Genomic DNA, 140,161 nt, shown 5'->3' with positions numbered 1-140,161 from the left:
TGAGCAACATTACCGGAGTTTTCGTATGAATAATCATAGAATAAGACACCTACCTGGAATGCCTCTAGTTCCTCGACTGTGAGCTCTCATTACTGGATGACAGAACTAATGGACTCGTCTCTGGCCACGCGCGCATCTCTAACCCTGGTCATAAGGCTACCATACTTATTTGCCAGTTCACCTGTTTTACGCTTTTTGTTTATCTTTCTTCCCAGCCATCCTCCAGGTGTTATGTTCCCGTCGCTAATGGCCGTTTTACCTGAGCTACGGGAACTCTTATACAGCCCGACCTGGAGACAACACGTACCAACATGCGATAGCCTTGCAAGAGAAGAGCTTGTGATTTACAGTACTTTTACCAGTCTCCACAACGTAAGTTCAGTTCGTGTCGCTCATTTTAGTACTTGAGCAAGGAAAATACATTATTTATAACACCGTAAAGTGTCGTGTTGTTTCTTATTGTTTCACATTGCCTTGGAAATCGTGCTCAATGACACATCGTCTTCGTCTCGAGTTAGGGTCCCGTGATATACGACACAACATCAACGAAAGCATACCTCGACAAGCTCATCAACTTTAACGCTTGACATCTATGTTTTTACAGCCATTTCGTAAAGATAAGACATTTCTAAGGACTGTCCAGACTAAACTTGCGAGTCTTTGGTAATCTCAGGTGTTACATAATGCAATTCGTTCCATTTCGCGAATGACACGTATCCGTAGATTGACACGTGCATTCGGTGCATATAGTTAGATAGACCTATACATTAAGTGATGCATGAATATGACTCAGTGTGAATAAAATACTGATGCCGATGATTTGTATGCAATGGTTTGTCAGGTTTGGAGAGTTTTAGCGAATGTTGGCTATGGATATTGGTAGAAAAGGCAGGTTGGTATGTTGTTTACAAATATTAACCACATTTAACACATTTGTGTCATAATAAACAACTAAGTTTTCCACTAATATTCAAAAGGTAAAACTTAATTTAATCAGTATGATGAGCTAAGAGCGTATAACTACAGCATGTATATTTTATTATCATAACTGTCAATTTTGATGGAACACAGGTATTTTTGAGAGCCTAAAATATTAAGGAAAGTAAAGAAGTGATAACTTGTAGAATGTAAACTTGCAAAGAGGCGACTTGCTAACAATTCTGATTTCTTACCATCACTTTCCTATGCATGTAACTGATTATAGCAATTTAAAAAAAACATGTTCAGCAATAAATTTAAAAAAACGGTTAGTCTTTGAAATGTGCACTAAAATAATTGAATAAACTAATTTTACTCCCACGCCTGTCTCACGTTAAACCCTAGCAGTATAAACTATCTGCAGCGTGTTAACACCGCTGTCAATGGGAATAAGGACGTCATTGTTTATCATGTTGCTACTTGTGACATCAGCGCCCGATAACTAGCTAATTTAGGCCAGATTCTCTCAAATGCCATGAGCTATCGTTCATAGCTTCAGCTAGCTTATAGCGCAATGGTGGATTAGTTGTATGGTTTACTCCAGGAACACTTATTGATAAGCCACAGTTGTTCAGCTTCGCACCAGGTTCCATATCGCCATATACTTCTTTTCAACACCAGAGGGTCAATAAATGTCAAAATATCGGAGCAATAAAATCTGAAAGTGTCACTTCTGTTTATTCTACTGATAATTGTGATATACTACACCCTTCACATTTACCGCACAAAAATAAATACCCATAAAAAAGTTACCGAGCCATATATATATATATATATATATATATATATATATATATATATATATATATATATATATATATATATATATATATATATATATTAAGATAAGTTACTCTAGAAACACCCATTACCCTCGTACTCGTTGCAAGTTCGAATCGCATATATGCGATTACTTTGGAATGTAAAACTTGAACAGCATGTTACTTTTGTTTCACCTGCATGTGGTGAAATTACAGTCAAAGAGAACTGCTTCACCAAGATTCCATGTTGATGCTTGCATGCTGACAAACAAACGAAACTAAATTCCACCAATTAGGTATCATCTTGCATATTATTTTTCACTTATTTATTCATCACGTAGTTTGTTTCTTGGATTAATTTCGCCTGCAATATTGCCATAGTGACCTTGAGCCATAACCTTGCATTCTTTGATCAGTTGAGTAATGAATAAGTAAAATGAACTTTATTTTAACCACGACGGTCAAACATTTCTAGTGAAGGGAACCAGGCATATCCAAACGGAAACACCTGCCCTCTGAGAGATACTAATATATCTCATTACGTTAAGCCACAGTCGAAGTAGCGTTAGCGGGTTTCGAGCCAGTGAGCTCATTGATTAAGGGCTTGTAGATTTTCGCGGAAGGGATGCCCTACTCAAGTGTGACAATGAGGGTATATGCATGTAGCGTTATTATATGCGTTTTGGTTTTCCAGTGCTGTGTCCGGTTTCCTCCCACCACAATGCCGTCGTATAAGTGCAATATTCTTTAGTAAGGCGTAAAACTCCAAAGAAATATATGCGTTGTGTACTTTCAGAGGCATCTGATTTTTTAAACACAGTAATGTGAATTCCTGTAGGCTAACAGTAGCTTGGCACTACTGAATGTATTTGCTGGACCCTCGGTTGTTCCGCTAAAACGGTTTAGCCTCATTTCGCCTACTTTCACACCTTTATGAGTCTCATTTCGCCTACTTCAGATTTTTCGGACAGGCATCCTGTAGATGGTTGGGGGCACGCCCCCTAATGGGTTCCTACTGAGCGTCTCTCACTCATCGGCTGAGTGAACTTAGTAGAAGCGCAATGCTCACTGAAGTCTTGATGGGGAATACCGTTTGCATCAGAGTGACACTGGCAGAACTTTACTCACTTATCACAATAAATACGATCGCAGACGTCGAGACAATCATTGGCATGATTTGAACCAGGGCAGCATTTGAACCTATACAATAAGCTGTAACATGCTACCACAAAGAGGTTAATCCCACCAATTGACTCATGTACATATGTAAATAGTATACCAACGCACTGCTGTTATGTAACCAAAATATTCGTGTGTTAAAAAAATAAATAAATAAAACACTGATTTGATGGGCCACGATATCCGCCAGGAAAGTGGCCCTAAAACCAGTAAATAAACAAAAACGAGACAATCATTAAGTAACATCATGGCAGCAGTGCAAGCACAACTTGAATTCATACCAACTACGAGAGGTGGGGTAACTCTTGTGTGGAATAATTACGAATACCGACTGAACAGAAAAAAAATCTGATTATCGGACTCTGGACGAGAAGTTACAAAGATTGAAAGAACAGTTGCAGGGAGAACAACTGACATTGGTGGAATTTGCCGACAAAGCATCGTTCTTGCTACACTTGTAATTTTTTATCACCATCATTTATCACTTATCTATTTACCACTCTTATGTATTACATTCCTAACAATATGTTTTTTACTATGATCTATGCGTCCATCTTTGGGTCATTCTTTTGTCCACACGGTCCCTGAGGTTTAATCGGATTACACCCTGGAGTTTTAATCCCATTAAATGGTTATCTTCACACCTTGGGGATTATCATTTCGCCTACCTCCAATTTCTAATTTCAAACAAAAGAAGTAGGCGAAATGAGACTACACCGCTAAAACCACGGGCAACATGGCTGCACAGCAGGTCACGTGTGACTTACTAGAATTTGCTTGTTATCGGCTCCGAATTCTTGTCAGGTCGGGCAGGTACATGTCAACGTGCTGGGACTTCCTCCAGAATGTTTCCATGAAACTGACAATTATCATGTAACTGTGAAATATTCTAAAAAAAACATCAAGTATTTTTTGTCATCATGGGATATGTATCGTAGTCATTAGCGAAATAAGGCTTGGCTTTATTAATATTGATTTGCCATACTCTGTACATTAATAACTCGTGGAACAAACATTGAATTAAATTGAAACTTTACGTGTCATAATGGAGAGGCCTATTTGAATGCCTATTGAAGGCATTCTCTGCAAATTAAGTAGTGAGTTGCCACCAAATATGATATTTCGATGTAGGCTAACTCCATCTTTTAAACGTTTCCATTGTTGTGAACCCTTTGCTACTAGAACTGATCGATGGTTCTCGTATGACATTCGTTGAAGACCACTGTTTTTTCCACGAATATGGCATGCAATTTTGTTCGTCGCTCGTGGTAAAGATTCTCTGTAACTTGCCAAAACTCGTTGGTTTGCACTCCGAATGCAATAGGCTCTTTGATTTTCTCCCATTGACAGTCATTGTATAAGTGAAAAAAAGTCCTTCTATTGTGCATGTTGTGAAACTGTTTTACTGATATTAACTTGAGCTCTGTGAAACAAAACAGACGTATAAGCTCTCTTCATTGTAACTTCTATGATAGCACATGTTGAAAACTTATGCTGTCACAATAGTAGCAATCAACTTAGCCTGTTTGCTGGATATTTATCCCATGCCCAATAAATGAGACAACGTTTAAACCCAGTACTTATCTTGCAAGACGCCGACAGTAAGTATACATCCAGTCTCTAGAAATACAACTTGAAAACATATACATTGTAGATGTCTCCCAAGAACCAACCTTTACCCTACGCCCATATGTCACACGACGCAAGTATTACGTTCAGTGCCGGTGTCTTATATTGTAAGACATTCCCGTTCTCGACATTCACCCTATAGCCCCTGGAAGACCCCACATGCCTGGAAGTTCACCTGTAGACAATGTCCACCATGGACATCCCATGCCTTCAGTTTTTTTACACAGAGTTTCCATGATTATAAATCCACACTATCAATAAAAGCACAATGTGTTACACTACTCAAAGCAATATGTGATAATTAAGTGATGATTCTATCAATTAGCTTAATAACTCCTCTCTCCATATAATTGAACTGGATTAGTTCAACAGTCCATAATCTCCTTCACCAGTGAGCTGAAACGCAGGCGTGGAAAAACTGGTTTACCTGTCGGTTATACAGTATTTATACAAACTGTTATTATCTGTGAACACTGCATGCTGGTGCCATATGTAATTTAAAAAAAATAATTAAAATGTTGTTTTTTCTCATTTGTCAGCAAATATTTTGTTCATATCGGTCTGCATATTTCTGGTATAAGAATGTCTGTTTAGATGCCTAATTTTAAACGCTGTGTCCCAAGACACCCGACAGACGTTTCTAACTACACAACAATTACACCCGGTGTCTGTCTCTCCAAATAAATAAAACTCGGAGCAGCAAATATCCAGCGCACTGCTCTCAAAGTACAGCTATTACACATGGTATGCATGTGCTCAAGGAGCAACAATATTCATTGCAGTGCTTGTGGCTGAAGAAGTAACTATATATTTACTTTGGTACTTGTGTCTAGAAACGCATATGTTTAGTTGGTGCTTGTCTCTCAACAAGCGATTATTCAATATTTTGCTTCACGTTCAGTATACAACTATTCAGTTCATTGCTTGCCTCCTTAAACACAACTATTCAGGTTTTTCTTTTCTCTTTACGCAAATATTAAGTTCACTGATTCAGCGCTTATCTTACAAGCTGAGACCATTTATTTTAGTGCATATTCACAACAGACGCATGTCATCAGTTCAATGCTTTTCTTTCAAGGCGCAAGTATTCAGGTTTTTGCTCATGTACAGATGCAACTTTGCAACCAGCCACACCCATCTTACTTAGCAACAATAAAACCCATCACAACAGTTAAAATCAGCACATATCTCCAATTGCACCATTTAAAGCGGAAACACGTTTCACAACACGCACAAATTGAAACCATTATACCTGTATTTCAAGACGCAACTCCACTACAGCGAGAACCTGAAGTTCCAGGTGAAACAACTAAGCCACGAGATCACAACAAACAACATTTTAACCCAGTACACACCTTTCCACATTTATTTTACATCCACATGGCTGAACTAAACCAGGTGCCTGGTGAAATGTAGCCCCCATGTATCATTTTAAACTGAAATAAAAATGCAAAATAATAAAAGACTTTCAGCAAAGACAGTAAAACCAGAACAGCGATGACGGTGAGATAGTTTTTACCTCGGTTAGGGTTTTATTATAACTGTTCACGTAAAAGCTTGAATATAGCACCATGGCTTCCGGGGAATAAAATGCAGTGATATTAAGTGTAATTTAGACACATCACTGGTCTACAATTGCCTAAATGATGTGTTGTCATCGCATTTCACATACAATAACAGTAGACAAGTGCCCAAGCTGACAAAGTAGCGCGCTGGGCAATTTATGCAATGTGTTTATTTAGAAAGTGTTGTGCTTTAACCAAAGCATTTCATGCAAACGCCATGTTTTTTGTAATAAACACTAATGGTTTTATGCCCAAAATCTTGAAATACGTGTGGTATTTATACATCCATGGACAGTTCACAGCGATAGCGAAAGTATTCTTTATCTATCAAAAACAGAAATAGCGACAAAATGGATTGTTAAACTGTGGCGTGTAGTCTTATTAGCAGCACAGCTTGTACAGTATCAAAACAGTATATCATCAGAATCTGTTCCAAATCATGCGATCTATTGAAAAAAATTAACTAACATCATTCCTAACATTAAGACAAATGCGAGTTATATTTGTTTATATACGCTGAAGATGTTATTTAGCAGTTACGTCTGATATACATCGCCTTGTGTTAACACCATTGATTCTTTCAACGCTCTGTAATCTAAAGCAAAGCACACTACCACCTACAATAATCAAACGAGCATAGATATAGAACACGTGGCCGTCCGTTGACACATTGGCCAGCTCTTTCTGATTGACGGGCAATGTGTTAGATCAATGGACGACCATGCTCGCATGGTATTTGTTTCAAACCCATTTACTCAACACGTGTATTTCGAACGTTAAAAAAATCTTTCCAGATCCTCCAGCTAGAGAGAAAAAAACACGTGGATGTTTATGTAAAAGTTATTTATGTCGTAAACCGAAATGTATCAGGTGTTGTTCATAATGATAAATTTTCACCGGGAATAGATTTCTACGTAAATATGATCAAATACGAAAAAGTTAAACAGCGCTCCTGGTCCCTCGTATTGTTTGTTTCTTGCAGATTCTCTATACGTCTGCCCAAAACTCGACGAAGCCATCTGCAGGGAGAGACAGAAACTGGACGAGTACTTGTTAATAATCCAGGCTATTTGCTTACAGAAGAATATAAGGCAATATGGTGGAAGACGTGGGTTTGTGAGACAGCTGCTATGCTCTCCTTGGGCGATTAAATCATGCATCCTGTCAGGATTGCAATACTCTTAAAGCAAAAGGGTCAATTTGAGGAAGAGGTTTGATCGTCGCTTTCACATACTACATGGAAGGAGCAAATGAACGATATTTTGGATACTACATTAGCGAGTGCCATCGGTCATGTCGCGAGTACACGCCGCAGAGTGTTGACATATGAAGGGCCCAGGGGGTTACAAAAACGTTGCTCACGCAGTATGAATGAAACGCAGGCTGGGGCAGTTAGCTCCGGTCAACGATGTCACCTTGAAAGGTATCTCCACGACCACCTCTTAGCGGACAACAAAGCGGGTATACAGTGTTAAGTGTGCGTGAAACCGGCGGATTAAGTCAATGAGCTGTGTCCGCCGATTGAGTTGTTTGTACAGCGCTCATGGCTATACCCTGTACACCTATACTGTGGTCAGCAATTGCTGATAAACACACTTACCTATTTCACACATCAACCGTCCAGTGCGCAAACAATAGGACACGCTATTGTCGCCATTCAAACGATCCCCTGACTTTGAGTACACTGCTATTTACTACCCACTGGTACATTTAAAGGTTGCAGTTTATAGTATTCGTATAATCCGGCTTGTCACTCTTCTTCCCTAAAGCGCCTGGCGTGGAATTTAACCTTGTCGCTCACTACCCATTATTAAGCGTTGCAATAAACTAAAGACAGAAGTTAATCTAGCTGATCCACTGAACAGCTTAGCATAATAAATAAGCAAAACTAGCCGTTAGCAATTCATTTTGACGATCTTAATATTTCGTCTTTAATAGAATCATCCTCAGCGAAATTCTGCCAAATGACTTGGGGTAATTTCAAGTAAGATTTAGAAATGGTGAAAAAATGAATTTCAATACATGTTTAAGCACGTCGAAAAGTTTGTACTGAATCTGATTGATTCCTGGCTTCACTGAGATGTTGGAAAGACTCAAGGAATGTTTTGGGGGGTAATGAATGAAAGCAGAATCCAGATTGTGAACCATGCTAGTTATAAGCTGTTCACGCACACACAACAATTGCGGTTTGAATGCAACTGTTTGTATACCCAACGTAGCGTTCTAATTCAGCACGTTGAATATACAGCCCGTAGCCCCGGGTTAGAGCTCTTGTTGGAGGAGTTGTTCTACACTCAGCTGACCGACTTCTGACCAGTGCGTTGGGGCCTCAAATCTAGCTGTCGCTAGATCGACTGCGACATGTCAGGTAGATTAATAATGGTTTACACAGGGCACTCATGTTCCCTCAATGCATAAACGTTACCAACGATATAGAGGTGAGATCTTCTTGTAAATCCACTAAAAGTAATTAAATAAATCTATATTTGAATAATTTTTGTTTAAAACATCTGTGAGTGTGTTTTTGACCAAACCAGCGAGGCTATCAAGTATTTAATTCACCCCTACCCCTCGTTCAAGTGGACTTGTTGCAGTTTCTGATAAGTCCATCTTATCAGAAAGATTGCTACGTGCACGGTGACACGGAAGGTTTACTCTGTGCTAGAGAAAATAATATGTGGTTCGACACCAGTCATATAAACATATCAGTAAAAGGAAGTTCAAACGTGGTGTTTATTTTAAGCCTTACATGCGTATGTGACAGTTACATGATGCACTCTGTACACGTACCAAGGAATGAAAATGGATGAAAATACTGTGATGTAAAACAACAGATCTAAACGTCGAGTCTCACAAGCGTATGCAAGTCATATACGATAAAGTGCTGTTACAAGTCATAAACGCAAGACCCATTCCAAAATCACCTCAGCAGGTTTCAGTGATGCGGGGAGGATAGTCACTATTCTAAGCATCACATTTAATTCGAATTCAAACTCGTGAATAATTTCCAAGTAGAATACAAATACAGGCATCGCTGTAGCACTTTGATTGCAGCTGTTCATCAAATGCTTCATGTAGTTATAATAAAGAGAGATGCTTATACATTCCCTCGGTCCGGGTTTAGCAGAGATATAGATACAATTTTGACATCCATAAAAGAACTTGCCAGAGGTCATGAACGCTCTGTCCATATTTACCAACTACTTAATTATGCTCATTATAGAATTGAGGACACTTAGTGTGATTGCGTTTGGTGAGGTATCCAAGAGCGACACACCAGCTATGCAACGGATGCTGTAGGCTCATGAAGAATCAAGGATGGACAGCTGCATAAGCTTGAACTCAGGCATAGGAAAAGAACGCCGAAAGAGAACTGATAGTTTACAAATACAAAATAACATGTTTGCTACAATGATCTACAAACAGTGGTTTTCATTAGCAAATGCGGTTAATGTCAGCTTTTATTAGAGATGTCTGTTGATGTATCCTGGAAATGACAATTTAGATCGAAATCCAGATGTTCACAGGAAACAAATCTCAAATCGTTTATCAGAGTAGCAATAACATTTTTTATGTGTAAAATAAGGTATGCTAACACAAAAATCTGTCATGAATACTTATATGGCCTACGAATAATTAGTACAATCAGAAGGATTAATATGTGAAAATGATGAAATATTGGTGGTCCAACTATCGTCTGTCTATAGGTTTATATGAAACAAATGAATAACTCCGACGTGTACACTTCCTGTGGAATGTTGACCTGCCACTGTAATAATAATGTTTATATTTCTGTGATGAAACTACTATCATATTGAAACACAACCCTATGAGTCCTGTGAGAAATCCCCCTGTGGGTGAAAACATTTGATTAAAATACAGTCTTCCAATACAAGCTATTTTTGTTTGAATTCTGTATAGATATGTATAGTTAAATTTTATAATCACTCTTCCATGCATATGTATGTAGTTAATTAGTGTTATTTTGATGTGCCTTGGCAAAGAGGGACATGTATTATACAAACACTTATAACATATTTGTCTCGCGACGCTGCGAGAATACCGCGCTTGTCAAGCACAGTGCTCTGTTACACATACGAAATCGGACACTCTCAAGCGATGAGCTTATATCAACAGTAGCATTCAGCAGCTGGAGTTTCAGAAGCTAAGACTTGCGAGAACTTAACTTTATGCAACTAACTTTTTGAAAGCTTCACTTTATAAAAAAGAACGTGTGGTTTCAAACGCAAAATAGTAGGCTTCCTTTCTCGGGCCCTGCGCTTCCGCTGAAATTCGACCATTAGGTTAGAGAAATAGATAACTATGCTGATATGGGGAACGCAGACAAATTATGCAGAGAAGTTAAAGTTGAAGTCAGTATAAACTAGGCGAATTACACTAAGCAGAGTGGGAAAATTCTCGGTTAAATCTTCCATACGTAGGACAAGCCAACTAAATAACAATACTTTCCCTTTCTCGCTCCGAGGCTAAAGTTCACATAATTACCCATTGTTCATCCGATAAATAATGATTTTATTTAATTATCACATCGACGAAGAGTAACAACTGAATCTGGTTGGACACAAATAATACGTTGCAGTTCAAAACTAACTAATGTCAAATTGGGCTTGGGAATTTCAATTTGGCGGCCTCTCTCGCCGCTCGCTGGCGTCTGAGCTGAATCCCAACCAAATAGCCACCTACGGGAAATGTCGGCTCATTGAAATAGTCATCTAAATCACCAATACGGCCCATCTTGCAAAAAGGGTGGAAAACAAAGCAATTCATTCGCCGACTAAATTGATGGATAACATAATGAACTACAATCACATCTGTCCTCCACCAGTCGAAAGCTAAAGTGGGTATAATCTTGCGGATTTCACAGTTGTTGTCGGTGGAGAGTTTTGGGTGTTTCCCTCTCCAAAACTTGGAAGAACCGATCCAGCAGGATCAGTTAAATCACGATTTTAAAGGAAGAGAAATGAAAAAGATAACTTTCAACAGTAGCTTAAGCCTTGCATCTTTCCAAAAACCGAAGACCAAATAATAGATCTCTGAACCAGACTCTTGCCATAAATGCTAATTGTATATAATTTGCATAATAATACTAGATTAAATCTTTGTGTATTTCTTTTAAACTGTTATTTGTGTAGCGTGTGTGGGCAACAGACTATGGAATTAAAATACACACAGCATTATATTTCTCTATGATCTTATACACACAACGCTTAGAGCAGCCTTTGCGGATCAATCTTATTTATCATGAATTCAGGCCATGGACAGCATATTTAAATGCAAACTCAGAACGTGTGAAAACGCTGGTAAAATTTTGACTTTCCGAATTAAATATGCATATATAAATTAACCACGAATTAACACAGCTCTTGAGAAAAGGTAGTTCTGCACTTGCAATTACAAGCACGATCAATAAAACACTGTTTTTGTTTGTCTGCATGTGCGTTTGTTTTAAGCAAATATGTTTGTCTCGATACTTGAGCTTTTGAAAATAACTCCAAGCATGCAAACATTTGCCCGTGTACTACAAAAGCCCAGATTGGATGTCCAGGCGATTAAACGTTCTCTAGGTAATAAAGTTGACTACCAGATTGCAGCGGAGTTCATTTGGCGCTCGTCACAGCGTGCGCTGACAGCAATGAAGTATTGTTGACACAATCCTGACGCTGCTGTTATTGTTGGCACTATCTAAACCTTAGCCTGGCGTATTACGACACCTCAACTGCGGGAGTTCTACTCTGACAATGGTCGAAGTTGTTTAGCGGTTAACATACAGGCAGCTTAAATCTGTAAATAAGATAAAAACCGATAGTGATCGGTAGTTAAGACCGGTAAATAGTCATTGGTTAGCTTAGACACACACTTGGTTAACAACACAATGGATAAGTTAACGTCGTTATCAGATAATTGCGCGATAGATACCCGCCAGCAGGAGATAAAGACACCTTTACGTTAGTCACAGTATAGGTAGAGATCACAACAGCCAGGTGGGTGAAAGGATGATTCGTCTAGAATGTCTAGTTTAAGAAAATTTCATGCTCAATCGCGAACATAACTTACCTTACAAGAGAATCTTGTTTTTTGGTTTCCTTCGCATTTAATGGATGAAAATGGATATGGATAGTTGGCTACGCCGCTCAGTTTCAACTGGACTGTAACATTATGAAGATCATCCTTTGTAAATCACACATATATTCTGATCAGTAAAACTGAAATGTTGGCAACGATCTTTTCTATTTTCAAAACGTTCTGAAGCAACATTAAACATTACGCAAGAAATATTCATTGGCTCAATATAAACCTGGAGTGATACCTACAAGTGTCGAGCCATTCTGTATTTAGGGTATATAAAGACAACATAACCAAAATATATGCAAGATTACGAGCTGCTATTTTTGGTTTGCTTCTGTGTGTTTTTAATAATTGACACTTGATATGAATATAATCAAAGTCATTCAGTATAGTGAGTTCCTCCAAATTAAAAAATAATACCAGACCAATTGAAACTGAAACACTATTTACTTAACCACTTTAATAATTTTCGATGCAGCTATCAATAAATAATAAATTGACTATTTTTATGTTATACCTCATTTTACTTTCTCCATATTGACATTATTTGTCCGCTTCGATCCATATTTTGCTATATTGGTATTGTTCTTGAAAGCACGAATCTGGCAGTTATCTGCCTTCAAAACCTTCTATGTTGCTGAATCAACATAAATTGTCGGCTGTAACAGTTACGTCGCTAAATAACGACCAACTCTCGTTGAAATATTGCATTGTGTGGACTGGCAATGCTCCCAGAACAAGGCATGTGTATGTGAATCAAAGTTAAGTTTCATAAATATGATTTATCTTAGTTAATATAAATATATAAATATATTAATATAAATATAAGCGTCAAGTCCGACATTCATATCCCATTCGTAGTCCGTAAAAGGCGCTCCAAGCTGAGTGGAACAAAGCATCTTATTATTTGTTAAAAAATTTATAATATTTCTGATGTAAAGATTTAAGTTTTATCACGCTTTAGAAACACCGCATATAAAACAATCCAGATATATGAGTTTGAAAAATAACAGACACAGCATGCATGTGATTAGACCGCACTGTAATGGTATTCTGTGGCCTGGGAGCTATACCGTAATACAAGAATATGTTTTGGTGACTAATGCAGCAGCGTATATCACGAACGAAATTGTACCGGTTCTATTGGTACGCATGCTTTTTATCCAGTGGTTTGATAAAGTAACACATAGTTAGATTTTTTTGTATACTGTGGCTCATAAATCTCTTATCACTGCCGAATTGTCTGACTTAAAAATATGTGTTGAAACAATCAAAAAAAGGTACTATCTATATTATCAAGCGTTAGGCGACTTCTCCATCTACATGATATAGAAGTAAAATCCGTCAGAATGTTGCATGCATGGTAATAAATGACTCCATTGGCAACACCGTTCAATATTATTGATCAAACTATATATATTCATAAATTCATGAAAGCATAGGACCATTGCGATACACTGACGTATGTAATATTGCAGTAATCTAAAACGTATGGTAAGTAGAATTTGCACATACCGGAGATACGATATCAACAAACATCTTAACAGGACGATTTATCATGTAGAAAGCGTATATGATGTAGATGATACCGCGATAAAGCACAATTTGGGTGAGGAATATAAAGATTCTCCTGCTCTCACCATGTATTCGTGGGGCCTTGGTGACAATACACGGTTTACGCCGCTGTCATGTAGCTCTGTCCGTTGTTTATCTATGACCACTAGTTTTCTACTAATATATATACGGCCAGCATTATGTGTCCGTCAGCAACCTGCTGAAGATTTCTGATTTATCTCAGGCACTCCGGTTTCGTCCAGCTGCTGCTTAGTTGTCAAAGTGGAAATATCTTGAGTTCGGCATTAGACATAGTTATCAATTTTTCTAATAATACATGTACCAATAAAACAATAAGTTAAATCTTCGTGCTCAGTGTTCATTCTCATTGACAATAAAACAGAATTGCACAAAGTCAGGCGAACATTAGCCAATCTAATCCAGTGTTAGGATACAAGCCATTATCCGCAATACACACTCATGGTCAATAGCAAGTCCAGTTTGCAAAACTATGATAATGCTGAATCTCATAAAGGTGTTAGCTGTGTTTAGTTATGTTAACTGATCATAAAAACGTGAGGTGAGAGTTAAAAGGATATAAAAGTATGACATCATAGTTCAACCATTAACTTATCTTGATTAGTTCAGCTCGCTGTGTGTTTGCTTCGGTTAACTATGTATAAGCCATTTGAGGAGCATATAAGCATAGATTATGAAGATCCAAAATAATGTAATCGATTGAAATCAATTTGACAGAATAAAACAATCAATCCCCTTAAAGAATTAGAAACCATTTGAAAGGATTTAAAATGCAGGTTCCTATAGTGATTACGGACTGTCTTTCAGGTTTCGAACATTGAAGTAAAATGGAAGAATCTGTGTCAATGTTATTATTTGCGAATTATAATCAATAACTATTGCAATATGAAGAAAGGGGCGCAACTCTGCAAAACATGTGTTCAGGCATATTGAATTTTTAAAAGAAGAGATATATTAAACAAAAGACGAAAAATCTTTTCGTCACTTGCATGTTCGATACGTATAGTTTTTGCATGGGTATAGATTTAAAGCCACTCTAAAGGTCACAGTTCAAGCGCGTTGTATGATTGACACACCAGTTAAAAACTATTTATATAACTATATATAGATTAATAAAAGTAATTAATAAATACTCGCGGTACAAGGCGATGGGAGGAATTAAGAGGTCGCAACGGCAGGAGAATTAGGTCTCATTTCCGTTAAGGAAAAATTGAAAAATAGCATTGTGTAAGCGCATGTACAGGTAATAGCAGATTAAATAATCACGCGTTGGAATATATGAGATGTTCTTAATTGGAATAGACTTTATGAACTTCATGAAGCAATGATCGAAACATATTTTTTCAATTCACATATCATTTATTAAGATTCTAACTTTTTAGTTCTGAACTATAGAGCTGGCATAATGACGAAAAACCATAAATTACAAAATTAGTTCCGTAGCCTGCAAAGCTTTTGGTGAAAAGGGCAATTTTCCGCCGAAGTCTAACATGACACAATTTGTTAACAACAAATAAAAGGCCATGTCCAGTCAGTCATTGTCCATCAATCAATCTCAAGTCAATCCAGTCAACCATCAAGTTTTCCGTCTATCCAATAAACCATCAAATTTTCGTTCCATTCAGCCAGCCATCAAGTTCTCCGTCCATTCAGTCAACCATCAAGGCTTTCGTCCATCCAATCAGCCATCAAATCCTCCGTCCATCCATCCATCAAGTTTTCAGTCCAACCAACCACCCAGGGGTATGTCCAGTCATTCATCTAATAGTCTGTGCAGCTGGCCAGAAATTCTTTAGCCCGGAGGGACTTATCCTAAATACATCTCTCCACTGTCAACAAATACAACAAATGGCTTTTCTATATGTTCATCTTGAATATTAACTTCGGCCGTCAACTCACTGCTCATCTAAAAAGATCACGAATCATGAAGATCATGAAGCTCATGAAAAAGATCATCTATAACCAGTCACCATTTCTTCCAGACTTAATCAACACATCGAGGGCATTTTGCTATTTATACCGGTTTAAAAAATATAGGACATTTATTTAACAATTTGCGAAGATGACTTACTTGTCTGATCAAGTATTTTTTTTCTTTCCATGTATAGACTGTTAAAATCGATAAAGTCGAAGGCAACTGAGCAGTTTCCAGAAGCAATTAAGTGATCAAACGCCCACCAATTTCGGGGTCCGTTTAACGGTAGGAAGGTGCGTTTAAGAAATGTTGTTGTTTTTGGACTTCAACAGAAAAAACACATACAGTAATCGGTAAAAGCCATGCATACAAATCTTCTTAATGTGGTTCTAGTATTATAATATCTGATTTAAGGTGCCCACAAAATGTTGGTTTCTGACGTCACTTGTTTACCCCCAGCTTATGATGGGGATTGGTCGAGATTCCAGCGCCTCCTCCATAATGGAGTCATAACGGTCACTAGCGAACGAGAAGGCACATAAGGACGTTTGTTTGGTTAACCATGGCTTTTTTTTCCAGATCACGTGCACTCCACCAATATAGCACACACGCTGACATCACCCTGTCTTTGTGTCAGAAGTGAGAAAGTTCTTCAGTTACTTGCCAAAAGATAATGGTTTATTACGACCTCTCTGGTTTCCTACGCCGTCATGCAAGTGATATATTTTCATGTTCTTAGGTGTTTAACCATCATCAAATAAATACATGGTTTTTGTGGTCTGTCGGCATAGTAACTGCGCATTTTCTGTGTTTTTATATTTAACAATCGGCGTCAGTCATGCGAATACAGGAAATATTCATTGAAAGCCCAAACACGTAGGAACAGACCGCGTAACATTGCTTCGCATTTTCATCATCGTGCCCAAAATGCCAACAATTCTTTCCAGTCATAATGAAAAAGGGGAGATAATGCCTGCATACAAATGGGCATGAGGACAAATTGATTGCATGTTGTGTGTTCGTTGTCCAACTTTCAGCAGCTCGCTGTTCTGTTCATAAGGGTGCTGAAGGGGTATCGAGCAGTCGTAACAGCGCACTCCCCGATGTTACCCGCTGAGTAGGCCAGTTATAGACACGTGAGTACGTGAGTGCAGACTCAAAAGTGTGGACCTACTGTTCGTTAAGCTCCTCTCAAAGGGTTTTATTTCTCGTAGCCACAAATAAAATCAGAGCATAACGAAATCGTCACACGTGAACAGTCACTCAATTTCGGTCCATTGCCACAATTCGTTCATTCAATTTTCATGCAGCTAGTCGACCTCTATAAGGCAACATAACCGAACCTGTCTTCTTGCCTGTAATTCATGCCATCGATGACACTAATAAAACATAAGAAATATCAGAGAAGCAATCTTCATCAACTGAAGCAGAGATTTTTCTTCAAGTTCATTCTTCAACTTCAGTATATTAGCGTCACAACTCCGAGAATCTACAGACCTGCACTTCATGTTCTTTTTTGTGTTACTGTTTTATTAAACTATTTTTAAGAGTTCAAAAATTTGCACAAAACCTAAATGTCAAGCCTGCCTATGATATGTCAGCTATTTCTTACATTGTGGTGAACTGATCTGTTGAATATTATATTGTCAGCAGAGCGCGACAATATCTTCCGAACGTACATTCAGTACGAAGTTTTGTGCACTGATTGATCGTACACTTGAACATGGGTCTGAACAAGAAACATTTCTCCACCTTTTCAAAGAATACATTACTGCTGAATAGGAATTGTTACGTGCGTGTTTGTCAGATTAGATATCTAATAATCAAATTGATATTTGTATTTAATTCGAACAAGCATATCAACTGAAGCTAAACTTGTAGCTTACACGGTATATGAAATAATAATTGTACCCAATAGCCCCTCTTAGATCATAGCACTAAATGTACTGCTACTGAAAACATCTTACGTGTTTACGTGTATCCACTGTACAATAGACTTAATGGTGACAAGCTCTTCTCATTGGACGAATTCGATTTTTTCAAATTTCTCTTTTGCATAACAATACAAGTTTCATATTTTTCGTTTCACTGCAGCAACCAACAGCCGGCGGAGTTATAAACCTTCACCGAAGCTCGCGGTGAAGACTTCAAGCCGGTGAAAGACGACAAGAACATCTAGCGAATGACAGTGATTTACGGCGGTCACGTGGGTCGTCTTAAGGGAGATGTTCAGTGGGCGCTATTCACCGGATAATCGTATGAAATGTGCCGGCTGTGCTCTGATCATACGCAGCGGCAGCCTTTGAAGTCACCTTCAAACGGTTTCGCCCCGCAATTTGGGAGCGGCGAGGTGAGATTGCAGAAAGAGAAAACTACCAAGTTGTTGTACAGATTCACTGTTAATCTGCCTTAGTCTAACCCCCTTGTTAACGGTAGTAAGACTACCAATGCAGGTTATCGAATTTACTAGCTGTCTAATTAATCCCTCACATTACCACAGTACTAAGTGTGTCCTGTATTTGACTGGATACAGTGGAGAATATATATGACATGGCGACTCAAAGGGTCACACAGAACAGTTACGCCATTTACTTTGACGGTAAATTCTTCCGCTTGATAAGAGTGAAAACCTGGATATCAGTATGTGGTCCAATGACAAATCCAGACTTTTTTTTTTATAGATAAAGCCTCGAACATATCGAGTGCATATATAATATATAAATAAGATAAATGCACAATGATATAAATTATCAGTGGGATACTTATGTGTTTTTATTTACTAATTACAAAGGATCAAAAATAGTATAGAAATAGCATACAGAGTGGAGATTAAATATTTTAAATATTCTTCCCCTGCATGAAAGGTGGAAAACAGTCCCAAATTTTAACTATGCTCCTATACCAAAAGATAAATATAAATAGTCCATGTATGCAAACTTTACTGTGTCATGTTACTTTTATTACTTACAACCGCCAGTTTTCTTGGAAAATGTAGTATGAACTGTCGGTTTAAGGTAATGGATTTACACCGAACCCTCCTGTTTCCTCCAACTACAAAACTGACACCCGTAGTAAAAGAAAACTATTGATTAAAGCGTTGAATAACAATCAAATTAATATATAAATAAAGTAATAACAGTCTTTCTTAACAGAAGGGCAATGTATTGAGGGTAATAACAGAAGTGTAATAGCAGAAGCGAAATAACTGAAGTGTATTCACAGAAGTGTAATAGTAAAATTGCAATATAACAGAAGTGTAATAGCATATGCAATAACAGAAGTGTAATAACAGATGCAATAGCGCAAGCGCAATAACAGATGTGTAATAATCAAAGCGTAATGATAAATGTGAAAATGTGAAATCAGCTGATATTATAAAATTATTACCAATTTTGCATGAATGGGAACACTTGAACAAAATAAACAATCACTCAACTGAGCTATCGTGACAAACATAGAATTTGCTGATTTCTCTAACAGATTAAGTTATTCATTTAATAATAACCCAAATCAAAAACTACACTACATAAATAATTAAACTGATTGATGTTTAACACATACGTACGAATTTTTTTACTGATACAATGGCTGTCAAGAAAGCGCTTAACAACCAGGCCACGAACCGCTTCATGTCATCTTTAATATTGTGACTATTTTTCCTTTCAAACATAATGTGCATGTTTATAATAAGGCACTTATATTTCAATCACGTGATCACACGAAACACACCAAAATTCATTGCCATAGTTTCGTATGGGAAATTATTAAGATTTCCGTGTTTTACTTTCGTCTCGGGGTCTTGGAGGAAATAGACTGTCGACGGTGCTCTCTGATGTAGTCCTACATGGAGTTCAACAGGGACCTTTTTCCTGTGGTATGACATATATCACGTGCAAGATTTATTTATTTATTTGATTGCCGTAGTCAAGAATATTTCACTTACACGACGGCAGCCAGCATTATGGTGGAACGAAACAGGGCACACCCAAGAGGGAAAACCCACGAACATACGCAGGTTGCTGGCAGATTTTCTCACATACGATCAGAGAGGAAATAAGCTAGATTTGAACTCACGGCGACCCCCTTGGTGAGGGGCTCCTGGCTCATTGTGCTGCACTGGGATGCTAACCACTAGGACACCGAGGCCCCTCATGCATGCTGAAAGGTTTGTCAGTAAACATGCCAAATATCAGTGGTGTTACTCTTGGGACACCGGTTTCCTACACCCAAAATATGCTCGCCACACCCATGTTTGTCAAAAAATAGTTCAGTATCGCGTTAAAGAACAGTAAGAAAATATAATGAAAATTAATCTACATTTTTGTTGTTCCCTCTCGGCTGACTGGAATAAACATGTAACGAACTATATTATTACGAAAGAAAACTCTGATAAAGCACCTTGCATGAAATAAAACATTTGCATCTTGCAATGTGTAAGGTGTTTCAAGCTTTTCTTTTTCAATAACTATTTTAGAAGTTATCTCTGGTAAACGTAAACATTACCCGTACACTACTTGAGGGCATATTTACATGAAATATTCTGTATGAGGCACTTCAAGTAATAAACCAATTTCTTTGTTTTTTATTTCACAATTTCAAAAACTTGACACGAAGTTTTACCACTGACGTAAATGCTAAAATAATGCCATTTTATACGCCCTCTAGTATTATAGCCTAAGCATACATTTGTGAAAATAAAAAGAGACGGTGATGTTAACTACTGTTAATTAGACGTCAGAAATACCAAGAAATGTGTTGTCGTCACATTTAATAGATTACAGAATCTAATCCAGATTCGACTGCTTGTTCAGTCAATGAAGAGTGTTTTGTATGTGATTTACACAAGTTTCATTCAAACGTGAACACGAATGTCATACACTATGTGAAACTTTCGGAATATAGGGCGATAAACCTTGCTTTGTTCCATGTTCGAAGTAGGCTAGGTTTTGATTAAACGGAATGAAGAGATATTTGCAACAACGACATACGCTGGTGCTTGAATCATTACACAAATTGAATAAAACTTATACATGGTATACATGTGTGTGGGAATATCACATCACTCCAAACGCTGCACAGTTACAGAGAATATTGCCTCAACCCCCTCATACTCATACACTATATTTCTTAAAACTAACTCTGTTTGTACTATTGTGCTAGGGGAGATGTAAGTTGCTAGTTTTTAAGCATTTACATAAACAGCTTGACTAAAACCCTAAATGAGGTCAACTGACATGAGACCCTATTTCACCAGTCACGTGTAACCATTTACCAACTATCACACTGTCGTCGCTGCTCTGGTTTTACTCTGCATGCTGTAGTCTTTTAAATCAATAACTTCCTCACCTTATGTCTTATGCTATCTTCACCTTTTGTGGATTACTTTTCTTTTTAATTTCGTCATCATTCATTAGAATGAACTGTTCAAACTTATCACACTAATGCATCATCATCGTGATATCAAAAAAATAAATTTAGAAGAAAAATCATCATATAAATCTAGAAATGCTCTACTCGTCATTAAAAGTTTGTATATTCTGCATCTGAAGAGTTTTCCAACGGTACACAAAACTCAGTGACTATATCAGTAGGTAAGAACTGACGCAACATGCTAGCCTATGACCTTTTCGGTAATATTGTAACGATTGTGTGAACAACACTCTATAACGTGTGATGTTTAAAGCAGAATTATAGGTGCCGTGTAGGCCTATTTACTTAATTTAAAGAGTGACACAGAAAACAAAGAGGATTATAACCACAAACAGGCGATCCCAAACGAGTTTGCTATTTAATTTAACTATATAAGGTCTTAATAATCACAAATATTGTACATATTTCTTTATAGGTCTGCATAATTGGTATGATCATGATGGGCCATCGATGCTTTTCTTGTCTCTGTCGGGTATAATAAGAGATATAAGGAAAACATAGCTCCAAGAAGCCGTTAATCCATATTTGGCTAAATTTTGCACTTGTGATTATTCAATAACAAAAGCTAACTCTTCAGATTTATTAATTTTGTTTAATTCATAAAAATATGATTTGGTAAGTGTTTATATTTCCACTGTGTGTTTCATTCGCTTTTGAGGGAATGTTTGTTCACACTGCGTATTTCTTTGATGTCATATTAAAAACATAAACCGAAAATAATAATCGTTACTACTATTTCATGAATATTTCCCTTACTTTCGCAGAACCTTAACAAATACGTAAACAAGTAACTTTTCGTCAGCATGTAAACATGTGATCATGGATACTATATATATGAGGTATAGTTCAACAAATTCATAAAGCATTAGTCTATGGGCCGTATGGCTTGTTGTGGCCAGGATGCCTGATGGATGGTCAGCTTTTCCAGATCGAAGCATCATGCTAGATTACAGTATATTTTGACGTGAGTGGGTGTTTCACTCAATCATATGGCAACTGGTAGTTCTCCTTCAAAGCCCTTTAAGTATATCTTATTTATTGCCGAAACTCGATCTTTCCTTAAAACGTTGCCTTTCTAATAGCTGTTTAAAGCGCCCTAATGTGTCGTTAACTAGCTCCGACGTGCTGAAACCAAGATATGAGATATTTTCGGCTAATGTACTGGGACATAATCGTTGTCCCTTCGCGCCGGAGATTATTGGCAAGAAGATGCGAAATTAGCAATACGTGAGAATTCGTTAGTTCGTACCTTCTGTGTCTGTAACTCTGACAATGAAAGATTCAGTGAAATGTGAGAGGTGATGATTTTTCCTAGATTCTCTTGGAACGATGTCGCCTGCTTGTCTCAAACATACCCGTGCGGTTTTCCTTGCACAAGACACAATTAAATCTAGGTGCCATTTTCCCCTGCTCTCTGGAAGATTTTGGTTTTTGCGGTTTTGCACGAAAGCTAAAGCTATCACTCTTTCCTGATGACAGTGCCATCTTTCGTGCAGAAGCCGTATGCGTGATATTTACAACCAAAGTAGAGCCAAGCCATACAAATGCGAGTCTGTCTACTTAGTTCCCGTGAATCCCGGGTTAACTTGATGCACGTGTATTGTCAAACGTGTCAAAATGAAATATATTATTCCATAAGCAATTCATAGTGTTGTTTTAGGCAAAACGTTTTCAAGAAAATTGCAATTACGATTAAGCTGAAAATTTGTGTGCGAACATTTTACATTTATTATCGTCTATAATATGGAAATTATTACGGTATTCTTTTAAAGATATGCCTTGGACGAAACCATTTCTGATTAAATTCGGCTAATTTTTCAGTATGATTACTGCCGGTGTAGAGTTATCTAATTCCCAAAATATGATAGCTTCATTAATCACTTTGTAAAATTCTGTTAAGTTCACACCACTTTATATAACTCTTGCGGATTGCTCCATCTGTTCCCCTTTTGTACTGTCCCCTTGTGTAAAAGACACCCTAGTTCAACAAGGCAACTACAGCACAAAGCGTACACAGATGACTCATTCAATTGATTTGCTCACTTCGATCATCGTATACACGCTAAGAACTTCTTCAGAGTCTCCTGATTCATACAGGCGAGCAGGTTACAAGATGTACATTTTATACCTAAATGTTTACATTTACATCAAGTCTTAATTCATCGTGAAAGAATTTGCGGAAGAATGATTCCTTGGACTCGATGGAAAATATCCAATGCATAACGAACAACTCCAATCTAAACTCAGAATCAAATAATAAAGTAAAGCAGCACATACTCAGGCAGATGTATATAGACTTAATGTTAAAACTTAAACGGAACACAATATCCGCAGGCCTATATTTTAAAGTGTTTATATATAGCCTCATCCAAGAATCGAGAGCTCTGGATAAAATCAAGAGGTAGAATTGAATTTGCATTCTGACGTCGTAATCAACGTGCATTATTGCATGAGGGGCTGATGGCCTGATGGAAATAAGTTTCGTATTTTGATTACGCTGTGACTTGATCATTGTTTTTGTGACTTTTTAATGGCTGAGACATAAGGCTATTGTATATATGAGCTGTAAATCTACGCGACTTCTCGAGTGACCCAAATCAATCTAGCTGTAGACACACACATATAGCGAAAGGATCAACATCTCCAAATATTTCTTCACGTAACTTTTTCAGCCCGCTCGACCATTTTTGTAGAATACTGTTCATGCTTTAGGCATCATACCTTGAGATGGGCACACCACGCTGTTTGCTTTGTAGATGGTTTAATCAACATTAACGAATTTCACTAACCAAGAATACTTTCCTAACATGTATATAAAGTAAAGCATCCCTGAAATATAAAATATTTAAATTATCAATTTTTTTTATCAAATTATTACCTCCAATATTTATAACTCCGGTAAAATTTGCAAATGTTACTATATAAACATATCTATAACTCTGGTACATGGTTTAGTCAATAATTACTCAGTACAACGTATGGAAACTGAATGGAAAGTTTAAATGCAAATTTCGAAATTCATTCCAACCGGATTCATGTTCATGGTATAATGATGTTTCTAGACGATTACCACGAACGACTTAACTATATCCCTTATTCATCATCATTTACATAATGATTGTATTTTTTAGAAATATCAACACGAACTGGAATATCTCCCACTTGCTTGGAAAACTTGATGTTTCAAAGACTATTACAATTTAAAGGAGAAAGTTACTTTGGTTGCAGTAACGACTGACGTAGCCTTACACGTATTCATCCAGTATTCACAACATGCCTGACATTTCTTAAGCAGTACAAGTCACGACAGTTTATCTGTAGGTACGTTTTAAAGACTAGAATTGATTTAAATAAACGGGAACCTGAATGCCTGTTAACTCTTGTACGAGCTTAATTTGTAAGTTAAGAGCAGTTTTGTTCGGGGGTAGTGTCAACGGACGACTTGCCATTGTCACGTTACTTTAGTGTAAAACAAAACTTTGATGTAGGTGATGGAGAATGTAACACCCAAGACGATCAAGGGACAAAAAAGAAAAAGGAAGTGAGAGAAAAAGAAAGTTCAGGCGAGGACGAATGTTTAAAGGTACAAGACCAGAGACTCTCTAGTCTTCTGGCCAATGACTGTCTATTTTTCCAAATGCCGTGCAATTACGTGGGCTCTCGTGAATAGACTCATTTGTCAGAGCTAATAGAGAAATCGGTTGTGACTGCTTTTACAGCTCGTGTCAGGCCTAATCTGAATGATTATGCTGCAGGTGAAATGTTTATGAAGTTGAAACGTCATAAATTGATCGTGGCCTCAGAGACAATTAGTCTGCCGGCCCGGGCTCGTGTTTGAAGGCCTGCTGGTACCATCTGAGTTCCATTGTTCACCCTAGTTAGCTCTACACTGCTGACTTGCGCCCTGTCCGATGAGAACTGGAGGAAACAACGATTTCTCTAAGGCTTGTAAAGACGACAATGTGTAAATAAATTTTATGCTCGTGCTGCTACGGGGTTTCCTGTTGCTGATTTATTTGGATATTACGCCGGGGTACATTCCCGTGCGATGTTTTCTGTCTGATTCCTTGTAAAGGGACAATGGTCTACGCACTATATTCCAACTTTCATCGCCAGTCTATAATTAGTTCGATGAAGACAACAGGGGTGATCATCAAATGAAAAGAGGTCGAAGGCCTGATCACACCTCGATGACACTCCACGAGCATCAGACAGCAGGGTTTGGAGAGGCATGCTGCCCTACTGACTGCTGCAAACCCCCCACGTCTAATGCAATTCAATTACATGTCGACTAGCGCCTTTGAGAAATATATCACCCGTTACAACAAGATCAGGAAGGCGACAATGTCAGGCGAAATCTTGTCACTTTTTGCAACAAGATCCACAGAATTCACTTATTCGAAATATGTTGGAGGGCTTAGGCCGTACGTTATTCTCTTCACCGAGACAGAATCTTGTGTCCAAACACATGTCGAAAAGCGTTCTTGTATCTTGACTTTTGCACTCCGCCGTTTCGATTCAGTTAGATTAAGTAATATTACTTTTGTTCGTTTCCATAGCAACTATACACTGGTCAACAATTGCCCGTCATAAAAGATTTCACACCTGAGTGATTTTACAGTTTGACCGGTCCTCTGGGTGCAATAAGTATGAAACCGTGTAGACGAGGTGGTGAACATGTATATATGAACAGGTCAACCGTAATGCCACGCATTACGCTTTTAGGAGCTCAATAAGAACACGTAAAGACATCGACCACTACATTTCTAAAAGTCAGTCTCCAGGAGTCGTCTCACAAAAGATGTCAATACATTATAGACCGCTAGCCTACTCTTTTTTAAATGTACGTTCCTAAATCTGCACGGGTGTAATTATGATGTGAATATTTCCTTTTAGCGTAAATGGATTGAAAATTGTAAACCTTCTTTCATGATCTGTGCGTCCGTAATTGACGTGATTACGACACCAGAATGACATCTTACTGCAAAATAACGTCATTGCTTTACGGTGCAGTATAGGGCTACTTCCCAATTTTTTTCTTAACATGGTAGCTTTCGCGTTTAGGTAAAACAATGGGCAAAATATCACTACTTTTTAAATATTTTAAACCCAGACCCATCCAAGAAAGTAACCGATGATGTCAAGCTGATCCTGTTTATTTAGTTTTCTATATACTATATACAACTATATGTAAAAATTAACAGGATGAGCCTCCAGTGCAGTAACGTGACGACGTCACAAAGGGATGTACCTATGTTGTCGTAACGTCGTATGTCGAAACCGCTGTATTATAGGTATGACTCTCACATACGTTTGTCTTGCTTGCGATGCATATCATTCATCAGTTGAATGGAAACGTCATTATTTTAAGCAATCAACTAGCCAACATTTTCTTTTACATATTCTTAGTTGCAAATTAGAATTAATATACAATACGAATGCTTTTGTCCCAAAGTCGAGCCTCAATCATTTCTGACCGGCTCCGATACCACAGTTGGTAGAGCATCCGCTTCAGGAGTGGTAGATCTGGGGTCAATCCTGGGTCGAGTCACACCTAAGACTTTAAAAGAGGAACTTCCTCGCTTGGCGCTCAGCATGAAGGGGATAGTGCAACGACTGGTTGATCCGTGTCAGTATAATGGCTCGGGCGGGGCGGCTTACTTGCCTTCGGTAGGTCATCTCATTGAAGCAGCACTAGATAAAAGAGCAGTGAAAAGCCGCCCTGCAACAAGGAGGCACATTACATGCACTCTAAGGATTCCTTCGTCGTCATATGACTGAAAAAATTGTTAAGTATGACGTTAAACCCCAACCACTCAACCATTTTAAGCAGATTGTTTTTTCCACTATGGTACTCCATTTCAAGGTACAGGACGTTGCCTGTTGCATCTATAACAGGGCATTGAATCTCAAATAGGAAGACATGACAAGTCAACAATTGCAAGTCGCTACAACTAACGTACTTTGTAAGTCTCTGATCTCATGTACAGTGACCAATTTACGACTCTCCATTGCTTTCTTGTGTTGTAACTTTTCCATTTGTTTTCACCTGGGTGAAAATGCTTTCACCTGAATGAAAAGATTTTCACCTCAGTATAATAGTCTTTCAATCTTTTCAAAGATTTTTGCCTGTGTTCTCGATTTCCAAGGTCGTGAATTGACGATGACGGAGAAAACGTGATCAGGGTCTCCTTGTAAATGTTGTTTGCAGATAAAATGATTTGGGCCCAAAGCAAACTGATTCTATTTATTTGTGTGATTGGTATTTTACTCCATACTCACGAATATTTCACTTATATGCGACGGCGGCCAGCATTTTTAAGGCACCATCGTCAATTTTCACCCATGCAGGTGAAAACTGTTTACAGTCATATGAAAACCTTTTCAGTCAGGTGAGAAATGTTTCCACGCAGATGAAAACCATTTCACCCATGTGAAAACGAAAAGGACAAAATGAAACTGTAACTGAAATATGCGCCATTGTATAAACCTTGCCGACTCTTTTTCCTCCACAGTAAATAACTCTGCTATTCTTGTATATTTCTACTTATCATATAGATACAAATAATCAGAGTGCACATACAAGCGTTTCTATCAGAACATCTTGCACGCACACAAATAAAAGTGTCTTATACAAGGTATACCGTGTCAGTCAATCAATCAATCAATCAATCAATCAATCAATCATTTATTTGATTAGTTTCTTTGTTCAAAAATTAGAGACTGTTTATTTTTCTGATTGTTCTTTCACGATTCTATGCACAAATGTTGAAGTGAATGCTGCAAAAGATATCTTATTTTCTGATGTGTAAGTTGCGGCTTTTTGTAGAAGATGACAATAATCACGCTCCTGTTCTCAAGGCCAAGCTGTTTTCCCTGACAGCGAATGGAAACACCATGTTCTGTTCCTCTCCTTTGCGTAATGCAGGTGATTCATCTCCATTAATTGACCTTGAACACCTAGGACAATTGCAAACCCACTTGCAGTGTCCTGTGATCAGCGGTACGATGGATTCGAATCTCACAACTGTTATTGTAACAATTGTTATTGTAACTATAGTTTTCATATCTTTAACGTTTGGTGTGGTTTGAAATTTTGTGTTTTAGCGCGGTTGAAAAAATTTGAATTTTACTTCGAACATAGAGAAAATCAACATTTCTGTTATACGAGAATCTTCCAACCATTTGAGGTGCACGTAGCGTTTTGTTTATGACATGAACAAAGTTGATACCAAAAATTTGAGATGAGCGTGATATTGACGGTCTTCACTACACCAATGAAAACTGTTGACTGTTTCTCTCTCACATGTCACCAGGTTTATTAACGACTTATGTATTATTTATGGCATATCCCTTTGGCAACTGGTGTTTAAGGTTGTTGGTCTTACGATTGAATCCACGGTTTTTCGGTGAAAGCTTCAATAAGCACATATATACGTACTGAAGTGAGGCCGAATGAACGAATCCACGGGCTATAAATCTGGCATTTATGGTATATAAGGCATATTATGGAAGGATGAAGTCAAATATCGCTCGGTGGACGCTGCATTTAAGCAAAAGAAACTGCTGGTCAGAGGCCAAAGTAAAAAGAAAATAATGCACAAAGTAATTGAAATTTGCCAGTAATGTGGTTTAAGTCCCATGCTCTCGTCTGATTCACCAGAAAAACATGCAAGCCAAAATGTGTCCGATATTTGCACTAAGGTTAACATAATTTCGATTTCACTTCTTCACAATGGAACTATACATATGTTATTTTCGCACACACTTCAACTTCAACTGTTTGTATGTAGTAAACAAATGGTGTTGTGGAGATGATGGACGGGTGTGTCTACGTTATTGGCTAATATCATTTGTTTCATTTGTTGATTCCTATGAAATATACTTCCACACATGTATATAATCACCTAAAATCTAAATACACTTGAAAAGCACATATATACATATGTTATGAAAATAAACACATTCAGGAGAATGTAATTGGAATTTCCATGAGGTATGAAGTAATATTCACTTTGTCAAGTCATGTATTAAGATTTGTCCATATGTCGATACAGAAGCAGTTTCACCTTTTAAGTTTCATTATGTCTCAATGAAACGTTTGTACACGTATAATGATTCGATGACTCCAGTCTTCCTTACAGTCCCCTATAGCTCTAAATATACTCTACTCCATTTTGAAATTATTCCCAGTTGAACAATTCTTCATGAACATTCCGGAGTTGGCAGCGATTGATCTAACCTGGCTGTTTTCACGTGTATAAATGAAGCTGCCTGTATCAATTCGCGTTTAATTTTGTGCCATCAACAAAACGTGTTCACCAGAATATGGTTCACGAGCAAGAAATGAGATTTTCCCTAAGAACCTTAATTCAGCGGTGGATTTTCCTTGAAAAGACTTGACAGCAAAGCGGGCAAACCTGCCAAAAACCCCCATGAGTTCCCAACGAGGTGTCACTGCCATTGCGAGAGTCACGCTATCCGTGGAGAGATTCCGAAGTGGTGGGGACAACCCCCTGAAATCTTTGGCAATGAGTTGTGAGTGTAACAGTTTTTCTAGCTTGTCTGGTCCGATGGTTATGGAAAATTTTAACCTGTTAAATGAAATATTTGTAGAAAGCTGATCTCTGATAATTAAATAAAATTACATTTGCTGACATTTTATCGTCATCCAAATGCCTTCATCTGAGTGCGACAGACATACATTGTTAAAAGCAAACAAATATGGTGTATTATGTTCAAATATCATCAATATACAGTTTCTTGCAACTGAAATCTTTCAATGACTGCCACGTTTTAGATGTTGGCTGAAGATAAATTTTGGCACAAGTCAATGCTTGCATTTAGTCTTGTTTATACTTGGGATTCTTTTCAGGATTGAGGATGACCAAAAAATCGCGCCAAACAGAAATACAATTTTCTTTCTCCTGGGGTTAATCGGTTTTTCAGTAAACATTGGCATTCTCAAAGAGTCTTGTTTTATCGAACCATGCAGAACCAGAAATGTCCGCACGATTCGACACATGTAGAGCACAGGCAGATCGGTCATCCGATCTGGAAGACAAGACTGGAAACGTGTCGTTCTGTCACAGTTAAACTGTTTCTATTTTCTGGACGTTTTCTACTGCTCATTCACATTCGGATGCACATCTTGCTGATTTAGCTTAATCCACAGCTGTTAAGGTAATAAGACAAACACAAATGAATTCACTGGAACCCGCATTTTTTGTTTTATTTGGTTTGGACAATGTCAGTTTTGTTGATGTGTACCATAGGTACAATATAGCATAACAACTTTGATAACACTGTTACAAAACACACTGAGACGGAACGACTGTACACATATGAGGATTGTCCTATTGCACAGAAGTCTCTCCGTATGTCAGAGGGACCAATAACTGCACACGATGACCATTGGCTACTAATTCCTCCTCCGTACTTTTCAGTACACACTATTTATATAGTTCTAGAATGCTCATAACACCAAGGGCATTTTTTAATTCATGCCAAGGAAGGATTTTCCTTGCAGTTTCAAACAGCTCTTTTATCTACATGAATGGTTCCTTTGATATCATATAGAATCATATACACAATATGGCTAAGAGTTCTCGTTTTCCGCGAAACGTAAAGTCATCTCGTTTTTTAGGTGTAATTCTCTCGGCAACTTCTCGTTTTTTCCATACATTATATATACAGATATATTTAACATATCACAAAAATGTACAATCACAAAATACAAATGCAGACAAGAAACACATACAAAACACAAGTCTCATATTTCTCGTTTTAGAGGACAACCAATGATTACGGCCTTCCTCACACTAAAACATGCGCCCCAGTCGTCATCAAAATACCGGATGTAGAACGACTCCTATATCCTAAAATATATCCGTAGAAATGACTCCACGGAATATAGACTCATCAGAATATATCTCGTTCTTTTTATAAATGGTTTACAGCGGTTATAGCGATGATGTTTCCATTAGGGTACAGGGGACAGGTAGACTAAATTGTAAACTACGTACACACTGTTGTACAATAACAGCTTTCCGAGAAATCGAGTGTATCGTGAAAAACAAGACTACCAGTACATTCAGTATAGTATGAACCAACGTCTCGACCAAACGAAGCCTTGATACCGCATTTCACACAAAATGGACGTCAGGCAATACACATTTTTGTAAACCCCAAACCGTCTTAAAATAACAAGCTAAGATATGAATCTGGGCTATGCCATCTGAAAACGTTAAATGAAAATAGTGAATGTTATACGACTAATATTTTACAATATGTTCAAATCCCTACAGAGCAGAATGATTCTCGTCATATTGGACAGTGTCAATAATTTATAACACAATGTATAATTCTCGTTTACGGACTATTATGTCATTTTTCATGACGCAAAATGTGCGTGTAATCAATCTAAAGCCTTCATAAAAAAATAGTGGACGTTGTCTCAGGTGTTGTTATGCATACCTTCATGTGCTATAGGGGCCTCCGTGGCTCAGTTCGTTAGCCTCTCACCAATGCGGCCGCTTTGAGTTCAAGCCTCCGGCCTCTCCGGCAGAAGGTCTGACAGCAATCTGCGGATGGTCGTGGGTTTCCCCCGGGCTCTGCCAGGTTTCCACCCACCATAATGCTGGCCGCCGTCGTATAAGTGAAATATTCTTGAGTACGGCGTAAAACAGCAATCAAAGAAATAAATAAATTCATGTGCTATATTTGAGTCATAAGATAAACCTAGTGATCACATGAGATCAGCTTTATCTTAGTGAAAGAACACGCAATCTCTCCAGTTTATTTTGCAGTAGTATAGCGCACAAACATAAAAACAATATATTTCTCCGGTAATGCCAGCCGAAAAGGCAAACAGCACACAGAAGGTCTGCAATATTCTGTTCAGAATAAATGGTCTAAGTTATAGTTCTGTTGATATCTACTGATACTGAAATCTCGTTTGAACGGATTTCTGAAACATAATACCTTTGTAATGCAAAAACAGTGTTATGTGGCATTTTATGGTACTAAAATTCAAATAAGCACAGAATGAAGGCCATATCAGTTAGAGCTGAAAGTACTATGTATCATGCTTTGTGCAATGTTGTCCACTGAGCCACATACCAAAATATGAATCTTTACTTTGGATTTTTTTATACTTATCTGAAGGTGGTATTTAGCATTGGCGTCGTTTTTACACTTCCCACCATGAAAATAAATCATTTTAGAAACTTTTGATATCATCATTAAGGTTCAGAAAATAAATTTCAAGGCCGAATACGGCTACTTCTGTTTAACGTGAACAAAACATGAAGCATACTAGCAAACTAGCTGGTCTTCATTGCCAAATTAAAACTGAACCAGTGAGAGAAAAGTCACAAATACGCGACTGCTAAGATTCCCACAGCCAGTCATGTTCAATTAAAGTGATATTAAACTTATATTTGGCATGTAGTATTTTCCACTATGTCACTGACGCATACCAGTATCTCAGACTCAATTTGACCGCATATTACCACACACCAACAATGGAAAATAAACAACATAACCGAGCATTAGCAAACTAGAGGGTTGTTTGTCAAAACAGTCATCATGCTATGCTTGGGCTACACACCAAGACAACTTATACATTCACTATGACTTACGCGTAAATTTGGGCTAACTTAATGACCGTTTTGCGAACCCGCCCCCAAAAGTACATGCAGTGGCTTGAGGCGATGTCATGGTCTGCTCTGGCTGGATCAGCGATCTGGCGTCATGGCCGATTGTTGGAGACATTCACTTCCCGGCAATTGAATTGATATGTTATGACTTTAAAAATGAAACCGGAAATGATACCCCACACTGACGCATGCGTTCATCTTCAGGAAGTCCAGGAAAACTGGCATGTGTTCAAGGTGAGGCGGTTAACTGGACAAGGGGGACTGTGAAGACGACGACTGTAACTGAACGGCTGTATCGTCCTTTTTCGTCGTTGATTTTACTGGTTCTTGTGTACGACATTGCTCATTTAATTCCTTAATTGCTTGAAGTTCTTTCTTCTCTTTCATTCGTCGATTCTGAAACCATATTTTTATTTGGCGCTCTGTCAGACATAGCATATGGGACAGTTCGATTCGTCTTCTCCTTGTAAGATACCGGTTAAACTTAAATTCTTTTTCCAGTTCCAGCGTTTGGAATCTTGTATAAGTCTGCCGGCCCCGCCTTCTTTGGTTTGAGTTTGGACCTGAAAATAAACAAAACAAGATTTATTTCAGAAATGCCAGTAAATCGAATAACGGGTGTGTCTCGGTTGCGCCATAAGATCAGTTTAAACTGCCTATATCATGATTCGATCGATAGTAATCATGATCTAACAGCTGGCAAAATGTCACTTCCCTGGCTTGAGTTACAAATCAGTAAAATAACAGAGATATTTGGCTTGGCCAGATCATCTCGTACCCTTGGGTTTTGACGAGGCTTGATGATTACAGGACATCGAGCTGTTTACATGAGAACACCATTAATAAATCCAAGTAGCACAGCCTCATCTATAATCGCCCCCAACTCTCATACACGCTATCTACACGAACACAAATTCTACTCTGCCCCCAAACCTACTGATGCTTTCAGGGAAAAAGTTTTAGATTACACCAGCTTAGGATCTATCTTACATAATTCATGCCTGCCACGAAGGACGTAAAGGCGGATCACTACCCAGGAGGATAAGGAATTAAGCTTTCATCGACGTTTTTTTTTATTCAATTCATCTTTAATCCGAGGAAACACAAAAATGCAAGAATGTCCGTATGCAGCACATAAATAAGGCAGTAATTTCGCTTTTAAATTTTTGCCGACAAAAACTTACAATCAAAGTTGATGCCTCTTTTCATGCATCGCGTTTTTGTACAGAAGTTTTCAAACAGATGCAAGATAGTAATATAATGTGAACTTATCACGCACACAATAAACCATCTTAGCATCGTGCCGTCGTGTACAGTTGTTGTACAGCTAATGGACGTCTCAAAAGGCATTCCGGCAGAAGACATTTCTAATGTGGTAACAATAGCTTTGTCCATGCATTATTACATGGGACAGACCGTTGCCGTTTGGGTTTAATATCAAAGCAAAGACAAGAAAGTGACAACCCCTGGACATATATCAAACATGATCACAATCAAGCTTGCATTTCCTTTAAATGCTTAACTTCAAAGGAAACCAAAGAAAACGGCCATGATTTATGTGTCCCTGTACGCTTACTCCTTCCCCTATATGATTACTCGTGCCGTGTGTTCTGCTTTTCAGTTTGGAAGATCGGCCAGTCTTTAATAGCTGAAATCCCCTTATCTGTAATTAGGAAAACGAGTAATTGCTGCCCTTGTGCATTTTTGTGTTGCGTTTGTTTAATGCAAAGACCGGTAAATCGTTATTAAATGCCCTCAGTGTAAGGTGAAGAACTTAGATACCCGCCCGCGCATGCATATATAGAGTGCGTCAAAGACAAACACGGTCAACTCAATAGGCCTTGTTTGAGGTTTTCAATCGTCGAAGCTCTGTATGAGCGATGAGCAGCATAGAAGGCACGATATACACCCGTTTACTTTCAATAGTGTAGATTTAGAGGATGAAATGCACTGACGTTTGATTTCCGGCAGTGTGTGTGCCGGAAATTAATAATAAGCCTTCGGAATCAAACATACAGATAAAGTCAGGAAGTAGTGTGCGAATCTTGCGAGTACTAACAACTTATTTTTGTGCGGCAGAATTTATCACTTTGGCAATAATGTTTAACGTAAAACTTGCGATGCTGATAAAACATTTCTCGATGTCTTATTGTCATGACAATTGGTGTATATGTAAAACTACATAAACTATTGGACACAAATTTGTTCTGGAATTTTTTATTTCTTTGATAATATAGGAATTAGAAAACCTTATAAGCTCTTTTCCCTTCGGATGCAGTTATATAATACGTATCAATTACGTCACAAGAAAATCTTGATATAAGTTGCTCAAATTATGAAATAACGTTATTGTACGTTGTGGTGGATATGGCAGTTTGTGTTAATTGTCGTTTCGAAACAAGATACGCTTCAATCGTTAGTTCATGAACTTCACTTAGTAAGGTCTTCAAAGAACTGAGTGATGAATATAAACTTTGAGAGAGGAGAGGCGCGGCGGTTGCCAACTTGTCTAGAGTCATTGTGATCGTATTACATTGAACCAGAAGACCTCAGCACGCACCGGTTGGACAGTATTCAGCATCTGAAACCTTTACATCACCGTCCACCATAAATCTTTAATCCCAGCCTGCCTGATAAATATATAGACACTTGTCGGCGTTTCCCACCTCAGTGTTTTGCCGCTACTTTTCGCACATATCTCAGCACTACAAGGAAACGAAACATGTGGCTTAATCGGCAACATATGTAAATCGCTGATTGAAATTTATCTGCAAAGCTGTTGAACTACAACCTATAGGAAATTGCTCCTCCTGCCAGTGAGCACGCTCGTATAGATCATGTTTAAACCTACTGCGGTTGGCATCGCTGTGAAACCATAACAGTGTAGATGTAGTTGTAGCCTTAGAATTACGACTGGCGAAAATAAGAATGTGGGGGTGCAGTTAGCTTAGGTAACAGATGCTTCCATTGTAAACTATGATTTATTTTACGGAAAAGCTATTTTGCAAGTTATTTCCAGTTTTAATGTCCCACCATTTAGTTTTTATTCATATCACTGATTGCACTCACATCAAATGCCTTACCCACACAACCCTTGCAAATGAACACAGCAAGGTATGTTTTACTGGTAAAGAACCAAATCCAAAATAATTTTCAATGTGTACACCAATAAAAATATTTTCCGTTACCGCATTATGACACTATCGTGACAGAACCACCTTATGACTTAACTAAGGTCGAACTAAAAGCCTTTTCTCACTGCAGATGTTACATCGGTTGAATTAACAGATTATTAATAAATCTCCACATATACGTACATGTGTATATTGTTTGCGGTAATGGTATGGGATGAGCACCCTGGAACGGGGTAGAAACAGTCTTTGTCATCTTTGTCTTCAGCCATATCGCTCGTGTGCATCTTTTCATCTGAATCACAATTTCTGCGTCGGTCGTTTTTGGTGTCACGGTCACACACAATCTGTGACAGAAGGTCACGCTTATTTCCCTCTCTTCGATTTAATGGTTGTGACCCCGCCGACATTGCGGCCAATAACTCATAGCTGTAGAACTATTTGGATAAAGATGAGCGGGAACGTAAACTGACAACGTTATTCTGGGAACAAACCACTGGGAAAATGAATACGTAGCATCTGTAACTAAGGACACAGCCCTTTCTTTATTATTATTAACCAGTAAACACCAAAAACACTTAACTATTATATGTACTAATAATGGTGTACATGCTTATACTTGGTCATAATACCAAGTGACGTCGTAATAGCGTTAAAATATTGCAAATATACTTTTGGAATTCGGAGCTTCTGTGCATACAGGTTTTATATGATACATATGTGTAAGGTTAAGTACATGCAGCAGATTCCTTGGAGTTTGAATGGAAAGTACCAAATACATATAGGTGTATAATATGTTCTGTGATCATTAAGGTGTCAGGAAGCTGTGTTTCTTTGCATGCTCCTATAAAGGTAGAGTGATCAATCAAGGAGACAAATCTCATTTCACTTTTAATTAGCTCTCCTAGAAGACAGTCTCAGTGGACATCGTCCTAGGTTAATACACAGTGAGCCGTCACTGATAAACCAATATCGCTTCGGCGGGAAAACTACCCTCTGCCTGCCCCTCTCCCCCACCCCACCACAGCGTGGAGGTAGTCAGACGAACTTACCTCACAGCTGACTACAATACCCACGCCCAGAGGCTGTGTGGATTTCGTTACAGCCTTAAGTACTTTTATGGATATTTAACAGTACGTAATGTTATGACTGCTGTTGGGATATGCATCCGCCGAGGGGAAATTGCACATTCCAAATTGGCGATAATTCTTTCCAACTGTTATGTCATAGCAGCGACACAGCCACTGTCGTATGGATTATGTTGCTACACTGTACTTTGCGCTTCGGGTGTTGGCTATTTGTCATGTTGTATTCAACAGAGCGGTGAAGTCTCAAGAAAATCCCCCACGGAGGCTCTTGTACTGGATCTATGCAAACAATCAAACGACGCGGGATTTTACTAATAAGGTTTGGACACCCAGTGTAAATTTCTTAGAAGCAGTAAAGAGTCATTATGTAGGCCGAGTCCATCTGAGAAGACATGCACCTATTTCATCACCACAGGAGAGATTTGTTAGATCGATGCAGACAACTGACAGCATCCGGGTACAGTTTGGCTAAAGAAAGAAGAGAGTTTCAACATTTCTGGCGTATAAATATGAGACTAAGTATTATTACGACGCCAGATGTATAAAGCAAACTTTTCGTTCACTGAAGCCAGTGTTCAGAAAATGAAAAAATAGTGTCCTTCGAGGATAATACTTTAATCTAAGCAGTTTCTGTACAGGAGTCCTGTTTTCTTGCGCTGTATATGTGGTTCTCATCTATACATTACCCCCAATATATAACGTCGACGTTAAATAACACACATGTTTTATTTTCATGCACAATACTTGATGATTTTATTATCTTTGATCTTCACATAGTCCTTGTGAATATGTGTTACCGCTAATATTAATACCATGGTTACGGATAAGTTGATAATTTCATTAAGTGAAACGTCTGTAACCTCATGCAATGCTGTACGAAATGATCTACATAACTCATTCCAAAGTGCAACTTCATGTGTAGTGGCAAACACCCAGGCAATGTACTCAAATGCGACGTTTGTATGTGGTCACAACATTCGCACACCCCATGGGAACTTGACCATCTCAAGGGTTCTTTAACAAACTGATATTAATTTTTTTCTACATTCACCACTGAATTCTAAACATTGTATACATCCATACGCGTTTGCGTCGGTCTGTGGTCAGTTCTGTAAAAATTCCAGTGTTCGAATCGTTGTTACTTAAAGCTGAAAACACATATGCGGAGTGTATAACTACTCATCCATGCGTCTCGAAATTTGAAACGAGAAACACCCACCCACAAAATACTAGCGAAGAGTGCACTATGAGATGTCTGATACCCTAAGTTCTAATAGTTCAAACTGAACATGGTGATCACGCAAGGATCTTCACTTATAGGCGTGGGTTAGTGCTCAGATTTCCACCTGGGGTCTATCAATCTAGCTTACACCTGTGAAGAGGTGAGTGTATACCTGACATGGGGCAAATACCTGCTAATTATGTTCAGAGTAGAGGGACATGCCCTCTTGTACTTCATTTAAAACATCTATAAACAATTATAAACAGTTATGTTTGTCCAACCAAGCAAGTCAACAGTGTTACGTCAGCTTGAATTGTTCCGCTTCATTTACTGCTTTTCTAACATTGTTATTTATAACCATTGAGGCCAAGACGCGTTTTGTATACACAACATAAACAGTAGGAATATCTCATATGACATTTAAGTTGTTTCAGGTGTGTAAATGTGGAAGACTAAAATGCAGTGGACCAGATTATACATAAGTTTCAAACCCCTGAAATTTTCACAAAGCTTAAGCATTATTCAAAATCGCGTAATTATACCTATAAGCTGAGTTAAATGAAGACCTGCACAGTCATTTCCAGTAACACCGCTCATCTAACAGTCCATTCCAGAAAAAGGTTTTAAGGTTGCCATTTTATGCTTACGCAATTAGGCAATTATAAGACCGTCTCAGTCTGCAAAGCAACGATGCCTGTAAGAAAGAGGTGAATAAAGATAATTTCAAATTTAATCTAGGAGTCTTCTTCTCACAATGTGGTGTATATGGAGTGACGATTTCAAATCACACAATGCTGAAAACAATTGAAATTCTTGGCTTTCACGTTTCAGTGGTAAGCATTGCCTTACTTAATTATAATTTATTTATAACGCACGGGTCTTCGTGTAGATAAGAGCATATTTTATATTACAGGTTCCTGACTGGTCCCTCAGAACAAATAATCTTTGAAAAGAATCAGGTAAAGCGTTCAGATATCCAAGAATACAAATTCATGGACAAAGTCATATATGCCTTATAACGATTTAAAAGTTTACTCCGGACTTATAACTAGTTTAACATCACGTAAAAATCGAAACTATAATACAATTATTTTATCATGTTGGATGTTTACTTCCACACAACAAATTGAGTTAAACGTAAGCGAAATCAAATTTTGTTTTTCTGATGAAGTATACGAGTAAGGAGATAGTGTCACATTTTGATAACGAAGCATATTCGGTTTATTTGTCAGTCGGATCCTATGTCAGTACTTTAGAACCCTATATTTGTTACTGGTATCAAAGTGGACCAGAACCCTTCCTAATAATTAGTATAAAACAGGAACTTTCGGTGTGAATTTTTTAGCCGAGAAACAAATCATTTACAGAAATTTAATTATTGAAGGCAAATGGAACTAGATATTCAACTTTTCTGAAACAACTATAGACTGTTCGGCTGGATTTTAATTCTAAGGAAACAATGTGTTTTCACAATGAAGCTTACACAGCCAAATCCACATAAACATCATGTTTTCCCTAAAGACTTAATAAAACCCCTTATTACATGTGCACTATATCAGACACACGTAGTACATTATAGTTAGTTATTGAAGAAGCCTGTTACTCGACTGTTAATTGAAAACTTTGCATGTAATTATTAAAAAGTGAAGCCGCCATTCCGGAGGTGACATTCAAGAACGGTCATATTATGTGTTGGCATTTTACAAAATCACTGTCAGTAAAATGAATTGCACTGAGTTGAACTTACGTGGAATATAAGTTTCGTGGAACGTATATAACTGACATTATTTTCACTCGTCCTTCCTTCTTTATTTGCCAGACTACGTATTAACAACGGCTATAATATAATGTAACTATGTGTATGCGTTTCAGAGAACTGTTGTTTAAAGGAAATTATCTGACTTGAAATGACATGTATTTTTCGATATCCTTGGAAAGTTTGCAACTGCTGCCTTTCTAACTCATTGCTGTTCGTCGTCCTTTTCCACTCTTTTACGATTCGTTAGCTGTACAAAGTTTAACACTATGGTCTCCGCATCTTGTCTCTTGCATAGTGTAAGTGATTGTCTTAAAGGAAGTAGACTGGACTGGGCGGCCTATCTTTCACTTCTCAGTAGAAACTCCCAGCCCATACAGAAGTTCTTGTTAAATGGGGCTCTCACTTGGTATATATCAAACTTTAGCCCTGGAGCTGAACATCAATTAACCCCACTCGTACCTTCGATAATCCCCATTCATCCTGTTAAAGTAATTTATAGTTAGCATCACAAGACTGGATAACACAGGCTTCTGTGACACAATTTATTAGACACAGCTTCACATATGACTTGAGAACTGCACCGCTCCGCAGGCTATTTCAGACTGCAGTGTGCGCCTACCCTTGTTTACATCTGCATTCGCTTATAACTGTAGTTTTATAAATAAATGAGATTCAGTTAAAAGGTAGTCCTGATCTCGTACAGTGTTGAAGGTATTCATAATAACGAAAGAAAAAGTTGCAAAGTATGTGATTTTTGATTAGATTACGCTACATATTTTCATGTTCGTCCCCAATACGATCTCAGTGGTAACATGCATAATATGTCCTTAGCAGTATTTAACATTTACCTGGAGCTGACAAATTATTCACATTTGTATATCTTAGAAGGTGTACAATAGGAATGTTTCGATTTCAACCTGATGTTAAACTAGTTATAAGTCAGGCGTAAACTTTTAAACCTTTTAAGCCAGGTTTATCAAGCATGAAAATCAAGGTCAGAATGTTCAAAAGTACACAAAATGGAATAAATACATCCAGAAATGAAATTAATCTAACGAAAGAGAAAAATGGTTGAATGCGAACAAAGGATTTACCCCCATAGTTATTATGTGTTTTAAACCGTGCTGTAGATGCTTTTATTGAGTTTTGGGACAGTTGTTTTTATTACTTAGTTAAGATGACCGTCAAAGCCGTAGATTAAACAAACTTCTTTGTTTTTTCATGAAAATAATGTATTATAGTCGAGCTTTAACTCTTGCAATACTCTTAAATTGTATAACACAATAGTTTTGATATCCAATTTCCGAAACATTTCTTGGGAGATCATAACTAATTTAAAAAGTCCTCGTTAATACTATAAACTCTCCTGAGTACAGAGACCATTAAATCAGGCGTGGGGGTATCCTCTCAATACAGACTGAAAAATAGCTATAGAATGTGGTAATAGGCCATATTTATTTATTTATTTGATTTTGAATAATTTTCGTTTATTTTTTATTTTGATTGATGTTTTACGCTATACTCAAGAATATTTCGCTTATACGACGGCGGCCAGAATTATATTGGGAGGAAACCAGGAAATCCCACGGCCATTCGCATGTTGCTACTAGATCTTCCCACATATACAGCCATATTCATATACTAATATATGTATTTGGCCATTATCCGAATAAATATCCTTATATCCTTATCCTTATAGTGATTTTTTACACGATTTAATAAGGTGTTAAATATCAAAGGTCAAAAAAGGAAGGAAACTTTCAGAAACAAGTAACATAAGGGGAAATTTCACACCATGGAGGACGACCGCGTGCGTTGCGTTGACAAAAGACTGTTCATGTATATAAACTGATGAAATCAGTTAGGCCAGAATGAAGAAAGGAAACTTTCAGGAACAAAAAGCACAAGGGGAAATGCACCATAATGCAGGACGGCCTTGTGCGTTGGGTTGACAAAACATCGACTGATGCATGAATAATTTGTATTTATATAAATACTCTCTTGCCCATAAATCTCTTACAAATCTTTACATTAAAATCTTGCAGATTATATGTACAGTTACTAGGCTTTAACTACTGCCACTCTAACCAAGATTGTGTCCAGTACTAAAGAGTTATACGTCATGTGCTGGACCTCCCTTATCGTTTGTAGCCAGCACACAAAATTCAAAATGATCCTTTAGGAAGACTGATACTAACTTTCTTGTTCCCTTGATGGAGTTTGGCCATCTCTGTCGATAAACAGCCACTTATCTTTTGTTTTGCATAATAAGGAAGGTATAGAGCCGGGAAATGGCCGTATCCAATGGGAACCAGACAGTAACAGATTGGATTGTTCTTGGAATTTGTGATAACGTTTGATAGATAAAGGCAAACTGTATCAGTGATCTGAACTGTTGAATACTAGGCTGGTGATTCTAGGGATAAACAGTTAAAGACCGTGGTTTTATCAAGGATTAAGCTCCTACAAGATTGGATAAGGTCTTCTATCTTGACAATGTGACAGCAAATAGAAAGTATCTTTGTTTTCAAATGGCTGTTGTGGGCTGTTCGCTAATTTATGTCCCACGTTATCTATGGGTATTCATTTGAACCTTACCTCTCCAGTAAGCTAGGCTTTACAATATCGTTGTTTCACGACCGTACCAAATTGCATTTGCTTAGGTACTGGTTTCAGCACGTTATGTACAGAAAGATAATGGTCGTCATCCCACATAAAATATAAATCACGGTTTATATGGCATTGCACAGCGTGTCTTTCATTGAAATTCAGAAAGTCTCATATTCAGGATAATGACGATTGCTTGTTTAACTCCACTATACCTTGCATTTTACTTTTCAATCAAAATAAAAACAAACAAACATTAAGAACATGGAAAAATTTAAATGCACAAAATTCCATATTCAACATAATGAATATTGCTTGTCTCTTAATTTTTGAAAAGGGAAAGGAAGCCTAGGAACATTTTTGAAAGTGGCCATTACTTGTTCAGTCCAAAACCTTGAATGCTATCCTTCAGGTAATAACAAAGACCCTGACATTTTAATTTTAGGAAGACTTGTATTTGTGTCAATGACTACGGCTTGTCTTGCCCAAACCCTTTATTCACGAACTGTGAAAGGACTGACGTATTAATTTTAAGAAGTCTCATATTCATGATAATGACTGTTGCTTGTCCAACCCAAAAGCTTGTTTCTTTAGGAATGGAAAAAGGACAGTATCATTTTAATTTTACTAAGTCTCAAAATTGCCCTAAAGATTATTGTTGGTCAAGCCCAAAAATCCTGTATAGTATTCCTCAGGAAATGAAAAAAGAGAGTAACAGTTCATATCTAGGAAGTATTACGTCCATGACAATGGCCATGAATGGTCTAGCTCAATCGCTTGTACCCTATTCCTCCAGAAATGTAAAAAAGGGGAAATATTCTCCTATTTATAACATGGAAACTGCTTGCCTGTCATCCAAAACCTTATGCTATTCTTCAGGAAAGGATAAATCTGTGGAATTATAGCTGTACGAAGTTTAATACCTATGATAATGGTAACTGCTTGTCTACCCCCAAAGGCTTGAATTTAAAAGTCTGGGAAATTTTTATTTTAGGACGTATGATATTAAAAATATTGGCCATTATTTGTCTAGGACGTTTGATATTCATAATAATGGCATTATTTGTCTAGGACGTTTGATATTCATAATAATGGCCATTATTTGTCTAGGACGATTGATATGCATAATAATGGCAATTACTTCTCTAGCTCAAAAATTTGTGTGTTATTCTTCGGGAAATGAAAACGGTATAAGAAATTTTAATTGTTAAGGGGTCTAAAACTCATGACTATTGCTTGTTTATCCCCAAAGTTTTCATCGCTCGGTAACTTTAAATTTCAGGAAATCCATATTCAAGGTAATAACCATTTATTATTAGACTTCATTAAGACAGATCTTATTTAAATTCTGCCTACCACAAATACACAAAACGGCGAAAAACAATTTGTTTTATCAATGAGTTATTAGTAACTTGTCGGGTGCTGTGTGAACTCAGCAATGTGTTTGGATATGTTTTGCATTGCTAACCACATAGACATGGACTGGCTTGGAATGGTTAAATGGCGTTGATTACCTTCCAGTGCCAAATCCCCTGTTAGCGTATAACTGATAGTCATAAGTCGACCTTGTCTATGTATATGCAAGTGTTATTTATTGTCTGAGTATCTTGGGAGAAGATAAGTCAGTGCTGGCTATATTACAGAACTTAACGCGAATACATCATTCTCTCTGCTATCCCTAGACAATTCTTTTTGTAACAAAGTGAATTCTTACGACTGCATTTAATAATTGTAAATCAGCCAAAGAAACAAAACCGAAACAGGAAAACGAATATGAAATGTCAATCACATATGCTGTGCTACTGTATGAATAGGAAAAAGATATGATCTCATTTTCAGAAACCATAAGGGCTAAGTGCTTAACTGTTACGTATATGAGCCTTGAGTGCTTCACTTGGCATCTGGAGCCACATAAATGAACGCGTTTCTTCTCTCGTACGTCGTTTTTGAGTCCGCCACATAAATATCCATGGGCAATATTTAGGCCAGTATTTGAACGAAGCCATTGCTGGGTTACGGGAGAGAACTCTTGTCGATATCTTCACCGATTCTATATTACATGCTAACAAAATCTGCTCCCCTTTGATGTCAGTGGTAACCGGTTGAGAAGTGAGTAAATCCACGACACACATTGACCCAGTTGTCGGTTGACATGAATCAAGCCAACCCACATCTTATCTATGGTTAATGTGACTTATGAGACAAGCTGGAAAGTCAACCACGATAAACAAGAACAAATAACAAATCTCTTCAGAAATATCACCGTTTTTCTTTCTGAACACTAGGCCTAATAACGAGGGCATCCAAGTTGTGGAAAATTGGGGGGAGGGGAGGAAATGCACGGAATCTGCCTTTGACCATCTCACCTGTGTTTTATGTGGATTTTATAGGTCGTATATTCCCCATAAATGTACAGGTAAACGACGAGGCTATTCCGGCGACCATCGGAGCGGCCCCTCCTGGGGAAGCATCATAAAACTGAACAGCCCCAGGATAAATAATAACTCGCTTCATATTCACCAAAGGCGCCGAAAAGTCACCGGCGTTTCATTGGGCCTTTTCTCTAACAAGCCACAGTCAAAAACATAAAATTCCTCAGATGCGGAATTTCTGTGTCGTAAAAAAGAAATAAAACTACATAGTCAGTCGAACTGAAACCAACAGATGTGAGTACAGGGCCGGGCGGCAAAGCCTTACCCGCTCAACCGGGCTCTTAATTACCGAAGGGGTGTATTCAGCTTGGTTAGCAAGGATCATATCTCCTGTTTGTGTGCAGATTTATGCCGAAATTATGTGTTTTATTAGGTTCCGCTACAGGCCATGCGGCTACGTTTAAGGCTGTTTACGCATGGTTCATAGGCATTTATACAGGGCGAAGGAGGAAGAGAAGTTAGACGGTGTCAGACTTACCTACGATGGACATCCATGGATAAAACGGAGTGGCATCACCATTGGTACTGGCAGTACTTGACTGTGAGCAAGGACTAAGAGGTTCCACGGTGTGGTTCACCTGATAGCCAGTCACTCTTAGATCATCACCATGACAAGCCTCGCGGTACCGGCCATCGTTGACATTCGGATAGAAAGGGGGTCGGTTGCTCTGCAGGCCCATGCGCAAGTCGTGATTCCGGGCCTGAAATGCTTCCATACGACAGGCGTCCGCAGTCTGGTACGACCCCATGTGGTAGTACCTCGGGGGCCGGTAATTGGTACTGGGACATATATCTGGGATGTTCAAAAAGTGATCCATGTAAGTTGTGGCGGCATTTTCTCCCACAGTGTGAAGGCCTTCGTCTCTGGCGTTTGCAGTGTTGTGGCGAAGGAGTGGATAGGCGCTCATCCCTAACTTCGCAAACGTCAGTTGTTCACCCTCGCCCAAATTTCCCAGCGTGGAAACCATCTAGGAAAGTAAAACAATTTTAAGAGCTAGAAAAATCATCGAGAATGGTGTGGCTAGGCATCACATTTTCGGCTTAAAGACAATCTGAAACATTAGGAGGACTTCCACCAATGAACGATAGGCAAGGCCTGACCCTGACTGACCTTCGCTTGCAGTGTAGTCAAAGTGGATTCTTCCGCTCAAAAAAGCAGTTCGTACCATGTGCTCATCTTCACCCGCCTCCAGAACAACAGAATTCTTAGGATGTATTACAAAAATTATACGGCAATTTGTTGTGATTATGGAGAAAGCCTCGTGGTGGAACAAGTCCTCACAGACGGAGGTAAGTGGCCTGAATGAGTTTAGGCCGGTCTACTTTCTAGTCCCTAAGCAAGGCAGAGATAGAGACGGGCCTATCGCTACACGCTCTACTGTTGGGCCGTTCCGTTTGCATTGTGTTTGGGCCATTTCTCATCGGTCACGGAATTGATTCATTTGATAAATGGCTTTCTCTGTCCCATGACTGCCATGTAGTTTGCGACTTTAAGATGTTTTGGTGGCTTGCATCCAGTTAGGGATAAAGGAAATCGTCTAGTAATTTACCCGATAACGGTAAGCTAAACGGCTCATTAAAATTGTCTCGTTGCGAATTCGTAGCTAAAGTTAATGATTTAAATGGGTTAATAAGAATTTTTTAAATCCTTTTTTCCTCAGTATTCTCTCACTTTTTTGTAGAATATTAAATTCTAATGATTTTTTTAATTAATTGGTGCAAGATGAATAATTGTTCAATTTTTTAAGTTTAATTGGGCGTCCCTGTAATGAGATGTGAAACACTTTCTAACATGTACAGACAACTCCTTCTTCAACAGCCCAGCTTATGACAATATATAGAACACAAGTATACCCCAAACTGCACAGATACTACCTACATAATATTTATAAGAAGCTTCGTTGGCTGTAAAGAAAAACACGCCTAAAAGCTGTTAAGTAAAGAGTGTGAGGCAACCTTCTAAGTAGCTACAGGCTTAGCCGCATCCCAATGATTTGCTGCAGTATACCCTTGAAACGGCCACCTATTGACGTTAGACTAGGATGCCCGTATCAACAGGTCCTTTGTCTCCCATAAGAGCAGGAATGCGTCTAGATTGTTAAATATATATTACCGTCAAGTGAGCACCGGCGACAGGCTAGCTTTACATTTAGACTTTATTCAAACATATGTTACTTTCTTATCATAATTGTCTTATTTCCCGTCACAACGACTGGACAAAGTAAACAGTTTCGCGAGCTCGTGGTCATATATATTCTACCATTAACAGCCATTGTGACAACAATCTTAGCGACACAAACTGGCTCTGAAACGAGCCTTTGTTACAATACCAATCCAGTATATAGTTCGGACAGCTTAAAGTTAGTGTTCCCTCTCACCAAATAACCACTGAATTATAAATAAATTCAAATTTTTTTTAAAATCACAAGTCGAATGAACTGACCCAATAAACGATTTCACCGGTCTCATTAAGTTCCGCGGTTAAATGTAAACGTTCTGCGTGTGCAATTAAAAATAATATTTCTGTCAACTATTTTGTACCCTGATTAACTGATGTGACATTTCTTCTCCAAAGTGGAATAGGAGAAGACGTGTTTGTGAATTATAGGAATTTATTTTCGGTGGTACCGGCAGTTATTTTACGTTGTCTTCCATCATTTCCAGACCGGGTTTTAGACTTCTGTCCAGCGTCATTGTTTTAAAAATAACTAAGCGTTTTCTGATGCTTACAAGATATTTTTATCTGGACACAAAGCCCTGGGAAACAATTAAGGCACGGGTCACATATGTTTGCTTATGGTTTATGGCCGATTTCCTAAACTATTGTGAAGTCACTAATTAAGATCGCGCTAGAAGACTTGATTTGCCTCAAATCTGTTCTTGTGCTTCGCTAAAATGCAGGCCGCTGCCGCCACATAGATCATGTTAATTATTCAAGGAGGCTCCCTTGGAGAGCGTAAGACGGGTTAAATTAAGTGCAATTCTCTGTGTTCCCCGCGCAGGCAGGGGGACAAAAGGCGATGAAGGGACAGGCAGGGCAAATTTATCCCCGTTTACACCTGAAGGAACGCGTGCAGTCTGCCATTGATAGATGGTCACGAACACCCAGCCCTGACCGAGACACGCAGGAAGCTAGTGGAAAATAGTCCTGAGAAAACATAAAATTTTCTGTCTACTTTAATAGTTAGAAAGATTCCATTTGACCAAGAATTCCCTTCGCAGCTTGTTCAGTTATCGATAAACGTTTTGGTGTAATAAAATATGAACGCGAAAATTCTGAAGGATTAATTTCCGATCTTTCAATCTGCGTCAAAGAAAGGTATTGATAAACCGGGCACACTTAATGGCAGCTAAACACTGTTTTCATTGAAAATTAATATTCCCAAAGGCGTTTTTCCCGAGCTCCTAACCCAGAGACCTACAGTGCAGAAGTGTATATTTACAGCCAGATCTGTTAATATAGCTCCTATAGAGATAATTGGCAAAGGCATTTACGCCAGACAAACATGCAAGACTAATGGTATGATACTGTGATATGACCACTTTAAATTTGCCTCATAAAATAAGCATATGAAAATACACACGTATTATTTAACTATTTTATCATGAACACCATGTTTGCATATAAACCTAGCTTATAGGTATCTGTTCAGTGTTGCAGCAAATTCCGTGGAATGTCCGATGACTTAAAGTACATTAGACTCAAGAACATAGATATACATCAGTGTACAAATACTAGGTACCAGCGTACAGAAACCAGTCATTGATAATCTAGGTCGATAGTGAGGCCTGTTTTGCAGTGTTTATTCTCCCGTGCAAACCTTCGCAGACGAAGACGCTTTGTTTTCTGTCGACGTTAGATTAATAATTAACAAAATATTCTTTTAAAAGTTTCAGTGCACGACGGAGAGTATACGTTGTCTTTGATTGTATGGTTCAGTGGCCAGTTCTTGAGACAGATAAACACTTCTTATCTACTTCAATGGTAGTATATAACCATACTAGAAACTGGATACAATAAGATACAATTGTCCCGTGGTATTAAGGATAATGGGTTAAAGTCGACTGACCATGAGCGTAATGTGTTCTAAGCACGAGGGGGTCGTCTGGAAATATAGCAAAGCTTGATACATGTAATTCGCCGTAGATATTTGTTTTCTAATCAGACGTATTTTAGTTCCAGTATATTTTGTATCCTCGAAATCTATTTAAAGTAAGTCGTTTTTAAATTCTGTTTCGAGTACGTCTTAATGTTATACAATGTTGTTACTAAATAATTTATTGGCTAAATGTTAAATTTACTTTGGTATCTAAAGTATAAAATCAACGTTTTTCTTAAATTTTATTTTAACTATATATTTATCTTGTGCATTGCAATTTATTCGACAATTTATTGTCTAAACGTGCAATTTACTTACTAAAATATTGTATATATCATATAAGATTTAAAGGGAACCAGTGATCGTTATGTTTACTCTTCAGATAATTTAATAATGATTAAGCAGATTTTAAATCTTGACTAACTGGGCAAATGTGAAAATTGATGAGATTTTTTTTTAGCTGTGATTTGCAACAGGATACCAGTGGGTGGAGTTTTTCCCGGGCCCTAGTGTCAGAGATTAACTGTTTTGCTGCCCGTTTCCCAGACAGGGTTATCTGACAGGCCTGAAAGCCTCCGCTTCTGTCCCCTCAGCCTCACGATCGTGGCAGGTCAACTTTTAGCTTACGTATCTTTTATTATCTCACAGTTAGAATTTTCGCAATCATTTACCATGAAATTCAAAATTGACAAACATAGTTAAATCAACCGTTAGTGAATATACATAACTGTGTAGCAATGTCATTATTTAACGTTAATCAAAGTCAAGTAATTATCAGGTTTCTTTTTGGCTTATCAAGAATAAATCACTTGTTTCAACTTACAACTTGATGAAACAGACCAAACTTTTAAATTGTCTACTATATAAAATCAGATCTTATGGAAAATGTTAACATAAAGGATTATTCCACAAAGAATCCCGTACTAAAAAATAACCATCACATTGCAAAATGATAAATATCGATTCTAAAATGAGCTCATCTCAACCTATAATGATTTTACTGTTAAATTATCGAAAACTCATCTGAGAGAGGTTTGTCCAAATTAATTTAAAAATCCTCCGTCAAATATTATGCTTATATCCCAGTAACCGGCAACAGTGGTATTAAATGTTTAAACGCTGTATCATATTTGCGTGAAATTAGGCTAATGCTTAACTCGTTTAGGCGTGCTCAGTCAGCTATTTGATATCGTCTATATATTATTTTTTACATACATGATTTATTCTCTTGAGTGAGAAATATTTTATAACAAATGTGTCTTGTTTTCATTCATGACTGTGTTAATAGAAAATGCGAAGTTGTTTTCATTTGTGTCTCGAAAACCAACGAAAATTTCGACGGTGTGAAGGGAATAAATGACGGTCTGTAACCACCCTTACGACATAAACACGCTTTCCTCGTCTAGTAAAAGTATTTTACCTGCAGCCCGCAGTAATGTTAAAAAGTAAACACGTTTCTAGAATAAAATGGACCAAAGGTCTAATGCAAACAGAAGAGAGCCTATGTTAAGTTGACTACATTTAAAGACAAGCAATGCGAGACGATGTGTCAGTTTACCAGTATATGTTGTAAGTTCCAGTATAATCTGCAGATGGGCAGTCGTTCTACCAAACGCGGCTTGCACAGTACTAATTCCAGAGCTGGATGACCGAGTTCGGGTCCCCGTCAGCTAGCTATACGCTAACTACTAGCCAGACCGAAACAATATCAGAACGGAGCCCAGTTGATCAGTTTGCCATGTCACCCCCATCTTATCACCCATGATCGCCATTTCGGGGGTCTTTCTTTCGTCAAGACGTGGGCAAGCCCGCCAAGCGGATGGATATAAACATACGTTGATATCGCCGCTCCCTCGATTGGGCCTCGTGCTTTATCTGTTTATCTTCAGCGCACTGGTTAGGCAATGCGCGGCCCGCTCTGACAGACCGACCCTTTGTAAGCCGACAGTTCGGCATTTACACGGCCAATGGCTGTGGCTGCATCACGCCAGCTTACATGGGAGCTTGCAGGCTCCGCTGAAGCGCTTCAACCCCTGTTTCCCCGTGAACGTTTAGTTCAAAACGTTTGCTCTATGTCGACATTGCGAAATGATAGTATGATTGATCGAAACATTCTGTTGAACGGAATGCATATATCTTAATTATCCGATTATGTAGAGAAAAGTCAGACTAACAAACGGCTTGATGATTTCTGGATATTCCAACAATTTCCACAATCACCGGTGATTCATGCTTTTGTAGAGCCACAGCCGCTTTTAAGTCATTTTCAAGCAGTTTTTTGTATAACTGAATATACTGAATATTGGAAACAAAAACTAAACCTTTTACGGAATTATAATCCTATAGACCCTAAGTAGAGAGAAGTTCACATTGAAATGAATTTGTTTACACGTCTTTGGTTTCACCCATGCACATTTATATATGTCTCTTCTGCAATTTCTAAGAAAGACATTTTTATAGCATAAAATAAACAGGTAATAAATAAATGTACAGAAGATTTAGTGAGCGCTTATCTTAAAGAATCCTTATTGTTAACTGCCTGGCGATAATTTGGGCCATTAATATGCTTTGAGAATAATTAGAGATAGAAAAAGTTCGGGTGAATTTGAACTCATTTAACACACAAACGAATATGAAATATCTCTCAATGTCTGCAGTAAAAGTCGGCCTATTTTACCGTCTAATAAATGTCTGTAGAATGATGTATGGAGTCTGGGCGTCTATTAGGGATAAAAGGCTGCCATGAACAGTTCCGAAAGACTGAATTACCATAAACAGGAACGGCAGTTCGACCATGGGTCAGCTTAGTTATAAAGATTTAATGTCTACTGTTACTGCGGCACCGTACAGTGTGCCGTGAAGGAACGTAATAGAGGTTACACAGCACAAAACTCAGACAGGGCCAACGTAAAACGTACACAAATAGCACCAGAGCAGTGAAAGAGAAATGTTGATCTATGTTCAGTAAACAACACGAACATGATAGTTTTGAAGAAAAAATATGAAAAATTAACAATCAGAAACAGGCTTTAGAACTGCGAAGTAAGGCTCATTTCCACGTCAGTTAGGCCCTATATGCGAATAAGTCATTATTGTTGTTTCAACGTTTCTCTTTTGCAAAATTGCAAATTGTACAGCTTAAATTTAAGTGAAAGAAAAAATCATAAAAACAAATGCTTAGCCTGACAATGTTGATTCACAGAAGCATCACCGCAAGCTTAACTAATTCGCAAGTTGTATCGTCAAGCTGGGAATCTCACAAAAATAGAACCTTAACTCTATGAATATTCCTCTTGTTGTTATTTTCAGCCACATAAAACTGCAATGAAATCGTCGTCAAATAAAAATTTTTATCACTACACTCACCTTACTGTAGCTAGGGTTGACTGAAGCGAAACCGCCTTGGGTAAAAGTTGTTCTGCACTCCAGAGCGATAAAACTTTCTCGAGTGGGGTGCAGAGCGCATGGGTTATATATACAGTCTTGTCTTCTGGTCTCTAGCTGACTGCGCCACGTTCAAAGCATTGTCCCTCGCCGTAAGGGATAACCGTTTCGCAACTGCGCCGATTCTCTATCAGACTGACTGGTCACCCACTGCAGTGGGCACGCTGTCATCAGCGAGATATTCTATTAAAATGCTAACTACCGCAGAATTTGCACTGGCAACGTTTTGGTCTAGGTTCGAAACGGGATAATGTAACACGGGGCCAATCATGGGAGCGATGTAATACGAAACTCGCCAGCACGGGTTGCAAGTGATCAGACCGGCCTTGTGCTCCAAAGGCCTCTATTCGCCTTGACGAGAGGCGATCCATCCCGCAAGGAAATAGTAATATGCTGAAGTGCTGGCTAAGTTACTTTCCTTTCCCTTCACACCGCGCTTTTCGCTATTAATCCCACGCTTCTTATGCAAACCATAAATAACGAACCAATTAATTTATGATTGATCATCGCTTAACTGCTTGTTATCAGGCACCACGACTGCCGTTCTGTCGGTCTCAAATTGTTACTGACAACCTCGAAAGTTCCGTGAAGTGTAAATATTTTTATTTTTCTGGCATAAATAGCTGCTGTTATAAAGCAGGGCCTTGTCTGCGATACATTGTCTGAGTTTATCGCGGTAAACTGTAGGAAGGGTAAACAGAGTGCCGAGATCTCAAATTTACGACACAGGGTTAATGTTGAGGGTCACCTAAGTTCACATTGATGAATGTTATTTTCACCGCTGTTTGGTAACTTTTGCTCACACCTTAAATAACCAAGACTTCAAGCGTTAGAAGCAAGTTTTGTTTTTAATTTTCATTTTGTAATTCTGGGATAGTAATTTCGGTAATCACAGTGCTGGGCATCTCGATGTGTTTACGTCAATTCTATTCGTTAGTCTCTATGGTCAACAGAATAAAAGCGACAATGCTACAAAACCTGTAGTATCGAGAATGGTGAAACATAATGTAAATCGGTTAAAGTTCCGACATTCTATTTCAGAAACGCAATTAGTCAAGATCTTGACATTTTAATCCATCTCTTTATAGCGATTTTCGTTTATAATAGCTTCGTGGAATGTTTTGGAGTGTAACAGCATATTTTAAAATAAATTTCTTAGTTAGTTTTTTTCTAAAATTGATGGGCCTATATATAATAACGATTCGGGTAAATTGACCCGAAATTAGTTTAACCTAAAATTGTTAACAGGCGTCGTAGTTGGCATTCCTCCTGTCCGATAATTTTACTGCCCTCAACAGTAGCATGTACTCTTATTCTAAATTATATGAATGTAGAACACCATCACCTTGCGTCACTTAGAAAGAAATAGTGACGAGCAGAGTGAGAAAGACGCATTCAATTAAAATACAAAACAAAAAAACAGATAGGAATCGAGTATAGCTCGAGTTCTTTCCACCTTTATTCTTCCCAATTTATAAATTGCAATAATTTGTTTTATGTATGTGAAAAACGGAACATTGTGAGTTCATAAACTTACAGTAAATCAGTCACACCCATAAAATGCCCGAAAAATCTGTCATGAGCACGTTGATATCTCACACCTGACATTGCTTGACATATTTATTTCAAAATATTATAGTATACACATAGATAATATAAACAGCAAGCAGATTGCATTTCGGAAGGGCATTCGAATTTAAATTATTACAAGCGTAATAATTGTTTATTAAAGTTTCCTTTGTTTAAAAAGCCTCAAGAATTGCTCGCTGAAGTAAGTATAGTTTTACATACGAATTCCAAAACCATCCCTACACAGCGTAAAGGATGAAACCAAAAGGCACGCTTCGTACAGTAGACCTAGGCCTCGGGGCAATACGGGTGACATGTTTAATACACCCCATTGGGAACAGATAAAACAATATACAGAGACAGTGTTTGCCGACTTACCACAATCGCACATCTGACAGAGTGTGAGAATGAGTGTCTTCAGCGAGCAGAGACTGAGATCCGAGAACGACAGCAACGACACAACTGTCCAGTGTCTAATCAGTTTTGTGATAACTTGTAATATAAAGCAAACGGAAAGCGCATCGCTGTGGCCTGTATTACACACTGTCTTCCCACCCGCGTTGTAGTATTGCATAAAGTAGCGCAGTCCACACGGCTACCGCGGAAATCACTCCCAAAGAAGATTAGTGTCCTTACGCAACGTGTTGTAATTGGCCACATCTTTGGATACTCTATACGATAGACGGTATAGAAGTTTTTCCAGACTTCACTTATTAATAACTCATACCCCTTCTACCAAAGGATCAGCGACTGGGAAGACTCCAAGGTGTTTATCTGTCCTAACTTAATGTTCCACGGGGAATCCCATAAACTCTGCCGCCTCGTAAACACCGGCTGATTATGGCGACGGTTAAAACCTCTGTCCATTCCACCAATTATCCGCCTGAAGAACCGTTACAGCATAGCCTTCTCCACCCATCTATGGCTTTTTTGTAATCGTCATGATTAGCTCCTTGTGACAAGAGCGTGAAATTTGTGTGCCTTTTAGGAAATTCGGCTCCCATATATTACTTGCTTCCTTGTAGGGATTTAACACCGCATTGCGCTGACGTTTTACTGGTTTTCCTAACCTTATAATTTTCGAAGTAATACCAAAACTGCCCCAGAAGGATTTACCTGAAGAGGTGTTGAACCACTGGTCTCTGGTAAACAACCTGTAATATACCTGAGCAAAAAAGGGTAATCGTAAGTAAAATATAACCGTGACACGAAATCAAGTTGTACGGCATTGGTGACCAATTTTTGATGGTGGGATGATCGCAAATCTTATCCATTTTATTTTATTTGCCACGTATCTTTAATTCTGATTCCCTTATAATTTACGTTTGTAATTGAGCTTGGTTACGTAAGAAATAAAGGTACAAAGGTATAAACCAATGTGCGGCACTGTATATGGTGTATGATGGATAGACTTTGAAACAACTGACGTGGGTGACTGGAATAGCATCATGATATTTCCCTGCCCTCTGCTGACGTGGATTGAAATGACATGTTTCCCCTCTTACCACACTGCTCAAATGAAGTTAAAATCCCGATGAGTAATTTATGCGGTTTGGTATCTAGCTCGGGTGTCCTGTCCACAAATTTATGTCCATATATGTAAGTTTAATCCACACCACCATATGGGGGTTCCTTTAGAACAATAGCTGCGAAAGCGAGAACATGTCCGAAGGTCGTTAGGAGGACAATTTATATATACCATTACGTGTTCCCGTGTGCTCTTATCTCCTTTCAGAGTTTTAATTACTTCTTTCAGAACTTTTTTCAAAGAAACTTTATCTAAATTCAATTACTTGTTGTCTCGTGTTCATTTTCATCCGCTGGGGTAAGGTTCATAAATCTTGGCCGGTTAACACAACTTTGTGGAGATAGGAGCCAAGAGGAAGCCGCTGCTCAGGTTTGATTCCATTTAATTTTAAGTTTTTGATTACACATTGACGTCATTTACACCTTAATGTGCAGTCTACGTCTTCGGCTGTGGCTAGTTATTTGTATTGATTAAAATCACAGCACAAAGGACCCGCCAAAGCATCTATGGCTGGACTGTGATCATCGCCTACTTAGGATGCGAAAAATTACAGCTGCTTAACAAGATAGTATCATTTACGTTACTAAAAGCTCTGGTTTAAAACCACGAACGGAGAATCCCAAATCTCTACTTCACGGAGAGAGGTTATGTAGGTTCCTCCCCCTAATCGGAACTCTTCTGTAAAATCCGGTAATAAATTGATATCAGAGCTAGTGACGTGTTCCGGACCCCCATAGAGAATCAATTTAGATAACGGTGGGGTACACCGAGCTAATTCTCTATGAGTTGAGTGTGAAACTCTTATAACTCCCGCATTCTGTTTTCAGGCCGAACGTATTACAAGGAAAATGAACACAGAGTTTTCATGGAACATCACGAAGTTGTATAATAAAACATGGTAGACAGGTAGGGTAAGTATACATCACACTTTCTTTACACAAAGTATGAGCACTTGTTCAAGACCGGACAACGTTAAAACAAATTATAAAATAAGATCTGTGTATATTTTATAATAAATATTGCCGTTACTGTATGTTTATGGTTTCTGTTTCTTTTCTTACACAGCAAGTAAATCTGTGTTCATTGTGTGTGAAATTGATAGTCACGGAAATTTTAGGTGAGAACACCATAGTGTTGCATTTATGTAAGCGAAAATTCCATAGCGGGTCATACCTTACCTGTTAAAGAAATGTTAAAGCGATTATCATAATTATACTTTCTTTGGACTTTATTGAACACCAGAAGCTTAAAGAAATAATTCGAAACATTCCTGAATTGATGACGTTTCTCTTTTGTTAGCCATTGTTCGGTTAACAGAACGTCTGACAAAGTGTTGAACTTTTAATCCTTTCTCTTTTCAACCTTAAATACTTTAAATACGGGCTCATTGAGTGTTTTTCATTATGGTTAAAATTTGCAGAGCTACGGGTTATCTCTTCGCCTTTGATAAACTCACCGGCCATACACAAACCGTGCCGTTGCTCATAGCGTCAGCATCCATTGAGATCTAATCGAGATACTGCAGTTCAAAGGGTCTCGCAGGTGTAAGTTTGGCCCTAATTTACTTGCGCACTTTGATCTACCGTTTACGATCCACTCTTCGATCAGTGAGGCCAAACCTTTCGTGAACAAGATCACACAATTTCCGCTTTTTGACTTGTGAGTAAACCGCTGGGGCAGTATATACGCTACGTACGATAAAATATCGTATAGAATAGCAACGGTAGCAATTAATCTTCTTGGAAAGCTTGATTTTTAACAGATCGTTAAATGATCGAAACAAGTGACGTATCATCCGTTACCATCTGTCCTAATTAGCCTCAGATGGGTGAATGAATGTTCCAAGAAAATATTTCATTTTAATGCACAAAAATTGGACTATATCTGTAATATTAAACGCAAACCTACAGCTTTCATTCAAAGAAAGATGACAGCTACCCAACGTTAACCACACCGAAGCAGTCAAGGGACACTAAGATTCCGCCTTGTGCTGCAGACTGCTGACCACACGCCATTGCCCGACTCTTGGCGACATATATTACACGCCATTGTCAGGCTAAGGAGCCTGATTTATGACACTGATGATGCATGGTGTCCACATAAACAAAACATCCACTTTTTCCTAATGATAATTCGGGTATTCGTCCGACAAATGTGTCACCAGACCCTTCAGAACAAGACCATGCAATAGCAGCGCCCATAACGTCAAAGGAGAACAGGCTCTCTAGTTTCATCGTAAACCATCTATGATCGGGGCGGATTATGTTTTACGTTTACAGATCAAGTTCGCAACACGCCGTTGAAGGAGAATATGACTTCCGAAGTTTATGTGCTTTTGTCTAAGTAGCGTCCTCGTGGTACAGAAAAGACTGTGAACGTTATCATGCCATGGTGTCTGCAGCCAGTTTAAAGCCAGACCCGCCACGCATCATTGCGATCATATTTTGAGGATCACGTTCTGGTCAGATAAGCATTGCAATCAACCCGGGGATCAGGAGACAATCCACTAGCGCTGTTTCTTCCAGCCATATGAGCAATGGATATTTGCATTACCACAGAGTATGATAAGCAGAATAACTCGTTTCGCTTTACACCCGTAAGCCCAAATAGTGGGTAGTTAGTGTCTCTTCATTAATTAGAATATACTTTGGAATTTTGTTATTTCTCTCACATGGATGGGCGTTGATTCAAGTGCTTTTGAGTGGTTTTATAGCAAGCCTGTCAAGCTGTTACAACATTTTTGCAACATCAGGACGAAGTATAATGGATTTGCTTTCCAAGAAAGGTCCAATTGTACTCTCTGGTTACCGTCCGCCTATCCATTCCGAATAATACATAAACACAGCAATGAATAATTGCTGAATATAAATTCTAAGTGAAGCCACGTGACCATATGTGGCTTTGTTCACATAACTGTTGTGTTTACATCAGCGACATTGTCATAATCATAGCACTTATCTGAAGATAAAAGTGACCTGGCTGAAACAAGATCTCGTAGCGAAAGCGCCAGGTCTTGTAGAGAACGTTGTTCATATTTCAGTATTGCTTTATTTATTGTTTAACGCCATAATCAGAACTTTTCACTTACGATCGTGATCGGTTTTATCGAGTGCTGGGGGAAACCCACTACTATTTAACGTGAAGCACGAGCTTCGTCGACCACTTATTTCCACAAAGGCCACATGAGACATGGGATGGTGGTTTTGATGATGCTGCTAATCTAGTGAGGTACATTAGTCTATGTGTATTGTGATATCTGCTACAATAAATTTACATCTGCAAGGAAATCAAATTGACCTAACAAAAGCCCAAATATATTTCATTTGACACCCTCACTTCTAAAGCTGCACGAAACGTACACGTTGGTGATTTACGCGTTTATAATGTAGGCGTATTTAATCATTACTTCGTCGACAAAAATTTAATTCAGCTTAAGATGGGTTAAAATTATCATGCATTTTTATTTATATCTTGAGGAAAATTTTACAAGTAATCATAACCCATGGCGTTCTGCGGAAAGTATGCGTAACAAAATGTGACGTTTACATCCCGCTGCTTCACAATTTCAGCTTTATTCCTCTACCATCAGGGGACACTGTCGTACTTCACACCTCTGAAAGACAGCAGTACCTTGTTTGGTACAGCGACAGAGTTTACCTAAACTTAATCTACTTTTCAGCTAAACACAAAGTAAGCATTACAAGTGACAACAAATGTTACCCCTGTCAGTTTGTATGTAAGCAAAGTGATTTACAGTGTCAGAACAGGTTTCTATGTTAACTGAAAGATCCCGACGTACAGAACTAAAACACCTGGGGACAGATTTTGTTCGACACACAAACACACATACACCTATATACAGACGTATATATTCAAAGTCAAATAGATATAGTTCAATCGGGATTTGAAACAAGGACATTATTTTAATGCACACATAACAATCTTTTATTTATTTGATTTTGTTAAACGACGTTGTCAAGAACGGTTTTTACTTGTAGCATGGTGGTTAGTTTTATGGGTGGGGGAGACCGGTAAACCACCGACGTTCGACAGTTTTGTGACGAACTTTTCCACGTCTGATGTATAGATATGCATACAATATATGCATAAGATAAATGATCTGCGAAACGACTGCAACAGCGTCGTCGACGGATTATTCTCACCAGCGATTCATATGCAGTGTAGGCGGCAGGATCAATAAATCTCCTTTCGTGGGATAGTAGATGTTTAAAGCGGTTATAGATTCAATAAAAGCGTTACATTTTAAATTTAGCGAGATCAGAGCTAAGAGAACAAAGAGTACAAAGAGTGCCCTCTGAGGAAGGATTTTGCAGTATAATTTACATCTGAACTATTCATTAGTTTCTTCTCAGTCCTGTCCCAGCAACCTGTGGATGGTCGTGGGTTTCCTCAGAGCTCTGTTCGGTTTCCTCCCAACACCATGCTGGCAGTCTTCGTATAAGTGAAATATTCTTGAGTACGGCGTTAAACACGAACGAAATAAATCAAACAAATCAAAAAGTTCTGTAGTGAAGATGAACATGAATTTTCTGAGTTTAAGCAAATAAAGTAAATCTTACTGAAAAAAAATGTTGTGTCCCTTAACATGATACATACATCATATAGAAACAAAAAAACCCTGGTTAGGAGATAACATAAAAGATGTCTAAAAACAAGTGGTATCCATGTTCTACTATTTATGATAGTCTTCGTCACATTGCAGCTATGTTTCAAATATTTTGGTTACTAGTTTTTCTATTTCGACGTTTTTACGATTTTACGACAGCCTTTGATTTAATAAAGCTACTAATACATTTTACGCCAAATAATGTTGTTACATGATTGTCTTATAGGGAGATATTATCAGCCTATGCATGACAGTTTACAAAATCAGAGCAATAGTAACTAACGCTTTATTCCAAGACTGTTCCTTTAAAAGAATTATTTAATGCCACTATGTAGCCACGAACATGTACACAGCCCGATTACATTTGAGAAACTGACATTTACAGTGATGACGCAAGCGGTGGTTTGGCGTTCGACTCACCTTGTATTCCGTTTCATCATATAGTGAATATTTCATTACGAGCCTACACTAGTCATTTGACTGAGAAGAGAAAAGATTCAAATACCCATCTAAGTGGAGTAATTTTACCGTTTGATTTTCTCAATGTGTGATCAGGTTCTCCTGGTATATAAGAAAGCAGTTGAATAATAATCACCATTATCATACATCTTCAACAGAAAGAGAAAACGTTATCCGAAAGTCCAGCTGTCACGCTGATCAAATTAACATCACGAAAATTCAAACTCGTATGTGACACTTGCAAAAGATATTGATACTGAGGGTTTATATGATAGGGTGAAGATACACATATGTAATGGTTCCTCTACCTATGAGATTAAGCATAGCTAATTTTCGATTCTTAATGCAGTTCATACATTAAAAATTGGTGGTGTAGTAGGGCTATTACAAGGTATTTCAAGCATGTTTTGGCGTAACTGTATTGTAAAGAGAGCAACCACAAACATAGATATAGCATGGTCTTAGATGGTATTCATTGTTGTTGCCAGTAGTGTGAATACTGTGCGAAGTGTAAATCTATAATATACTACCGGATCTTATATAGCGGGAAAAAAAACAACTGACAATCAAAGACGCTGGTTTCTGGTATTTCTGAAAGAAAGCTTAAATTATAAATCTTACAGAAGCTCATACAGATCAGAACATACTATTGTAACGTTTTCTTTAAAATAAATATTAAAATTTCTTTAAAAATCGGGTAAGTTTGGTTTATTCACTTCTCATTTCCCACGGGTTACGGAGAGCGTGTTTAGAAATGACTTGCCTCACGGAGCCTACAGGTTTCATGTACAAGTATCCACGGTGTACCTAATCCTAACACCTACTCGCAAGTCCTCCCTCTCTATTACACTGTAGCCCTCATTACACCTCCCATGTAAGACCTTTGCCACTCTCTGTGTTCCGCAATTACTTTTGACGTGCTTCAGGCGAAATGAACATATATCAACTTGCTATTCCTTTTCTACGCTTAAGTGTGTTTTTCTGGGCAAGACTGTACAGTAATTACTAGTTACGATGCGAAGTCTGCCGTATCTCTTAAGACGCGATCTCTGTGGCAATTCATAGAGCTCACACCAACTCAGTGGGGCATCCCTATCTCAGCGCTATGCTATTTTACTAAATAGAGGGCAACTTAGTTCACAGGATGCACCAATTATATACTTTTTAAACTAACAATTAGTACTTGACGTTAAATTAGTAGATAGTATTCATGGGGAGGCATAGTCGTTAAATCGGTTGAATACTGCTGAAATTTGGTGGGGACTTTTTTTTTTGCATGAGAAAAAGCGTTTTGCCCTTGAGAGTGGTTCTGCATTTAGGTTTTGGTGTGAGATGTGCAGTTCATGTGATCAGAACAAGTATAAGGCTTTAGGTGCAGTTTAAATTTCAGCGGTTTGACAGTAATGCAGCGTCCTGTATATGTAGTACGAACTTAAGAACAGTTTACAACCTTTCGTTTTTATGACATTTTGTCAATACGTCTTCAAACGGACAATTCTCATAAAATTAGACAAAGAGCTGAAAGATCGAAACAATAATCCAGACTATTTATTCATTCAAAAGGAGCACTAAACGATCGCTTTGCAGACATAGTCGCCTAAAGTTACGTTTCATTTAGAATTTTATGATTGTAGGTAGGGGGCAGGTATTTGGTTAGGGGTGGCTAGATAAGGTTGGCCGAGCCCTTTCCGCCCTGACCTGTCCAGTTTTACTGCTCCTCGCCCCCGGGCGAGCCCTGGCCCCTGATTTACACCTCATGCGTTACCGTTTTATGTTTCTTTATTTTCCCTATTTACACTAATGCGAAAATCAAGACTGGGCTCTCAACACGACTTGAGAACGATCCGGTTCAAACAGAATGGTCCACCTTTTGACTGCCTATAATAAAGCCGATATAAGGGCGATTAATGAAAGCTCTTGTTCGCAGCGCCCGTGTCGACGGAAATTGTGGCGGCAGTATAAAGGATTTAATCGAACTTGACTTGTGGTTGAGTTACTTAAGGTATTAGAAAAAACAGCTAATTCGAGATTAAATTTAATACCAATGTGTCTAGAAACAAACTTGGTAGAATAAAAAACAAAGAAAGCAAACTCTAACGATTCTGATATCCCTGGTTCTTCCTTTCGAAGGAAACTCTTGGTGTACATTTTAGAATTTTCAAAACCTTTTGCACATCAGTAACGCAAGTCCAAGTGTGTTTCAATATGCCAAATACACAAATCCGAAAATTGGTGGCAAACGCTTGACGAGGGATCTACCGCAAGGCAATTGTGTCAGTGGAAAAATACTGTTAACTAAGGATATAAAGACACATGTAGCGCAAGATTTGGATCTCTTCAGCTTCTCAGCGTCTTAGAGAATTTGGTGTCAGATAAAGGCCTTTAGTCAGTACTTGACCAGATGCATCTTAATGCAGTCTTAAGCCATGAATTATTCCTCTGTCTCCCGTGATGGCTGTCCCAAGATGGAAGTTGACACTGGCAACTGGACTTTTGTTTTTTGATGTCATTAAAAGAAGAGTCCCTCTGCGGCAGTAAATTACCAGGCGTTACCTTAAGTTGGAGACTGGCTCTTTCCTTCCGCCGCCCATGATTGTTCCCGCAGAAGAAGCAATGATCATGTGTGATGATCAAACGTGGAGGTTCCGATTTCCTTTTCTTTCCTTTTTGTACATTTACGAACCCCAGTTCAACAAGAAGAGTATTACAGGAGCGACAATGATAATAAAACTGAGGAGTGGAGATATGACCCAAAGGTATGTAAATACAGATCATGACGTACATCAAAGACGCTACAAATAGCAAGTACAGATATAGATAGAATTCAGGATGATTTCTTATTTATCTTCTTTGAAGATTGGCAATTGAAGGTGTGTATAAAAATGAGGATGGCAATAATTTACTTATCCACGTTAACATCTTGACCAGAATTATCAGCAATGGTAACGATAAGACAATACAAAATACATCACTGCAATTCTGTTATTCTGTCGTCGCGGCCCTGGTATTACAAGTCATCTCATTGTCTTTATATATGATCATACTGGAAATCGTAAAGTGTTTCTTTGGAAAAGACCTAATTCTTTGACAATTTAGATTGTAGTACTTAGAAAACTCAGCAAGGATTATGAATTGAAAATTCATTAAATAAAAGTTTATTTAATTCTTTAGATATAAGATTAAGCACGCTTTAGCAGAAGCCTTAAAGGACACCCTTCTAAAATAACAAATGTTCTAAAAATAATATTATCCCCATAAAGTCGTAATACTGACAATCTTATGAAAATTGAAAAAAATCTTTTGATTAATTTGAACCTTATGTGGCTTAAGTATGCATAACGATTGATGTAAGTATTGTCAATCTGCTGTCTTCTGGAATATTCAACATTTCAAAACACAGGCAAAAAAAAAAAAAAATCCGGAACTCATCTGTCCTCACGTTAATTTTCAAATAAAATTTTTGTATAGTCTACGTAGATGCATATAAAAATCTTATATAGATTAAACAGCTTTAATATTCAAATTTCGAATTTTCTCTTGTTTTCCGTTAAAGCGATGTTCTGAATACATTGGCAGTAAGATAATGCTCTGATAAGCCTATTTCTAATAAAGTCTTTTTTATGAGACACTGACCATTACCCCCATCATTAAGCTGTTTACTAGATGCCATCTCCGAAAACATTACGTAACCCATGCAGGCAAATTAAACCCCACAGTGACAGTAAAGCATTCTATTGACACACCACCATTGCCATGTCTGTCTTGTTAACTTATTAATCAAATATCTTTTTTTTTTAATGTTTGTTTTAACATATATATTGGACAAAATTAAACGGCATTAATATACAATGATATAGAGTCAAGGTGCAAGTGTGTAAATAGAATACGCCCACAGTCAAATCTCTGTAAATAAAGTTTTAGATTTTCTTATAAACAGAAAGAAATATATGTATGTAAATGACAAAAATAAATGAAATCGATATATATCGATATAACGTTAAATATATAGGCATATATATATATATATATACATATATATATATATATATATATATATATATATATATATATATATATATATATATATATATATATATATATATATATATATATATATATATATATATGCAGCAATTATATACTAAATCTTTGCATTTATGACACCATATGGTGGTAAAGAAAAGGAGAAGGCTTGGGCGAAACATTGGTCATACTGGCATCACTCACGTCACGTCAAGAAAAGAACTTATTCCTGTAGCTGGAGGTTATGGGCTTAGTCTTTCATAAATGTCACAAGTTCAATCCCTAATCAACCGTATTTGTTCTTTTTATATGCACGCGCCAAGAAGAGCAGTCAGACCGGATTGTCGAAGTGTAATTTTGATCGATGAGGCATATTTGGAGAATACATATATGTCATAATATACCACGCTAGTCTCTATATTGAACATATCCATTTATGGGCCCATAAAATGCACAACCATCATCGCATAAGTGAAAAAGTAGGATGTGTTAAACAGCAAACAAGTAAATAAACACACCAGTAAATTTTAGATATAGGATTAACGTGTGAGTTATGTAATGTCATTTAAAATATACTTTACCACAGCTGGCCACAAACAAAAGTTATGCCAGTATGTGAGTACTTACAAATTTGGATCAGCGCAAACGTTGGATAAGTTGGTAGACCTAACTGCGGTATGACTTATAAAACTGACAGACTCGTCCCAAAATTACTTGGCTTTCCTTCCGTGACTAGATATAATTTCAAGATGTCTCTTTAATGGAAAAGGGATTAATTTCGTGTTGTTGGAAAAGGGATGGTATAGTTTACTTGGTCAATGTGTCTTCTTGGGCAATCTTGTGATTTCTTGGGGAAAATTCTCCTAAATTGCACTTCTTTATTTGCCAGCTTTTTGTTTTAGTGGTGGAAGACATGCGTGCTCTCTCCCGTGAATATTCGATCTCTCACTCGCTACAAAAAAAAACAAAACAGAATGATGAAAGCGAAAGTGCCCAGGTTGACAACTACATGTAAGCGATTGGTCTGTGTCGTTCACTTTACGGGTGACAAAGGATGGTACCAAAACAACCTTGCATTCACTTCCAGAATAAGTGTGCGATCTAACAAGTGCTATGGCTATATTCCTGAGCCTCCCTAAATCACACCGAGTTCCCCTGGCCCTTTTTGGATTGGGGAGTCCCCGTAATGGGGTGTTAAAGAATATCGTTCGTCTGAAAAGCGGATGGATTTCAGAAGTTTTTAAGCAGTTAAATATCCTGCATTCTCCGGTTTCGTCCGTATCCCTTTCACCTATCAGAAACCCAGACAATAAATTCTCTAGAAAATTGGCCAGACTTTTAGTTGCGAAGCCGTCACAGCGTCTTATTTACGCCTCTGTGTGAAAGCTCTCTGTGGTTGCCGCAAAAAAGTACGGTAGGCAAATTTACGACTTCTCTAATGGGCCTTATGCGCATGCCCCGCAGAGCACCTAAATTATGTAACGAACTACATGGGACGATGTACAGGGAGTAGTGCTGACAAACTTTTTACCGTCATCTCGTTGTTTATGTGCAATGCCTAATTTGAGATAGTGACCCTGTACTACATTTTGGAGCATTTACCAGCCCATAATTTCTCTTTATTTTCCTGTAATTAATTTGCGTCAGTTGCGTGTAATTTGTAAGCGAGAATGGTACGGCCAAAGAGATTTAATAGGTGCAAAAACGCACGCGGCCACGAGGAGGCATTAAACTGCGATAACAAGGCAGAACAGCCGCTTGGGACAGTTATTAACTTACTGGAGACGACACGTCCGTGAACACAAGACAGCGGCTGAAATCATCGAACAAACTGACTTGGAATTATGCATCAAACACACACCAGGCAAGGAGAGCAACTCCCACGTGTTTCATAAAACGATAAACTATTTGGTTAGTTTTTTGACTTTTTCTTTCTCAAACACACCCAGGCATTTTCGGCACTTCTATTTTTAGACAGATCTCAGATACCGGTGATAAGAAAAAAACACAGAATAATTGTAACATTAAAATTTTGGACAGAGTTTACAAGACTAATTTTGCCATTCTAAAGTATGTTTGCCAGTTCATAAAGAGTGGGTTAGGAAAGGTTATCCATGCTGGACAAGACATTATTAAAATATTATTCCAGAACATTTCTTAAAGATAATATTGGAGAAAGGTAAATCTGTTTCTTAAGGAAAGAGGATTTAAAAACGTCACATTTGTTCTAAATTCTCGTCGTATCCTCAGTAGTAAGGCACAAACGTCATAATCATACTGCACTGAATTAGGAAAATGATAGCGGACAAAGCATACGTAAGATCATATCAAACGATCGAGCAATGTCTAAACAATGTTTACACAAATTTGAAGGCTGTCGTCTAAGTCGTGCGAAACATAAGGTATTGAGGGCGGGGTAGCATGAGGCTGTGGGGGGGTATGGTGTGTCAGGCTGGAAAGGTGTCTTTGCACAGCGAGTTGGGATCATGATGTATCTTCGAACAAGAGACAGTTTTGTTTTAAAAACCGTTTGCATCTGATAATGACAAGCTCGGGTTGTTAATCCACCAGAACTCACGATATGAAGGACACTCCCATCTGGACGACGCCTGAGGAGGTCCCTAATATGTCTGACCACGACATTTATTAGACGCGCACAGACGTATATTGCTGACAAATTGATTGAAAAGTCTACCTATTATATCTTTCCATATTTAATTTATGTTAATAGACCAGAGCAATTCCGATACAACAAACTATGCAGCCAGGCTGGTATAATGGATTTCCCTGGTCTTAATAAAGCAGCGATATTTGCAAGCTGGACGATGAAAGGAACGATTTAATTCGCTTGCTTGATTGATTCATTACTTGGAGATTTGACTGCTGGATTGATTGATTGGGAGTGCACTGAACAGGTAGAGTACAATCTTAACTTTGGTATATAATCTAAGATATCTACCGAATGGATTTAATGTTTTCGGGATTTTGCACACTGAAGTTTCTATTTATTATTATTACAGCATTAAGATATTTAGAAGAAACACCCATATTCGTGTCATGATGGCTAGGTGTAGGGATACCGGACTAATTGAAAAAGTTTCACCTGCATACTCTGAAAAGGAACTGTTCCTTATTTTTTTTTTCTTCTTTTTTTTTGCGAAATGAAAAATAAGACAAAGGTCTTGGCAGCAGTTGTAAATCATGTGGTAACCACTAAAAGACTTCAGTTTTTTTTGGCTACCGATTATTTGAATTTTAGTTGCATAGTGGCGTATAGTCTTTGTGTAAATCATTCATTCTCATGAATGGCAAAGGCTATTATATCAGCAATATCATCATTAATCAAAACTATCCTCCGTCATGTAAGTGAAAAATTCTCGAGAACGGCGTTAGACATCAGTCACATAAATCATCAATCAAAACACCACTTTTATCAGTGGTGGAAATCACGGGATTTGACTTGTGTATGAAATGGGCTATACGTCTTAAGATAAAAGTAACGAACAATATTTCAGTTTGTGTTAGTAGATTTCATCTTATATGCATTACATCAATCTGAACCGTAGGTTTAGTGATGAGCTGATTGGTGATTAGACTAACAAATGATTCTGAAGTTCAACTAACGAATGATTTCTATTGGGGTGACGAATCATTGGGGCTTTAGAGCATTCACACGGTTCCATTTGTCGTATCGGCAGGTTGAATTCGTTTAGTCGAAAAATTAGGACAAGCGTTAAATTTCTTACCATTAGCAGAATTCGTTCAATAGCACAATGAGATTGTGACTCGAATAGATTTCTTCCTATTTTCGTCCGTCAAACCGCCAAGAACTTCACAAGTTGAAAGGACTAATCGAAACGTGTGAAAGCAACTGAATTAACAAATGATTGTTGTTTCGCCTAACAAATCGTTGGTGTTTTGTCTGAACAGTCGTTGCATGATGTGTCGAGTAACCAGTCGTTGGTGTTTCGACTAACAACTTTTTTTTTAGTGACAAATGATTGTGTATCAGCGAACGAATCTTTAGTGTTCAGATTGATGCTTCAACCAACGAATTCGTTGTTTGTGTAAATCGATTTTTTGTGCGCACGACGGCAAATTATTGACCGGCCAGTCTGACTTTGTGATGTGGCAGATTGAATTGGCTGATTGCATATGACAATGCTAATTGTCGACTTGTAAGAAATTTAGATTCAACTGGACGACACCGAGCGCAATTAAAACGCACGAAGTGGTCAGAGAATTTACGTTGCGGTATAAGCCAACCCTGAATGGGGCATTAACTTTCCGACAACGGCGGTTCTTATTCGACCCAGCCAGCCGTGTACAAATGGAGAACGTTGTCATGCCCCTACATACAGGTAAGTCGTTCGATGACGCACAATACACCCACAATGGTGTGACTGGTACAACACCAAAAAGTACAGCAATGCATATTTCAGAGTTACTTCCCTTTGACCATATATAGATATATAACGATTTTATCTACTGTATCATTAGTCTACCCTCGTTCTGAAGACATAAAAACTCAAAATCCGTGTAAGGTGAAAAAAAAGTTGTAATGAGCCATAAAGTTTTCACAATAATTGAAACCATTTAAGCAAGTCTCAAATGTTTTTAAAACATATATTGTCCTTGTTTATGGCCTCAGATGATAAATCCAGAAATATGGAGATCAATTTTTGCAAAACAGCAATTAACTTTACCAGTTGTTTAGAAATTTACTCCTTGGATTTACTTAAGATTCGTCAATGTTTATTAAATCATTGACTAGATACCACAGCTCATACCCATGCATACATATAGAACCGGCTACCTGTGACACAAGTTTGAGAGATAAACAAAACAATATAATACGAAGTGGATTTGAAGCCTGGCTTACTATCAAAACGTAATGCTCAACACATATTTAAAACATTGTCAATAGTATCAGCACCCATCAACAATTACCCCACAAGTAAGTAATAAGAAATGCTCGTTAATATTGTGCATAACCTTTTATGCGCATAAATCTACTCAAATGGCATACTCAATACTTACTTCATGATGATTGTTGATGTCATCGTTGACATCATATTTGTCACAAAAAAAGTTTTGCATTACTTCGCCATGTATGCTCAATGCAGTACATATAGTATCTGAATTATAATCAACAACAACGTTATCACTGCGGAATTTGTGTCCCTCAGCTCCAATATCATCTATCCCTACCCCCTTATACTCCCATGGGCTGGGAAAAATGCGCTAATTTATAAGTCCATACAGGTTTTTTCTCTAAGACAGATTGCACATTACATATCGATCAACAAACGAGACTGGATAGTTTTAATCAGGAGACTTCCATGAAAACTATTAACACCTTAAAAGCCTCGACCAAATATAATTATTTTCTCAGTAATTAACAGCTCTCAGATGTTTGTAATTGAGTAAAACATTACAATACCTGCATTCTGAAGTTTGGCAGACAAATCTTCAAGTCGCTCTGTAAGATAAAAATGAAAATGTCTAAAAGGTTTGTTACAGTGTAGCCAAAATCTATTTTCTACATAATATAAAAAAAAATACAGACGAACAACTGTGATTCACATGATATAGGTCATATATAGATATAGGCTATCTGTCGATAGTAGTGGTTTTGTGACGTGTGTATACATTATTATAAGCATTTGTCTAAAAGAACATATGTTTACTTTCCTTTTTGACAGCATGACAAAAAAAAGTTCCTAAAGTAAAAAGTTTGGTAGAGAAAAAGGAGCTCATTATAAATCGAACCGCACTGAGATGAAATATTTGCGAAATATGAGGCCACGAACTCGTAAATATGGTGGAACACTGGGGATATCCAGGGGCCGTGCGTTAGGCCACCGCACCAGAGACGTGCCAGTCGTTTCAATTAGACGTATAATAATCAGTTGTAAATCATCAACCATTTAGCCGAGAATCGTGTTTGGTGGATTGGCTTACGCTCATTATACCTAGGTGCTTGATTCCACATCAGCATCCTGCAGTCTACGACAAGCAATACAACAAAGCCCTGACGACGCAAATGGCGATTTATTTCCATGTTACCCTGCTTTCGAGAACTCTCCCCCATGTATGCTGCCTTCTACTGGAAATATCACTTTGCTTCCCGTACGGTTTATTCCGCTTCTTTAATAGCTGACCCGCATACACGTCTTACTTTTCTTTTTCGGCATTTTTTTTTTTGTCATTTTTTTTCAATCAAGAAACATTAAAATCTCCACCAACCCCACCTTGTTCTCTGTTACTTTTTTTAAAAATAATTTACTTACCTTGTGAGTGTTCTATGATTCGTATATCTTCCTGGCAGCTACAGGAATTGAAATTTAAGATCTACCATCAAATTGGTGTTTGTGAGATTTTACGTGGAAGAAATGAGCAGGAATGAGCTGTTCAGTGTTTGAGTGGCTTTATAATGGCGATTTCGTTGAGACATATAAACCCCATGAGGCTCACTTTGCGAGTATCCCGACGCCTGCAATACTTAACAAAATATTATCCCTTATGTGGATATGCCCTGAGTATAGTCTAACTACCCTTGACGATATTAGACAACTGGACAACTATGACACTAGCTTCGTATATATGCAAAGATCTCTTTCTGCAAGGCGGTTATATGTTCCCGTCGAGATCAGACCATGCTATCAAACTACTGTCTTTACGACACGCAGAAATCCTATTTGAAGTTTCGTTTAAAGAAAAGCTTGATTTACTGGTAAAAGCACTTCCAAGTATGCGGAAACTAGCATTTTCCAAACTCCTTCTACATTTTCCGAGCACATTTTATGACCATTTTATGTTTCCTTTGGGCAGCGGAGAACAAATGGCGCACCAGATATCGCGTGTTGCTGGAATCATACAATAAATTAGTGCGCACGCACTATACGACGTAACTCATTTTGTCTTACGCCGGGGCGTGACTTTATCACAGAGTTTCCTGTAAAAAGAGATACGTCTGTTTTCGTTTGTTTTATTTTGATTTGAACTACTTATGTGTTTTTTCCACCATTTTGCATATTACTATTTCGCACATGGGCGAGTTTGAGTTTGAACACTTTTTTCTCCTATGTAACGGAAATATTGCTTAATTTCAAAACTGTTTTGAAACTGAACACTGTGAATAATCGTTGTTAATTAGAAAAAAAAATGTAGGATAAGAGAAATGTCTGTTACAAATTAGTCAAGCTTCACAGATTGCTTTGTGCTGCATTTGATGTATTTTACTTTAAACATTAAACAAAACACCTTAATCGTGACAACTTCAAAGATTCATTAATATACAGTGTATATTTACTCTATATAACCACGTTATGCCCACAGTGCTATTCGGGATAATTTGCCAAACATCTGCACCCGTACGCAAGTGTCCTAGCCACTGCATTATTGCTGCCATAAATTTTCCAGCAATTGCAATTTGCCTTAGGACCTTTCAGGAAGAAAATGATACTGCTGTCCGTGTCACTGCAACTTAATAAATTCTGTACGATACAAATGAGCCGGCGACAGGCGGTTTAGACGCAACAACGCTGATCTGTGTTTCTCGGCGAGACTCCGTAGTATCATGGCCACCATACTATTGTCTCTCCGGATCACCAACGTCCAAGCCGTATATACCGTTTGGTACATATTTCCTCATTGTTGTCCCGGAAGGAGAGGTCGGGGTGGAGGGGTGGGGTTGGGGGGGGGGGATAAGTCGCACGTTCATAGGTTTTAGGACGTTGTGTTTTTTATTAAGCGCGCACAATCGATATATAATGAGAAGAAAGTAAACATGTTACAGTTTATTAGTAACACATAATGTGACGAGCAAAAGACGGACAAATTCTGCGCAGGGATTTTGGAAGTGTTGCAGGTCCTTTTTAATGATGACTCTCCTGTAGCATTTAAAGCAAAATCTGGCTATTAGATTTCACTAAAATTAAAAATAAACTTTTGAGACAGTTGTATTACATGTATGTTGCTTCGATAAATGTATATGTTTGATTTTATCTTTCCATATGATAAAAATTATATCTGTTTCCAAAAACATCATCGTCACTGTATAAAAAAAATCCATGCAACCCATAAAGCCGACAGAAATTCGGTCTTATTTTAATTAGTTGGAAACTCGACGATAGCGTAGGAAATATCATTTTGAAATAATTCTGTCATATGCTACTGAGGTATTGCTTACGGAAAATATGAAATTATTTAAGATAGGGAAATAACATTGCGGAAAGTCAGCATATTTCTGTAAACAACCTGATGCTGGGCATGCATGTTAACTCAGAGATCTCAGTGGATTTAATTCTCATCTCAGACCAAGAAAGAACAATTTATTGGGAAATAATTCTTTGTCGGCCCGGAGTTTATTTTATTTGATGCTGTCCTACATTATGAGATATTCGATGTCGGGTTTAATTTGGACTCCGAGTAGAGGAGCAGAAAGGCGATTGTTTATTACCCAGTCGATCTTTAGATTATTCTGAAATTCTAGGGGTGCGCACGTAAAGCAGGATTGTAATGGTAGTAAGAGACATGTGATAATCCCATAGAGTTCTCTACGAAAAAAGACATTGGGAGGAAGTAAAGAAATACATTTTCCTGTTTTTCTTAAGATGGTTTTGCTTGTTTTAGACACAAGAAGAGAGTTTCCCCCGGGGGACTATAGGACGCCCGTCTCAGCCGGAACTGGGCAGTATGCACGGAACGCAGCGGTAATCCAAAAGAGGGCCTAGGGAAGCAAGATCACAACCACACAATGTAGCAAGAAGTTCTCTTGAAATCCAGAAAAAAACACCCCAAAATAAAAAGAACAACCGCCCAGACAACGAAGTTACATCCAAACAGTGATATGTGAGTTTGTCGTTGAATAAAAGATTTAAAAGTCAGCACTGATTCTGTTATGTATGATTTCTCTGCACGGCAGATGTTGATATCCAGGCAACATCACCCTTTCAGGATTTGAAAGCTGTCAGTTGAAGTAAATATTAAAAGAAAAATTGAGAAAAAAAATAATAAATTTAAAACCTCATGCATGTCAAATTATTAAATAAAGTTAATCACTGTGGCAATGTTAAACTTTCATACTTTTATTGTAAATATTTTTCAGTAAATTCGCTTTTTTACTGGAAGCGAGATACAAGGCTATGGTTATATTTCATGGTTCATGGTTAAGCTTATTCTGGCTGGAAATTTGCATTGCCATCCCCCTGGTTTTAACTCACAACCAACTTGGTTTCTATGATTTTATCTTGTACTGCTCTTTGTGAAAACAGCTACGGACTGACAAGAGTCATTACATCTGCTGTTAACGTCTCTTTTGATCCTCCCGGCCAGGCACTTCTTGACTTTTATTGCCATTCCCCAAGTGCAGAAATAGTGGACGTTCAAGCAGGCCCCTTTGCCAACCCTCAGCTTTGCCGTGCCCCCGCGCCTTCCATCCAGCTGTTTTCCCTGTCACTCTTGTCTGGCTCCTGCTTCTGATGGTATTGACAAGAGCACTTGAGTGTGGAAGACGCATTGTTTAAGACGGCCACAGACTGACCTCTTCCAGTCCAAGTGGTCAGAACGGTGCTGAAATAGACACAATTAAGATATGGCAAACTCGACGAGTGTTGAAATAGAGAAAGGTTGCTGTTTCGGCCAGTGGAGAGTATGTCTGTTCGATGAAGCAATGCTGGACACAGACCTACCGCCTCTGACCAAAACGCCTTTGATCTTTTTATTGATGTCCGCGAATTGACTTCGTGTACACGCATTGTTAACATTCCGTAACAGCCTTTCACGGTTTAAAGAAGCCGCCCTTCGCAATAGAGTGGTAGTGCCCTTAAGCGGCTCCGGACAATTGTTGGCCAGCACGATTTTCAACGGCTCTGGCGACGAAGTGCAGTAAGTTGGGTAGAGTGCCCTGGAGTGAAATCTGCCAATTGACATTCGTCACTGAACGCTTGGAAACAGTTGTAAAACAATTATTGCCCAGATATAATCACCAAAGCCTGTCTCGCCTTTTCTTTCGTGCTCTCTACCGCCACAATGGTAATTGGTACTGAGACGCAATGCTGGGTCTCTATACCATTGTCAGGTATTCTGCGAAGATTCGTCGTTACTCGTGTAAATAGACGTTTCGTTCAAGCCGTTCACGAGGGAACAATGCCGTCCTTTAGAACGTGGCCTTAAATGAACTCTATAGAGCTATTAGGCGGAGTTAGCGGACGGCATTGACTGTGTCAAAGTTGACTTAGAGTACCACCTTTGCCGAAAAACTTCAATCGACTTTTCGTTGCTATAGAGAAATAATAACTGTAACAAGACAGAAAGGAGAAAATCACAACACTTATGTCTTTTTATACCTCGGCTTTTCACAAGCAGCTGCTAGTCCAAAGAGGGTTAGTGATGCGTGGCGAAATAGCAATAAAACTGACCGCATATATTTGACCATTGAATATTAGCCGGTCATAAAAGTTGACTTCAAAGGGGACTGTACCTGCAGGGGCTCGCAGCAATGTGAAATTTTATAGTCCCGGTAGCCTAGTAAAGAGCGATATGGCGTTTCTCAGTTAGAGACACAGGGTGTTGGCAGTGACTCTGCCCGACGGTTGATTTTTTTTTACAATAACTTTCTGTACAGCGCAGCCAAGGGGAAAGAAATGAACATTTGTCAGATCACTGCTCATATAAACAAAACATAGGACTGTTTACTTCACAGACAAATCACAATTTTCCGACACTTTCTTTATTTAGACCACAATCATAGAGGTGCCACAAACAGGAAGAGTCGGTATTGCAAGGTTAACACTACGAAGATGGCATGTAAGCTTCTGTTGCTGGAGATTTTAATCATTGTATCTTACCATACTTCATAAGACTTCAAGTCAAAAAATTAATAATTCAATAACTTAAATTCCCTTAAAGTCAGTGGGTAATTTTGTATGCTGTATATATATATATTTAATCTCCAACTTATTTTTCCAGATTTCTGATACAATTGGCGTTAAGCACGTTAAAGTGGTTTAGCCTACTACAAGTGGTTCTGAACAATGATTTCATGCAAATATACTTTATGACAATAATAATTAAATTGAAATGGATAATGACATTATATCATATTCTTAAATGTGTAAAAATTATTTCTATCCATTTCTTTTGTATTCTTTGGTAACAAGTTATACATTAGAATTTAATAATATGTACTATATATTCAGCCATTACTTCTTTTGTGATCTGAAGAAATTTGCGCCTCAAACAATTAATTACCTGTAACACATTGCGAGAGTTTATGCTTTGATTTTATTGAGTTTCCGGGTGAACTATGAAGATTATGTAAGTTCCAGGTCTCTGTTAAACCTATACGGTATTTTTGCACGCATTTAAGAAAAAGTGACTACAGCAATTGGAATAGGGCAAAAAAGGCAGCAAGTCTGTGAGTTCGGCAATATCTTCAACACTGTGCGTGCACGAATGATTAAAACTTATGTGAGTGAGCTCTGTACACATGTCTTCGCAATCAGAAAGTTTGAACAGTATTACCGACTACAGAAAATATATCAGTTTCAAACCGCTTTCTTCACTGTAGCTATTGACATAACCCTGCACCTCAGGTCGAAGGTAGATTACTTCTCCGCCTAAGAAAATAGTCCCACCAAATGATTCAATTTCTTTGGACATATATGTATATAATAACAACGTACGCATCTTTGTTGACTTTCAGGTTGTAGTATTTCGTTATTTTGGGGGGAAATGGAGTATATCTCGTAATTTACACTAAGTATTCAAGGGCACATGTAGCATTTGTTAAATAGGGGCGGTTTATATTTGGGTCCAACTCGCCCTGCACCTCTCACAGTGAGCGCTTTTGACGTGACTACAAATAATATTTTGTCTCAATCCCCTACTCTACCTTCCCTCCACAAGTCATCTATCCTTAAAAAATATGATAAAATACAACGAAATAAAAGGAGAAAATTACCCGTACTTTTCTAACATCTCTAGTCGTATACGAACGGAGATTTTTCCGAGTAAAAAAACTTCTCGTTTCCATTTTAGAAGGTTATAGAGAAACAATTACCTTTGTACTTGATGTGTAACGTACGTTCCTTTCATGTTTACATGTATTTCATTCTTAATGGGTCTATAATAATATTCCTCGTTTGATTTGAACAGGCAAAGAGTCTATTTCCCTGGCTTGTGACACGCTGATGTAAGAATAGCGTGTTGTCCAACAGTTATGCTCATAAATGACACAGAGGCAACAACAGTTATTTATGAAACTGAGCAATCACAGAATATGTTTGCAGATGAGTTTAGTGGTGCGTCTTATATCACCGCGTAATTTATCTCATACATCTTTTCCATGTGAAACGGTACAATGTATGTAGGCGAACAGTATCTCATGGCCGATACCTCAAATGTTAAGTATGACAAAAAAGATATTCTATAAATCTTAATACAGCTTGCACTTTTTTTGGAGTTGCATTAATAAATGAGCGAGTTTTATTTTCAAACCTGACACCTCAACAATTCCTTTGAGGTGGATTACTAACAACCGAAATTTGCATTTTTCTTTTATTATACCAAACAGAACAAAAATGAAGTTAAATTCAAAAGAGCCCTCTCTCTGGTCAAAATATTTACAATGTCTAATGCTAAGACCATTTCTCAACAAGGTTGTGGGTTCGAATCTCGCTCCAGTTAATTTCACTGTTTATAACAAGGACTTTGTCAGTTACCTGGAGTGATGTAGCTGCATTTCCCCCAAGCTACGTCCGGTTCAACAAACCTATAAACCTAACTGTCGCCAAATAAAATAATTTTCAGCAGAGGCATAAAACAACATTGTCATAAATACATGACACTTCTCAATTACTGTTATAACACGGTATGACATAAAGATCCAGTGACCGGTCCCCAGGCTACCCACACAAAGTCATAATGATAGCCTAATAAATTAATACAGAGCCCAGCAGGCAGAGTGTTGGGTGCGTGTTTACGTCGAACTGGCTGCTTGCTGGTGGTCTATTTCGTGTATATAAAGCACGAAGAATTGTCACAGTCAGATTTAGTATACACAGGACACAAATAGTCATCACTGCCACTGACAGAAAATAGCGTTCCCCACTCGTTAATGTTGATTTTCTGTATACAAGACGTGTGTGTGTGTGTGTGTGTGTTTTAATATCCTGTTTTGTGAATTAAAGGGACACAACCCAGTCGAGCAAACTTGTTCCGAAAATTCTTTCCTGTAACGTTAAATATTTTTCTTCAGGTTAATATGGCTTATAGTTTGAAATGGAAACAAACACACTGCTTCGACAAGAAAACTATGACGCCCCATTTCTAGGGCGACCTTTTCACTGAAATCATTTGCCAGGTTTTTCGTTCACGCTATTTCTTTCTCGTCTCGATAACATATGCGTTCTATCAGGCTGATCATGAAGTATTGTGCACCTGTAATGTTCTACATAACGGTATCAGCCGTAATTTTACCGCGAGAGAACACAGCTATTCATATTCATATCTTATTCGGTATTGCTTATTTAAATCCTAACCGTTTGATGTCAACCTTCAGGGCTTGTTGTTGTTGCTGCTTTTAAACTCTTAAACAATCCGTTTAAGTAAAGAGTGTAGGCTTACACTAGCACTTTTACCTGTAATTTTCGAAAGGTATCTCTCACCATGCACGCAGGGATGATTTTAATAGCGATGCTCACGGATGTATATGTAATAAGATGGCATTATTTACCTCAACAGTACTTCTAAACAAATGGAGCATGAAAGTTACTAGATAACAAATCATGAATACCAACCTGGGGAAACCTATTGACTAATTGGTCTCTATATTTGTTCATTGGTAAGCCGAGTCTGAACTATTCGTGGCTAGGATGGTGTGGATTTATATCAAAATGCGTGTAATAATGGATGAATGAATAGGTATCTCATGCCGTTAATGAGCATAATAACACCCACTTACCACCAACACCACACGACCCACCCCCAAAATGTTCTTCTATTCAGTAGATCATTTTGGTATGTTTATAAGGTCACAGGTGTAAGATAACTGTTAGTCGACCGTGGACAACTGGAATGATATACGAGAAGACTTAACAAACGTCCAATTTAAAATATTAAAAAAATTCTTGAGGGCTTGTAGTAATGCTGATTAAAAAGGAAAAGATAAACGTACATGTTGGCACTAAAATTGCGAGCAAATTTTCTACAATCTGCTTGGGAAAGGACTGTGTAGTTTTATGATGAAGACGCATCAAATGTCTGAGATATATATGTAGTCAGACCACTGGCCTATTAATACACTGTCAGTATAGGCCAGGTTGTATTGTTACAAGGCACTGAGTGTTTGTTTATGCTGACTACTTGCTTAAATGTTGCATGCTTGAATTATTGGTGTATTGATTGACCAATGGATTGACTGATTGCTTCACATCAACTGGATGGCTGACTGTCTGATTGTCTGGTTTATTCATATCTCAATCGAATTATTCACTGATTCATGGGATGATAAGTTGACTGATTTACCAATTGATTGATTGATTGCTGGTGAATTGACTGATTCATTAACTGATCCAGTCACGGGTTGGCTGACAGATTGATTGATTTACCTATTGTTCAATTGATCACTTTACTGTTTAACTGCTTAAGAGATCCATTACCTAACCGACTGATTGACTCATTCATTGGATTGATGTCGTAATTCTCGCTAAAATACTAAACCAAGACATTTCTTGTGATAATATTCCTTCACGTCGAATTTCAAATGTGTCGTCTTAGATTTTATAGATTTATTTGATAGGTGTTTCAGGCTGTACTGAAGAATATTTCACTTTTACGACGGCTGCCAGCATTGTGGAGGGAGGAAACCGGGCAGAGCAAGGGAGAAACCCACGACCATTTGCATGTTGTTGCTAGACCCTTTCAAGCATAAACCTGGTCTCGAACTCACAGCTACCGCACTGTTGATGACATGCACCTGGGTCATTGATCTACTTTAACACCCCAGCCAATCAGTCACGGAGGGTCTTATGTTTTATCATGTAAGGTTCTTATATTTTATCATGTACGGTTCTTGTATTTTATCATGTATACCTGTTCAAACTTGTGATAACTTGGTTACCTATTACCTTTGCCACTTTGCCATCTACACTGAGAGAAAAGTTTGGCTAAACTGACTCAAACTTTTCTCTCAGTTTAGGTATATACATGTGACAAAGGAATTCAATGGAGCTAATTCAACTCAGAAAACAGAGTCAAATTACCTGCTCAGCTGAGTCAGGAGACCCATCTGTTTAGATTTTGGTTAGTCGTAAAACTCACAGGAATCGTCCATGACTCAGTTAACATGGTCATATGACTCATTTTTCTGAATCGAATTAGTTCCATTGAATTACTCAGATTTTTGTTTCGGTTAATCCAAACTTTTCTTTCAGCGTAGTTTTGAAGTGGAAAATCGTGTTGTATTTCTTTGCGTTCGGGCAATAGGAAGAACTTTGCTACTTAAATAAAAAAGCAAACGGAAACTCATACAAATTAGTCTCTACTTAAAGGTAAGACAACTCAAAAGCACTTCAACTGAAAACGCCTATAGGGGTATGCTATATTCCAAACAACAAACAATTATTGTGCGTCCTTTATCTGGACACGGATCTCCTAAAAGTCATCATTAAAATTAATAATCAAAAATGGACGGTATTTCCTCCAATGACTAAAAGACGTCATAAAATAATGCGTCTGTCTTTAAAAGATACGGTAATACAGACGATAAAACCTAATTATGCTGGCGGTGACACTTTAAGCATGTTTAAAGCACGACTGTACATCAGAAACACGGAGTATAATTCAATAACACTGCTCATTATTTCTATTTCCACAGCAGCAGCCTTTACGGGTAATGACTGCCATATCACTTCATTCCGGTCTTTCACATAAACACTGGATTTCCTATCACATATAGCACCTTAATTATACCTTACATGATGGCATGTTTTGATTGTCTACCTTTGATATCCGTTTTTTGGCCAATCGAATTAGAGGTATTCGCGCTTATTTTTTAATTATACGTATATTTGGCCGTGGATGTTCCAATATATTTTCATTTATTTAATATTTAAACTAAAGAAGTTTTAGCTTATACACTCCAAAACTTAAACTGTTAATTTTAACAGATTGCTTGAAAGTCTGTTATGTGAGTGATGCTAGAATGAATTCTGCTATTTCAACAAATTACTCTATTAAATATATTACATATATTTTATTAATTCAACATAAAGATTCTACAAGACTAGCAGAATATTTTGTTGAATATGACTCCGAAAATTAACAGATTAACAATATATTTGACCGTGAACGTTGTTATATATTTCCATTTAATCAATTTTTCCTTAACGCCATTCTCAAGAAATTTTCGATTATATACGATGGTCGGTAAGTTTATATGGGTTGATGAACATATTTCCAATTAATTTCTTAAGTTATTCTTTGACAGTACGCATGCGTGTAGGTGTACACATGTATCTGTACAGCGAACATCACATAGCTATTATCCACGACTTGTACCTGTTTACCGAGCATAAATGCTAATTGATGATCAGCAGGTTTGGAATCCCGCTCCTATATGAAATTTAAGAGCTAGATGTATCTTAAAATATCAGTATGATTATTTCATTTATTTTTTATTTATTTATATTATTGGTGTTTTACGCCGTACTCAAAAATATTTCACTTATACGACGTCGGCCAGCATTATGGTGTAAGGGAACCGGGCAGAGCCCAGGGGAAACCCATGATCAAGTGCAGATTACTAGCCCACCTTCGGCGTAAAACACCAATCAAATAAATAAATAAATAAATACTAGCGCACCTTCCCGTGCATATACAACCGGAGAGGAAGCCAGTATGAGCTGGACTTGAAATTGTCTTCATGACAGCTGAAGTAATATACCGAAATGTCACTCTGTATGGCACAAAAATATGAATACACAAATATGTTGTTTTCTTACTATTTCACCGGCAGATGAGAGTCGCCCTCTTGTCAATTCACCACAGTTTGGATTTAGTTCTAAATGTTCGCATAAAGGCTTAAATATATATCAACGTACCGCCCTATCACAATGACTTCAGCAGAAAAACTATGTTTACTTTTTTTTTATATAATTGCGGATTTGAAAGCCGGTCTCTGGCTCACTGGAAATACACTGAAATCAGCCTTAAAAACTACGTCGGTCTCCATAAATTTTACTGAGAATAGAAATAAGTTGTTTTTGTCAGTTAAATATGTTTTGTCAGTTATTATCTCAGGAACATGTCATATTTCGTTATTAAACATAATTTTATACAGGTACTTTTTTCTTAAATGAATGACCAATGAGCTTGGAATGCGTACAACCGTAGTACCTTTTCCAGAGAATTATATATTAATTTGTCTATATAGTATTTTATTATAATTATCCTATTTATTCTCTCTTTTGTATTAAGCGTAAGGTGTTAAATTCAAATCTTTGCTCACCCCACCTGGTTTCGTGATAAGTGACCACTGTTGTCAAGTATACACTGACCATATACTGTACATAACCATGACTTTACACTGCTAGCACTCAGTATCCCCGATGAGAACGAAAGTTCGAAACTCTAGATGGAATACTACGATACAACGAAACTTTAGAAGGCTTCCTTGTTTTTCCTAATACCTGCTCTCTACATTATAATTGGAATTCATTGCTATCATTAATTTTATCTCACGCATATTTTTTGTATTAATCATCATTTGTGGTTAATAAAATGTTAATAATAATAATATCAATAATATTGATACATGTGTCTTTTGTTCTTTTGCATATGAAACACAGACTGCGTAAAACCACCTATAGTATAAATCGGAGAGAAAAAAGAACGCAGAATATTTCACGTTTTCAAATTACTTTGCAATTGTATTTAATATTCAATTTATTCCGTGCAATGTTGCAACAGCGAATTAAGGAATATTGTCAGAGCACCGTTTCACAGTCCATTTATAAACAACAAAACGAGAGATTATTCACATAAAAACAGTTCAATGAATGCACGACGACACAGGAACGAAAAGAAATACAAGTATAAAAACACCACTTCATGTTTCATGTTATACACCGAGTTTGATACTCCGAGATTGATTAATCGTACACTAGATAGCAAGTGTTTAATTACCTTTCTACTCAATTACATATGCTTCCTTGCTCCGAGATTTACTTACTCTGAGTCTTAAATTAATCAAGTCATGAATTCATTAACTTATACTATTTGCCCCGTCTCGTTAGTCTGGTTACATCGTTTTAGCCATTAGTCGCCACGATATGGCTACAGTACTGCCAGTGTTGCATGAAGCCGTCATGATTCGTCCATCCCGTTCGGATATAAGGGTCATAGGTTCGTATCCGCGTGTGAGGTTGTCAGGTATCTAGTTAAGGGTGGTAGTTTACTCCGGACCATCCGCAAACCTTTAATCATTCATATTTTCAGGTATAACGAAGTGGTTAAAACTTCACGACTTATTTAAGTTTAACCCGTTCTATCTCACCTAACCCAAGCCTATAACCCCGTCTACCCATGTGTCAAGTCGGGTTGTCAAAGACGACACAATATGGACAGGCCCTGATCAAGAACTCGAGTAGTCCCAATGGAAATCAAGCGACCCGCAACCGCCATGTTTCGTTTAATCTGAATTGTATTACGAACACCACTTGGGAACTAAGCCTCGTCACTTATATACTCACAAGCGTTTAAAAGAAAACAATTATAAAAGCATGTACATGTTGATTGATTTACTCATTTATTGATTGGTGTATAGAGCCACCTTCGGGAATATTAATCACTCTTACGGACGACGAGGGCCACTTTCATGGGTGGGCGAAACCAAAAAGCCCGTAGTATAAACCACTGGGAGTTGACAATGTATAAAGCGATTTTTGGTGGAAGGTAAGTGATCTCTGTATGGATAGGACATGTGAACTACTGAACAAATTATTGTTGTAACACGGCTCCCAGAACAGTTGATGCAGGAGAAAAGAGCACTGTGAAACCGTCTAATTACACGATAGTTACATGACGACGTGTTTAGGAACATTTTGCCTCAATGAATGTGACCACAAATCCCCCTTGAAGTATTATCTTTGACACGTTCTAGAATATTGCACTGTTGTAAGGTTGGTTTGGCTAAGGTCGAGTACACCAGACAGACCCTTGTCGATACCACCGCGCCTAGTCAGGTCACTTACAAACATTCTGACAAAAGGCCTCGGCCAAAACAGAGTGTGTAGCTGAGCGTTTGGGAGTTCTGTATATTGACAAAAACAACAGACCAAAACCTGATGTCGCTTGGAAACCAATAGTTTTATCGTTAAGGTGTAGCAGAACTACCAATTCAATTTAATCAGTAAAAGAAACGTATTGTTTTCATCTAGTGTTATTATTCATATTAAGTGTCACGACATATGTAAGCGCAAACATTTGTAACTGACCTTTCAGCGGTTTTATTATAAGCTTCATTCGGCGTTTATTCTATAACAAAATAAAACTGTTAATTCCTCACTTTTGTGTAAATGAAATAAGACGTAAGCACGTATATAATGTATCAGTTTTACTTAAAATGAAATGGGACGTAACCAAATATATAATATATCAGTTTTGTGTAAATGAAGTAAGACGTAACCACGTTCACAATGTATTCGTTTTGTGTAGATGAAATCAGATGCCACTACATATACAATGTATTCGTTTTGTGTAAATGAAATAAGATGTAACCACGTTCACAGTGTATCAGTATTGTGTAAATGAAATAAGACGTAAGCACGTACAAAATGTATCAGTTTTGTGTAAATGAATAAGACGTAACCACGTTCACAATGTATCAGTTTTGTGTAAATGAAATAAGTCGTAACTACATATACAATGTACCATATTGCAACGACTTCAAATATTTCGCCTCTATTTTAATTTCTCGACAGTTAAATCTCAATTTTTCGGTATTACGTGGTGTCATCTGATATCATATATATCGTACAGCTTAAATATTCATATCTATAATGTGTCAGTTTTACAGTTCAAGAAAAGAACCCTTACGACTGACTTATGACGCCTCTATAACTATAAGGTTGGAAAACTGACAAGATGGCTGCCCTTGACTACATCGCGTATACAGATCTCGGCATCTCGGCATACTGGATTGTATCACTTCAAATGTCTCCAGTAATCAACTTTTGTAATGTCTCGATGATAAATGTCTAAATCTGAGACGTGCATTATAAAGTGCATGGCCTTGTTCACGTCAAGGACGTCCCTCGTATCCGGTACATTTCAAGATGATGTATAGCGTACTGGAAGGCGGTAGCTCAAACCAAGGTTCACAGGCTATCCCTTTAGAAGAATCCCACAACAACTTACATGACGTGTTAGGTCTAGGACAATGGGATTGAATTCCATGAAACGGTCAGATGTTTCTGAATACGTTTTGGATACAATCACTTATTTCTTCTTCAACTGTAATCAACCTCAACAGCACTGGCTAGTGTCGTTAAAATCATCTTAAATGCACCTGCCAATCAAACATTAAATAATTCCCCGTTGCTGTTGTCCGAAGGTTTTTCAGAATGGAATGACCTGATTTTTAGCACTGGTGAGGTACAGTTGTTATAGAGTAAAATTTGTGACAAATTCAGAACAAAGAAAAACTTTATCAGGCTTGTTTTGCTAAAATAACCAAGATTCCTAGAAATTTAACAAGGATTTATGTTTTCTCTTAACGCTTCTCTTAGCGGTGGCAAAAGTGGTAAAACTGTAGTGGAACAGAATATGATAAACCACTGACATTTGACATTTTGCCGGTCATGATTTCTGTTATCTAAATGAAATCCACCTTCTGCCTAAAAAAATAAGCTTCTATATCAACTGTACTTAAAATTACAGCCCCTTTTATGACTTCATGATACTGACGATAAATCTTTTCGTGGCCACGTGGTTTAGCTAAATTAGAGGAAACATGCTACGCACGTGAAACTATATAGGCGAAGGTAAACATAAATACTTACATGCTTTTCTTAACAGCCACATGTACATGCGAGAAAGTTTCGTTTTTTTACACGCCGCTATATTTCTACATCATTTCATTTTTTTTTTGGCAAAATTTAGACAATGTCATTTGTTCATGTCTTACAATCGTTTAACTTGACGACACTTTTCAAATCGAATATAGAATATCAGAAGATGTCAAAGAATTGTGATGATGAAGGCTTTTGTTCAGATTTGATTTTGTCGAAATATATTTTAGCAAGACTAATCTGTCCTATTTTCGTTGATTGTTCAGCAAAATTAAATTAAACAGGCTGGGCATTTGACATTATTATATTGATAGAACAAGCCGAAAATGTTCCATAATTTTACGAGAAGCCATAAAGTTTGGAGGTCCTACATAATTAAGTTTGCTTCTGTTTATGACATGGTTCAAAGTGCATCTGTGGTTGATATTTGCTATAATCCATATAAAATGTAAGGTTTATGAGGTTGGCCTTTCGCGTCGTCTATGACAGACTGGGTAATGTTTATAGCTGTGTCGACTCTTCACGAATGATTTGTTAATCTTTTATTTGTCTTAAAATGATAATAACTCAAATTTTCTTCACCGTATGATGCGTCTGGGGCCCATACCTTTCGTCAGCATATTGGGTTGAAGGGACGAAAAAATAAGCTCACACACACTCTACGTCTTAATTTAACATCAAAAAGTGTCTTTGTTGGAAAGTAAAATGTATGGCGTTAATATTATGTCTTACGTTAATGCTTTTTAAGTGTGCATAGCTGATATAATCGGGAAATTTAAACGTTTTGTTTCGTCTTAATATTTTAAGTAAGGAAATATTTATCTTGGTTTCACCATTTACCATTTAGACGCAAAAAGGGCGAGATAAAAGATTACGCAATGGACACCAGGCAATTGTTCAAACGTTCTTGTTTGTGACTGTTATGTCGACAGATTTAATGGGGTAATTAATAATTTAGACCCAGCTGATTTATACTCAATTCCCTAATCTGATTTGTTGCCGCTTCCTTGTAACCATAAAGCGACTCAGCTCAGGTATGGCGAGTGTGCAATCCACTGCCTTTGTCTGGCAGGGAGAAACTTGGGGTCATTGTAAATCTAACTTACTGTCAAGGTGCAGAACACTAAGAGTCACCATGTTGAATCAGGCCCGTTAAATGTGATCCGCCACGAAATGAAAATGAATCTCTCAACACCACCAACTCCCCATGACTCTGAGTTATACATGCAGAATCTCAATTATTAGCTGTACTTATATAAATCAATTAGTCGTTTTGTTGTTGTTTTCTTTTGGTTTGGTTTTTTGTGAAATAAGTAAAATGAGATTTTAAAACCGCATACCTGAAATACCCATCATTTTCATGTCGTTTTGATTTTAGTATATCTGTTTAATAAGGAATACGTTTGTTCTGGAGAAAGCTACAACATATGCATGTAAATGCAACTAAAACATGATTATAGAGTGACTCAGATAAGTTTAAAGTTTCATGGTTCTTTAAAAGATTAAAGTGACGAAGGCGATCTCAGATGAAGTTACACAACTTCCATGACTCGGATAGAGGATTGTCCCTAACACCTTGTTTCTCGTGGGCTTACAGAAAACAATTGCATCTTCGATTTGATCAGTAATTTCGCCATACTCAGATATGTTGCATCATGCCCCCGGCTTCGCACACCGGATATTTGCCACTTTACAAGCCTGTGACCAATTTTGTGCACCCAACAATCTCTGCGTCAAGGCTTAGTGGCAATATCGGCTGACTGTATACTGAATTTTGTATTTGATCATTTGTAATCAAGTTTGCAGCGTAAGGTTAGCATTGAACACAGGATCGGTGCAGCATGCGCAGTGAGCACACACTCCAATCGCTTCAAGAGCTTTTATGAGATTTCCTGCTTTAACTTTGGCAATTACATCCAATATTTTGGGGTCTCAAGAGGCAGAAAGGGTGTATTGCAATTCAATTGTCCAACGGTCTCGATTTCCAACTAAATATTCTTTGTCACACAAGGTTCGTTTTGACAGAGAAACACAGAGAGAGTAAAATGACAGCCGGATCAAAAGTTGTTGTTATGAGCATATAATACCTTAAACAACTGCATTATATCTTGATGAAGGCTATTTTCTTAACAAACTGCAGAAAAATTGAAGTCGTCATCAACAGACACAGCTCAGGTTAAAACACACAAACTTTTTGAAGAAGCTAGAGCAGAATGACATGCATTTAAATGCCTGCATTCAAAACAGGAGCTTTGTGGGCCATGTTTTTGGGAGCTGCTGATAAGCTTTTCTTGTTTAAACCATGTTTTTAAGATCACAATAACTCTATATATGATATAGTACACACTGTTTTAAACTCACATTCGTACACGGGTTCAACAACAACAATGCGTTGAGATGTCTGTACTTATTCATAATTAATACAATATATAGTCCACAACAGATTTTCTCGTCGTCATATGACTGAACAATTGTTATGTCCGACGTAAAACCTTAAGCATAGGTGAGGTTGAAAATACGTCAAAAAACGCCTTAAAAGGGTAAAAAGGGCCGCAACTACAAGCACTGGAACGGAAATTCTACACGAATTCAGTGAAATGTATGTTTACATTTGTAACTATTGTTTATGTTTTAGATTAATGGATGAGACGTGCCTCCAGATATCGGAAAGCCATAACTGTGGATTCTTTGTCAGGAGATAGCGTTTTGATGGATCAAAGCCTTCTAATAGCACAGGCAGTCACAATAGCAAACAGTTGTGTCGTGGGTGAGTGTGAAAAATGAACCAACGTCATTAGTTTAAAATACACAATGAACCAAAAATGGCCACACATGCAGGGCTTTAAGATGTGACTGGATAATTGTGGCTTTCGTGTGACTGTTTTGGGATAGTGCAAACATCCTTATCACGTTATTTATGGAGGAAATTTCCTTTTCTTTATAAAAAATATTCAACTTTGGTGATGCCTAAGTTCAACAGAAAGGCTAACTAGAATATACAAATTTAATTATATATCGAGATAGACTACTTCGTTCAACAACACTAAGAAATCCTCCTGTTCTAGCTCCGGCAATTGAGAATTTATTAAGCCGGTAAATTATTCAGAGATCTGTCTGTCCAACAATAAGTTAATTTGCTCGCCCTCTCTACCTGTTGTCAAACGTCGTTTGCTCGCTGTTTAATGTGACAGCTTTTATGCAGCTGATGAATTTAAGGAGTTATTTTTCTGCAAGGAACTACTGGGATTGAGTCATCTTGGTTGGCAATATAAACATGGACGGCCGTAAAGCTCAACCCCCCCTAAACCTTGAGCGCTTTAAAGTCATAACCTTAAGCCTCAGGTATATACAGGAATGTGTGCGAAAGAGAATTAACTCTCCAAACCAAACACGCACGTAATTGCATTCCACGGTTTATTTAGTGCTTTGATATCCATATCTATGCAGAATTACTGGGCAAATCGCGTCAATCTATACCAAGGAGTTTTGGTCCCAGAATAAGATAAGAAACATGTATGAAGCTGACACCTATAGCTCAGGCATTTCAACGTCTTTACTCCTGCGTTAGAATGTTGCCTGTGGCTTTTATGTGCCTATTAACAAAGCTGCTCTTTCAAGTTAACACAGCAAAAAAGCATTCAATTTATAAGACCCGAATGCATGCATCTTGAGCCATGGGTATCCTCAGCGGAAGTTCATTTTATGTCTTTCATTACCGTAATAGGTGTTTTGTGCGCCTCATTTAATTTCATGCACTGAGCTGCTGGTGGTCAGTTGATGGGCGTGGAGAAACACGGACAGTGTCAGGGGGAAACATCTGTGCCGTGCCAACTTCAGCTCACATCTAAACTCATGGGCAAAGTGAAACTCAAAGAGAGACACGTTAACAAGGCGCATACTGACTGGATGTGCGATCTTTAATTTAGGTATTAATACATTACCATATGTTTGGACTTCATTTTGATTTAGACACCAAAAATAAAAAAAAAATAAAATAATAGATATAAAGGCTACATGGATGAAGTACAAATTAGGAAAACAATAATATATATTAAGTGCCATCAGGCCGGATGGGGCTTGTTTTATCCTCAAATGATAAATTAAATAAGCTGTTGATCTCATGGAATTATTATTACTTTAAATATAACATACACGAGTCAAGGGATTTAATAATGTATAGTTTGTGAATATGACTGGGACTTAAGTATATAAATACATATCCTTTTCGTTACTACTCCATATGCCGTATAATGATAGGCAAATTAACGACAACGCTCATTAGCTGCTACGTCTTTCTTTTTGATATACAAAAGACCCATTCTGTACCCCAAAAAGGCATTACTGTCGTTCTAAAAATAGCTCTCAAGAAACCAATGTTCTTCGAAGATTCACAAATGCCTCTTTTTATTTCACATAATGACAGCTTGTGTATCATTTTCAGAAGATTAATCACATCAGTCAATGTCAATTTCTTTCCAAAAAAGGTTCCAACCAGCCACATAAATGGAGTCGTGCAAATGGCATTCTTAATTGTGAAAGTTTGCTATCCGCATTACTGTTTGTTCCTGCGAGTAGCTATGAGGGTAATAAAACACTTACACTTTCATACAAGGAGCGATCCAAATGTTCTTGTTCGTCACAAAAGGAGTAAATATCTACTGATATATTTAAAGGAATATCATCAAGTGGGAATTTGGAACATGGAAATACTCTCTGTCTGGCTTATCACGTTTGTAATCTTCAATGTTTTACGCTATGGCCGTTAACAGACTTCCAAATTAATAACCAAACCTCAGACAAGATGCATATTTACGTTATACTTGTGCTTCCAGGTCAAGATCACCTGGGCCATGTGGCGTCAAAAACTGTTGTCAAAGTGAATTAGTTTTCGCACGCAGATTTCTGCCGTGGTTTAGTTGTAGGCGAACAATTAGACAAATCTCATACCTTGAACCTTTCTCAAATGCCATATTATCACACCACCAAACACTTGCAGACGTTTGATGTGTTTTCAGACTAGGCTGCCAGACTGTGTCCACGAAAGTAAACCTGACGAGGATCAATCTAACCTATGGTTTTTGAGATACCGAATAGTACGTGTCTGCTTTGTCGCTCTTCTTTAGTACACATGCCGTAAACTGACATCATTTACTCAGTCATATGAAGTTGTTTTGTTTTCTCAATGCTTTTTGTGGTATTTATCAAAAACAGTTTTGTTTCCATACCTTATTTATTTATCAAACAACAATATTTCTTCATATATTAAGACGAGATGTTGTTCAGAAAATAGCCTGAACTTAGGTATTTCTAGTTCAAATTGATACATAACTCATAAACCAAAAATGTCATCTCTATTAATGAACGCAGGATCGAGCTATAACCCAGATGATGGGTTTGAACAGGCCACAGTTCAAACCCAAGAGTCGTCTTCTGTGCTATAAAATAATCGACCAATATTTATGATAATCAGATATGTCAAGGACTTCATTAAAATTCATCCAATCAGGTCATCAAGATTTATTTTATTAATTATTCATTACACGGAATAATTAAACTGCAAAGATGATGCCCTTTATACTATACTAATATTTCACAGTCACGGTTAATGGCATACATTCATCATGACTGAACTGGCGACTACAATGATCCTTCGATGATCCGTCATAGTGGATGAGTGGTATACAAGTGCCGGATTCAAGACCGTCATGGTGGACGAGGGGTATACAAGTGCCGGATTTAAGACCGTCATGGTGGACGAGGGGTATACAAGTGCCGGATTTAAGACCGTCACTGTGGACGAGTGGTATACAAGTACCGGATTTAAGACCGTCATGGTGGACGAGTGGTATACAAGTGCCGAGTTGAAGATCGTCACTGTGGACGAGTGGTATACAAGTGCCGGATTGAAGACCGTCACTCTGGACGAATGGTATGCAAGTGCCGGATTGAAGATTGTCACTGTGGACGAATGGTATACAAGTGCCGAATTTTGACAACCAGGTTGATTTCACCATTCAAATTAACGTCATCGGATTGATGTTGGACTCCATTTGAATTTTTCATTGCTCCGTGGCTCAGTCGGTTAGCGCGCTAGCGCAGCGTAATGACCCAGGAGCCTCTCATCAATGCGGTCGCTGTGAGTTCAAGTACAGCTCATGCTGGCTTCCTCTCCGGCCGTAAGTGGGAAGGTCTTCCAACAACCTGCGGATGGTCGTGGGTTTCACCCGGGCTGTGCCCGGTTTCCACCCACCATAATGCTGGCCGCCGTCGTATAAGTGAAATATTCTTGAGTGGGGCGTAAAACACCAATCAAATAAATAAATAAATAAATTTTTCATTGATACGATCGGGTCAGCTTTGCCGGTACACAAAACCGGAGTATCCAGTGCAACCTTTAGGAACTTAATGATAGCCTTTCTAACGTGCGACGTACAGATATACACATGCACCAAGAAGAAGTTATCTTAACCAAAGATGTATGACTACTCAAATGGTGAAACCATAGCGCCGTCGACCGCGCAGGTCTTTATCGCCACTAAGATGAGAGAACAGGGACACAGAGGCGTGTCACCAGTTCTCCGACGATTTTCAAGACAAACACCGTGCGGCCACCAACCTCCGACAATACACTTATACTCACTTGAACGGGACTTGCTATGAATGGTAACCCTTGAATGTAGTGATACTAAAGAAGGCTTTGTTGCCGTAAGCGTTAATGTAAGGTTGTTTTGGTAAATACCGAGACAATGAATGTTGAAATTTTATCAGTTGAATGTCTTTGAGGAAAAACAATATAGAGGCCTGAAGTTTTTTTATAAGTTTCACTTCTGTACTTTTTTCTAAAATGACTGTACCGACATTTGATAGCACAACCTCTTGATCTCCTCACCCAATAAAGCGATTATATGAATCCGGTATAGTTGAGGAATATCGGTGTGACGGAATGGTGCAGATAAACTCCTTTCTTTATTAGGGTCCCATTTTTTTTTAAATAGTTACTTCAGAGGGTATTGTCGTGATAGAATACGTTGACTTCGCAGCTGTTGCTGTTGCCCTGTTTAGCTCATCCACAAGAAATTTTCGAGACAAACACAATATTTTTGGACCCGTGCAACGAGTAAATACAGACTTCTTTACCCTGGCTCATATACTACCCCCCCCCCCTCCCCTCCCACCTATAACAGAAATATATGAAAGCCACCTATATAAAATAGTACAAAAGTATAATATAATAGTTAAAATGATACAATATATTTCAAGTGTCAGTCATTTCTTACCAGATAGAGAGATTGCTTTCTTTCTAACAACGAATGACTATGAAATTAACCATATAACATCAAGGCTTTATGTTCAACACTATCAAGGAATAAAAGTAAGACACGAGTCTATTACACTTGATGCAGTTCTTTCAACAAGCTCCATGTTCCTATAGAAAATCACTCCAATAAAATTTAGGCCAGCATCGTATTACTTAAAAAATTCTAAATGAAAAGAAGTTTTGTCAGACAGGTGAATGGAAAGGAACAGTAAGGAAATGTGGTTCCTGTGGATTTTACACTTTATCAGCACTGTCCTGCCACGGTACACATGGCAGCTTGTCGTTCATGACTTAACCTGTCGTATAAGTACATGCTAAATGTCATTACAGACTGTGTTTACTTATAACTGTCCAAAACAGTTTGGCACTATCACAACTGTTGACCCAAGATACGAATTCGGGATCAGAGGGTTAACTTTTATGGAGATTTTGTCTCTGTACAGCCGCGCTCTTTCCTTATCTGACTAGGTTATCCCCAGCCGCCCCACAAGCGATGACGGCATTGAATTTATCGGAAATTAAACGACAGTATCCTATTCAGGGCTATCAGCTTGTTGGACAAGTTAATTGTAGTTTTAGTATCGGTAAGAGCAAGAGGATGCCGTGACTTAACAACACAATACAGGTGGGCAGAACAGACCTGTCATAAACGTGTTGGCGTTGGACTGTGTACAAGACGAAGCATCCGAGAAGTAGATTAAAGGATAACTTGTTCCATGGCTTGTTCTAGAGGATCAACTTTCGGATTTATACAGAACATTCGTTCTGTCGCAAAACCATTGTTGCCTATCTGCATATGGCCGGTGAGAGTCCCGGTTAGAGTCCAGCTGTTGTTGATTCAGCTTAAGAGTGTATGAAAGAAAGGCATAGGTGTCTATGAATTCATCACGCAACTATAATGTGTATACAATACAACGTTACTAAGAATAAGCTCAGTGCATCAAGACTTAGCAAATTGTAACACAGAATTTAGAAGTTAGAAGCACTATTTTCTAGCACTGCTTTAATTTTTGAAGTAATGGTATCCAAACCATTTTTTGCCTAACCCTGGATTCTTTTCTTTTCCAATTTAACTACTGATTTGAGAGGTGTCTTAAAGGAGTGAAAGGGAATCGCTAACTTCGCTAACTTCTCAATTGAAGAATCTGATTGAAAAATGGCGTGGTTGCCCTGATTAGCAATCAGTGGCCGTACGGTTGAGTTTCGCTATCGTTCCATATTGTCAGGACCCGCCCCCACTCTCACCTCGCTAAATGGAGTCAGACCCGCCAGAATCAAGCTAATTACTGACAGACACTTGGCCAATAATTCTTCCACCTTTGTAGCACTTCATTTGCCCGAGTTTCTAATGAAACACTATGCTCCCTTTCCAATCATCGCACGAATACAGCGCTCCAATCCGCGAGAAAAATCGGAGATGTTGTTTTTCAGCTGTTTAGAAGGGAGGAGGGGGGGATGCATATGCATTGTTTTCGAGTGGTTGTTTATTAAACGTGATGGGAGCTCTGTATTTTGATTAATTCTAGACCAGTGATATCTATTGAATTGCAATTAACATCGCTGTACTTGTCTTTACCTAATTCATAAGCCATGGTTCTGGGGGACTAAGTTGCTATTATTTAAGCGTTTACATGAATAAGTAGATTAAAACTCGGACTGAGGTAGATTGACAGGGGAGTGGATGGACTTCGCCGGTTGCCTGTGGCGATTTGCCAATGATCACACTGTTGTCGATGTTCTGGTTTTACACTGTACCCTTTTGTCTTTTATATTATTCTCTTTCGTATCACTACATGAGTAGCTTATAAGCAAAATTTCTATAACAATATTACCAAAAGAATATTACGTGACAGTTCTGTGATTGCTTCCAGATAACCATTGCATTTAGAAGCCATTACCTACCGTTATTGATACAATTGGCATAGATTTTTGATACAAATCTAGTAACTAAATGGACATTTAGTGCTAGTTCTGTATACTAAATGGACATTTAGTGCTAGTTCTGTATAGCACAAATTTCCCTCATTTACGATGTGCTGAAACTTTAGGATTACAACATGAATGGGACCTGAAAATATTCTGTCCTCGTCACATGTATACATGTATTAGCTATAGTTTTCAACCAAACTTCCAGAAATAAGATTAAGGAAATAAATGAACAAATGAAATCTATGTGTGAATCAATAACAAACCAAATATTACAGCTTGTAAATAAAAAGTACACGCATAAAGCGGTGTCTGCATAGTGCACACAGCAGTTGCGGGCAGGTGTATAGCATAGTTTTGCACCCGTCTTCAGAAGAGTCATTTGCCTGGAACTGCAATTGTTGTTATGAATAACACATGGCCAAGTTTTGGTTGAGAGCACACTGGTCATACACATTACACACACAGAACGAGCGACCTTTTGTCTTTAAGAACACTCTGTGCACGTAACTTCAGCATTTCGAATAATTGTATGAGGCGATGGTATGGATTTAACCTTACACTTCACGTACAAAATAGACAAACATAAAAATCGATTTGCAATTTATCTCTTTGGTTCTCTTGTCTGCACGCGGACTCACAAATGTCTGGTTATCAATACTGGTGTCTGTCAGATCACGTTCTACAGTATGCGTATGACTATAGAGCTGCACAAGAAATCGGTAGGGTGTCCGTGGATGAATCGTCAATGATGACGTCTCCGAAAAATTACTGACCTTTTTTCTGCATGTTTTATTTTTATCATATGAAACTTTTGTCTCTTATTTCCTGTCCTGACTGTAGAACTAAAAGACGTAGTCAAAACCAGGCAATTTTTTTTTATTCTTTGAGAATCGCATTGATATTACATAGATATTGTTTTATCCCTGACAAACTGATCTAGGATTTGGATCCTTTGTTTTCTGTGGCTTTAAAAAAATAGTTTTTCAGAATAAATTTGATCTTTGAATAATGGTTACTGCTTAGTCTATCACGTGTTTAAATCATAACGTATGTGTGTTTTTTTCCTAAAAAAAATTGTGACCGTTCACATTAATTATACAATTGGTCAATAAACCAGAAAAAAATACATTTCAAGCGTATTAGGAAGTTAGCTTATTACCCATCGTGTGTATAAAAATCCATCCACATATAAGCATAGCTACGTTATCTTGGAACACAACTCCTGCTATGCTCACAAACAGGAGCTCTGAAATTTACATCTGTTCTTATCGTTGTCGTCATTTGAAGATTTGATTTTATTATGAGTCTTACACCGGACGATTTGTGTGTAGATACGGATAATTTGTGTGTAGATACGAATAATTTATGTATAGAAAGGGATAACGTAGAGCGTGACAGATCACATTTACCGGTCACTGAGAGGACATTGATCTACTCATATTCACAGAACAGTAGTCTCTGTGCAAATATCATAACGTCTGTCGAGATGGTGTATCTGTATATGACATAGCCTGGTTAACCTACGTGTGTGTACCTCTACGACATTCTTCCACAGGCGGTACCAACCAGGTGCACATGTGAGGGGAAAAGAGGGCGTTTACTACGTCGTTAAAAATTAGCTCTTGTTTGTGTAAGGGAGATCAAAAGGTAATTTTATGATGTCAATTGTATGAAGCGTTTGTATGACCCAATAGGAGTTCCGATGGAATACAAAGTCTCGATACGATGAATAAATCCGTGCTGTCTTCAGTTGTACTTCTGCAGGCACGCTTGGCTGAGTCCGTTAAATAGGGAGCGGGCTCTGCCAGAGTATTCACTTCTACACACCCGCTGCATACAAACGCGTACAAATAGCCCGGCAGAAACTAGGTACTCTGATAAGCTCCATGTAATAGCTAACAGCTATTGGTTGAATCAAATTTTTATTTTTTTAATACAAAAACGTTCTGGCGTCTTATGCCGCGCGGTACATTGCCTAAGAATTTGTGTCGACCTTAATGTAATAAAATTGCGAGTTCAAAACTTAATACTTTGGTAGTTATTAAGCTAATGTGCTTTGAATGAAGTACACCAGGCACTTGGCCATATTGGTTACGTCACCCAGGAGCCTCTCACCAACGCGGTCGCTGTGAGTTCAAGTCCGGCTTGAACTTGAACTATCCGGCCGTACGTGAGAAGGCCTCCAGCAACCTGCGGATGGTTAAGGGTTTCCTCCGGGCTGTGCCCGGTTTCCTCCAAGAACAATGCTGGCTGCCGTCGTATAAGTAAAATATCCTTGATTACGGCGTAAAACACCAATCAAATAAATAAATATTGGTTACGTCAGAAATTTTAAGTTTGTCCTTTTTTTCCATTAGAATTTGAGTATTTAAGTATCACAGCGATGAAGATTCAGACGTAGCTCGGTTATAACATGTTAATCTTTACATAATTCGAGGTGTTTATGACGAGACAGCCTTGAATCTTTTGTACATAACTCACAGTATAACTCACAGAAATAAAATTTGTTACCATGGATGGCATTTATCAGCTGTCCTGGGAATGGACACAACATGATAATACTGGCTGATAAGAGAAAGGAGAAGATACACGGTTATAAACAACACAGTAGTGGGCAGCGTAAAACTGCTGTACTAAGGAGAAATATGCAGAGTAGACGGATATAAACAGTACAGACTGGTACCTGACAACATATTGTTATTGTATAATGTGTTATACATAATAAAATGCAACATTGTAACAATGACAGGTATATTTCTCTAAGAAAATGTTTCAGATTTTGATTTGTTATACACTACAATAGGCAACACTTTAATTATTACATTTATATTCCTTTGAGAAAATGATTCAGAATACGGTTCGTTATAAACAATAAAAGGCAACATTTTAGCAATTACAGGTCTATTTACCGGATAAAATGTTTCAGAATACGGTTCGTTATAAACAATAAAAGGTAGCATTTTAACAATTACAGGTGTATTCACCTGATAAAATATTTCATAATACGGTTTGTAATACACCACAGGCCTAAAAGGAAATATTTTATACGTTTATTCCTTTGAGAAAATATTTTAGAATAAGGTATGTTACATTTCTTTATTTGATAGTAGACTGTTATTAACACTATATTTAACAAATATATGAACTGTGTCTTTTGATCTTTTGCATCTTTGGCTCTGAAATTCCTTTCGTTTAAGGTGTAAATTTTGCTGAATATTCCCGCCCTGATAAGCCTTATTTGTGCTTAAAAACGAATTAAATTTCGCTTGAAATTTTATTATCCGTAGAGGTGCTGTTGTTCTTCCTTTTCCTTTTTTTGTTTTGTTTTCTTTTTTTTTCTTTCTGTTTTTTTTTATTTGTGTGTGTGTTTTAAGTCTAAGTGTGAAGAGGATAAAATATCTTTTATTTCTTGTTAACATGTGTTTGTCCAGGACAACATGGGTTGCATGTGGTTTCAGAGGCTAATTACATATGCAGTTACATTAACAGATTTAGAGGAATGAGAATAAATCTACTATTTAGAAAGTAGACTTCATCGAAAGGAAGAACGAACCTACACTTACTCTGTCCAACATCATCTATCTGTGTGAATATTGTGAAGTTTTTATTACTGCAACAATATATTTTCAATCCACAAAACTAAACAGACGTTAATGATTGTTCAGTTGTTCCCAGGTGTAAAATGTAGAAACATTACAGTGACCGCGGTATAAGGCTATGCTCTGTATAGTGGCATTTGCAGCCATGCCCATGTGTCTTTCCTGGCCCTAATTTTAGCCGTTCTCTCCCAGACAGAACGCGGGCCATTCCATTTGGAGTGCCAGTCCAAGGAATCGCTCTCGGCCTGGTCTGTGTTTCCGGTTCATAAAGGCTAGTGGAACAGGAGGGGGTAGATTTTAGCTGTCTATCAAAGCTGGGGTGGCAGGTCCATAAAACGTGGCCACATCATCGGCCGGGAGGATGAGGATGTTAGGGGGAGAGGCGACCAACCTGACCCCAACCGGCTGCGTCAATCTCTATACATTACGACGAGAAGCTGCTCCCGCGAACAAAAGCAGAGATGTATTGCGGAATAGTCTAATCCACCTGGGAAACTTAACTACCGACCGAGAGGCACGTCACATAAATTACGGACAATGTCTTGAATCACAGAAAATAATTATCTCAACTTTCGGTGTAGAATTTAAACTCATATCTCTCAGAAACACAGACACACATATGAACCATCCGCCATTTTGAATGGCAATTAGGCAGGGAAAGTATTAACATCTCCCGAGAGTAACAATGGATTATTTAGACATGAGCATATTAGCCAAATTCTTCACTTTAATCTTTTCAACTTTTTTGAGAAAATATATTTGCAATATGAATACGAAATATTTTCGTCTAATATCATGTAATGTTCAGTGTATGCCGTAACGGTGTGTCAGATTCAAAAATATAACATTTATCTCAGTCTCATACATGCATATATCTAAGCATAAATGTGAACGGTCATGCAAGATAGTTTTAAATATTAACAGATTCTTTTTCATTTTTATAACATCACGAATATTTATCATAAGCTTTGCTTTCTTCTTTTACATTAGAAAGGCCTACAAATTTATGTCCATAGACTCCATTTGAAATATTTGAATATGTAGAACAGTTTGAATTTTGAAATAACTTCAACTCATGTGCAGACTAAGTAAATAGTTTTTTTGTACAGTATATTATAATATTTCTTAAAATAAATTTTGTTATAAATTTAATAAAGATATGACCATACCTTTCATTATTACTCTCGCCATAAACATAATTAAATAGCGACTTTTCATATAAACATTTCTCGTGCCTACCTTCCTATACGTCCCTGGATCCCGAGAAAGCAGAGTATTTTCCATAGCATCCATATTTTCACAACACTGGTAAACAATTACCACTCCGATTCGAATGTTTCCTATTTAATATTCTCAGAGAACCCAAATACGATACGCCTAAGGTAGACCGTTTGTTTTCTCCAGTCGTGCCAGAAAACTCCACAAGTACGTTATAACACAGGTTAGAGCGTGTACAGCACATATTCGCACGGAGAGGTAGTGTGTAGTCTATCAGATTTACTTTGCGAATGAAACAAAAGCGCTGCGCCAGCTCAAATAAAGTTCATACAAACATTTATAGACCCCTTACTCCTCCAGTGGGCTTATCTGCAACTGTTTTATGTGGCTCTTCATAAAAGCTATATCGTTTTCCAGTGCATTTATGCGTTTTCTTATGGTGACTCGCTTTTTTAATTGGGAGTTTTATGTCCTTTCCCGCAATATTATGTATCTAAGGCGATATAAAACTCAGACCGTGAGACGACTGATTTTTATTTTCTCGCTCGCATTTGTCACGCTGAGAGAATCCGAGGCACTGATTTAGTAAGGTGTAAAACCACATAATATGACAAGGGTCCCTACCTGAAAACTTTGACTGGCAGTTCGTGCGGTGGAGTCTCCCGGTTCACAAATCCGCCATCTTTAGAGAGGGCTAGCCTTCTTCTCCCGTGTTTCAGAGAGCCTTACCCCGGGGAACAGTTGCGCAAAATGGCAATCTCAAATGCAGTTCGGCGAAGACTGCCATTGCGCGCCACAGGCACGCAAATCTATCTAGCCTGCCATGTTAGGTGCGACGAAATCGAACAAATAGCGCGACATTACTCGCGCAGATTTTCCGGTTTATTTTGCGTTACATCATAATTACGTGTATAGGTTGTTTACACGGGTACAGTGATTGGCATCCAGTGCTGCACACGTTGTATTGCAGAGGAGCAGGTTTAATGGCCACGCGAATGGATACATTGACCCAATTACACAGACTATTTTACGAGATAACTCCTTAACCTAATCCACGCAATCTGTACGTAAGATCAACAGAAGGGCAAAAATGTGTAGAAAACACAAAGTCTGAATGAAAGAAAATAACATTACTCACCAGGCGGGATGCTCGGAGTTGGAAATTCCGTCAAATTGCGACAGAAGTTATGGCTGACTGTGAAGAGGCTGGGTAAGTGCTGGGAGGGGAATTCGCCCGTCACTCACGTCTTTCAGTCGCCTTCTCATCGGCTCTCCCTGGCATTTCTACCAGTTCCATCTTTCACTACGGCTTCCTATTTTTTTTTCATGACGGTTACCGTAGCTACTAAGGTCACAGATGGCAAGAGGTGATTGTTTCTTTCCGTATCCGATGTCAAATCAGAAAACCTTTTCAGAATGTATGGCTGAATCATCTGTCTATAAGATGAATTCTCTCATTCTCAAAAATGCATCTCTCCTAAGCTCCGACGCGAAAAAGATACTTTGAAAGGAAAAAAATGGAATTAAATTTGGTTTGACTTCGACAGCAAGTGGATAAAACTGAGAATATTGATTATTTAATGAAACTTAAATCAGTTCGTTTGGTACAGTGATGGCTCAGAAGCCAGACAAATCAGACAAAAGCAGCCATGATGCCCTGGACTAGACGGCAAAAACAAAACAGCCATTCATAGTTTTATGATTTGCTCTGTATTGATCAACCCTGTCCCATAAACATTCCCCAATGTGTCATCCAAGCGGTTTCGCATGTTTATGTAGGATACTTAGAATCCGGTTTCTGAAGTATGACTAAAGTGCAAGCAAGTTTTCACTCCAAAATTACACTGAACTGTGAAGTGAACAGTCTAGGCAGAGACGTTTATATATGCTCGTATGTATACATACTTAAAGTTAAATATGGGAAATCATGCTACTTTCAGCTATACCGTGACCATCATTTCTACCACAATAATTCGTTTGCAATAAAACTTACACAATTGGTAAAAGCAATTTAACACATTTATTGAGTAATACCTTAACAAAATAATTGAATACTAGACTTAAGCTAATTATGAAGAAAAGATTATGTATGCAAACTAAATTAAATATTTTAATTTTGTAGACGAGAAGCAGTTTTGCAAACAGTGGGCATGGGACATAAGTTGCAGAAATTGTCGTTATTTTCGTACATCGATGAACAAAATTGACTGAATTGATTTGACACTTAACACCTGATAAATGGTAAACTTTCAACAGATGATCTAGCAGGTCTTGAACAGTCATCAAAACGTAAACATGACAATGATCAGAAATCATGATTTTATGTGCGAAAAGAAAGATCTTCCGTAGATAAGCAATGATAGTAACCTTTGACATATCGTACTACGGGCCAATAAAAGACTTTCGTCTATATTATTACACGGCTTGGTGAATATATAAATACACTTCCAGCCCACTGGCAGCTGACTTTATGTCACAACACTCAAAGAAGTATGTTACTACAAGTTTGCGGATATATTTATGGCAGCCTGGCACATTACAGTCTATCCAGAGCGCCTGGCCTCTTTTTGACGTGCTGGTGACTTCCGGTATACATATACCAAACCTATTTATGGATTAATAAATATCGTACAATCCGAGTTTCTCGTCATATACTTTTATATTAACTTGTGACCCAGATGATACCCACTAGGCACTGGCTGTGTAGATGCAGCTAAACCACGTCAGATGACCAGTCTGTCAAGACATAACTGATTGACATTATGTATCATTGAACATGGCACTTTAATGTGATTTTCATTTCTCTTTCTGTCACAAGCTTTTTATGGCCGTTTGTGCGGACTACGTACTTTTTGAGAGCTAATGACATCGTTCAAGGGTACTGTTGCTGCTCTTGCCTTAAGTACCTAACGGTACCTCGTCGTATTGTCTTTATTGTCTTTGGACGACGTAACGCGCCTTTCTCACACAACAATACATGAATATTTGATTCTCTGTCACGTGAGGACAGCTCATGAACCTCAAACCCCACCTGTTACATCACTTTCTGTGTTACAATAGTAACGTGGAGTAATCAGAATAACAATAGTCGTCAAAGATGTGTTAAGACAGACTCGAGCCTCATTGGAGGAGAATAAAATATGAACTGAGCGTCCAAAATGCTCCTGCACACGTTACCCTATTCAGCGCCTAGGCAGGATAACAGCTTGTAAAACTGAATGTGATGTATAAATACCTTGATAAGTTTCTCCAGAGTAATTTGGTTTTTAACAGCTGAAAATACATATGCAGCGTGCGTTTGGCTGTTCATGAGAATGGTGCAGGTGGAAAGTGATGGATAAATCCTTGATAAGTTTCTCCAGAGTAATTTGGTTTTTAACAGGTGAAAATACATATGCAGCGTGCGTTTGGCTGTTCATGAGAATGGTGCAGGTGGAAAGTGATGAATAAATCCTTGATAAGTTTCTCCAGAGTAATTTGGTTTTTAACAGCTGAAAATACATATGCAGCGTGCGTTTGGCTGTTCATGAGAATGGTGCAGGTGGAAAGTGATGGATAAATCCTTGATAAGTTTCATCAGAACAATTTGGCTTTTAGCAGCTTGTAAGTTTTATGCCTGTATGCACTAACACGGTTTAAGACGGGACTCGATTTAAGTTTGTCTTAAGCTGAGATAAAAAAAAGTAATCTGTGATGCACCATCCTCGATTAGTTTAAATTGGAGCTTAAAGAGCTTGAATATTTATATTCCCCTGGGGTAGATTTAATTTTGAGATGACCATTTGGCCGTTTGCTTCTGATTAGGAAGGGTAGATTTTCTCTACGCTCTCAACGCACAAGATCGGACAGAACCACTTGATCGTGTGTTTCGACATCGTTCAAATCCCTGAGATCTGTTTTTAATCGTCGACATCCACAAACGATATCGCAGTTTGTCTCAGACACAGATCTGGAAGACACGGCTTTTATCTGTGTACGTAATATTTCCATTCTTAGTTTGTGTTGAACAACTTCATTTTTTCGTTTGGCACGCTGAAAGGTTTTCTTTTTCAGATTTATGATTTTCAATCAAATCTAGTAGCAATTTTTTTCCGGGTTAGCGAAATTTTTGTTGCGCTTTCCTGTAACACCCATTATACTATACACAGCTATTCTGATGCCATGCACGGAAAGCAAGGACGTGAAAAATGCGCTGTACCATACCACACGATCAGCCATATATACGACAAAGTCATCCTTAAGTTAAATATCAATAACAATAGTCAACAATGGAATCATCTGATCATTGTTCGGCTTTGCAGATATGACGTTAAGCTTGAGTTAAAGAGGTAATCGCAAAATTAGTTAATTCGAACTTAAAACGGTTGGTGCAGATTGAGATTATTCTAATAGCATCGTAAGTAGAGTTTAGTACATGTATATTCCGACTTAAACCAAAACTTATTCTCTGTTGGTGCATACGGGCCCTTGTATTTGGCTGTTCATGAGAATTGTGCAGCTGAATATTGATGGATAAATCCTTGATAAGTTTCGTCCGAACAGTTTGACTTTTAGCACCTTGTAAGTTTTATGCAGTTCGTGTTTGGCTGTTCATGAGAATGGTGTAGCTGAATAGTCATGGATAAATCCGTGATAAGTTTCATACTTTGCCCTTTAGCAGCGTGTGTTTGGCTGTTTATTAGAACGATGCAGCTGAATTCATGTATACATGTTTCGTAAGTTTCACAGGTCCAATTTGGCTTTAAATAGATGGTAAGACACATGTATGCAACTTGTGTGGGGGTTTTCATCAAAACGGGAAATGTTAGAAACATATACGCAGCTCGTGTTTGGGTTGTAGTCAGAATGGTACAGCTGGGATGGATTAATCCTTGGGAAGTTTCATCAGTGGAGCTTGGGGTTTTAACCAAAATGTTAAATTTGCCCTTGTTCATCAAGTCACACAGGCTACATCATATTCTAGAGTACTGATGAATAATAGATTATACCCCACTTCAGCCTAATAGCGATTATCTACAGAACTAACTCAGTTCTTGACACGATGTTTTGACAAATGAATGAATATTGCAATGTGATTTCAAATATTTTCTGCAATGTTTAGTTTATTCTTATAAGACAATAACGCGTTAGAAGAAATCTAGGCGGTCGTATAACTGACTTCGGTATACCAGTGGTCAACGATACTGGACTTTCCAGGTCAATAATCACAAAACCAAATTCCAGAAAGATGACAGTCAACATCAACCTTCAAAAGAAAGAAATATGAAGTAGTAAAGTAGGAATATATTGATGCAGTCAACAGTTAAATGCATTTGGTTACACTTCATAGTTCAGAAACTGAATTATAACTATGATTTATGAAGATAAAAATTGAAAAGAGACCCTTTTTGGGGCGTGGCTGCTCCAGATATTGAAAAGTGGATGGAATTTAGCATTAGTTTGTTCTACTCAAAACAAACTTGCTTTCTCGAACAAACGGTAATGTAGGTCTATTAATAGTCTTTGGTGTTTATAGTCTTTGTTTGATAATGTCATAAATGCGGACGCAACACAGGTTTAACAAATACTTTTGCACTAGAATTTGTTCTTTTCAGCTAACAAATGTATTAAACCTCAATTTGGATCATATTTATATTTTAATATCTTCATAAATATTATCATAATTTAGGTTAAATGCATATGTTTCGATATAAACAACAAATTTGCATTCAAATAAATTTATTAGACAAGCATCACATCCTTATTTAGAACATCATTATGCAATAACAATAAATACCAAAAGTTGGTCCCAAATACCCACCATACAAAAATATTTTCAAATATCCTTTTCTTTTGGAAAAAAATCCAAAGAAATATTAAAGATCATATTTATACATAAGTTTTATGTATAGTTCATATGATTTTGGCATCATTCTTATGTTTTCTTCTCCTTGAAGATTTTTATTATAAAAATATATTATATATTCCCAGTGACATCACGTAATGAGCACTCCACACTGATTGACAGAGAGAGTGCCATAATGGCAGTAGACACGTGGACATCATGAGTTATTCCACTTTGGTCGCCATATAGATCACATCAATGATCTCACAGTTAGTGCCAGCTTCCAGACCAAGACTATTCATCGTTCTGGTCTCATTGCATTCTAGAATTGGCCCGTATTAGTGACCAATGATATATACTACTCTTCTTAAGACAATCGGAATCGAAGTGCAATAGTCGGTTAATTAAACTGTCAGTCTCAGACAAAACAGTTTTCTTGATTTAGATTATCGCAATACCAACAGGACAATGGTGGAAGTCATTTCAGGACTGAATCGTTAGACTGTAAACAGTCGTTTGTTGAGGAACGGAGAAACATTTGCAGAACTGTTCACATATTTGGCAACTTCTTTTATGTTAAAAGCTGACTACGGTACTCTGATCGTACGGTACTTGTTTTGATTCGATTTTAAGCAAAAACAATACTTCTTGGCGGTATTAACCTATTCTCCTCCCCATTTCTCGCCTCGCACCTTTGTCTTTCAACATCAATATATCAGTCAATAAATCATCCCGTCCATAAGATATCCGAAATTTCCCTCGTCACCAACACCTTTTAGGACGCATGACACCTTGATTATATGAAAATGATAGACGCAAACGAATACTGGAACTCTTATAGGATCTTTTGAAAACAAAATTCAGTAAGTTACATTGCTTATTGAATTACAGCGATCAATGTCATGAGGTTCAATTCTATCATTATAAAGTGTCACTTCTTATTTCAGACGGCTCGGGTGACGACATTGGCTGTCTACAGTATGACAGGTGAACGAAGAATGAGGGCAACGGATCTATATTTACTTCTTCAAATACTAGTTCCTACAGTTTACAGAAAACCCTTTACCGAGACAATCAACAGATTGGTATGAAACCTGTTATCAACATGACATGTAAAGCTGGGTCAACATATAGAGAAAGTGAAGTAACCAAATATACACAGTACAAAAATATGACAGTACTGTTGCACATAGAAGAACAATATATGCGAATATGGTGTTAATATATTGATAAATATTAGAATATGGTGTTAAGTGAGAGTTGAGTTCGAACCATGTGTAAGATTTACCGAGATAACATGTACAGTTTAGACTGAAGTTTAGAAGATAGCGCTAAATTCACCCAGCGAATGTGAGATTCGTACACAGAAGTGGTTGTTAGCCTTAAACGAATTTAAGGACAAACTCAAGTAAAGCCTTGGACAAAAAATAATGAACGCTGTGCTATATGAGTAACTGTCTACTTTTTTAGTAATCTAGCCATTTTGTTTTGTTGAATTGTGAATTTGTTGAATTTAAAAGAATCAAACCAGACAGATTTCCAGTTCCCACATGTCCTTCATTTTTCTGGACCCTTGTAACAGTAAATTAAAATTTTATGAAGATTTGTCTATAGTAAGATATCTCTGTCAGTTAACGATAGTGATAGATGATTTATCGTTACAGATACATAATTAACTAATATCACCAATCCTCTATAGATATCCAAGAATAATATATCGATATCCATGAATGTGTTATCGATATCAACGATTACTTTATCGATATCGTTATTTCACGGTTGAAAATAATTTGCTCTATCATGATAACGCGGTTATATTTAAACACAAGCGATATCACTTATAAGACAAGCGTAATTAGCCTAAAGAGTTGAAATTACCAGAAATGACCTGGGGAAAGGTACGAGGGTAACTTCTCGTGTGATTGTTTATCAAATGTGAGGACAATACAGCATTTTAAGTATATCGAGACCAGAGACCACTGACCAGTGAAATTATGGTTAACATCATAGCATTTTTCCTACCTTATTCATGTTCAGCCATATTACTGGGAAATGTGTCAGTAGTTACTATATGTGCTAAAATATGATCAGTTAGAGTAAAACCCCAACTGAGGTAAATTGCCTTAAAGGCCGAATTTCACTGGTAATCACCAGTGTGACCATTTGCCAGATATCACACGGTCGCCACTACTCTGGCTTTAGTATCTATGCTGTAGTCTGTTATATAGTCAGGTAGATAACTAAACCTGGCCTTAAGCTGAAACCACATCACTTGAATTTGTCTCTTTCCTTTCAAAGACTTTAGGTATTTATATACAGGATAACCTAAACATTATGTCTTGTTATCTTAATATTCGCTGAAAACATTGATGTACTGTCCGCAGAACACTCACCCAAAACGAAGAAAACTATCTTCATGCTAATACAACACGTCTGTCTTAAACAAAATGTCTTCATTGTATATTGTATGTGTATAGTATAATACTTTACATACATTACATACATTATAACTACACAGCTTTAGTCACATTGGTCTTTATAAAAATGTAGTACACATCACTAAATTCACAAAATTTTTCTTCGTTAAATTTTCCCTCTGCCTGTGTTTTAAAAGTGAAACAACAGGCGAATTACAGTGTCAAGTACATGGGCTTACATGCAGATTTATACACAATTTTATTTAAAATGGTTTAAGATTTACTCTTGAAAGTTAACTATATAATCATATCATTATATCAAGGAATTCAGACATAAATAAATATATATATAAGGTCTGTATATTGTATAGACTAGTATAACAGTATGCATATATATACACGCCTGACAATGTATATATAATATTTGGGTCTGGCGGTGGTGACGAAACATTTTTGAGTGTCATGACAGCATGATGCACTGAGCTCATAGGGTACCTGTAAAGCAAATGTCAAGGAATTATCAACAGGAAATTCTTCATGGTAAAGTTTTTTGATGCTTGTAATACAAATTACTATTTTTTTAACTTTTCTTTGGTATTATGTAATATTCGTGAAACAGGTGTCTGGATGTTTTGTGCACTGGTTGCTGTGCACTCAAAGCGTGTCGTCTTAAACGAAGGATTGAAAAGTGGAATTGAACTAAGTTTCTTTTAGTAATTTCCTAAAGTACTTTAACTGATAAATAAAGCTGAAATAAACATTTTGAAACATTTTAAGCTTTTTCAACATTGGACGAAAAGCATCTCAAGGGAGATAAGTCTGGCATAAAAAAAACGCCTAACACACGTGCGCCGGATTTAAAATCTTGATTATCTTTAAATAAGACGTACACATTCTCAGCTTTCTATTTCTCGATGACAGTAGTTACATTCAGTGCAATGCGATTTAAGTTTTTAGGGTCATTGCCGGGGTTAATTTTGAATTATGTGACATGCAAAGAGTTGAATGATTTGTTTAAAAAGATGATCTTTCTGAAGTTTATTTACACCTTTGATCACCTTTCTACAGGTAAGAAACTTGCCACACAGGTACTGGTGTGAGATCATCAAGCGATATATTATTTTTACACATGTTTGTCATTTAGAGATAAAACATATCTTTACTGAATCATCGTCTCACATGTTTTAGCCTAGCCATCCTTTTCATGTTTATACTCAATAGTAACGCAAGAGTACCGCCCCCTTATATCGGAGTTAAAAACAATTCCTGGGGAAACCTTTGTATTTTTAGACTAAGAAAAAGCAAGTCTATAAACAAGGAAAATCTTCTGTTTTAGTCATATGTTTGTGGAAGGTTTTTACATTGAAAGCAAGGTGACCATTATCGAGTGTTGTCTTTGCTAAATGTGATTTATGCTTATTGATAAACTAGAAACATTAGAAAAAATCTTTTTTCGGCCTATATTTCAGATACAAATAGTTTCGGTTGGTATTAGGTGCCCAGGAGATATATGTGATTGGATGCTTTGTGGTTTTATTTGCTTATTGGGAGCCAGGATGATGGATAAAAATACAGAGAATACCTTATGAATATTTTAATGTGCTTGGATTGATTAGAGAAATGAATTAGACCACCCATTCGCTGACAGAACATGAAATAAAAGTGTTTTTGACGTCGAAATTAGCCGAAGTCCTGAGGCAGTTTGATTGGGAACTTTGTGAGTGACATACTCACCGCTCTGCCCTAATGTGGTTGATGACGGGTCGCCATTGTTTTTATCAAATTCATTTAAATTAGGCTCCCAAATTCGGGTCGGGTGGTTTTATGTCGCGGGAGCAATGCTATGGACAGGGCTTGATAAGAACCAGAAGATTGAAGATCTGATTTGGTGGACTATCTAGGGGTGTAAAACTCGACTAACGAACAATGCCTGTCCGGGACAGCCATTGAGGCCACAGTGGAGAGCCCGTCCCGTAACACACAGACTCCAGATTAGGGGAAAAAACACCAAGATTATCCCACATGTGACCCGGACGAAGTCTAAACTGGGAAATTGGATTGGAGATTATTTTGGGTTTTATTACAACTGTATCATTTCTTGACATCCATAAAACAGAGGTTTTATGTTTCTTTTGTGAGTGTTTTAGTGCCATTGAACGCTGACCTGGGACCCGGGTCGCATAAGGGAAAACAATGGCGACAAGATTGGGAAAATCTGAGCAGCAAATCGTCGACTTGTGGAAAAGTTTTACGCCCTCGTTGAGAGGAGAGAATTCGACAAAAATTTTAAACTCAACCTGAGACAATGCCATATGGCCACAAATTAGAACTCCTTTATAGTATGTAAAGTCCTGTATTCTAATTCTTGGCATTTGACATGAAATCCACTTTTAAATAGAAGTGACAAACTTGAACATTTTCAACATAGATAATTACATCAGTAAAAGGTATGTTCGTAAGTAAAATCTCATCCTGCTACACTTAGTGCCATTGCTCTAATTTATTTACACCTTTGGAAGGATTTATCACTATGCATGTCCTCTGTATGTACGCATGAGATCATATTTTACATACAAAAATATTAGAACACAACCTTTATTCCTTTGCTTCATGTTGAAAACACTTATCCTTTTCACAAAGCTTCGATAGCTATATGAGGTAGTAGAAATATCGTGGTATGTATGTGGGACTTAAGTCTTGTCCATGAATATATAGCCTGGATAGCATGAACTAAAGAACACCGGCAAATAAGTGTAACTCGCTTACGAAGGTCCTGCACAGAGTCTATGAATGAACGATTACGGTTTAACTACCACAGTGGTAGTATTTCAGCCATAACGTGGCGACATGGGAGAGACGGATAGACAAGACAAAACTATAAATAAGTGGATGTTAGATTTTACCTGATAACTATGGGCGTTCGTTTTTATAGTGTAGTGTCAAATATGTCACTGGGTTGTGCAGTAGGCCAAATATTTAACACAAGAATATATATCTTAGGGAGAAGGCTAATTAAAAGTTTATGGCCTCTATTGACAATTCATAAATTAACCTTGCGGCTGTTTTACGACACAAACAAGAGCGGTCGGTCCCGTGTGCTCCGGCTGAGAAATAGGCTGGTTTAGGAGCGCTTTAACACGTCATATTTTACAAATGGCCATAAAAGAAGCCATAAATTCAAAATTGATGTTACAAACATGTCATAACATCTTGTAGCTGCATTCCACGGCCGTCATTGGAGCTGGTGGACGTCTTCATGCCGTTTAAACGCTGTCAAAATTACATCATGTCACTCTTAAACCACAAGGATGGAAAGTAAAGTGTTAGGTTTGAATGTTCATCTTCTCTCATTGATTTTTAAGACAAAGTGTTCAGTTCTTTGGGTATTGCAAACCTTTTACATGTACTAATTTCAGTGTGTTCAATGTTGATGATTGACGATGATGTACCATTTTCCTCTTTGTAATTTCCATTTGTTAATGAATATCGTACCTACAATATATGACAAAACAAATCACTCATTAAAAACAATCAAACATGCGTTTTCTGTCTGCTCTAATATTCCTCAATATTTTCTAAGTTTGATTGAATAAATACAACGGGAGTAACTTCCCCCTTGACCGTTGGGCTTTTGTTTTGCTCACATCCAATCAGAAACAATCGCGCCCCAAGCCGTTGCTATAGACAACCTGATTGTAGTGACATCTGGTGTCGGAGTTGTAAAACAATAGTTGTCAAGGGACGCATGCGTGGATATAACCACAGTTCGGCACTGAGAGAAAGCGTCGACGGCGGTTAAACAAAATGAATGTCTTTCAACGCATAACGAATTAATAATTAAGAACTCATTGAACCATGAAGCTGTCACAACGCTTACCTCACTTCATAAAACTTAGTTTTTGTGATTGAAGTAGGAATGGAGAATATTTTAAATACTAATAGAAGAATACCATCTCACTTTACAAGGCTGGAAGACAACAGTTATGTTCTTTAAAACTTCACTTCTTATCTCTAAACTACGTGCTTAAATTTCCCCCAAAACGTCAGAATATAAATTTATATAAATTATATAAAGCCTCATAATTTTGAGCTCCTTTAAAATGTCTTTCTGGATATATTTGTGAAATGACCATTCTGTCTTAACGTCACAGTGGGAGAAATTAAAAGAATTCAAATATTTCATCATAACTCCAATGTCCAGTGTCTGAATGCCTTTGTAACATCAAATGCAGACTGAAAGACACAATTATGAGCAAAGAAAAAACAACAACACAAAACCGTGTCTATTTATAGTATTTAAAACGAAAGTAGCCAATGCTGTCACGCATGTTTCGCAAGCATTGTTATATCCAGTAACAACCTACTGGATGTAGTCAGCTTGTACATAACACGTATAAGTTATATATATACATGTTATTATTATTAAATTCAATACTTACAAATTCATGCCAGATCCAAAAGAATCGGCGTCATATTCATAAGGTTTCCCTATTGAAAATGTAACAAATAGCATTTAAAAAAACTGTAGAAAAAAAGACAACGAAAAGACCTGTTAAAGACTATTTGTCAGATGTGCCTTAAATGAGGAAGTACAGTAATTATCTATCATACACTCAATTTTACATTATTAAAATTGTAAAAAGCCTAGGCTATATCAGTTTTAGTGTGAAAAATGTGATTACAATCACAATAGCTCCAGCTACCAGCTAAATCAATGTTTAACGCCAGTTAAAGTAATGCATACACTTAGTCCTTGTTATGCTCACGGGTTCTAGGTTAATATATCGGTATCTATAGCCTACTTAATATGTCCCGCGAGATATAAACCTCCAGTCCTAAGTTGAAATGTGTATTAGGTGAGTTGAATGGCCTAGCGTGGTAATTTACTGATGCCCCTCATCCCCAGGTGAATCGTTCATCAATCAGATGTCACCCCTGCAGTAAAACAATTAACCTCGCGGTCAGTGTATGACACACCTTTGCTCAAGTTGTAACGACCGATGTGCAGCTATAAGTTCACCATGTTTCCGAATTGAAGCGGATGGTCAAGGTTTCAAGAAGCAGATAAGGGCTTGAAGATGACTCAATGCAATTGGTTCCATCTGGACACCAGTTTTGAGGGAGACAGTGTAGCCTATGGCATCCGATTATCTGGAAGGCAATGTCGTGTGTATATCAGCTCTTATGAAAGGGCGTGTGTGAGTAGATTGAATAAAGCTGAGTATTAAAAGTACTATAGCGTCCCCGCACCCTCCCCTCTAACTCTGCCCTGTTACCTATATATAAAACAAAATGAATAGCCTTTACCTCTCTGGTGGGATTATTGAATTCCTTTTTGTGCATTTTTTGAATTATTCATAATTAAATATGTGAATCATTTGCAGTTCAATGTCAAAAACACGTAAATCATTTTAAATCTTATAACAACAAAAGCAATCGGTAACTGTTGAAATATAAAATTAATTTGTACTTCCCCATAAGCTAAAAGAGACATAGAACAGTTTATAAATAGCTATAATGCACGTTTGTTTGTTCCTTCCCCCAAACCTAAGATTTAGTATGGATCTAACAGGTTGGCATAAGTTATTATAGTCGATTTAACTCATTACCCTGTCAATCAAGTCTGTTTGTACGCGTTCTCCAACAATGCTCTCACCAGCTGACAGGTCACGCCCACCCTGTTCACATGCATTGAAACTGGTGTGTCCGCTAGAATATATGACAAACATTAAGAAATTGTCAAAGTAACTTTTGTGTTTTCGGCGAAAGCCATTGTCTACGGCTACAGGCCTGTTATCGTCACCTTACACCCAATTAAACACGACTCAGTATTCCCCGAGCTTGCAACATTTGTTTACATTTTTTTCTTTTCTCCGCTCTTAACAAACAGTCCATATGCATCAACTAATGCAGGCTCAGCACGCGTTTTCCCGTGAGTTAGAACCTTTATCTATTTTATCGTTTTCTTTCAGTTTCAAAGGGAACATAAAAGGCAGAATGTGCTCTGTTAAATATATCGAGATTTTTCCGAAACCAATTTCCTTCTCTTTCATGTCCTGGACAAGTCACAGATACCTGGATCAGGCCAAGTCGTGAAGCACTAGAATGAATACTCTTTAATTCTCTGCGAATCAATGGGACGATGTACAATCATATTAACAGGGTCATATCGGTTTTCTACAAACCTTTTAACATTAATATATTCATAACTTTTTACTGGGTACACTGGCCTAAACAAGAATTTTTAATTTGCAGTCTATGATTAGACTATAATTAGGTCACTTCCAACCAGATGTATGCTCCGTGTGACACATTAATTATAGTTGCCCAATATGTAGACGGATTTAAACCAACTGAATCTTAGAAACCATGCTTCACATGTTTACGCGGTTACATCAGATCTGAAAAAATGGACAAAAACTTGACATTATGAATGATAAGTCAATGTCTACAGACTTTGTCAAATAGCAAAATGCCATTTCATCAGAGACCGTTTCTTAGACCTTTGAGAGCAAAACAGATCATGTCAACGATTAACGCTTATAGCGATACAAAGGCGCCAGTGTTATGATAAAGCATACTGTTAACATACAAGAAAGTGTGAATAAAGTTACAGAAGAAAGCCGTAGTTTTCATATCTAAATATTTGTCTTCAAAGGTTTTCTTTCTAGAAATGTCCAACACATGCTTCTAGTGAAATGATCTGTCAACATGATGAAAAACCAATACGTATACACCGATAACTAGTGACCTGTCAGGCATATTTACAACTTATAACACATATAATTTGTTCTTATCCACTGTCATGTGTACCAGTTATAGGAAACGTAAAAAAAGAGCTAGAAACAATATATTTAAAATCATATTAAGATATCTTGTAATGTTTCCTGCAATAGATTTTTTTATATTTGTTCGCTGCATTTTTCGTACCATAGATTAGAATGGAATTTTCGATTGATTGGCTAATTTAATGGCTTTTTAGCTATTTTCTTTCAGGTTGTATCAAGTTAAATACTAAACTACCTTTTCACACGGTGAAGTTAGACACGGTGCTTGCAACCGTTATCAAGGGATAAATCAACTTAGACAGAATTCCTGAAACGTAAGCAAATTAAAACGTAAGGACAGTAGGAATTATAGTATCAGATCAGAACTCAATGAACTATACAGCGGGTACATTGAGCAAACCTCAACAGCCAAATGGGCAAATTCCTCCATTATATTTTCAAAGCGGAAGGACGCAGCATTTGTGTTCTGCTGTAACAACTTTGCCACTTCCAGGTTATTCACTCAGCTTCCTGATCTTTGGGAGTATCTCAGAGAATGAGAGAACGGAAGACGGAAGCACTTTTCCAGTTTAAACCATGTTTTACTAAAACTAAAGTCCCGAGTTTGCCATATAAAATATACGTGACAAGAATAGCAGAATTGATTTAAAATTAAACCACAATGGTCGATAACACTATGTTCTCACCCGTTCTAACCCTTAATGTTTTCCAGGAACATGTATGGAGACTATTTCTGAAAGGAACGCTTAAGCAGGATGCCATTTAACCATGTTACCTTTTTTAACTCCGTACGTTAAATCCCTCACTGTAAAAGCGTTCTCTTCTTATTTGTGAATCGATCATTGTCCCGAGTCAAGGCCCAGATTTGAATATCAGATAAATCACAACCAATACATTATCTCGCAATGATGAATAATGGGTCAAACAATTCATGGATCTGGATCGCGATTTATATCACTGTGAATTTTAGCAAACAAACCTCTGTAAGCCAGGTCCAGCAGCCGAGCTCCAGTGATGGGCTAACCACCCTAATCAGCAACGTCTTGAATACCTCAACTTACATAATGTTATTTTGCTCTCGTTTCTTAAGAGTTGTGAATAATATAAAACCGATCCTCTGATTCCGCAGGAACCCATTCTATTTATCTGTTTATTTGATTGGTGTTTTGCGCCGTACTCAAGAATATTTCACTTATTCCACGGTGACAACCATTATTTGTGGAAACACGACAGAGCCCGTGGGGAACCCACACCAATTTTCAGGTTGGTGACAAACCTTCCCACTTACAGAAACCCCATTCTAAAGATGCTGTCTGACACATGAGCTTTTCTACTGTAAAGTAAATGATCAGAAAATCAGTTACATGGCTCCTATGCTTTATACTGGTTCACACCAATGGTGTATTTGTCATGCCAAGGCAATGGATCGTTGCGATATTTGATTTACAATGTTGTTTCATGTTGAATGTCTCTTGAAACGACAGCATATGAAATTCGCATTAAGAATGCGTTAAGTAGATAAGCATCACAATATTCGAAGCATGTAAAATTTGAACAATTCTATAAGTTGCATTATAAAAGAAGAAAGTCTTACTGAACTTCAGTCAATTCAAATCGCATGTTGCCGAGGCTGTTATGATAAATTCTGCTCAAAGCTCTGAAAGGATTATTCAGTGAAAACCACGCAGTCTCTGAAAACCATTGTCGCATGGATATATCTGTCAAGTTGCTTCGGAGTAACAAACTGATTCGGATCAACAGTTAACTTAAGTTGAACTGATTCAGAGCAACAAGGCCTGTGTATGATGGCACATAGCCTACGTATATGCATATATAGAAGCGATCATCCCCACCTGTGCTTTCCCGTGGGAACTTATTGGCAACAGTTAAGTTGACGAGCGTGCTTGTGGGAACATTCACGTGGTCTTGCATGAAGATCGATGCTGAACACCGGCCTCCACCCATATGCATATGCATCGAAAACCTGTGGGTCACACTTGGAAAGTTCGTCAGTACTACTATCTACAAGCTGATGGTTTACCCCGAGGCTTCCGGTTTCGGCCATGTCAATAGATCTGACCGCCATAATATTATTGAAAGATGGCGTTAAAGGTCAGTAATCTATCAATCGACCAAACATTATACGAAGTCAATCATATATTTCTACTGCCTTTGTGCCTCGGAGTAAAACACATCAATATGTAATCATATATACATATATATTACCTAATACTACCTAATATTACCTCAATTACCTAAGACGTTCCTTACGTCTTCATAATTTTTGTTTTTGAATGATTGTTTTGACGCCTAGACTCAACAAAGAGATTGCATGAAAATAATATTTTCCTCAGGGGGTTTTGTTGAAAGGAAACTGGACATCGTCAGATGATGCGTGTTGTAACCCGCAACATGAAACTAATATACGTCTTGACATAAAGCGCCGCACTTGCAGTGTCAGCAGGATTCGAACATTCAGTCTAATTGATCATCTAAAAGATCATCATCAGTTGTTCCTTGGCTTGAAATATTACTTGATTTGTGAATATATGTGCAATTCCTAAAAGTGTAAGTGGGTAGGTATTTCTTGAAATAAAAATCTATGAACAATTCCTTGGCGTGTAAGTCTATGAATGATTCCTAGACGTGTAAGCCCGAGAATGATTCCTAAACGTGTAAGTCCACGAAAGATTCTTGGACGTGTAAGTCTATGATTGATTCCTGGACGTGTAAGTCAATGAATGATTCCCTGGCGTGTAAGTTATAAATGATTCCTTGGCGTGTTAGTCTATGAATGACACCTAGACGTGTAAGCCTATGAATGATTCCTTGGCGTGTAAGTCAATAAAGGATTCTTTGGCGTGTAAATCTATGAAAAATTCCAGTGTGTATTAGTCTATGAATCATTCCATGGTGTGTAAGTCTATGAATGATTACTTGACATGTAAATCAAGAAATGATTACACGGCGTGTAAGTCTAGGAATAATTCCTTGGCGTATAAGCCTGTGAATGATTCCTTCACGTGTAAGCCTATGAATTAATCCTTGGCGTGTAAGTCTATAAATGATTTCATGTCGTGTCAGTTTATGAATGATTTAATGGCGGGTAAGTCTACGAATGATTCCTAGGCGTAAAAGTCTATCAATAATACCATGGCGTGTAAGTATACCAATGATTCAATGCCGTGTAAGTCCATGGATGATTCCTTTGCGTGTAAGTCTGTAAATGATTCCATGGTCTATAAACGAATCCTTGCCGTGAAAGTCAGTGAATGATTCCTTGACGTGTAAGTCTATGAATAATTCCTTGGCGTGTGAGTCTATAAATGATTCCCTGTCGAACAAGTCTATGAATAATTCCATGGCGTGTAGGTTTATGAATGATTCCATGGCGTTTAAGTCTCTGAATGATTTCCTTTCGAATAAGTCTATGAATAAATCCATGGCGTGTAAGGCTGTAATTGATCCCTTGGCGTGTAAGGCTATGAATGATTCCTTGGCGTGTAAGTCAATGAATGATTCCCTAACGTGTAATTGTATTAACGAATCCTTGGAATATAAGTCTATGAATTATTCCTTGATGTGTTATGAGTCCTTGATGCGTAGGTCTGTCAATGTTTTCTTGGTCGTAAGTCTATGAATGATTCCATGATTCAATGAATCATTTCGAGGCATACACGCCATGGAATCATTCACAGGCTTGTTCGCCAAGGAATCATTCATAGATTTACACCTCAACGAATCATTCATAGGCTTACACGCCAAGGAATATTTCATGGATTTACATGTCATTAAATCATTGGTAGACTTACACGTCAAGGAGTTATTCATAAACTTACACGCCATGGAATCATTCCTCGACCTATACTTCATGGAATCATTCCAGGACATACACGTCATGGAATCATTTATAAACCTACACGTCATGGAATCATTCATGGGCTTACACGCCAAGGTATCATTCCAGGACATACACGCCAAGGAACCATTTATAAACCTACACGTCATGGAATCATTCATGGGCTTACACGCAAAGGTATCATTCCAGGACATACACGCCAATGAACCATTTATAAACCTACACGTTATGGAATCATTCATGGGCTTACACGCCAAGGCACGCCAAGGAACCATTTATAAACCTACACGTCATGGAATCATTCATGGGCTTACACGCCAAGGTATCATTCCAGGACATACACGCCAAGGAATCATTTATAAACCTACACGTCATGGAATCATTCATGGGCTTACACGCAAAGGTATCATTCCAGGACATACACGCCAAGGAACCATTTATAAACCTACACGTCATGGAATCATTCATGGGCTTACACGCCAAGGTATCATTCCAGGACATACACGCCAAGGAACCATTCATAAACCTACACGTCATGGAATCATTCATGGGCTTACACGCCAAGGTATCATTCCAGGACATACACGCCAAGGAACCATTTATAAACCTACACGTTATGGAATCATTCATGGGCTTACACGCCAAGGTATCATTCCAGGACATACACGCCAAGGAACCATTCATAAACCTACACGTTATGGAATCATTCATGGGCTTACACGCCAAGGTATCATTCCAGGACATACACGCCAAGGAACCATTTATAAACCTACACGTTATGGAATCATTCATGGGCTTACACACCAAGGTATCATTCCAGGACATATACGCCAAGGAACCATTTATAAACCTACACGTTATGGAATCATTCATGGGCTTACACGCCAAGGTATCATTCCAGGACATACACGCCAAGGAACCATTTAAAAACCTACACGTTATGGAATCATTCATGGGCTTACACGCCAAGGTATCATTCCAGGACATACACGCCAAGGAAACATTTATAAACCTACACGTTATGGAATCATTCATGGGCTTACACGCCAAGGTATCATTCCAGGACATACACGCCAAGGAACCATTTATAAACCTACACGTCATGGAATCATTCATGGGCTAACACGCCAAGGTATCATTCCAGGACATACACGCCAAGGAAACATTTATAAACCTATACGTTATGGAATCATTCATGGGCTTACACGCCAAGGTATCATTCCAGGACATACACGCCAATGAACCATTTAAAAACCTACACGTCATGGAATCATTCATGGGCTTACACGCCAAGGTATCATTCCAGGACATACACGCCAAGGAACCATTCATAAACCTACACGTTATGGAATCATTCATGGGCTTACACACCAAGGTATCATTCCAGGACATACACGCCAAGGAACCATTTATAAACCTACACGTCATGGAATCATTCATGGGCTTACACGCCAAGGTATCATTCCAGGACATACACGCCAAGGAACCATTCATAAACCTACACGTTATGGAATCATTCATGGGCTTACACACCAAGGTATCATTCTAGGACATACACGCCAATGAACCATTTATAAACCTACACGTTATGGAATCATTCATGGGCTTACACGCCAAGGTATCATTCCAGGACATACACGCCAAGGAACCATTTATAAACCTACACGTTATGGAATCATTCATGGGCTTACACGCCAAGGTATCATTCCAGGACATACACGCCAAGGAACCATTTATAAACCTACACGTCATGGAATCATTCATGGGCTAACACGCCAAGGTATCATTCCAGGACATACACGTCATGGAATCATTTATAAACCTACACGTCATGGAATCATTCATGGGCTTACACGCCAAGGTATCATTCCAGGACATACACGCCAAGGAACCATTTATAAACCTACACCTCCTGGAATCATTCATGGGCTTACACGCCAAGGTATCATTCCAGGACATACACGCCAAGGAACCATTCATAAACCTACACGTTATGGAATCATTCATGGGCTTACACGCCAAGGTATCATTCCAGGACATACACGCCAAGGAACCATTTATAAACCTACACGTTATGGAATCATTCATGGGCTTACATGCCAAGGTATCATTCCAGGACATATACGCCAAGGAACCATTTATAAACCTACACGTTATGGAATCATTCATGGGCTTACACGCCAAGGTATCATTCCAGGACATACACGCCAAGGAACCATTTATAAACCTACACGTTATGGAATCATTCATGGGCTAACACGCCAAGGTATCATTCCAGGACATACACGCCAAGGAAACATTTATAAACCTACACGTTATGGAATCATTCATGGGCTTACACGCCAAGGTATCATTCCAGGACATACACGCCAATGAACCATTTAAAAACCTACACGTCATGGAATCATTCATGGGCTAACACGCCAAGGTATCATTCCAGGACATACACGTCATGGAATCATTTATAAACCTACACGTCATGGAATCATTCATGGGCTTACACGCCAAGGTATCATTCCAGGACATACACGCCAAGGAACCATTTATAAACCTACACCTCCTGGAATCATTCATGGGCTTACACGCCAAGGTATCATTCCAGGACATACACGCCAAGGAACCATTCATAAACCTACACGTTATGGAATCATTCATGGGCTTACACGCCAAGGTATCATTCCAGGACATACACGCCAAGGAACCATTTATAAACCTACACGTTATGGAATCATTCATGGGCTTACACGCCAAGGTATCATTCCAGGACATATACGCCAAGGAACCATTTATAAACCTACACGTTATGGAATCATTCATGGGCTTACACGCCAAGGTATCATTCCAGGACATACACGCCAAGGAACCATTTATAAACCTACACGTTATGGAATCATTCATGGGCTTACACGCCAAGGTATCATTCCAGGACATACACGCCAAGGAAACATTTATAAATCTACACGTTATGGAATCATTCATGGGCTTACACGCCAAGGTATCATTCCAGGACATACACGCCAAGGAACCATTTATAAACCTACACGTCATGGAATCATTCATGGGCTAACACGCCAAGGTATCATTCCAGGACATACACGCCAAGGAAACATTTATAAACCTACACGTTATGGAATCATTCATGGGCTTACACGCCAAGGTATCATTCCAGGACATACACGCCAATGAACCATTTAAAAACCTACACGTCATGGAATCATTCATGGGCTTACACGCCAAGGTATCATTCCAGGACATACACGCCAAGGAACCATTCATAAACCTACACGTTATGGAATCATTCATGGGCTTACACACCAAGGTATCATTCCAGGACATACACGCCAAGGAACCATTTATAAACCTACACGTTATGGAATCATTCATGGGCTTACACGCCAAGGTATCATTCTAGGACATACACGCCAATGAACCATTTATAAACCTACACGTTATGGAATCATTCATGGGCTTACACGCCAAGGTATCATTCCAGGACATACACGCCAAGGAACCATTTATAAACCTACACGTTATGGAATCATTCATGGGCTTACACACCAAGGTATCATTCCAGGACATACACGCCAATGAACCATTTATAAACCTACACGTCATGGAATCATTCATGGGCTAACACGCCAAGGTATCATTCCAGGACATACACGCCAATGAACCATTTAAAAACCTACACGTCATGGAATCATTCATGGGCTTACACGCCAAGGTATCATTCCAGGACATACACGCCAAGGAACCATTCATAAACCTACACGTTATGGAATCATTCATGGGCTTACACGCCAAGGTATCATTCTAGGACATACACGCCAATGAACCATTTATAAACCTACACGTTATGGAATCATTCATGGGCTAACACGCCAAGGTATCATTCCAGGACATACACGCCAAGGAACCATTTATAAACCTACACGTTATGGAATCATTCATGGGCTTACACGCCAAGGTATCATTCCAGGACATACACGCCAAGGAACCATTTATAAACCTACACGTCATGGAATCATTCATGGGCTAACACGCCAAGGTATCATTCCAGGACATACACGCCAAGGAAACATTTATAAACCTATACGTTATGGAATCATTCATGGGCTTACACGCCAAGGTATCATTCCAGGACATACACGCCAATGAACCATTTATAAACCTACACGTCATGGAATCATTCATGGGCTTACACGCCAAGGTATCATTCCAGGACATATACGCCAAGGAACCATTTATAAACCTACACGTTATGGAATCATTCATGGGCTTACACACCAAGGTATCATTCCAGGACATACACGCAAAGGAACCATTTATAAACCTACACGTCATGGAATCATTCATGGGCTTACACACCAAGGTATCATTCCAGGACATACACGCCAAGGAACCATTTATAAACCTACACGTCATGGAATCATTCATGGGCTTACACGCCAAGGTATCATTCCAGGACATATACGTCAAGGAAACATTCATAAACCTACACGTTATGGAATCATTCATGGGCTTACACGCCAAGGTATCATTCCAGGACATACACGCAAAGGAACCATTTATAAACCTGCACGTCATGGAATCATTCATGGGCTTACACGCCAAGGTATCATTCCAGGACATATACGCCAAGGAAACATTTATAAACCTACACGTTATGGAATCATTCATGGGCTTACACGCCAAGGTATCATTCCAGGACATACACGCCAAGGAACCATTTATAAACCTACACGTTATGGAATCATTCATGGGCTTACACGCCAAGGTATCATTCCAGGACATACACGCCAAGGAACCATTTATAAACCTACACGTCATGGAATCATTCATGGGCTAACACGCCAAGGTATCATTCCAGGACATACACGCCAAGGAAACATTTATAAACCTACACGTTATGGAATCATTCATGGGCTTACACGCAAAGGTATCATTCCAGGACATACACGCCAATGAACCATTTATAAACCTACACGTCATGGAATCATTCATGGGCTTACACGCCAAGGTATCATTCCAGGACATATACGCCAAGGAACCATTTATAAACCTACACGTTATGGAATCATTCATGGGCTTACACACCAAGGTATCATTCCAGGACATACACGCAAAGGAACCATTTATAAACCTACACGTCATGGAATCATTCATGGGCTTACACACCAAGGTATCATTCCAGGACATACACGCCAAGGAACCATTTATAAACCTACACGTCATGGAATCATTCATGGGCTTACACGCCAAGGTATCATTCCAGGACATATACGTCAAGGAAACATTCATAAACCTACACGTTATGGAATCATTCATGGGCTTACACGCCAAGGTATCATTCCAGGACATACACGCCAAGGAACCATTTATAAACCTGCACGTCATGGAATCATTCATGGGCTTACACGCCAAGGTATCATTCCAGGACATATACGCCAAGGAAACATTTATAAACCTACACGTTATGGAATCATTCATGGGCTTACACGCCAAGGTATCATTCCAGGACATACACGCCAATGAACCATTTATAAACCTACACGTTATGGAATCATTCATGGGCTTACACACCAAGGTATCATTCCAGGACATATACGCCAAGGAAACATTTATAAACCTACACGTCATGGAATCATTCATAGACTTTTTCGCCAGGGAATCATTTATATACTTATACGCCAAGTAAGTATTCAAAGGCTTTCTCGCCAAGGAATTATTTATAGGCTTTTAGGCTATGGAATCATTGACAGACTAACACGCGATGGAATCATTCAAAGACTTACACTGCAAGGATTTGTTTATATACATACACGCCAAGGAATTATTCATAGACTTACACGATAAGAAAGCACTCATAGATTAACATTAGAATGATTCCTTGGTGTGTAAGTTTATAAATGATTCCATGGCGTGTAAGTCTATGGATGATTCTCTGACATGTAAGTCCATGAACGAATCTTTCGGGTGTAAGTCTATGACTGAGTCCTTGATGTGTATGTCTATGAATAATTCCACCGTGTAAGTCTATGAATGATTCCATTGCGTGCAAGTCCATGAATGAATCCTTCGCGTGTAAGACTATGAATAATTCCCTTGCCTGTAAGTTTATAAATGATTCCTTAGCGTGTAAGTCTATGAATGATTTAATGGCGTGTAAGTCTATGAATGATTCCTTGGCGTGTAAGTCTATGAATGATTTAATGGCGTGTAAGTGCATGAATGATTCCTTGGTGTGTAAATCAATGACTGATTTCTTGATGTGTAGGTCTATGAATGATTTCATGGTGTGTAAGTCTATGAATGATTCCTTGGCGTGTAAGTCTGTGAATGTTTCCCTACCATAGATGTCCTTGACTGATAGCTTAACGTTCAAGTTCAATGATACTTTTACCTAACACTTACATTTGCATTTAGATTTGTCATCTGAATGGATGATTACTTGGACTGACAGCTGATACAAGAAAAATCTCTAAGTGTGTAAGCCTCATTATGGTTCTTGCATGTGTATGTATACGAATATTGTTTTGGACTGCTTTTATGATTGATTCCTTGATGTATATATATATATTAATATATTTGATTGGTGTTTAATGCTGTACCCTTGAGTAACATGATTTATTGTCGTGTATTTATTGGCATATTTGATTGGTGTATTACGCTGCATCCTCGGCGTGTCATCCTATGATTGACTCTAGACAGTGTCCATTTTAATGTGGGGGACTCCGTGGCTCAGTTGGTTAGCGCGCTAGCACAACGTAATGACCCAGGAGTCTCTCACCAATTCGGTCGCTGTGAGTTCAAGTCCAGCTCATGCTGGCTTCCTCTCCGGTCGTACGTGGAAAGGCCTAGCAGCAACCTGCGGATGGTCGTTGGTTTCCCCCAGGATCTGCCCTGTTTCCACCCACCATAATGCTGGCCGCCGTCGTATAAGTGAAATATTCTGTGAGTACGGCGTAAAACATCAATCAAATAAATAAATAAATAAATACCATTTTAATGCAGATATCTGCAAATAAGGAGGAATTAAAGATACCAGTATATTTTTGGCAGATATCAGTAAAGGATGTGGAGAAAAATGTTTCTGCAAATGATAATTAAAATGATACCCTTAAAATAAAATCTTCTCCAACCCTTAAAATAAACTCTTCTCCAACCATCTATTCCAAAACTACATGTATGAACAACGAATCAAATCACAGGCCATGGTTAATGGAAGGATTAGCTTTTTCCAACGCAATATAGCAACTCGGGTCCATGCGGTAATGACCATAGTTATCTTGCAATGTATGAATTATACGTTACGAGTCGGCTTGAAAAAAAAATAACCAAAAAGGAGGAAAGAACCATAAACTATATAGCTTAGACACAAACTGCAATAGGCGTGAATTGTTCACCATCCAAAAAGCAGGAAAGAACCATAGACTATATAGCTTAGACACAAACTGCAATAGGTGTGAATTGTTCACCATCCAAAAAGAAGGAAAGAACCATAATTAATATAGCTTAGACACAAACTGCAATAGGCGCGAACTGTTCACCATCCAAAAAGCAGGAAAGATCCATAAACTATATAGCTTAGACACAAACTGCAATAGGCGTGAATTGTTCACCATCCAAAAAGCAGGAAAGAACCATAATTAATATAGCTTAGACAAAAACTGCAATAGCCGCGAACTGTTCACCATCCAAAAAGCAGGAAAGAACCATAAACTATATAGCTTAGACACAAACTGCAATAGGCGTGAATTGTTCACCATCCAAAAAGCAGGAAAGAACCATAATTAATATAGCTTAGACGCAAACTGCAATAGGCGCGAACTGTTCACCATCCAAAAAGCAGGAAAGATCCATAAACTATATAGCTTAGACACAAACTGCAATAGGTGCGAATTGTTCACCATCCAAAAAGCAGGAAAGGGCCATAGACTACGTAGCTCAGACAAAAACTGCAATAGCCGCGAACTGTTCACCATCCAAAACGCAGCAATAAGCATAGCTTAGACACAAACAGCAGTAGGCGCGATCTGTTAACCATCCAAAAAGCAGCCGGAATGAACAATAGACAACACAGCTTCGTCCCGAATTACAATAGGCGTGAGTGATTCCCCGTTAATACTTTAGCTTGTCTATGTACAAACTGCATTATTTGAAGGGAAGAAGTGGTTATACCTGTTAAAAGTAGGCGTGTCCTTTAAACGTGATTTAAATTAAATATTTATCGATATCGAATAAAAATTTTATTGATATCGATAAGTCTCCATTAAATATTAAATTATCCCATCATAGATCCGTAGTACTTGTTAAAAGTAATCAGTACTACACGTTAACTTTTTGTTACGTACTTTTTCGTACTCGTTAAGCGTAAATGGTACTACTTGTGTCTTACTCTTGGTAATTGATGAAAGGAGTCTTCGTATGCATTCATGCCAGCAGATCTTGATCAAATTTCAGTCCATAATGTTTTTTCACATCGTTACTTTGAACTTCCATATCTGTGCAAAAACCAGCGATGTTTCCATTCCCTGGGATACATGCTTTTTTTTTTATTGGATCATGATGCTGTACTCAACAATATTACATTTGTTTGACAGTTGTCAGAGTTTATACACCCCCTGGGTGTAGACATTAATTGTTAATTAATTCAGTTGGATTTGAACACATTACTGCATTAAATAAAGAAAAACGACCTTAACAGAGCCAAACAGTCTCCTCGCCACCTATGAAGCTAAATTTCTCAAAGGAACAGTTCTCAAGTTAGACCTAATTCTCCACCCGTGCCTGTCAAGAAATCCGTTATATTCGCTACAACACTTTAGAAACATAACAAAGGTAGGACATAGAGTATCAGACACTCAATAAAGGTAGAATAACTGCTTGATAAAACACCCTAAACTCATCATTTAAATCACCAAATCGACTCACATTTATCAAGTAATCATTTATTTATTTATTTATTTATTTATTTATTTATTTATTTATTTATATGATTGGCGTTTCACGCCGCACTCAAGAATATATCACTCATACGACGACGTCCAACAATATGGTGGGAAGAAACCGGGCTGACCCCGGGGAAAACCCACGACCACCCACACGTTGCTTCCTACACATCCCGCGTACGGCCGGAGAGGAAGCCATCATGAGCTGGACATGAACTCACAGCGACCGCATTGGTGAGAGGCTTCTGGGTTATTAGCCGCGCGGGCGTGCCAACCCTTAATCATTAAGTAATATCAGGTAATAATATAATCTGCATTGTTTTACATATAATTCAAAATGATCAGTCCTTTAAAACGGAAATTCTCTTTTATCATGTAAGAGATGTAACCGTAGTATTTGCCTTCTTTATATCCTTCTCCTGTTTTTTTGTGTCCAAAACGTGTGCCAGAGGTTTACATTGCTTCTACTCCATGTTTTAATGTTATCGCGTTGTGTAGCTATTCAGGGCTAGGCATACTTCCTCCACTAAAACGTTTCAAAATACAGATAAAAAACCTAAGACGATGTGAGTTAAAGAAAAGTAACAACGATGGTGTGGAACTCCTCATTTGGTCAAACATACAGTGTGATACTTGCCACCTGGTCAAGCACACAATATTCTATTTGCCACCTGCTCACACATACACATACTGCATGATAATTGACATCACTTCACATATATAATGTTATACTTATTCTCACACAATACCAGTGAAGCACCCAAAATGGTGTGTTACCTAGCATCTGGTTACACATAACCGTTGAAGCCGCCAAGACTGGTTTATGTTTGCCACCTGCTCACATAACCCGTAAAACCGACAAGACAGTGTTATAGTTGCCATCTGCTCATACATAACCCGTGAAGCCGCCTAGACAGTGCTATGTTTGTTTGCTGCTCACACATAACCCATGAAGCCGCCAAGACAATGTTACGTTTGCCATCTACCCACATAACCCGTAAAACCGACAAGACAGTGATATATTTGCCATCTTCTCACACATAACCCGAGAAGGCACCAAAACAGTGTTATGTTTGATATCTGCTTACACATAAGCGGTGAAGCCGGCAAGACTGTGGTATATTTGCCATCTGCTCACTTAACCGGTGAAGCCGTCAAGACAGTGTATATGTGTCATCAGCTCACACGTAGCCCGTGAAGCCGCCAGGACAGTGTTATGTTTGTCATCTGCTCACACATAACCCGTGAAGGCGCCAATACAGTGCTATGTTTGTTTGCTGCTCGCACATAAGCTGTGAAGCCGCCAAGACAATGTTGTGTTTGACATCTGCTCACATAACCCATGAAGCCGCCAAGACAGTGTTATAGTTGCCATCTGCTCACACATAACCCGTGAAGCCGCCAAGACAATGTTGTATTTGCCATCTGCTCACACATAAGCAGTGAAACCGGTAACATACACATTTCCTTTTAAATGAGTGGCTCCTTACCTATGAATACCGTACTGATAACTGCATCCTGATAGACAAACCCTGCTTAAATGTATCTGAAAGCAGACTAGTGCTTCAGGATGACTGAATATATATATCATGTATATTATCTGGAAATGGAATACTTTTCGAAAATGAAAAGACATCGCTATACAGGCGATCTGATCACACTAAACAAAATTAGCAATTATGTTTAGCATTGCATATTAACTCTCTGAGTAAGTGACTTAAGTCGTCTTTCCATCATCAGCTAATTGACCTATAATGTTCACAACAATATCGCAATGAATTGGCTGTTGCTTTACGTCAGGAGGTTTGAATGAGGCGGTGGTTTCCTCGAGAGAAACAAGATTATCGACACATCACAGTGTTACATTTCCTTGAAAAGTCCTTGAAAACGCCATAAAAGGTTAATCAAATAAATGATTTAGAAAAATTCAGTTTATACCCACTATTATATTTTGCGAAGAGAAAAAATCTTACCTCAGCTACCTCATCTCTCTAAAATTCCGTATTTATTTATTTACTTACTTGTTTATTAATTTATTTATTTATTCTTCATGTTGAAAAGGATTTATAGTGCTTATACTTACTTTCCAAGGTTGCATATTGATACAACCATACATTAGCTAGTCCAATTTACCCCATATAGTGAGTTGTACATGAACGGTAAGGTCCGGGAATTTAACCTAGGCGTCCAGATGATTTTAGTCAATAATTGTTTCCTATTTTTCACTTCTCCCTCACCTTATAGAAAGATACCTTAAATGGAAAGCCAAAACAGCTCAAGGCTGTGATCATGGATATCACATATACGATTCACATGTATCAAAGCGAGCCTTGCGTGTTTCTCGTAGCTTTACACATTTGTAAAACCTGGAAGTCGAATCAGACTTGTGAAAACAGACTTCCGGCAGTTAAGCATTCCAAAATAGTCCAAAGCATGAACATCGCATAACATAACGGCTTTGTTGTCGGTCAAATGAGTTTAGTTGTACAATTTAGTTGTAGCTCGTAATGGTGTCACTAAACAGTTGACACAATTATACAATATTATAAAACCACAACATCTTATGGCTTAGCGCCGAAATCATCTGGATAAGGTTCGTTTATAGTGCGATATACCTAGTTGCATAATCCTAAGGAAACAAAACCGTCCATAGCGATTCAGCTTGTCCGATTGTTGGTTTTCTAACTGTCATGCATTTCTCATGCATGGAATGATTTTCCCAGTGCTCTTCGAAACAGAATTCGTGAGTAAAAGCATAGAAAGAATAAGTGCTTCCCTGAAAACAAGCCCATGCCCTCCCCTTCCCCTTCCCACATACCTTTAGTCCCACTCTCAACACACATTTAATTAATACATTTCAGATGTATCAACAAGCTGGAAATACCATGTCACTAATGCTTTGCAATGCTTTCCACCGTGTATCATCTTCACCAGAATACGGTTTATGACAAACCAAGCATGGTTTAAAACAGATGCTCCTTGACAGACACTCAGAAACCTGTATTTTTGTAAAGACGGTTGTCAGTGTACAGGTTTCTGTCTTAAAATAATGTCCTGACAAAATTTTCTTCAAGGTCTTATATTTTTTTTCTCATTTTTGCGGATTCTGAGAATTCCTTGCATACGGCAAACGCCCAAGAATGAAAGATGAAGTCTCTCGTGGTGAGATAGTGGACCAGGGCTGAGGTAATAAAGACGTGCAAATAACACGTAGTCATTATCTTCTATCTAAACTACTCAGCAGTGATTCTCGCCTCGGGTCGGTCACGATAAGATTCATCAGCTCACCCACAAACCTTAATGATTTTTCCTTTACCGTGATTGGTGGTTTTACGGCCCAATAAAAAAGAAAACCACTATATTTTGTCATTTTTTCCCTAAAGAATTCTTAAGATTTATGGCACAGGGATTTAAGCCAAAAACAGTTGGGATGTTCTCTCAGACAAATCGCAAATATTACGGAAAAAAATAGTCATGTAAAACATAGTTTTCCGTCGTGTTTTTCTACACGAAGTTTAGAAACGATGACACAAAAGATGACACAATCTAAATTAATGCAATGTTCTTTCTTGTGGCTCTCGGTTGCTGGTTAAATTTAATGCAGACAGATGGACGGCAAGGTGAGGTTTGCAGAGCCAGATGTATTGTAGAAATGTCTGCTAACAGATTTGATGGGAAGATGGTCCTCATTAGCAAAGTTTTTATTGGCTCGCGCCTTGGTAATGGCCGGCATGTGACAATAAATTCTGGCGCACTGTTACCTGATATACCCAAACTATTTTCAACAGACATGCATTTCTTCTTTTTTTTTTTTTGCAGGTCGATGGAGTTTGTCACTCCTGTAAATCAGAGAATTGTACCATAAACAATTGTATGTAAAAAGTATATTTCAACAGCTTGTGGCCCTTTCATAAATATGCGTCATATTTCTCAGATCAAAAATAATTTGAATCGAAGTGCCAACAAAAGGAAATATTCCATTAAGGCAGAATATTATAGTTTGCTTTAGAAGAGCCTTGTCACTGGGGTCATATCACACATACCACGTAGATCGTCATTTCATGACATCGCGCTATACCATCATCACACGCCTTCTGCATCTTGCACAGTATCCAAGGTGGCACTTTCGCAAAATCAGCCTTTTATGAATGCAAGCACTACCTATCACACAGCACAGGGCTCTGGGCGTTCATCTGACTTCATCAGTGACCGATCAGTTCTAAATTTAAGTCTTTGATAGATTCAGACATTATACTTATCAACACGGTCTTTCGAAATTGAATGAACCTGGTAAATTTACTAAATACTTCGTTGTCCATGATAAACGGTACTTTATTTCATGAACACTGACTATGGCCTACATGTCTGTATGCCGCTTCCTAGCTACCAGTGGAAGAGATAATCTGACCCAACAACCATTGTCTTTTCTATGGTGGTTTCAATGGTATCATAATGAATGATCGCTTACTTCCTGGGGGGAGCCGTTTAACCGATTACTTGGACCAGTCTGTCGGCACTTTCACAGTAGTTCTGAACATAAGTGACAAAGAGCGGGAAGCCATAGCTTACTTCAAAAGAGGCAAAGATGGCTCAACTCCAAAGAGATAAATACATGCCCTAGTCTCTTAAACCGATCGCCTGTGAAAGCTGCGGACGGTTCATTTGCATTTATGAATCTTTTATTGCCGAGCCGGCAGTGACACTTTTGTCGCTGATTAGACAAGGGGTCGTTGCTTTTCGGCTTCAAGATCGTGAGGCTCGACCTTTCTAGGGAACAAGTCACAACACTTTCAGTGCATTTTAAGCCCAGCTGCATATGAATGCAAATAAGGATACCTTTGGTCTGTTTCGGCCGCTGTCCACCTGGTCATGGTTAAGAAAGACCGCTAGGAATCCCGGCAAAAGGCAAGCAAGATCAACATGGAAACAATACTGGGGCCCCTAAGGACACCCACCCTCTCACCCCTACTAGCCCATATCTCATACTTTGCAATTATAGCTCTGCTTGACAAAGAAGAGTGTTAATATCCAAGCCAGTAATATACAAGGGAGCAAGACTGCTTTTGCAACGTACCAAACAATGCATTATAAACATTAATCTTGTAGAGCAGCAAATGTTAAAATTTCGAGAAGTTAGCGTTTAATATTTAACCTCTTGAGCGACTTAAATATGCGTTTCCACTTCCTCTATCACATAAATATTTGGAGGCTGTTATTGTAAATGCGTACTGGCTTGAGCTAGTGGGAGATGGGCGAAGCACGCGAGAGCTACCAACAGGGGAGGGAAGCCGTGTGGAGGCGCGTCCAGGCCCTGTTCAATATGCCACTGAGCAGACTCCACTCGGGCTGCGATAATAATCTCCGTCGGTCGGTCAATCCGGGGAGATATAAAAACGAAATAAAAGAACATAAAAGTTTGCCGAGAAGATTTTCTTCGCTTTCGCTGATCAGCTTTGAAACGGCAAAACGTCCAATAGTCACGGAAGACATTAAAATAGTAAGAAAATCGGAGGATGTCTAGGATACGAGTTGGTCATATTCGAAAATGAGCTTGTTTGCAAGCTCATAAATTACGTTGCAACTGCATTTTGAATGAAGGTTCTGGATAGGAAATATTGTCAAGGTTATATATAAAACCGTTTGTCCTGACAAAAGGTTGATATGAATACTCGTTTCTGCGTTGCAGCATTTTATAGTAGCATTCTATTTCTCTCAGAAATTAAATCTGTTCTGATTATTCTTCAGCTGTTTTGGCGTACTGCCTTGTTGTGTCCATATTGTCCTTGTTTGTATTAGAATTCACAATTCGGATGTTTTACTGTGTTTAGCACTGACAAGTTTTATATATGATTCAGTTTATTTCCTCAATGGGACATTAGCAACATATATCCATATACTGAACAAATAAGAACAGTGTTTTCATTATCTATATACTTGGCCATCTGTTAAATATGGAAAAAATATGCAACTATTTATGGTAAATTCAACATCTTTCGTGTATCTAGTTTATTATTATGTGCTGAAATGGGCTATTTCCGTCATGGGAGATTTGTGGAGTACGTTCCGCCTTAAAACAAAGCACAAAAATCAAGTCTGACATCTCTCTTAACATCCTAAGCAGGTTTTCTTTTAATTTCTCCTTCAAAACAGATCAAGACATTTATTATATGTTTTAGTGCCAAAGGTGTCTAGCTTATCTGACGGTCACACGAGTGGTGATCGACTGAGCCACTGCTGAGATACCTCGCATCATCCAAATAAGCGAAACAGAGAAAATGTTTCGAGATTTCATTTGGATGACAATTAAACTGAGAATTTTAGTCGCACTTTGGAACGTCTCACTGCCCGTAACTTCTAACTTCATGTCAAGTTTGGGAATTGAGCGAACATGAAAGTCCAAGGTTTACATCTCCTCTAACACATTTGGCAGCTCAAGGTGGTGAATAAAATCAGTATGAAGCAATTCTCCTTAATTTGACATTATTGACTGATGGAACAATTGACAATCCTTATAAATTGCATCAATACTGCATGTGTGAATCATAAATTCGACAGAAAATGTCCAATATTTGAGGAATAAACTTTACATATAATGTTTGAGTGTATATAAACTAACTGTGTAAACTGGAATTCAGGTGGGGTCATCAAATTTCGGATTTATGCTCTGTTATTTCTATTATTTCTGTTTTTATTTTGTAAACGAACAGATCAAAAAAAAAAAAAACAATGGTTTGCGCAGTGTTATTTTAGTTAAGCAAAGCGTAAGGGTGTGTATGACACGCCAGTGGTTAGTGTACCCCTGGGTAGGGTGAGATATGTGGCGCTTGTTGAGAGGTTGGATGTTAACTTTGAGTTATTGTTGTTGCGCCATCTTGCAAATGTATTCACGCCGATATTTCGGACTTTAAGCCCATCAAATCTTTGGATCGCATAATTGTCCAACGAAATAATTCTTCTAAAAGTCGGGTCCGAATACAGATTGTGTTCCCTCTACTGATCTATATTTCTCTAGAGATTTGGCAAAGCCTCCCAGATACCGTGTGGGGATTTTACGACTGGGGCAATCGTTTCGCGACTCTTCCAAACAAAATGGAGAATAATAAAACTGGCGTGTGCGCCTGATTCTCCAAATGAACTCATCGACATGAACTAAAACGGTCTAAATGCAAACTTTGCTGCTAAGGCCAGAGACAAACTTTCCGCTTATTTACTGGCCGGTCCTCTCACAGAATTGTTATCCTTTCATATCCCATGGAGCTTCATTAAAATTTTATTGTAATTGAATTTGGGCAAGCGGAACTAGTTGTCCAAACCAGCGTGCACCGAATTCACTCCAATGGGTTCCGTCTCCAACTTTATTGTGTCAGCATCCTCTTCTTTAACTGTACAAATTTTCCCTGAAATTTTAAAAGGAAACTCATTTATGCTCACCTGAAAACGTTATGACAACCTGACAAATAAAGAAAGCTGAAAACTAACACAACTATAGCTGAACGTGATTGTTGCAGACATTCGTTTTCTAGCCAGGCTCTGTAAAAGCAGGGAATTCCGTTCAGTTTTCAAAATGTCGTAGTTATGAGAGTGGCATCACTTAACTGTCCATTGACAGCGCAATTTCCATTCCAACCACTGTGTCTGATACTTTACACTTGAAAAGCTGCAATGCTTGTCATTTGTTTCCAATCATCATTTGTTTGACTGGCAAAGGTCCATAATTTTAACCATTAAAATACCTATTCACCAAATTAATAGCACAATCATACACTTCAGTGTTTGTCACATAACAAAACACAGTAACGTTTATTTTTATTACATCCATAACACACGCTTTATAGAAACAGGTCCAGTTTCCGATATAATCTTGTTAAAGTATCCATAAAAGTGCCTTCCAACAGTTTGCTTCCGAGTTGCTCTAGGACATGTCATAAAACTGAGCAATCAGACGCCGGCCTTGTGTTTGTCTCAAACAACGATTACAATAAAATCATGCTTTCATGAGCTAGGTAACGTGTGTTTTTCAGTTAAAACCATTTACCTTCACTCTTTCTAAAATTATATTATTCTTGGTGTATTTCCTCAAGGCAACAAGCTGATCCTCGACCATTTACTTTATTCATTACTCAGATGTAATCCTTGAGATATACCTCGTAGACAGCGGATGTAGACAATAAAACAATAAATATCCTTACGTCATTGTCAGCGATGTTTCCATTTAAGGACATGTTAGCCTCTATTATACAGACCATGTATTGTGCTAAACTCTCATTTCTCAATGCCTTTTGTCCCCTGTCATAACAACAGAGTTTGGATTACTGCGCAATGGCCAAACCGCATTTTGATCCCTCTGCCCAACCAACCTTTGGTGACCTCAGGATGCCGAGGTCACGTGACATAATTAGAAATCCGACCTGGCTTCGTCATATGGCTTGACGTAATGTGTTTTCGCTGATAAGTTAATTACTTGAGCTGCGGTTAACCCTATCGCCCCTGTCTGACGTCAAATCCTTTCCTTCTAGCCAAAGACCTTGAATATCCTAGACGATCACCGGGCTCACTGTTGTCAAAATTACACAGAATTGTATAATCAGACAACTTTATTCAGCCAAAAAAAAAATTAAAAACATTACACAACAACTTATGACAGTGTTATTTATTAAAAACGCATTTTCCAGTATTTTTGCCTTATCAGTTGATGCGAATCTTAGAAACACAATAATTTTTTTTTTCAAGAATGGGTGTTTTTGTTGAGTTGAAGGGAGTAATTACGATAGACAAAGGCAAGCGCTTGGAGAGTGGATTTGAATAATCCCCGCGATAAGAGAGAAAATAGTGCCCAAGAGATTGCCATGTCCATTTAAACAAAGCATGGCTACTTAAGACTTCGTCTGGAGGATGATTTGTGGACTGGAATCTGGCGTCACCCTGATGTTCGTTTGAGGCTTGCAATAACCCATCTGGGGAATCAGCACCAAAACTTACGCATCGACTAACAGATGTCATGTTTTTACAGAAAAAACACTCCAGAACCTAGAATGCATTGCGCTGAAAATCTATACTTATTTCGTGTTAAAACCATATCTATTTCTCTTACGGAAGTTTTAACCGCAAGCATCAGTGGCCTTATGTTGAAACAGTGTTTAGATTTACGCTTTACTGTATACTGCGGTTTACAGACGCAGAAAGTTCTATAACTTCAAATGCGCAACAGGATTGAGCAACGATCGATGTTTGCTCGTCAGCCTCACAAGCCGTTCGTCACCGGCGAATCAGATTCTGTCAGATCTGTGCAGTTTCCCCGTGCGGCAACCAATAGATGGCAGGAGAAGCCTGGCGACTGAATCAAAAGTGGGGAAGACAACACTAAACCCTTCTGGTGTGTGTGAATTAACTGGCGTCAAACCGGCTGCTGTAGAGATACCCTTGTGTCATATTACACATGTAGGTTCTGGAATTCCGCACGAAATCTGACATTTTTGTTCTTAAAAAAGCGCCGATTACAACGGAACAACTCAGATATGGTATTTTATAATTGCATTCTATTATCGTTGGTGAATATTTTGTTTTCCTAATGAAGTGCTTGGTCGTGCCATTTCCCAGTGCGGGTGAGATAGTAACAAGCATTCCCTGTAAGATGAATTTCTTCCATGTTTCGATTTAAACAGTTCAACAAAGTTAAATTAATTTGTCAGTGTAAAGTAATCCTGATAGAAACATTCGGCTTGGGCAATTTACAAATCGTTGGATCATTCGTTTAGGACATAATTCTTTCAACCCAGAAAAGCTACATTGTACTTTTCTCCGTACATTAACCGAGCAAAGTCTCCATTAGCTGGCCGCCAGGCGACAGCCTTATCCAGTGTAACTTTGTTTATGGTAGCCAAATTGGGGAACATCAAAGGGTTTGGCGCCAATAAAATTGCAGCTGACCCTTGCATTTGTATCCTCTCAAACCGTGACTAATCTCTAAAGGATGCGTATGCCCTCAATCTGTGATTAGACCCAGTGGCTGCCAGAATTGAACCCCTCTTCGCATGGATTATAGTTTTGCTTGTTGTATGTGTCCGAGTTAATTTTATTAACCAGTTTTTATGACCTGCCCCGGACAGTTGACCCCAAGCTGAGATGCCGCTGACTCCGTTTTGATATGATCTCGGCCACATATGGCGCAATGGTCTGGCCGAGGGGAAGGCTGACAAGGCCTTGATCTTCGACTCAAGGGTATCTGGTTGCCTTAATTGACGGTGCACCGTGATCTTGAGTGGAGGGAGGTGCATACTGACCACTCGATGACCACTCACTGACCACAAAATAGTTCCGGTCTTTGTCGGGTTGAGTGACGCTTCACGCTGAAGAGTTACAGCTTGTTAATCAGTGGTTGCTGACGGCTTGGCATGTCACAAGACGTAACAAAGCCCGAGAATAATGAAACGACACTACACGAAACCCCCCACAGTAGGCAGTACAATGGATAACAAACAGGTTGAACCCAATCCCGTTTGTTCACGGTACTGCTGAGATTCTTGAAGTGTCTTTTCGAGGAGCTTTAGTTGGCACAGGCAAAGTAAATATAAACGGCGCCAAAAGACTATGTTGTGGTTTGGACTAATATACTCTTCTTAACAGAAGGCAAGCGGTCACTACACTGCACGGCTTCCGAGTGTTGATGGTTGGAAAGAGAGTTTCCCGATTAAATTAACCCACTGATGAACCCAGCAACACATTTGCTTAGTATCAAATTATTTTTGTGCCTACATATTTAAGCGAAATGTATCTCTTTCCGTGACTGGAATTGTGCAAGATATTGAACAATATATCAGTGCAATCAGATTTACAGGTAAAAAAACGGTTGGAACCAGAGGGAACCTCCGCTCTTTATCAGGTAAACTGTGGCCAAATCTTGTGTAACTGGATTTGTTCATCCAACGTCTGCCTGTAAACTTAAGCAAGGACAGATCCTTAGATTGTCGGTTAGCAGCGGTCTAAGGATGAAACTTAACACCGAACAATTAATATAAGTGTATTTATTTAAATATCTCCTGAACAGAAAGCGTAGGGTATAAAATCTTTTTTTTTTTTTAATACCTTGTACTTTGATAATCTTTCTGTCGCTGTAAGTTCAAGTCGAGCTCACAATGGTTTCCTCTGTGGTCCTACATGGGAAGGTCAGACAGCAATCTGCGGATGGTCCTCTGCTCGGTTTCTTCCTGCCATGGTGCTGGCCGCCGTCGCATAAGTGAAATATACCTGTGTGCGGCGTAAACCACCAATCAAATAAATAGGTAAATAAATTTGGAAATCTTTTAAAGCATTGGTTCCCGTTTATTTATTTTTCGAGCAATTGATTTTAACCAAATAATTACCTTTCATGTATAGCGTTTCGCTGTGTTTTTAAATTCCAATTCATTATGTAGAAGTCCGTGTTTAATTTGAGTTTTTTTTCGTGTATATGAGGGAGTGTAACCTGTGGGGTCTTCTTGATGTTGGTATTGATGGATGTTTCAAAGATTCACAAAGTTGGAGTGTGAACAGCTGAAATAATTGTTCTTTACTCTTTCCAAGATGCGGAATGCAAATTGATGATACATGTTTGGATGTTGCTCTTTGATGTGACCGGATACAGCCGTAAACAACTGTGTGGTTTTGTAGCTTGACAACAACAATAAAACTAAACACATATAAAATTTCTCAGTACCTGGTTGGAGGCCGAGGTCGGTATGGGGATACCAGTGCCGAAAATCCTTCTCTACGAAAAGCCAGTAAAACCTTTAAAGATGCAACTTTGTTATGCAAATGTGCTACAACGTAGCCAGCATCGAAGCCAGGATTACAGTAAGCTGCATTTTGACGATAGACAAAACACGTTGTATATATGACACTATTGACATAGCTCCTGCTGAGCTCCTTACTTTCCACGCCTCACAGATGTTCCCGGCTGACTGAACCGGGATATACCGCCAAAGGAAAATATATCCTTTTATAGGTTTTTCATCGAGATGCGACTCATCCTCAATTTAAGATTACTGAGCCATAAACTGAAATCATAAATCAGAAGTGTGGGAGCTTAGGCCGGACCTGGTCGCCAAGTGTAAGCTGAAGGCAATTGGATTGTATATCCGCATTTCACGTGCCATCCCACACCCACACTCTACAAAATCTTAACTTCCAACTAACTACCCATTTATTTCCGCTAGCTAAGCGCATAAATCTCAGTCATATTTTTGTTTCTGTATTGTACACAGTACCCTTGATTTAAACATGAACGGAAACGATTCAAATTTTTAAATCATAGAGTCAACCAACACGTGGGCAACGCTGTAAGCTTTCTTGACCTTCACTTTTAGGCTGAAATAGATTTAATAGGCGGTACGTGAAGCAAATTATATTAAAGTCTTTTC

General features: G+C 38.1%; 1 protein-coding gene across 4 annotated transcripts; it reads right to left on the bottom strand.

Annotated features, from left to right (window-relative positions):
- Positions 1-30,359: 30,359 nt before the first annotated feature.
- On the bottom strand, positions 30,360-70,261 carry LOC135471805 (homeobox protein Hox-C6b). Of its 4 annotated transcripts, none has more exons than XM_064751160.1 (3): positions 70,230-70,261; positions 45,515-46,004; positions 30,360-33,360 (listed from the first exon to the last, which is right to left on the bottom strand). In XM_064751160.1, exons 1-3 carry the CDS (start codon positions 70,233-70,235, stop codon positions 33,041-33,043), a joined length of 816 nt encoding a protein of 271 aa, XP_064607230.1. In that variant the 5' UTR covers positions 70,236-70,261; the 3' UTR covers positions 30,360-33,040. The 4 variants fall into 4 exon arrangements, with proteins under 4 accessions (XP_064607230.1, XP_064607246.1, XP_064607256.1 ...); XM_064751176.1 differs by lacking the exon at positions 70,230-70,261 and adding an exon at positions 54,528-54,637; XM_064751186.1 differs by lacking the exon at positions 70,230-70,261 and adding an exon at positions 52,503-52,615.
- Positions 70,262-140,161: the final 69,900 nt, after the last annotated feature.

This window comes from Liolophura sinensis, chromosome 1, assembly GCF_032854445.1.
Source record: "Liolophura sinensis isolate JHLJ2023 chromosome 1, CUHK_Ljap_v2, whole genome shotgun sequence".
In the NCBI taxonomy this organism is placed as follows: domain Eukaryota; kingdom Metazoa; phylum Mollusca; class Polyplacophora; order Chitonida; family Chitonidae; genus Liolophura; species Liolophura sinensis.
The sequence above is the reverse complement of the archived record's forward strand: the minus strand, read 5'-3'. Positions and strand labels throughout refer to the sequence as shown.

Excerpts from the sequence above, each read along its gene's own strand:
- LOC135471805 (XM_064751160.1), bottom strand. Across the intron at positions 33,361-45,514 it reads TCCATGGATGTCCATCGTAG|GTCCAAACTCAAACCAAAGA; the intron begins GTAAGTCTGACA and ends GTTTATTTTCAG.